General features: G+C 40.3%; 2 protein-coding genes and 3 pseudogenes across 2 annotated transcripts in view; 3 read left to right on the forward strand and 2 right to left on the reverse strand.

Annotated features, from left to right (window-relative positions):
* The first annotated feature begins 8465 nt into the window (after nt 1-8465).
* On the forward strand, nt 8466-66644 carry LOC114685535 (annotated as a pseudogene).
* Nucleotides 53402-56320, forward strand: LOC114685544 (annotated as a pseudogene).
* Nucleotides 66645-66689: 45 nt separating the features above from the next.
* On the forward strand, nt 66690-95654 carry LOC114685537 (zinc finger protein 420-like). Its single transcript, XM_037209576.1, is given in 9 exon segments — nt 66690-66777; nt 73387-73513; nt 74004-74099; nt 76151-77466; nt 80240-80440; nt 84040-84166; nt 84668-84763; nt 93771-95110; nt 95112-95654. Coding segments are annotated over 9 exon segments (3528 nt in total). The 5' UTR covers nt 66690-66771; the 3' UTR covers nt 95331-95654.
* A 16409-nt stretch (nt 95655-112063) lies between these two features.
* On the reverse strand, nt 112064-121784 carry LOC114685543 (annotated as a pseudogene).
* Nucleotides 121785-130459: 8675 nt separating this feature from the next.
* The window catches only part of LOC114685533 (zinc finger protein 58-like), a 57188-nt gene continuing 43468 nt past the window's right edge, over nt 130460-144179 (reverse strand). Inside the window, exons 4-5 of the mRNA XM_037209361.1 lie at nt 143497-143592; nt 130460-132936 (exon numbers count right to left, since the gene is read on the reverse strand). Coding sequence (XP_037065256.1) covers nt 130646-132936; nt 143497-143592 — 2387 coding nt within the window. The 3' untranslated portion in view covers nt 130460-130645. The remainder of the gene's footprint in view (nt 132937-143496; nt 143593-144179) is intronic.

Raw genomic sequence — 144179 nt, forward strand, 5'->3', positions numbered from 1 at the left:
ATCCAAAAAAGTTATCTCAATCTCATGTTTACTAACTTACTGTAAACTGTTAATACAGGGTAAATAACACCTAAACAGTAATAATAACTGACTTCCAAGTGATTAAATATGTCTACTGTGCCCAGAATTGAGTTTCTAGTTATGCTAAGTTGTGGTGATATTTTGTGGGTGCACTAACAAATAAAGCTTGCCTGAAGGTCAGAGGGCAAAACTAGCCACTAGTTAGTCATAGAGGCCAGGCAGTGGTGGCACACACCTTTAATCACAGCACTTGGGATCTCCTGCCTTTGATCCCAGTACTTGGGAGGTACACATACCTTTAATCCCAGCACAAGGAAGGTTGAGACAGGAAGTGATATGGCTGGGTGGATAAAGGAATATAAGGTGGGATGAGACAAGAGCTCAGTCTTTTTGCCTGAGGAATTGGTGAGGTGAGAGATAGCTGTGGCTTGTTCCTTTGTCTTTCTGATCTTTCAGCATTTACCCCAACATCTGGCTCTGGGTTTTTAGTAAGACCAATTAGGATCCATGCTATATCTGGTTCCCCAATATAGTATTACTGTAATAAGGTTAAAACCTTCCTTTTTAATTAAACAAAAAAGGGGAAATGCTGTGGGATAATGCTCTTGTACACTGTAAAGATGAGTCACTCAAAATAAGTTAATAAAATGCTGATTGGCCAGTAGCCGGGCAGGAAGTATAGGCAGGGGGAACAGAGTAGTAGAATTCTGGGAAGAGGAAAGGCAGAGTCAGGAGTTGCCAGCCACATGCAGAGGAAGCACTATGAGAATGTCAAATTGAGAAAAGGTACCAAACCACATGACTAAACATAGATAAGAATTATGGGTTAATTTAAGTGTAAGAGCTAGTTAGTAATAAGCCTGAGCTAATGGCCCACCATTTATACATAATAATAAGCCTGTGCATCAATTATTTGGGAAGCAGCTACTGCATATTTGGAAACAGACAGACAGGGGAGAAACATTCCACCTACATGGTGCCCAAATATTTGGCAAGGATTTCCGCATAAAACCTGAGAAACCTTAAAAAAAAGGATTCTCAAGCCCAGAAAAACAGAGTCAAACTTGGCTTCTTGGTAACTGTCTTTTCTCTGGTGTGCTCCATTGGCTGGTGGTGAGCAGAGGCACGGCTCCTTTAAGGGATGATTTCCTGACTCAACATTAGCAGGAAAAACCATGCTGCTCTTTTAAGAGGCCCTGCTGTCCAACACTTATATGGTGTTGATGAGCAGCAGGCAGCATGCTACTCAGTGGTCTGGACCTGAGACCTCCCCAGAGTTGGAGGTGATACACATGACTCCTGCCAGTACCTCCACCATGAAGTCAGACTCTCAGGAAAGTAAGGAGCCCGCCACTTTAATCCTAGCCACACCTGCTTAAGAGATTAAACACACATATGGTAAGAAAAAGATAGCGATATATAGTAAAGACAGATTCAGGAAAGAAAAAAAAAAAGACAACAACCTCTATAAACAGTTCACATTGTGTTTAAAAATATACATAGGCTTGGGAGAAAAAGAGAAGGTATAGACAGTCATAAAAAAGAAATACATAGCTTTAAAATAATAAAGCATAGTACTTAAAAAAGAAATAAATGTAATATTAAAAATGCCTTGTAGAGACAGAAAATACATAGGGAGTCTGGATCCTATGTGTTATTGTATTGATTTTGAATTTTTTAATGTCTGATGGGCAAGAGACAGCCACTGGAAGACATGGAATTAAAAAGAGGAACTGATGAAATATACCAACCTAGATATTTTAAGAATTCCTTAACTTTAAAAATAAAGTAAAAAAATGTATTTTTCAAATAGAAAAAAAGTGCTTGGAGAAGAGGTTTTGCTTTTGTTTCCATGGGAAACAAGAAGCTGTGGATTCAGTCCAGGTTAATATGGATCAGATTTGGTCAATGAACAACTACTGAAACTTGGCAGATGATATCAACAAAGGTTACTGGTCTTCCTGGGACTTGGTCATTATCTCAAAATTTTCCAGGGACCCTGGGGATGCCTTTGCCCACAGACATCTGGAAGCAGTATGGAGAAAACTATGCCCCCATTCCCAGGAGTTGGGGGGTGTGGGTGGTATTCAGTTATTTGGTGGGTTATTAGTGTTTGTTATAGTTTAGGGAAATATAAAAGTATAGGATTAAGCCAGGCGGTGGTGGCGCACGCCTTTAATCCCAGCACTCAGGAGGCAGAGCCAGGAGGATCTCTGTGAGTTCAAGGCCAGCCTGGTCTCCAAAGCGAGTTCCAGGAAAGGCGCAAAGCTACACAGAGAGAACCTATTTCAGAAAAAAAAGTATAGGATTAAAAAAACTATTAATCTTATATATTTTACATTAGTATGGATCTTTGTTTATTGACACAAATTTAAAGTTAATCTTGTCATATCTTATGTATATTTCTACTCTGTTTATTGTATTGTGCTTATGCACTTCATTTAAAATGTATTATATAATTAAGAAATACAAATTAATAGTCATCCATAATAGCGATCTTATAGTCATATTAGTTAGGTTTTCTAGGTATACACAGATATATTTCAAATAGATAGGTAACCTTCAAACACTTCAAAGACCTACAGAATATGGCATTTAATAGGTTTAATAACCCGAGGCTTTTGATGACATTGAAACACGTCTTCTCCTGGCAGCATCAATCTACTTCAGAGAAGATGATGGGCATCGAAGAAACTCCATTTGGAGTTTACTTTCTTTGTTGCAAATTTTAACCACTGGGCAAAAAAGTGTCCTTGCCTCAACTGTTGACAGTATACTGTCCAAATTGGATGAGCAAGACACAAAAGGAAGTGACTGCCAAGCTTTGCCACAACAAGGTAGGACAGTCCTTCAGAAAATCCTGCTTCACAGGTGAGTCCTTCAGATATTCTAGGTCTGTAGGCTGAAGATGATGCCCCAACATTGCAGAGAGACTTTGGGTGACTGTCTAGACAGCCAGCTGTTTCTGTCATTTCTCACAATTTTTGTAAGTCACTTGCTTGCACTTCCTGCTTACTAGGTTATTTTTTTCTTGGGTCTCTGATGGAGTTGAAGACTAGGTAGTTGTAGTTATAGGTTTCCTTGTTAACAAATTTGGAAAAGAAACTCACTAAAGAGGTGTAAAGTGTATAAGTTTGAGAGACATCAAAACATAGTTTTTGGTTGGTAATACAAGTTAGGATAGAAAGTGAATTAGGTACAATGCTTTGGACTGACCAAAGTGGGATAAATAATGAGTATTTTCTCTGAGTGTGTCAAATGTTAGTGGACTAGACATTATTGATGTAACTACTGCTTGTGTGTATTGTACATAGTTATTGTATGTGCTGTATACAGTTTTTCTTATATTAGTTATAACCTTATTTTATTATTTTAGACCAAAAAGGGTAAAGGTAGTGACATTTTGTGTATATTCTAACAAATAAAGCTTGCCTGAAGATCAGAGGGCAAAACCAGCCACTAGTTAGCCATAGAGGCCAGACAGTGGTGATACACACCTTTAATCCCAGCACTTGGGATCTTATGCCTTTGTTCCCAGTACTTGAGAGGCACACATGCCTTTAATCCCAACACTAGGAAAGTTGGGACAGGAAGTGATATGGCTGAGTAGAGGAAGGAATATAAGGTGGGAGGAGACAGGAGCTTAGTCTTTTTGGCTGAGGAGTTGGTGAGGTGAGAGGTGGCTGTGGCCTGTTCCTTTGTTTCATCTTTCTGCACTTACCCTGACATCTGGCTCCAGTATTTTATTAAGACCAATTTGGATTCATTCTACACCAAGTACAAATGAGGTATATTTACAGAGACGAGATGGGAAGGAGAGGCCAATTTATAATCTTCTGTATATGCTACTGAAGTACAACCCAAAGAATGTATCTCAAAACAAGTTTAAATTTAGTTTGTTTAATATGACATAAAATTAAAATTGACTGTAATTATATAAGTCTATACTTGTATTAATGCAGATATGTATGTTAGCTTTAAAAGTTTGTGTTCTCAGAACAAGGGGACCAAACACCAATGAAAATGGATGGCCCAGGTGACCTAGCATTTCAAAATGCCTCTGTTACAGTCCCCTCAGAGTTCTACAAGCAGAACAACTTCAAGGCTGCTGGCTGAGATGATACAGCCTCATAGAATACTCCAGTCAGCACTTGACCATGATCCTAAATTTTCTCAGGACACCCCAAAGATAAAAGTGCTCATAATTAATAGGAAGTAGTCTAGAGAACTATGCCTATATTCAGAAAAAAAAATGGGTTATGGGTATTATCCTGTGAGGGGGGATTTGTAGGGATTAGGCCAGAATTTAAAAAAAAAAAAACAACAACAAAAAAAAACACCACGTCAACAGCAAGAGCTTAAAAAAAGGATTTTTCCATCACTTGGTAACAACCAAGGAAATTATAAGAAAATGTCCTACTTGTTTCTTGTATAATCAAGCTCCATTACCTACAAGGAATAACCCTAAAAGTACTCATAGAAATGAAATTTGGCAGATGGATGTGTTTCATTTTGCAGAGTTTGAAAAATTAAAATATGTACACCACAACATTGATACCTATTCAGGATTTCAATGGGCAACTTCTTTGAGCTCTGAAAAGGCTGATTCTGTAATCACTCATTTGATAGAAGTTGTGGCCATCATGGGAATATCAGTACAAATTAAGACTGACAATGCTCCAGCATGTGTCTCTAGTAAAAATGAAACAGTTTTTGCGTATTACAACATACAGCGTATTACAGGTATACAACACAATCTCACAGGACAAGTAGTTATAGAAAGATCAAATCACACTTTAAAGGAAATGCTAAATGAACAGAAAGGAGTAATAAAGACCCCCAAAGATAGATTGCAAAATGCCTTATTACCTCTAAATTTTTTAAATGCTAGTGAGAAAGGAGCAACAGCTGCAGAGAGACATTGATCAACAGAAAAAATTACTCAGTTAAGTCAGCCAGTGTACTTTAAGGATGTGTTGACCTCAGAGTGTAAACTGGGATATGTGTTATATTGGGAAAGGGGTTTTGCTTTTGTTTCCACAGGAGAAAAAAAGCTAGGTACACCATCAAAATAAAGATTCGATTCAAACAGGAGAGACCTCTACATTAGGAGAAGTGATTGTTCTTCAACCAATGTGGTGATTCAACATGTCAAAATGGAAAAACTCACCAAATTAGGGTTGGGGCATGGTTCTGTTTTTGTCTTTACAGGAGAATAAAAACATCCATCTTAAGGATGTCAAAGACCTTTGGACAGATAAACATCTAAAGAAGGAGGGAGAACTATCCAGAAAACTTTACCAAGAAAAACAATCTGGCATGATGGTATAATTACTTCTACAGTGTGAAAATCTTTTTATCTCTTAAAATATTTATTGTCCCAACTCAATTAAAAACTAAAACTGGTTATGGAGTTGGAGTATGGCTCTCTCCTCTATACCCAAGCATATTGTTAAAAGAAAATTTAGAGTCTCTGTCTCATATCAGCAGAGCCATCTGGTATAGGACAGAAAAAAAACCCCAAAATCTAGGGATGATGGTTGTCACAAATCTCTGCCCTGAAATTTATTTTGACTCTTTGTAACTTTTACTTAGGTGCATTACTATCTTTAAAAATTAAACTTTCCATTTTAATATTAATGATGTTTAAGTTTTCCACAGTGAACAATAAATTTTCCTAACACCAATCTCTGAAGTCTCCAAAAGGATGACTGGGCCCCATAACAACAATTCAACCTGGATCACTATAATGCCATCACACCAATAAACACCACCAAAAGATCGGTTTTGGACTACAAACTGCTCAAGACAATTTTAAGATGGCTAGCTGAGATGGTCTGCCTTCTTGCACCACTCCAGCCAGAACTCCAGATAAATCCATTACTCAGAGACTGCTTACAAATACTGCAGCTACTTCTGCAAATACTTAACCATTGTTTCAGTTCTTACAAGGTCCCACAGAGACATGTCACCCCCAACAGCAGGAAGCAATTCTAAGAAAATGATTCCCACTTTTCCAATAGGTGGGGTGGGTGGTTTGGGGTTTTTTTCCTCAAAGTTAAGGTTAATTGTCATCTGTAGGGGGCGGTAACAAGTTGTTAGAGGGGTGGGAGCAGAACAACAGAAATTAAACTCAGGAAGCTCATTTGAAATAGAAAAAGGGGGGATAGGCATGATAAGATTAAAAGGTGGAATAAGAGGTAGACTATCAGTTTTAAATAATTTACATTGGTATGGATTCTTAGATATTGATACAAATCCAAAGTTATTTTTGTTATATTGTATATATGTTCCTTCTGTTTTAGATAATTTTGTATATTAATACAAATGTAAAATTATTTTTGTCATACCATATACATGTTTCTACTTCTGTTTAGGATATTTTTGTATGCTGATGCAAAATAAGGTTATTTTTCATATTGTATTTTACATTTTTGCCTCTCAATAAGTATGGCGATATAGTGTTTGTAATCTAGGAAATAAAGCTTGCCTGAAGATCAAAGGACAGGGCTAGCCACAGAGTTAGTCATGGAGGTCAGGCAGTGGTGGCAGACACCTTTAATCCTAGCACTCAGAAGGCAGAGGCAGAGATCCATTTGGATTTCTTGAGTTCAAGGCCACACTGGGCTATATGAGATTAATCCAGTCCCAAAGAGAAACAGAGCTAGGCAGTGGTGGCACACACCTTTAATTCCAGCACTTGGGATCACACACCTTTAATGCCAGCACTAGGAAGGTTGAGACAGGAAGTGATATGAAAGGAATATAAGGCAGGAGGAGACAGGAATTAGCCCTCTTTCATGCTGAGGAGTTGGTGAGGTAAGAGGTGGTAGCTGTGGCTTGTTCTGCTTCTCTGATCTTTTAGTTTTCACCCTTGATATCTGGCTCTGGGTTTTTATGAAGACCAATTAGGATTTGTGCAACAGTTAAGATATTTTTTTATATTGTCACACTTGTGAGGTTATTATCCTTATACTGTACCTCTGTTTCTAATTTTGTAAAGGTATTATTACCTCTACAGCTTGTTTATTTTTATAATATGAAGCTTTAGTCCTTAAGGTATATAGATTAATAACAATTACAAGTTAATAGTGACCCATGTTTGTCAAACTTATAGTCATGTTAGTTAGATTTTCTAGACATGCAGAGGTATGCTCTAAATAGATGATCTTTAAACACTTCAAAGACCTACAGAATATGGCATTTAAATTTTTTTAATGATTTAGAATTCTTTTGACATGAAGCCTGTCTGCTGCTGGCAGTACCGATCCACTGCTGAGAGAATGACGGGCACTGAAGACACTTCATATGGAGTTTGGTTTCCCTTTGGCAAAACTGGCTTATTGGGCAAGAAACTGCCCTTGCCATGATTGCTGACAGCAAGTACGCTGTCCAACCTGGACAAACAGGACACTCACACACATACACAATGGGACTGCTGAACCTTGTCAAGACAGGATAGGACAGTTCTTCACATGTTCCTGCTTCTGAAAAAGGTCTGTCAGGTATTCTATGCCCATAAGCCAAAGCTGGACGATCCAGTGTTACAGAGGAACCTTGGGTGATTGTCCAGGCAGCCAGCTGTTTCTGTCATTCCTTGCAGTTTTTGGAAGGAGCTTGCTTGCACTTCATGCTTACTTAGGTAATATTATCTTCCTTCTCAGGTTTTTGAAGAGGTGGAAGACCAAATATTTATAGTTACTGTCCTCTTGAATCTTAGCTAAAGACACATTAGATCCAAAACTTAGATTCTCCAGGCAAGGACAACTATTGGAGTAATCTCTATAAAAGTTGCCTATTACTATGGTCTGGATATCCAGAATGTATTTCCATCTTTATGTTGTGCTTGTTGTATGTAGTTTCATTCTTTGTTAAGAGTATTACCTTTTCCTTTCTCTGGACAATACTTGATCATTGTTCTTATTTTATATAGTTTTTATTATGTTAGGATTAGAACCTTCCTTTTTATTTTAGACAAAAGGGGGGAATGCTGTGAGAATTTGGCTATTTGGTCTAATGACCAATGGCATGGAATGGGGTTGGCCTGATGGGCATGTTCTTCTCTGAGGATACCTAATCCTTTAAAAATCAAGTGGGGAGGGTTGTGTGCCCTTACACATTGAAGGCTTCTTGATGCCATAGCTCAGTTACCTCGTCTGAACCTCTCCCCATCCCTCTCTAGTGGATGAAAATTCAGTGGCACCACTTCATTCTGTATTCATGAGTGTGCTATATCAATTTCATCCTCTAATAAATAAGTTCTGATCCAAGATTTCTCTGGCCTGCCACATTAGGGAGATGGGTTACAGGTTGTTACTGGTAATGGTCAAGAAAAAAACTGAATAAAGGAAATTAGATTCAGAGATCTCCTTCTAAAAAGAAAATGGGGGATATAGAAATGATAGGATAAAAGCTTCGTTATTTTAAAGCAAAACTGAGTCAACGTGATTTTTAAACGCTGTAGTAAGATTAAATCACAAAATGTAGACAAGAAAACTTACAAGGCTAATATTTCTGTCAAAGACTCGACTCACATTAATAATCTAGTGTTGTGGACTAGAAGTGAACACCGGCCTCACTCCTAGGGATGTCCTGCTGACTCAGCTTCTTCCTCCAAAACACTACTACGGGCAAATCCAGGAAGTGTAGAAATCTCCATACATAGGTTCCCGGAATTCTTTCGCATAGATTTCTGGGAAACGTAGTCCAAACGACTGTGACGTCATAGGGAGACATCCAGGAAATCCCCATCAAGCTTTTGGTGCACACACGTGCAGCTTTCCCAAAGTTGGGCGAGAGTCCTCCCCTGCTCTACGTTCCTCTTGCGTCTCTGACATGGAGGTTGGTCCAGGGTGCAGCGCGGCATGACGCACTGTTGCGGGGTGCGGGGGTCCGTCTTGGAGGGAGCGGACCTGGGCTGGGTGGGAGGGCGGAAGAAGCTGCCTTGGAGGTGCAGTGCTGGACTGGCTGGGTCACCTGAGGTTGCAGGTCAGGGCTGGGGAGAAGGCGATAGGGACTGTGCACTGTGTGATTTCTTTAGGTAGCCGATTGCCACCCGAGTCTGCCTCGGGCTTCTGGGACAGGAGAGCTGCCTGGTAGCGCGGAGTAGATGATAGTGTAAAGTCCAGGATTGCAAACTAATGATGGTCAGCTGACTGCCTGCTCCTGAGGTGGAGCTGGAAGCTCAGTGAGCAGCTTTGGTGGGGAAGCATGCTTCTCTAGCTGAGCCGTTCTCACGCTGTCAGATTTCTCAGAATCTGTAGAGCAAACGGGGTCTGGTCCTTCCTACACTCTGCAGCCGGCCTAGTGTAACGGTCTTGAGGTCTTGATCGTGGTCATTTTGTCTGACAGATAAAGAATTAAGAGGAAAAACCTGAGGCCCAATGGTTCACCTGTGGGAAATTCTGGAACACAGCTGACAGATTTGTCAGAATCGGCTGCTATAGAAAAGCTTTGACTAGGGTGAGAGAACACACATACAACAGGCACAGATAGAGGCATCTTCTGCAGGAAGAAGGGGTTCTGGAGAAGCTGACTCCGGCCTCACCTTAAGGGCTGGGTTTTCTTAACTTTGAAAGGTCTTCCATCCCTTATGTAGAGTTAACCACAATGATTGTGTCAACAAGTCTTGATCTAGCCTTGAGCTTGTTGATCTAGTTCATAAGCAGGGTGTCTAGGAACAGATGAAAAACTCTCATGGCTTTCGTTATAGTGCCAGGCTTTTGTGTCAGGTCAGCAGGGTGACCTGTGTGTATTCACAGACCTGTGTGTATTCATGTGATTTAAAGTAAACAGACCTGTGATAGAAAAGAAACTCCAGTCTATTTTCTTGCACATCCTTGTCATCTCTGCATTTGTTAGTGGGAGGCAGGACCTCTGATCCTCCTCTGCTTCACAACAAATTCAAGGCCGGAGTCTGTGTCAGAAAACATTTAAACATATGTCATGGTCATGAGATATACCTTCTATGGTTCATTTCATGTTTCTTATAGTGAACACCATGACAAATCCCTGCAATCAGCACTTTGCTGACTTAAGAACTATTTGTGGTTAACTTCTGTTGACTAAATTACTCACTAACATGTTTTTGTTAAAGAGACTAAATGTTTGGAGATTAGACAGTTGTTTGCAATTACTATGTGGAGAAGAGTTCCTCTTTGTCTGGCTTGAATATTCCTCCCTATATGCAGCAAATGTTCATTCTTTTTGGATATTAATCTGTGTTAGTTATTGTCATGACCTGATGCTGATTTCTTCTGGTTTTACTGATTTCTTCCAGTTTGCTCCTTTCATATCCAATCTGAGACTCCATTATTTCTTCATTTCCATTCTGCAGTTCTTGACTGATGTGGATGCTGTGGTTACATTCCTGTGTCTTTTTTTCTGCAGCTGCAGCAGGGATGCCTTCCCCTGTCCTTACTCCAGAGGTTCCACTGTGTGCAGATGCTTCTTACAGTGAGCCAGAACAAAACCACTTCCTCCCTGTCCTTCACATGGGCACTGCCATGTCCAACCAGTAAAGCAAAGTGCTCATGTTGGTTCCTGCTCTTCACAGGTCCAGTCCAGTTCCCCTGTTGAGCAGTCTGTCTCTTTCTTCCTAGGCTTCTTTCATTGTATTCTAATGTCAGTGTGAGGGAGGGAGTTCCTTGTGTTTACAGCTCATGCATGAACCTTGCTGTGTTAGACATGTCATATCTGGAAAACTCTGGAGGGGAGGTGTGCTGGCTGAGGACCTTGAGTTCCTGTTGATCAATCTATATGACTACGTCAGAGGCCATGGAGAGACTTTGCATAAGATTTGAACAGGAGTCAAGCACATATCCAAGGAATAAACCTGAGCATCACAGATTTTTCATTACATTGTCAATTATGGATTACAAAAGTGTCTGGCATAATGTTCTACATAGTTATTATCAAATGCAGAAACATATATTGGGTTGAAAGGTGTGTGTTGTTGCATGGCCATCTTGTTGAAAATCTGGATTCCATTATTCTCTTCTTTGCAGTGTCTCTATGAAATTAAGTCAACTCTATGAGAATGCATGTCACCAATATTTATTGGATACACTTCACTTACTGGGGCTTTAAAAAGACTGAGAAACAACATACTGACTACTAAAATCCACAAATACATCAAGACATCTAATGTAAAAGGCAAAGCTTGTGATAATATTTTGAAATTTAATAATTATGCAATTCATGTTTGCAAATCTAGTACTATATTTGATATCTCATTTTTTCATCATTTATTCCACTTTCTATGTTATATCATTCCAAGACATCATAATTAATGACTCTCTCATGCCACATGTGTGTAAGTATAGAGCATGGATGGAGATCTAGGAGTTGGGACTTGATGATGTGTGTAATGTGTATTTTAAGCACTATGTCCTTTGATCAGGACATAGGCTGCTTTGAATGGAAGGTCACTACTGTCAGGAACCTGATCAGGAATCCAGTCCTCTCTTTGCATCTGGCTTGGACTTCCCACCAATTTTCAGTTTTGTCTGATTCTCTGAAAAGGTGTCTCTGAGGAATACTGACAGGAGATGCAGGAGTTCTTAATGTATCTACTCTGTCCATTCTGTTGTTCTAGGCTTGACTCTAGGACCAGTCTCTTTTCAAGTGGACTACAGATTGCTGGCTCCCAATTATATTGAGAATGTTAGCAATTTTTAATGAATGACAGTTTGCCCACCTCAGAGCAGACATTATTTGTACTTCTTTGCCATAGAAAGTGAATTTTGCCAGGCTCAAATTCCCTTCAAATGGTTGCCATTAGTTGTACTGGATAAAATTCCTACTAAATGCTCTCCTGTTTACAGGTGCACTGCCCTCCACCCACAGCATCTCATAGGAGATTGACCTCAAGACAGCAGACGCTTCCTCATGGAATGGTGGTAGACAGTGCTGGGCAGCACAGGGAGTGATCCTGGCAGTTAGTTCTCCATTGGGGACCTACACTATTTCTCTCACAGAAGTGTGTTTCCATCTGCACTGTGCTCAGGGATCTTTCCATTCTCCACAGTGACTATTTTCCCCTGCTCTTGGTGATCATATCATTAAAATGAGTCTCTTTTTTTTTTTTTTTTTTTTTTTGGTCCTCTTCCTTGTAAAGGTAGGAATGTACTCCACTAGCTACAAAGAAGCTTCACTATAGTTCAGTTGCTTTTCTTTTGAGAAATTACTGGGTGTTCTATTCATCAATTTTCTTCAGTTATCTTGTGACTTGGAAATGTATTGTCCTAGTTGCTACTTAACTCTGCCCTTTATTGAAGGTTATTATTTGTGTGGTCATTCTTTACAGAATATACATTTCTGCTGTTCCAAAGGTCTTGTGACAATAGCTATTCGATCCTCCCAATGCTGACACAAACTCAGAGGATTAGAGTTGTATTTGACATGAAGGTCTCCTGTCTAAAGGTGAATTTTCTTAGCGCTGGAAGGTGCTTTGCAAGCTCCAAGGCAGAGAGCAATAAATAATACTGCTTAACTGTTATGCCATGAACCACAACAAAGACCAGTGTAGCTAGAGTTTTTCTGGTCCTACCTGGCCCACAGTCAGGACAAATCTTTCTCACCTGCCAGTCCCGCAGCTGCTCAAACCCAACCAAGTAAACACACAGAGACTTATATTTCTTATAAAATGTATGACCATGGCAGGCTTCTTGCTAACTGTTCTTATATCTTAAATCAAACCATTTCTATTAATCTATAAGTTGCCACATGGCTCATGGCTTACCGGTATCTTAACATCTGCTTCTCTTCATGGTGTCTGGCAGCGTCTCTCTGCCTCAGCCTTCCACTTCCCAGAATTCTCACCTATACTTCCTGCCTGGCTCCTGGCCAATCAGCATTTTATTTATACAGAGCGATATCCATAGCACTTCCCCTTTTCTTTCTTTTTAAAAGGAAGGTTTTAACTTTCACATAGTAAAATTACATATAACAAAACATTTATCAAGCAAGAATTACAGTTATAATATCTAGTCTATTTGTATTTGGCAAAATTAAAGAAAATATTCTATCTACCCTATATTTGTGTGTCTAAGGTTTCATATGTAACTTATCTTTTATCATAACTAAGGAAATTATAACTATCTAGTCTTCAACTACATCAGCGACCTTATAATATTACTTCAGAAATGGGAGGATGCAAGCAACTTTCGAGAATCTTGTGAGAGTAGACAGAGACAGCTGGCAGCCTAGATAGTCACCTAATGTTCCTTTGTAAAGTTGGGGCATCTGTCTTCAGCCCATAGGCCTAGAGTCTCTCAGTCACTTTTCTCTGTGGCTTGTAGAATGTCTGGCAGTTTCTTCTGCAAAGCAGAAACCTGAAGGACTGTGGGGCGTTTACCCACCACCCCCACAGCTTCCCAGAGTTTTCTTGAGTGTGATCAGCAAGAAATATTAGATAGAAGGATTTATAGCAGAGAATCTTGTGGAGATAAACAGATAGAAAATAAAGGATAGCCTCGAGAGGGCCTGGGACCTATTCCAACGGGCTCCGACTGTCTCTGGCCCAGGGTTTTTATAGAGACGCCAAGGGGTGGAGCAAAAGACCTCCTCCCCCAGCACAGCCAAGTGCAGACCATCTCAGACACCTGCATGCTGTGGATATCATTCTATATAAATAAAACACTGATGGCCAATGACCAGGCAGGAAGTAGGTGGCCAGGCAGGAAGTAGGTGGGACAAGGAGAGAGGAGAATTCGGGGAAGCGGAAGGCTGAGAGAGAGACTGCAGCCACCGCCAGGACAAGCAGCATGTAGAGACTCTGGTAAGCCACCAGCCACGTGGCAAGGTATAGATTTATAGAAATGGGTTAATTTAAGATAAAAGAGCAGTTAGCAAGAAGCCTGCCACGGCCATACAGTTTATAAGTGATATAAGCGTCTGAGTGATTATTTTATAAGTGGATTGTGGGACTGCGGGGCTTGGGGAACCTGGAGAGAAGCCCTCCAGCTACAAATGGCGCCCAACGGCTCGAGTTTCCACCTTAAACCTGAGAATATTTAATAACCAATTCTAAACAGAGCCAAAACCAGGTTCCTGCTTCTTGTCTCATACGGGCAGCTAGATGCGGCAAAACGCAAGTTTGGACACTGGCGGGTTCCTGGCGGGTGCGTTTGACCGGCAGTATGGCGGAAATGAGGCATCTGCCAGCGGCAAATTAAGCTGTGTGGTAGATTTAGTCTTTACTAGTATTTAAAAAAAAAAAAAAAAGAGGTTTCTGGGCTACACGCTGCTTTGATAAAAGCTTAGACCCACTATTTCTGAGACTTGATGACTCCCAGAGCTGGCGGAAAACGTACCACTGCCATGTTGGGAAGCTGAAGTGGGCGGAGCCAGCAGCCACAGCGCCGTTTCAGGCTTACAATGGTACAGTTTAAAGCAATAGGCTCAAGGCTCAAGGTAATATAAAACATAAGCCACATAAAGATGGCTACCACACAGAGAATCTGGATTATGTTCTCTTTGATATTCATAACTAAAGAAAAACATTTGATTACAAAAGCTGTTGAGTTATGCCAAAATGTATATTTTAAAGGTACCTTGACTTCAAAATTTGGATATAAGGATATGTTACTTTGGAAAAGAGGTTCTGCTTTTGTTTCCACAGAAAGCCAGAGGCTGTGGATTTGTTCCAGATTAAGATACATCAGGTTTCACCAGCCAAGACCCCCTGAAAGGACTCCGATGACACCATGGCCCAGATGATCCAACATCCAGATCGGTTTCAAGGCAACTGGTTCACACAATACAGCCTCACGGACTACCCCATAGGTCTAAAATTTTCTTTGCGTCCCCATAAGATACAGCGCCCCCCTCCAGCAGGAAGCAGTAAGAGATGCTACGCCCAAATTCCCAAATATACCAAGCTGGCTTTAGAGGTGGAATTGGCTCACTCCCCCTCTAAACCCAGACATATTGCTTTAAAAAAAAAATGGTTAAGGGATTCTTGTGTCCCAAATTAGAAGAGCCCTCTGGTGTGGGACAGAGAAAAACCAATATTTTTATTTAAAATAGGTTGATTATAAATGTGATCTCTTTCTAAAAAAAAAGGGGGATTTGATATAGATATATAGGAGGATATAGAGATGATAAGATAAAAGGATAGATTAATCAACCTACTTTTAAAGAACAACTTGTTTAAAATGTTTTACATTGGTATAGATTTTAGTTTATGTTTAAAATGTTTTACATTGGTATAAATTTTAGTTTATTGATACAAACTTGAAGTTAATTGTTATACTGTATATATATATATATATATTCTTAAGATATTATGTTTAACTCATTTAAAATTGTAATGGATAATTAAAAATAGATTAATAATTAGTCATCTATGATAATCATATTTGTAGCCATGCTAGTTAAGTCTTCTAGGTATACATAGATATATTTCAGATAGATAGGTAATCTTCAAACACTTCATAGACCTAGAGAATATGGCATTTAAATAACTTAAAATTCTGTTGACGTGAGACACAATTGCTCCTGGCTGCACCAATTGATCCCGAGAGAATGTTGGGCTTCTAAGACATTTCCATTTGGAAGTTTGTCTTTTTGGCACAAAATGGCCTACGGGGCAAAGAACTGCCCTTGCCTTGACGGCTGACAGTACAAATGCAATGCTGTCCTTTCTGGACAAGCGGGACACAAGGAAAGCGACCACTGTACTCTGCCAAGACAGGGTAAGATGGTCTCTCAGAATTCCTGCTTCTGAAAATGGTCTGTCAGATACTCTAGGCCTGTAGCCAATTTGAATGCACCAACAATGCTGAGAAACATCAGGTGACTGTCCAGGCTGCCAGCTGTCTTGGTCTACTCTTGCAAGATTCCCGAAAGTTGCTTGCATCCATCTACCATTTCTCAGGTACCATTATGTTCCTTCTCAGGTCTTTGATGTGGTTGAAAACTAGATAGTTGTAATTTCCTCAGTTATGACAAAAGATAAGTTAGATATAAAACCTTAAACTCACAAATATAAGATAGATAGGACATCTTCTTTAATATTGTAACTGTAATTCTTGCTCGATAATTGTTTTGTTATATGTAATTTTACCATGTTAAGGTTAAAACTTTACTTTTTAAAAAAAGAAAAAAGGGGAAATGCTGTGGATATCATTCTATATAAATAAAACACTGATGGCCAATGACCAGGCAGGAAGTAGGTGGCCAGGCAGGAAGTAGGTGGGACAAGGAGAGAGGAGAATTCGGGGAAGCGGAAGGCTGAGAGAGAGACTGCAGCCACCGCCAGGATAAGCAGCATGTAGAGACTCTGGTAAGCCACCAGCCACGTGGCAAGGTATAGATTTATAGAAATGGGTTAATTTAAGATAAAAGAACAGTTAGCAAGAAGCCTGCCACGGCCATACAGTTTATAAGTGATATAAGCGTCTGAGTGATTATTTTATAAGTGGATTGTGGGACTGCGGGGCTTGGGGAACCTGGAGAGAAGCCCTCCAGCTACACCTGCACTCAGGCCCATGGTCCTGATCATCCTCTATTCGGACCTGCTGGGTAAAGCCACGAGGAACCCCAGAACGGGCTCCCACAAAGGACCATTTTGCCAAGCAAAGTTCAGTAGTCACCTTTTTATGGGTGCTGCATGTCCAGTTGATTAAGCAGTCCAGGCAAGAACAGTTTCTTGCCCAAATGGCTATTTTTGCCAAGGTGAAGATAAACTCCATATAGAGTGTCTTCCATGCCCACCCTCCTCTGAAGTAAATCGGTGCTGCCAGGAGCAGTCATGTCTCACTGTCCAGAAAGTCTAAATTTTTTAAACATTTTAAATGCCATATTGTGTAGGTCTTTGAAGTGTTTGAAGATTACCTATCTATCTGAATTATATCTATGTATACCTAGAAAACAATTTGACTATAAGTTTAACTATCATAGAAGACTAATTATTAATCTGTATTTCTTAATTATCCAATACAATCTAAATGAGTTACATAAACATAATACCTCAAATGAGAATAGAAATATATATACAGTATAACAAAATTAAGCTTAAACTTGTATCAATAAACTAAAATCCATAGCAATGTAAAACATTTCAAACAAGTTGCTCTTTAAAAGTAGATTCAATAATCTACCCTTTCATCCTATCATATCTATATCACAATCCCTAACTGCACTCCAAGTACTTCTCCTCGGACCCAAACTGGAGTGTCCCTGGCACTGCTCTGTCATAGGTGCTTCTCTTTGGAGCACAGAGTGAATTACAGAAAATGAAAACAGACCAAAATGCAGAGAACTATTGTCCTGTGGTACCATGAACATGAAAGATCAGAGAACAGGGACCAGCCACAGTTGCTTCCTACCTCTGTCGTTGCTCAGTCCAAAAGGGCTGATCCTGTCTCAGCCCTACCTGACGACTTCTAGTCCTTTTCCTCGACAGTCCTCCGAACCTTGATGGTCAGCTACTGGCTAACTCCACCCTCTGACTCCAAGGAAGCTTTGTTTGTCAGAACACAATCAAAACACCCAACCTCCCTAAAGAAGGACAAATATCTATAACCCACTGACTGATCAAAAACACCGTCACACCTCTTGGGAATGTAGGTGTCATGTTCTTAAAATTACTTCCTGTTCTCTGGGGATGATATCATCTTTAGGGGATCCTGAAAGAAAAACGAGATAATTGTCAAGTCCCGGGAGAGCTCGCTGTATCATTTGTTGTCTAGTCTCTGTAATGGGAAAGTACAGGGCTTGTCTCAAGTCCTTGCTGGAGTAGTCTGTGAGACTGGACTTGAATTTGTTCTGAGCAGTTTGTAATCCAAAGCTGATCTTTGGGTGGTGTTTGTCATCTTAGTGGCATTACCATAGTCCCAGTGGAGTCATCATTGTGGGGCCCCATCCTTCTTTTGGAGACCTCAAAGGTTTCTCTTAGGCATGGTCATGGTTCACTGCAGAAAACTTAAACAGTTTCAATGTCATATACAGTAAATCTTGAAGAGATCAAAGGATAATATTTTGTTATGTACATCCAGAGTACAAAACCTTAATTCCTAGTTACCTGATAGAGACACAAACTGAAAATCATGTGCAGGAATCTGTATGAAGCCTTTTTCTAGAATTAGTACTCTGTATGACCATTAGTATCATGAAAAAGTTAAATATATATTATATATATATATATGTGTGTGTGTGTGTGTGTGTGTGTGTGTGTGTGTATAAATTTTGAGATAATATTTATAACTTAAAAGTTTTAAAGAGACAAAAATAAAGCCAAAGTATTATGAGGTTACTGGCAGTAGGATGGCCCCTTAATTTGGTTTTCCTTCCGCCCCATATCAGGTGGCTCTTCTGACATGAGACAGAGTTTGGATTTTACTTTAGCAAGCATGCTTGGGTTTAGAGGAGAGGGCCATGCTCCAACTCCAAAGCCAGCTTTAATTTTTAACTGAACTGGGACTACAAAAAGACTATTTGCGTTATATGTTTTAGAGAACAGCAGAAACAAACATTTAACAAGATTTATGAAATTTTATTCTGTTAGAAATGTGATATACTGGTAGACCAATTTACTCTTTTTCTTGGGACATTTTCTCTGTATGATTTGACCTTTTTCTTCAAATTTCTCATTTGTCCAGTGGTCTTCAGACTCCTTAGTTGGATGCCTTCATTCTTCTGAAAAGACAAAAACAAAACCATCCCCATACCCTAACTTTGGGGAGTTTCCCTTTTGGCAAATTATATCTGATCAAATGATCAAATGTTAGTTTTATAAGTTAGTTTAGATTGAATTGTCACACTTACATGAAGTATCACCTTCTAATCAAGAAGTCTCTCTTGTTTGAATCTGATCTTTAAAATATTTCCTTTATGGTTTCTCCTGAAATATTTGTTTTTATCTTCTAAAGCTGTTCTATCATCCAGAGCTGTATGATTATGCTAATAGGATCTTTTACCTTGTATTTCCTTCAAAATGGATCAAGTGTGAGATCATGTGACCACTTCAGGCATGTCTAAGGAATATTACTCACCTATGTAAGAAACTTTTCTAGCTATCTTTCATCCTGAGCAAAATCTAGATTTGTGTCCAAAGGCACATGGTGCCTGTGTTAGGGTTTCTGTTGCTGTGATAAAGTAAAGTAGTAACTGGGAGAAGAAAGGGTTTATATCAGCTTACAATTTCAGGTAACTGTCCATCCGTCACTGAGGGAGGTTAAGGCTGGAACCTGCGTCAAGAACTGGAGCAAAAGCCATAGAGGGACACTGCTTCCCGATTTGCTTTCCTTGGCTTGCTCAGCCTGCTTTCTTGAACCATCAAGGACTACCTTACTATGAAGGCACCACCCATAATGGGCTGTGCTGTCTCAATCAATCACTAATTAAGAAAATATCCCTTAGTTTGGCTACAGGACAGTCTTGGGTAGGCACTTTCTTAGCTGTGCTTCTCTCTTCTTACATTGCCATAGCCAGTGTCATGTTGACAGGAGAGCTAGCCAATCCAATAGATCTTGGAATCAATATTGTTATTGTTTCAATTAATTAAAAGTGTGATATCGCTTGCTGACCTTGACCTTGATATCCTCCCTATGCTAATTTCCTGCCGGGTTCCATCCTCCTGAATGCTTAAGGGAAGTTCCTTGTCTGTGTATCCTGCATAATGGGCATTAACAGCTTAGATGCAAGATTGTAAAACATCTAGCGACTGCCCTCTGTGGTTCTCCCATTGTGCTGTAAGCCTGTATTTAAGACCTCTTCCCTCCTTCAATAAACAGCATTCGGCATTAATAAAAAAAAAAAGAAAAAGAAAGAAAGAAACAAGCCTAAGCTAAGGCCGAGCTTTCAAAAAAAAAAATGAAGAAAGAAAAAAGTGTGATATCATTCATTGGTCTTTATTTCAGGAAATGCTGTCATTCTGGGACGTGGCTATTGAATTCTCTCCAGAAGAGAGAGAATGTCTGGAGCCTGCTCAGTGGATTTTGTACAGGGATGTGATGTTGGAGAATTACAGCAACCTTGATTTCCTGGGTGAGGATATCATCCACAGTGAATCCTTATTTCATTATCAACTTGTAGCTTCCTCTCTTGGTATGGTATCTCACTAGAATTTTTGCTTTTCAATAGTGAGTTTCATATTTTTCATTTTAAGAAAAATTAGGGGGTTAGGGAGATGGCTCAGGGCTTAAGATCACTGACTGCTCTTGCTTAGGACCCATGTTCAATTCACAGCACTCACATGGCGGCTCACAACTGTCTAACTCCATTTCCAGGGGATCCGACACTCTCATATAGACATAAATGCCTGTAAAAAACATCAATGCACATGACATAAAATTTTTTAAAAAATAAGAAAAATTAGGGAGGTTGCTATATAGGTAAGAAACATTTCATTGTATTTCTTTTTGTGTGTTTAACGTGTGTGTTAGAAACATGCATTCTTTACTCAAGTGGGACAGGGAAAAATTCTGTGTCATGAGGTATTGCACACTCACGTTAATGAAAATGTCTTTCAATTTGGTTTTAATATTTTTCACTCTAAATGAGACTTAGAATCTGGACATTGTACGGTAGTGGTCCTGTGAGAAAATATTTAAGGGACTGATTATCTGCAGTCATTTATTCCATCATCTTTCCTCATAAAGACTGTACTAGAAGGGACATGTCAATTCCCAGTAGAAGAACACGTCAACAATCTTATTCCCTTTTCCTCCAAACAGGTCTTGCTATCTCCAAGCCACACCTGGTCACATTTCTGGAGCAAAGACAAGGGCCTTGGGATGTGAAGATACAAGTACCAGCCCCTGTACACCCAGGTGTGTAGGAAAAAGGGGTCAAGGGACAGGGGTAAAGTCCAAAGATCTGACAAAAAGGCAGGCGTTCCCACCTGTATTGAAACAAGATATTGTGGTGGTGGTAGTGGTTATTCTTTAGGTCTCTTATTTGTTTTCAACAGAGGATATGTCTCAGACGTTTATGATGGTTTTAGTCTCCTACGCTTTGTATTTCCCCAGTGGTGAACTGTGCTTGTATTTACCATGACTTCCAAGGTTCTTCATTTGTTGAGGCTACATAGTAATGTAAGACTCAGGGAAATACTGTTCTATGCAGAAGAGTCAGTTATTTGCTCGGCTTCCGAGCAGACTCATGCCACAAAGATCTCTACACTGAAGTGAGCATGATTGAGTTTATAAAGCAAACCCACAATTCCATCACAGAGAGGCAGGCAGGTGCAGAAGGCTCAGCAGTTTCAGTTCTGTTGAATAGAAGAATTTGGGTGTATGTGGAGCAGTTGGTTACAACTCAGAAAAAATGGGAGTCACTTTGGACAGTTCATTCGCCACTGTTGTTAGGGAATAGTCAGAGCATTAACTTACTGTATAAGGGATTGTATAAGGGCCATTCCATCCACTAACATAGCAGAGGCTGTTTTGTTTTTAATCCATGAAGTTTTACAAGCAGTTGATTAAGCAGAGCCAGACCATTAAACCAAGGAAGAGAAGGAAGAGCAGGCCTGCTGGGGCTTAAGGAGTTCTGCCATGGATCCCCAGAACACCACTTGTGGGACGAGCAGTTGTGGGCCTCTCTCTCTCTTTTTTTAAGATTTATTTATTTATTATGTGTACAGTATTCTGCCTGCATGTGTCCCTGAAGGCCAGAAGAGGGCACCAGATCTCATTACAGATGATTGTGAGCCACCATGTGGTTGCTGGGAATTGAACTCAGGACTCTGGAAGAGCAGTCGGTGCTCTTAACCACTGAGCCATCTCTCCAGCCCCCGGGCCTCTCTTTCATGGCAGTTAGTAGACTTAGGCTTTTTACTGAGTTGTAAGGCTCCATTTTTTTTTCTGTTTAGGTTAATTTTTTTTTTTTATCATATACAAAGACCAACTTTTATTTGGATATGTTCTTAGTCATAATGCATTAGAGAAATAAGAAAATTTTATTTCTAAACCTGATGTTCCCAGGACATCAGAGTTAGTAACATTTTTTTTTTTCCCCAGAGAACAGTCATGTGTAGCTAGTGCTGCTAGTCCTATAGGAAATATTATGGCTAATATTACCAGGAGTCCAATGGGAGGAAGAGATCTCATGGTCCCTATATCTAAAGCTCTCCTGTTGAGTTCTACAAACTTCTTCCGTGTGTGTACAGGTCTGATGGCTTTGGGGTTTGTCATGGAAGCAGGACAGAGGAGCGGGTCCTAGATGTCTCTGGACGGTGACTCAGAATGACTGCTCTGGGTGAACTGTCACAGTCCACCTCACCTCCTCCTCAGGCCATATTGCTTTCTTTACCTGATGCGTGGGTCCACACATAGCACAAGCACCTTAGTTTAAATGAGTGCCATAGTTCATCCTGCTGTGCTGACTGGACCCATGGCAGAGCCACTGTCATATATTATCTACCACTTTGCTGAGGACTCCTTACACAATCAGACATTGACATCTCAGCTCCGGGATTAGCTTTGTTAGGAGGATGAATGAAAGCCAGGGGACAGGGTGTGACCATTTGAACTGGCATGTAGTTCCCATAACCGTTGGGTGCCAAGTGTAGGTACAAGTTTCCCCTGTACATAGGAAACTCAACATCGGTTCATAATACATTGAGAACAGAATGATTGCAAGGAATACCTTACTTGTTTGAGACATTTAGAATGTAGGTGCAGAATCTAAGATCCTCTACAGCATGAGAGAATCTTTTTACTGTCTTGTGGGACATGAAGAGTGATTCCTGTTCTCAACAGATAATGGGTAAGATTTCCTGGTCTGGCTTACAGGCCACAGGAAGACAGGGGCAGCAGATTCTGATAAGTCCTATTCCCCATGTATCCTTATCCTTTGATTAAGCTAACATGCCATTTGTTCTGATAGGCCTGTGTCACATTGAGGGTAAGTGTGCTGTTTGATCCTGTGTTTGTCCTTCCATGCAAGTGTAGTATAGATTTAACCCTTTTTATTCAAACAGGTAATTTCAACAACAAATTATTTTAACTACATATGCTTTTGAATATTATTCCATATTGAGGAAACTTTAAGTTGACCTTAAGTTAGTTTATGCTTAATTTTGATAACATGTACAGAGGACTGTATAATGGAAAGTATAAATTAGTCTCTCCTTTCAACATTGTCACTGTAAATGAATTACATTTGTATTTATCATGACTACAACCTCAATTTGGGGCACAGTAAGGATATTTAAGCATGAGTAATGTGACATCATTAAATTTTATGTTTTTTTAAAAATTATTTATTTATTTCATGTATATGAGTGACGTATTTTCATGCACACCAGAAGAGAGAATCAGATCCCATTACAAATGGTTCTGAGAACTTCACTGTCCTCATCCCGTGAAGTTTTATGTTTACATCTAAATCAGTCCTACTGACCTTCTACATTAAGTAGCTTGTTTCATCAGAAATAATACAATCAGAGGAGGGAATTGTAAGGCTGACTTTTTTTTTAATTATTCATTTTTTTTATTTTATTTGCATTGGTCATTTGCCTGCATGTATATCTGTGTGAGTGTGTCATATTTTGGAGTTACACATAGTTGTTAGCTTAACAATGTTAGCAAAGACATAAGTGACTAGATAGACACATCTTCAAGTCATATTTTGTTAACATGTATAGACCTTCATAACCTTAGGAACTTTAACAACTTTAGACCATTAAGTATACTGTCTTTAAAAGCCTGTATAACATATTCAGATCTCCCATCACTTGGGTTCAAGGTTTTAAGGTTTTTGCCCTTTATTTATTTAATTTATCTATCTTAAATAACTTAACCCTTTTATTAGAGATATAACCTCTAATATATAGTTTTGTATCTTTTTAAAATGGTTTCACTGATCCAGAGAGTAGGTTTGGGTCTTAGACAAGACCATAAGGGTGAGCTCAGTGCCTCAGATGAGTGAGGTGAAGAAAAGACAGGAGTTTTCCAGACTCACTAATACAACCTCAGATTAAAAGTTTTTAAGCATTACTTCTTCAGTCAATATCCTCCCACTAAGGAGACCCAGGGAAGGAGTCCCTGTCAGGATTGTTCCACTAACCAGAATCTGGACCAGAGAAAAATACCTACACAAAGCTCTTCAGAGTATCACAAGAACTAGGTTGGTGTTGGTGTCCTGAAATACAGTGGTCATTGTACCATTGACTGGGTTTGTAAGGCCAAACCCATAATTACCTCATACCAGAGACTGTCCAGGGGCCTGAAATTTCAAAAGTGTCAGTTCCATTGATTCAGATGACTTATGTTGTAAAACAGAACGTCTCCCAAAGCTGCAGGTGAGGCTGCATGACAGTGTTTTTTTAGGAGGATTGTTTAGCTGTGGGAGCAATTGGATATAACTCTGGCAAAAATGGAGTCACTTTGGGCAGTTGAGTAACAGTAAGACTTTGCACTGTTTCTAGTCCTCAAAAAACTGCACACTTTTCTAAGAACCAAGTTATGAAATCATTGTAAGATATCAATTTTTATTCATATCACTTATACTCATGTTAATGAAAGTCATTTCATTAGAGTCCTTTGTGAATGATGAAGATATTTTCTAAAGGTTTTTCCTAACACACACTCAGTAATAAGGATTTAAACCCATGCACTTTGTGTATTTATATTCAAAGATTAAAACTGTTCACAGCTAGGAAAATGTGTTTAATACCTTAATAAGCTTTCAGAATTTTGTAGATTCAAGATTTTTTTCTTTTACTTGGCAATTTGATATCTGGTATTATTTGGAAGTATGTGTTAACTAAAGTCATTTGTTATACATACACTATGTATTTTGGTGGATGGATGAAGCAGATTGATAAAATATATAAGGACAGTGTAGGATTAAAATATCTATGAGCTGTGCTACTCTCAGTTTCACTTTGTGGACAAACAGGAGTCTCCCATTGTCATGCTTTATTCATTGTCTCTCTCTACTCTATGCTCAATAGTTCTTTAATCTTGTAAATGAATAAATCTTAAAAATATGTCATTTTAACGTGGGTGTGGTAGCTCACTCCATTAATCCCAGCACTGGGGAGGCAGAGGCAGGCAGATCTCAGAGTTAAGTCCCATTGGACAGGACAACAAGGACTACACAGAGAAAGCCTGTCTTAAAAAAACAAAACAAAAAAAAATTGGGTAATTTTGTCCTTTATTCATTGACAAATATGTTGCCTCAGCAAAATTTGTTATTCATAGGTGACCTGAAGGTTTTTTTTAAATCATGACTTGATACGTTCAGGTATATAATTTCATGTCGTCTGTTGTGGAATAATCTTTTTGTACACTATGAGAATGTGTCACTTGGATTGGTTTACTAAAAAGCTAAATGGTCGTTAGCTAGGCAAAATTTTCGGGGCAGAGAGGATGCTGGGGAAAAGAGAGGAGATGCTAGGACACAGAGCAAGCACCATGGACATTACAAAGTAAGGTAGCCAAGCCATGTAAAAGAAGTAGATTAAAAGAAATGGGTTAATTTAACTTATAAGAACTAGTTAGAAACAAGCCTAAACTATTGGCAAGCTTTCATAATAAGTCTCTGTGTCATGATTTGGGAGCTGGCTGGTGGGACAGAGAAAGATTCCCTACAGTCATCCAAATAAAAAATGAAATACTGTCCTGAATTTTTGAGCTATATTATTTAATCTTGTTCTGGACCATCTACTTTTTGTGCAGTATATCTTTTGTACCTTACAAAATAATACTCTATGTGTAGGATAAAACTTTTGTATTTTAATGACAACTCACAATCACACAATCACAATCCACTTTCTCTTTTTAGGATTGGCTACATTATAATTTCATGGATGTCCAGCCATATGCCATCTATATTAATGAGCTTATTTTTGTTAGTAAAGTGCCCTTACAACTTACTTAGCTATTTAACTTTAAATAATGTACCATTATTTCTTTGTTCTATTTGGATGTCCTCTTATTCCAATAAAGGTATAGATTATTTCCTTCTACTCTATTGTGTGAATTATGCTCAGTGTGTATAGATATTTAAACATACTGTATTTTTTGATTTATGGTAAATATGTATGAGTAAATCTCTCCATTTTAACAGTAAGCATTATAAATATGAAGACTATTGCTTAGCTTTTGATCATATCTCAACTTTTCCTCAACAGGAACAATATCAAATGATTGTAACCATTACAACAAGGCCATTGATTGTAACTCACTCCTTATTCAACGCCAGAGAATCCATACAGGGGAGAAACCCTACAAGTGTGAAATATGTGGAAAAGCTCTTAGTTCTCAAAAAAACCTATCTATACACCAGAGACTCCATACTGGAGACAAACCCTATATGTGTAAAGAATGTCATAAGGCATTTAGTACTCGCTCATCACTTTTTATACACCAGAAAATTCATACTGAAGAAAAAACGTACAAGTGTGAAGAATGTGGCAAATCATTTTACTATCCTTCAATGCTGAAGCAACATCAAAGAATTCATTCTGGAGAGAAACCCTACAAGTGTGAAGGATGTGGCAAAGCTTTCTATGATCGTTCATTCCTGAAGCAACATCAAAGAGTTCATTGTGGAAAGAAACCCTACAAGTGTGAAGAATGTGGGAAAACATTTTCCTCTGCTTCAATCCTTAACAAGCATAAACGTATTCATTCTGGTGAGAAACCCTACAAGTGTGAACTGTGTGGAAAAGGATTTACTAAGCCTTCTGTCCTTTCTGAGCACAAGATATGTCATACTGGAAAGAAACCCTACAAGTGTGAAGAGTGTGACAGATGTTTTTCCTCTTCTTTAACCCTTAGAAGACATCAAAGAATCCACTCTGAAGACAATCCCTACAAGTGTGAGGAATGTGGCAGAGCCTTCTACACGCTTTATGCCCTTACTCAGCACAAGTTTGTTCATTCTGGAGAGAAACCCTACAAGTGTGAAGAGTGTGGCCGATGCTTTTCCTTTTATTCAGTCCTTAGAAGACATGAAATAATTCACTCTGAAGACAGCTCCTACAAGTGTGGAGAATGTGGCAAAGCCTTTACCAAACTTTGTATATTTACCCAGCACAAATTTGTTCATACTGGGGAGACACCATACAGGTGTGAAGAGTGTGGCAAAGGATTTTCCAGTCCTTCATATCTTAAGGTACATAAAACTATTCATTCTGAAGAGAATGCCTTCAAGTGTGGAGAATGTGGCAAAGTCTTTGTTAATCATTATACCCTTTCTCGACACAAGACAGTTCATACTGGAGAGAAATCCTACAAATGTAATAAAAAGTTTACACTTTTGTAGCCTTCAAACACATCAAATAATTCATTCTGAATAGAAGGTCCACAGCATGTGCAATGTGGTAAATGCTTTGCTGATGATTCAGACCTTATGCAGCACAAATGAATGCATTGAGTAGGGAAGCCATGCACATGTGACGAATTGAGTGCTTTAACATTCAGTCAACACTGTCTACCATCAGTAACGTTCATTCGGCAGTATAACAACCAAACATGAATGGAGTGCCTGACACAGTGTTTCCTTGTTTTTTTTTTTTTTTTTGGTTTTTTGAGACAGGGTTTCTCTGTGTAGCTTTGCGCCTTTCCTGGAACTTGCTTTGGAGACCAGGCTGGCCTCGAACTCACAGAGATCCGCCTGGCTCTGCCTCCCGAGTGCTGGGATTAAAGGCGTGCGCCACCACCGCCCGGTGTTTCCTTGTATCTTAAATAACACAACAATTTTCATCCTGAAAATCAAAGCTATAATGTGAAGGATGTGGTGAAGGTTTCAGTTATCATTCAGTTTTGGTTCAACCTCAGTAATTCTCACCTGAGAGAAACCCTACTCATGTGCAGAATAGGACCAAGGCTTAGCTGTTCCTCATGCCTGTATAAGTTTTAGAGAATTCATTGTGATGAAGAATCCAACAAAAGCAATCAATGTCCAAGTTCTCTAACTGTTTGTCACACTCCAGGATCTGCAGATCCTTCATACTGCAGATACACTCTACACACTCAAAAGCTGTGCCTAAGCATTTAATAGTAATTCAAGTCTTCATCAGCAACAAAGTGTGACATAGATGAGGAACTGCAGGTGCAGATATCTTGTTAGCTTGCTGCAGATATCCACACCACACAACCCAACATTATCTGAAATCTGAAGGACTCTCAGTTAACTATTTGCTTCTCTCTGATTAGTTTTATTACAAGCTTGTGTTCAGGGTGTTTTCTTGATTTCTAAGTGATGTGAGAGAAGCCAGCCAGGATAACCAGCACCATCCTGTACAGGAATTCCTTGGTTGTGTAAGAATTGTGAGCATGAATCAGATGGAGCAAGTCAGAAGGCACTATTCCCTTGTGGTTTCTGCATCACTTTCTGTCCTGGCTTCCCTGGATGAGGAACAATAATTCATAATTTGAAATAAACTGATTATTCCCCCATGTTGTTTTTAGTACAGTCGTGTGTTGTTTTTAGTCCAGTCCACATTTCTAGTACAGTCTAACAGAAATCAATCTAGGACAGCTGTGAATATGGGAAACTTTTCTCTTTTCATAACTCTGTTGTTACCACCCAATGGCATTCGAGAAACAATGTCACAAAGCCTGTAGATGTGTCCAGCTCTACTCTAGACCTGAGCATCCACACTGCAGAGAAGTAAAAGAATATAACAAATTATTTGTTTCCCCAAGTCAACACCAAAATTTTCAGACTAGAGAGAAACCTGTGAAATTGAAGACAGTAGCTATGTGTGGAGCAATTGTTCTAAACACAAACATGAGAATTCTAGGCATGAAGGAAAACTAACACACTCAGTTGATAAGAGGGTTGATTTTTCTTCATACCTCAGTATCAGAGAGTTTATTTGGTTTAGGAGTCATATAGGTATAAATAGTGTGACAAAGCCTTAAGAACAATCATTACCCATGAGTAAATTCATGTTGTAGTGATTCCTATATATAATGACTGGCAGAATCATTTTTCACTGTTTACACCTCACAGCAACATATCAGCTATCATTTAAGGCACCATGTTCATGGAAATAGTATAGAAACATCTTTCCTCATGGTTAGTAATGGATCTATCGAAGTGTAGTGAATACATGCTATCAATGACCTAGGAAAGAAGGAATGTGTCCTACACGTTGAGCAGGATGGTTGGAGCTTCCTAAGCCCTTCGGGTCAACTGTGTTTCATCAGAGGCCTCTCATACTAAACTGGAGCTTTATGACTAGGTGTTTGCCATCCAGGATGTTGGTCTTTGGTCTGATTCCATTTATGTCAACAGTATTTTTTTGAAAAGGCTGTCAATTCCAGTTCCTTGTTTTGACACTTTTGACAAAAATTACATGTCCATTGCATTAGTCTTTATCTCTTGTTCTTATGTTACATTGTGTTGTGCTGTATGTTTGTATTTATGTGATTCCCATGCCATCCTTTTCACTATGGCTCTGTAATGCAATTTGACATTAGGGAATATACATCTTTGGTTATTTCTGTTCTTTTGTGTTCTCACATTTTTTCCCCATGTTCTATGATAGTTTCCATTAGAATTTTTATGTATTGTATTGATTATGTAAATAGTTTTATTAATGTAGACCTTTGTACAACATGAGTTGTACATATCCAGGGATATGTTTTTCTCTTTGTAATCTGTTGTCTTCTTTGGATAATGTTTTCAGTATTTTAAAATTTTGTTAGTATAAATCTTTTACCTCCCAGGTTAGGTTTATTTCTAGATATTTCTACTTTTTCTTTAGAGATTCTGAATGTACTCTTTTTCCTGATTACTTTCTTAAGAAGTCTACTAATAGTGTATATCAAGTTTAATGGCTTTTGTAAGTTGATTTTACAAACTAAGGAAATATTTATCAAGTTAAGTTTTAGGCAGAGTCTATGGGTCCATCTAAGTACAGAATTATGATATTTGTAATTAGGAATGTTTAATTTCTTCCTTTCCATCTTTTATCCCTTATTTATCTTTTTTTTCTTTCTCTCATTAGGAATTGAGTACAGCCGGGTATGGTGGTACATACCCTTTTTTGCTGTGTTCAGGAGGGAGAGGCAGGAAGGTCTCTGTTAGTTCCAATCCATCCTGGTCTACATAGTGAGAATTAAAACATAATTGTAATGTTTAGTCACCTTATAAATGATTAAATGACTCTCATGTTCCTTAAATTGTATTTATAGTTATCCTAAATACACATGAAATTTATTGACAGAGACAAGATTGGAAGGAGAGACCAATTTGTATCTCATTCTACAGTCTTCTGATATTATTGAAGTATATCCCAAAACACATATGTCAAGATTAGTTTAAAGTACATAGTTTAATATGAAATAGTGTTCAAAATCATATATGTTTCTAAAGAGAAATCTGGTTTGGGAAATAGAGTGCTAGCGGTAAATGTGTTAGATGTACAGTACCCTTGCCCGGCAGGACATCCCCAGGCTCAAGTAGCACCATTTCCCTAGGATAGGACACATGCCGTTTGAGACTAAATTGCATACTGGCCACATTACCGGATAAGCATGCACAGGGAAAGAAGACTTTCAGAAAGTCTGCTGCTCCTGTCTCCCTCCATCACGTAGGCCAGATCAGAAGACCCTCATTCTCTCTAGGGGAGATGAATTACTCCTCATGTCTTACATGGCGGTCAGATGGAGTCACTTGCCCAGTAACAGAGTTTGTACCCACATACGAAATTTCTCAAGCCACAGAGGCAAATACCCATTACTCTGCCCTTACTGTCTCCCTTTGTGACATATGAGGATGCAGTCAACACAGGATCCTTGTATGTAACCTGCCAGGAGAGTGGTGTGGGACTTACACAACAGTGGAATTTGCTGTGCCCTTACTCTGACTTTCAATTTTTGTCCTCCTAACAAAGCCCATTCTAGGATGACGGGTCAATGCATGATACTTTAAGGAGTCCCCAAAACTGTTTTAAGTAACATAAGACAGAGTTGACCAGGAGGCCAGACAATACAGCGGACTGAACTAGGGATACTCATTTAAATACCAAGCTGCAGGCACCATCCTGTGAACTCACCTTGTACAACTAAGGGAAAGACTGGCTGAAGAGAAGGAAACCTGTGCTGTAGACTGTTGTGTGATATTTTAATTGTTCTGACAATAGAGCTTGCTCTGAGTCAGAGGGCAGAACTAGCCATTAGGTGACCAAAATTAACCATAGAGGTTTTGGAGGACTATGGAGAGAGAGGAGACAGGAAAAAATAAGGCAGGGCTGCAATCTCAGCCCTTTTGGAGGGAGGGATCGGAGAAGTAGGAGGTCACTGGTAGCTTCTTCACAGCTTCTCTGATCATTCAGGTTCTTACCCCAATATCTGACTCCCCATCTTTTTTATTGATAAAGAATAATTAGACAAACGCTTCAGGAAATATCCAGCCAGACCAGCCTTTCTAAAGCACCTTCCAAAGAAGATGGGGACCTGTTCTCCACCCTACTCTCTTTGCAAGCCTGGAGGGTAACGTGTACATGGCAGAAACTTGAGGAATTTAACAGGGGGCATTGGCATAAGGGTCACTATGGCCCGTCTTCCCCTTGGACTCAGGGCAATATTGGCAAAACTGCTTCCTATAGGGCTAATCACAACCGCTCCTCAGGACTGGACTCTTAAGCAAAATTTTACTAACTCTGCTCTATCTCGGTCTAGGGGTCAGGCCCTGTTCATTAACTGGTTGTTAAACTTGGTCAGTTGAAAGATAGCTTACAAATGATCTGTTTTGGTGGCACCTGACGCTGCCTGTCATAAAGTTTACAGAGGGTTAGCATCATGCTGGGGAGGCATGAAGGATCAAGTGAGAAGACTCCCAGAAGGGCTCAGATGCTGAGGGCTAAGGAGCCCTGCATCACTGTAACCTCAGGGAAGAGACAGGGATGGCTTTGCAGAGATGAGATGTGGCCAGACTCACCCTGTATTTTCCACTTGGCTTTGCTGTGAGTACAACAGAGGAAGAATGAACAGTGGCTTCTCCACTCTCCTTTACCTCACTCCTACCTCCACAGTCATGACAGCTGCTTTTATTCCTGATTATCTATTATTATTAAGTTAGGAAAGGAGTATAACAGTCGAATGAACTTGCTGGGTAGAACGTTACAAGACAACACATACCTTCTAGAGTTGATTTATTTATAAAACAGTTTTTTAACATGTCTACCTCATGTACACATTAGAGATAAGAGAGAAATGAACAAAGTTCTAATCAGGAAGAAAGTCTCAGCTTCCATTGTTGTAAATAATAAAGGCTGATTTGTGGAAAGGTCCTGTTTTTAAAAAAATGGCTACGATATGGCCAAAGACATGTGAAGAAAGATCAGTTTGGTCTGTGTATTTGAGTCACTGTTTTCTTCCTTATAGGAGTCTCTGGAGAGCTAATTATCTTTTTATTCTTGGTCCAGAAAGGAATGTTTCCTCACAAATGGAAATATCCTTAATTGGATAAATGTTTTATCCTGAAGGAACACTTTTTCCAAGGTACAGCCTCTGTAGGAAGCATCTCATGAACAGCTCAAAGTGAATGGTATAGCAGAAACACACAGTCTCTTGAGTAAATATTATAACACAGACACACACTGTCAAGTGACAATTTCTCATTTCTTTTTAATTTTATGCCCTACTATTTAAAAAGTTTCAAAGAAAAAGATATCACATGTCAAAATTAACAAGAACTCCAAACTATATAACTCATGAAGATATTGCTATACAGTTATGATGGACATTTAGAGCAGAAGCTGAGGAGTTCACATTGCATTTTACACTGTTTCTTTTGAATAAATTTAATGCACTTCCACACCAGCAAAAAACAAAATCCACGACAGAGAACAAAAACAAAAACAAAAACAATTATATCCCCCCTTGTAAAGCAGATTTTTCTGTCCCTCCTGTTAGCTCCCAAATCACGATATGGAGGCTTATTATTAATTATAAAAGACCAACCGATAACTTATGTTTGTTTCTGACTATCTCTTATAACTTAAATTAACCCATTTCTTTGAATTTACTTTCTGCCCCTTCACTCAGCCCCATGTTGCTTTCCTACTTCCTGTGTCTGGCTGGAGACTCCTCCTGACTCCGCCCCTTCAGGGTTCTCTCTTCCCTGGAAGTCCTGCCTAACCCTTGGCTCTTCAGTTTTTGTTTGTTTTTTTAACCACGGACAGTAACCTATTTCACACAGTATAAAGGAATACTCCACTGCACCCCTCTCTTGTTTTTTGTTTGTTTGATGATTCATCAGCTGAAACAACAATAAAGATGATTTATTGTACACAAGTTACACTTGGCCACAGGTGACAACAGAACTGGTCCAGAATGCCACAGGTCCAGGGCAGGGGAGCAGCTGAACTGTTCTGTTTGTAAGGAAGGTAGTATGTAGGTGAGCAGATGGAGACGTTCCTGGTCACTGAGACTTAACCCGACAGCAGCACGCAGTCTAACGATTTGTATGGGCATCACGGCCTTCCGCATCCCTTACCTCTGCTCCTCCAGCCTTCACGGGGCACAAACGAACTCACTTGCACTTTCGCCTCATCTTCTCTTGCTCTTCAGCCTGCACATTGGCTTCTTCGTCTACTTTGCTCTCACGGCACAGGGGTTTCAAGGAAGACTGTGCTAAGGCTGAGTCCTATGTCCTCTCACAACCCATATTCATTGCCTGCTGTCAATCCTTCCTCGCCCCCTAATATGTAGCCTTTAATATCCTCTTTTCTATGTTACATGCTGTACCCTATGTAAATTTGTTCACAGGTACATGTGTTGTTGTCTAGGATATGCATATGAGGAAGAACTTACAGTTTTCTCTTTCTGAGATTCTGTGATCTCAGTATCATACATTCCAAGTCCTTCAATATTCCTACAAATTTTGTGATTACATTTTTCTTTAGTGCTAGAAAGCATTCATATATATATATATATATATATATGCCTTTATTTATAATAAAGTATATATACATGAATATGTTCATGGACACCTATGTTGACTCAGGTCCTTTATTGTTTTGAGTAAAGAAGCAATAAACATAGGGCACAAATATCTCACTTGATCTTAGCCAAGAAGCAATGGGGCACAAAATATCTCTATGTTAAAGTGTGAGGTTCCCTGAGCATAGTCTAGGACTGAAACAGTGAGGACAGTGCAGAGACTTGAGCACTGTTTCCAGTGGTGTGAGGTCACTATGATTGTGAAGGTTCCAGTGGTCACTGCAGCACCCGGAGTCTATGCTGTGGTGGTGTCAGAGGCCACTTTGGGTCTGTGGCTCTAATCACAGCCTGTAGATAGTAGACTGCACTGCATCTCAAGCTTAGTATCTGCCGCCAGCAGGCTCATAGGGTCCACGGAGTGACTAAGGATTTGACTCCCCAGTCCCATCTGCACTGACTTCTGAGGCCATGGGACTCAATTCTTGGTTGCAGGATGCTCTCCTATGGATGTGTGGGTAGGCACTCCTTCTTAATATTTGTGCCCTTTACAGCCTTGCTTCCACAGCAAACCTTACAGGCCAACTGCATATTTCAGGCTGAGAGAAATGACTGGATACATGAGAGATTGTCCAATGACCTTGTCCATCTTTCTTTCCTGAAGACATATTAATATTGAATAAGGCCAGCTGTGATAATTTTGAGTGGACACAGCTGGGGTAATGAAGATGGCAGTTGTTTCACTATGAATTTCCTATGTAAGAGAAGGTTGAATGCAAATTACACAGCAGGGTAATGTAATAAGTTAGTATTTCCTATGTGCATACTGTTAACCATCTTAACATGTAAGGTTCCTGGTAATTGTATAGAAAACATACGGCAGCTTTTATGGTTTATACAGCATGTAGAGTTATTTGTCAGAATTGTTATTAAATATGTTTACAGAATCTAACAGAATTTTGCTGAGAGAGCAATGATAAACCTATGATGCTGTAATTGTTACTGAGAGATTTTAGACAGAGGGTCCCTCCTATCCTCATTATGTATCACCTGCTTTTATTACAGACGCCTTTATTCTAAGAGATGAACATTAGTAGTCTCCATTCCACATAGGTTCCTGTCAGGTGTTCTGAGGCACACAATGTCTTTTTCTTGGCTGTTTGTTGATCTCCTTTTCCCCTGTCTCAGAGTCAGGGGACTGACTCAGTTCAGGAGATTTAGACCTTAGAGGCACACATGCTTGGGTCTGACGTCGGGATGCCAAATCCTAGCTTCAGAGTGAAACTTTTCAGTTTGATAAGACAGCATATGTTCATAGGATTGTAATATTGCCCATACATAAGAGAGAATTGTTTTCTACAATGGGAAAGGTGAAACACAACCAAGAGTGGCCAGGCTTGTTGGGCGCAGAAACAAAGGCAGATCACAGGCATAAGGCAAAGGAATGTCAGGGACAGAGGGAATATCCTATCTTAGCTACAGGAAGCAGGCTTCATCAGAAAGTATGAGAGATTTATCAGAAAGAACGGGCATTAGGACCAACGGTAGTTTCTCTAACTTGAGAAACCACACAGGTAACACACACTCTAGTACAGGAAACAAGAGGGGCCCAATCCCCATGCCAACTGCGAGTTGGGGCCTCACCTCCCTGGGTGGTTAGGCTTTTTGATACCCAGAGGTCTCAGAAAAGTAAAAATGTGCAGAGGGAAAGGTCCAAGCTTGCCAACACTGCAGCTCCTGATCAGGAGACTCCCACTGCTACCTCAGGTCGTCCTTCCTGCCTCCACCACAGGAAATGACCACAAGAAAGCAGCCTACTTCCTGTCTGCTCATCTTGCACTTGATTCTGTTATCCAGAATGCATGGATTGTTCACTTCATGAGATCTTGAATTACCCAGGAGAGAAACTTCTCCTACTGTAGATTATTGAGGCCAGAAGACCCTCTCGTAACACGTGTTCCTTCATAGTTTGGGAGTAGGCCTTTGACAGTAAACAGTGCTGAACAGAAGCATTCATTGCTCCCTCACTCATGAATTTGTTTGTGATATGACCAACAGCAATTTCCACTGAAGGGAAACATCCCATCCTGGAGGGGGCCTCATTAAACTCAGGAAGTAAGCATGTGATAGGTATGGGGAATTCCTGGATATTTCCAGGACTCACAGAACCCTCACTGCTCATAGCTACATAAACAGTAAGGACTGTAGGAGAGGAGACGTCCTCATCAGTGGAGCTCCCTGCAAGTCACACACTGAGCTCAAGGCAGGCAAAGTTCCTGAGTTCTTACCCAGAGTCCACTCAGATTTTTAGTACTGTTGATGTTACTGCTTTGAGTTGTGTGTGTTCCTATTCTAATCCCGTATCTGTGATCCTGTCTGCACTCCCAGTAATAGACCATGTGAAATCAGCTAGCTGTAAATGTCAGAGAGATTAACTCCAATATGGGAAATCCTGGCAATTTGTACTGACTGCACATTAATGTGCTCAGAGCCAAGAGCACATCCATGGAAGTCTCTGTGTTGTGGAAGTGCAATTACATTTGAAAGGTGAAGGCCCATTGTAGGGGCTGATGAAAAAACTACACTTCTAGGAAAGTTTCTCAGTGTCAGCACCCAAAGAACGAGGAAACTGTGCTATGGAGCTGACACTGTCCCAAGATGGAAGCAGAACATGACATCACTGTACTAGATGTGTAGACACTGAGGGACAACAGGTAGGTCAACATGGTGCTTCGCAGCAGTATTAAGAGAAGTTTCACCATATTAATTGATCAGATGTCCTGTGTCCCTCCTAACAGTCCCTGTGGGGTCACAATTCATGGGACATGCAGATGATAGCTAAGTGGGTTTAGAACTGAACCATATATTCATGGTAGAAGTATAGGAAACTAGACTGTGTTTAGATAGTTTAAACTATCTGTGCTTCAGTCCTGATTGAATGACCCAGGACCAGTGACCCTTCACTAGGGAGATAAGCATGAGCTCCTAGCACACAGGTGGTGAATATGGACCTGCATTTGTGTTAAACCATGGAGACACTGGTAAAATTCTAGTAGAGCTCTCACAAAAACTAAATGGTTTACAGAGATTACTAGTTGAAAGTTTTCAAGGAAAGAAGTACAGGTGGAAAACTCCTGAGATGGATTATGGGAGATCTTTGTAAGTAAGTGTCAGAGAAGTGGACATTTAACTTTGTTCAGTGATTATGCTGTCTCTGTGTCCCTCACCAATCCTCTACACTGTAGGGATTCCAATGTTCACACAAAACTGTTTTCCAAATTGTGGGGTCAAATCCATGTATGGCTCACACAGAGTGTCAGTACAGAGGAAGAAGGATTATTTATTTATTCGTAGGACTTCATGTGAAGACAAAGCAGACATTATACTCAACTGCTTTAACCCGTCTTTGTTTGGACTTTTCATTTTTACTTAGATACAGGGTCTCTTTAAATTTCCCAGTTCAGCCTTTCATTCCGGGTCCATTTGTCAAGTAACCGCTGAGGAGGTAGGAGCAAGGTGTCACATACCACGGCTGGTTTGAACACATCTTTAAAAGATACTTCTCATTCCTACATTAGTGTATTGCTTGGTTATTTTAAAGTAAAACTGAGTCAATGTGATTTTTAAACACTGTAGTAATATTAAAATCACAGTATATGGACAAGAAAACTTACAAGGCTAATATCTCTGTCAAAGGCTCGACTCACAATAATAATCTAGTGTTGTGGAACTGGAAGTGAACACCAGCCTCACTTCCTAGGGATGTCCTGCTGACTAGCTTCTTCCTCCAATGCTCCACAGCAGGTAGCCAGATACAAATCCAGAAACTCTAGAAATCTCCATACCTGGATTCTGGGAATTCGTTCATACAGACTTCTGGGAAATGTAGTCTTTGGGACTGTGACATCACAGGAAGCCATCTAGGAAATCCCTGTCTGGCTTTTCGTCTACACACGTGAGTCTCCCTCAAAGTTTGGCAAAAGTCGTGTCCTAATGTGAATTCCAGTTGCGTCTCTGACATGGAGGTTGGTCCAGGGTGCAGCGCAGCGTGAGGCACTCTGCGGGGTGCGGGGGTCGGTCTTGGAGGGAGCGGAACTGGGTTGGGTGGGAGGGCGGAAGAAGCTGCCTTGGGGGTGCTGTGCTGAACTGGCTGGGTCACGTGAGGTTGCAGGTCAGGACTGGGGAGAAGGCCATAGGGACTTTGCACTGTGTGATGATTTGGGTGTTCCCCTTGGGCTTCCGGGACAGGAGAGCTGCCTGGCAGCGCGGAGTAGATGATAGTGCAAGTCCAGGATTGCAAACTAATGACGGTCAGCTGACTGCCTGCTCCTGAGGTGGAGCTGGGAGCTCACGGAGCAGCTTTGGTGGGGAAGCATGCTTCTCTAGCTGAGCCGTTCTCACGTGGACGCGTTCAGATTTCTCAGAATCTGTAGAGCAAATGCGATTTCGGGCCCTTCCTTAACTCTGTAGCCGGCTAATGTAACGGTCTTGAGGTCTTGATCGTGTTCATTTTGTCTGCCAGCTAAAGAATTAAGAGAGGAAAAACCTGAGGCCCAATGGTTCCCCTGTGGGAAATTCTGGAACACAGAAGACAGATTTGTCAGAATCGGCTGCTATAGAAAAGCTTTGACTAGGGGTGAGAGAACGCACATACAGCCCGTTCAGAGAGAGAGGCATCTTCTGCAGGAAGATAGGGAACTGTAGAAAGTGATGCCAAGCCTCACCTTGAGGGCTGGATTTTCTTAACCTTTGAAAGGTCTTCCCTTATGTAGGGTGGACCACAGTGGTTGTGTCAACATGTCTTTACCTGGCCTTGGGCTTGTTGATCTAGTCCTGAAGCAGGGTCTCTAGGAACAGATGAAAAACTCTCATGGCCTTGGGTTCCAGTGCCAGGCTTTTGTGTCAGGTCAGCAGGGTGAGGAAGAACTCACAGACCTGTGTGTATTCATGTGATTTAAAGTAAACAGACCTGTGATAGAAAAGAAACTTCAGTCTTCTCTATTGCACATCCCTGTCATCTCTGCATTTGTGAAGGGGAGACAGGACCCTCTGGTCCTCCCCTGCTTCACAGCAAATTCAAAGCCAGAGTCTGTGTCTGAAAACATTTAAACATACCTTCATGGTCATGAGAAATACTTTGTGTTCCAGTTTCATACAGTGTGCAGCTTTTCAAATCCATGCAAGCAGCATGTTACTGCCTTAAGAACTACTTGTGCTTAACTTCTCTGCATACATTCCAGGTGTAATTTAAACTTTTGTCATAACATGTTTTTGTTAAAGACACTTTATTTTGGAGATTACACAATTGTTTGCATTTGCTATGCGAGGAACAATTCTCAATTCTTAAATATTTCTATTTGCAGTGATTGTTCATTCTTTTTGGATAGTAATCTGTTCAATTCTTGTTCTTTTTAAATGGTGGCTGCCTCTTAAGCCACAGCTGTCTGAATCAGCAACTGCAACTCCACCACTACCAGCAGCGGTTAGGCCCCAGGGCCGTAGCCCGAGGGAAACCTGTTCCCTTGGACTCCAACTCTTGCAGAGCTACAAAGGGACCTTAACTAAACCTCTCTCCCTCTAAAGAACTCAAGACTCAAAGGTTAAGGTGGAATTCTGCTCTTCAGAGAGACTGAATAGCAGGTAGCCCACCTCCTCTCCTTGCTCACATCCTCCCCAAGCCCTCATGCTTCTCCTCACCCCTCCTTATAAACCCTTCTCCACCTGGCTCCTCCTACCACTTCCTGTCAGCTAATTGCTGCCTCAGCCTACTGAAAGCAGGCGAATTTTATTTAATCAAACATCTTTGCATCATTAAACAAATGTTCCAGAGCATCACCAAAAGTAACACACCTTGAAATAATATTCTACAACATTAGATTCTGTCATGACCTGATGCTGATTTCTTCTGGTTTCACTGATTTCTTCCAGTTTGCTCCTTTCATTCTAATCTGAGACTCCATTATTTCTTCATTTCCATTCTGCAGTTCTTGACTGATGTGGCTGCTGTGGTTACATTCCTGGGTCTTTTTCTGCAGCAGGGATGCCTTCCCCTGTCCTTACTCCAGAGGTTCCACTGTGTGCAGATGCTTCTTACAGTGAGCCAGAACAAAACCACTTCCTCCCTGTCCTTCACATGGGCACTGCCATGTCCAACCAGTAAAGCAAAGTGCTCATGTTGGTTCCTGCTCTTCACAGGTCCAGTCCAGGTCCCCTTGTTGAGCAGTCCTGTCTCTTTCCTCCCAGGCTTCTTTCATTGTATTCTAATGTCAGTGTGAGGGAGGGAGTTCCTTGTGTTTACAGCTCATGCATGAACCCTGCTGTGTTAGACATGTCATATCTGGAAAACTCAGGAAGGCATGTGTGCAGGTTGGTGACACCCAGTTCCTGCCGATTGATGTATAGGACTATGTCAGAGGCCATGGAGAGACATTGCAAAAGATTGAACAGGGGTCAAACACGAGCAAGGAATAAACCTGAGCAGCACAGATTTTCATTACATTATCATTTTTGGTTATATTGGTACATGTCATAGTGCCCCCCATTGTCATTATCACATGCAGTAACATATCAGTTACATATTTTGAGTTCAGAGGTCTGTCTGCCCTGCCTATTCTCTTCAAAACTGCATTCCATTGTTCTCTTCTCTGCAGGATCTAGTTTAACAGAAGTCAGTCAGACCTATGTCAGTGCGTGTCCCAACCCTTGACTGGAGACACTACACTTGCTGCTTCAAGAAACTCAGAAACAATGTACGGATTATTAAAATTCACAAGTACATCTAGACATTTAATGGACACAGCAAGTGATATTTACTTTGAAACTAAATTCTCAGTATATAATTCATGTTTCGCAAAGGGGACATTACATTTGGTCTCCCATGCTTTTTTCATGGTTCCAATTCCGTTCTCTGAGTCATAGTATTTCCAAGTATAGTAGTTTAAAGCAAAAAATAAAATAAAATAAAACAATGATTGTTGCATGCCACATTTGTTGGGTAAAGAGCTGGGACAGAGATCTAGGAGTTGCTACTTGATGATGTGTGTAGTGTGTATTTTAAGCATAGTTATGTAATCCGTAAATAGGCTATTTTGAATGGAGGGTCACTATAGTTAGGAACCTGATTGGGAATCCAGTTCTCTCTTTGCATCTGGCTTGAACTTCCCACCAATCTTCTGCTAGTCTTTAGTTTTGTCTGATTCTCTGAAAAGATATTTCTGAGGGACACTGTCAGGAGATGCAAGAGTTGTCACATCTACTCTGTCCATTCTGTTGACTCTAGGACCAGCCTCTGTTCAAGTAGAGTGCAGATTTCCACCTCCCAATTATAGTGAGAATGTGCAGTAATTTTTAGTGAATGACAGGTTGCCCACCTCACACCAGACATTATTTGCATTTCTTTTCCATAGAAAGTTAATTTTGCCTGTTTCAAATTACCCTGAAATATTTGCCATGAAAAGTATTGAGTAAAATCCCTCCTAAATACTCTCCTGTTTACAGGTGCACTCCTCCACCCACAGCATGTCACAGGAGGCTGGCCCTGGGACAGGAGACACTTCCCCAGGTAGAACAGTGTCCCCTTGAGCTGGGCTCTTTTAGAGAGTGATCATTGCAGTGTGTTCTCCCTTGGGGACCTGCTCTAGTTCTGTCAGAGAACAGGGTTTTCCATCTTCACTCTTCTGAACTCTTGCCAATCCCCATGGTGACTAATTTTCCCTGTTCTAGGCAATGTCATCCTTAAAAAAGAGGGGAACTTGTGTGTGTGTGTGTGTGTGTGTGTGTGTGTGTGTGTGTGTGTGTGTGTGTTTTGGTGTTTGTTTGTTTTTTTTTTTTTTTTTTGTAGATTTTGCAACATGCTGTATGAGCTATAAAGATGCTTTCAACACAGGTCAGTTGATTTTCCCTTGAGAAGTTAAAGAGTGTTCTGTTCACCAAATTTCTCCAGTCTGCTTTGATTTGCAGATGTATTGACCTCCTTGTTGCTGCTTCCCTTTGCCCTTTATTAAAGGACATTTTCTATTTAATCATTGTTACAGAGTAAACCTTTCTACTGCTCCAATAGTGTTGAGACCTTGCCCACCTCCTCTTAGCACTGAAAACACAATGCATTTCAGAAACAATTCTCTCAGTCTGACCTGAGAGCCTCTGACTCATGGATGAGTTTTCATAGTACTAGAAGATGCTTTGCAAGCTTCTAAGGGAGAGAAGTTATAACCCAACAATAGGACTACCTGAACAGCACCTGAACAATGACAACATCAATAAACATGGTACCCTGTAGATGGCAATCTGTGTGGTTCTACTCCTAAAGAAGTACATATAATGACCCAGCTGTGGTGGTGCATGCCTTTAGTCCCAGCATTCAGGTGGCAGAGGGAGGATTTCTGAGTTCAAGGACAACCTGGTCTACAGAGTGAGTTCCAGGACAGCCAGGGCTACACGGAGAAACCCTTTCTGGAAAACCAAAACAATAACAACAACAACAAAAACTATGTGTGTCTTGGGTTTCTCTTGCTGTGATGAAACATCATGACCTAAAAGCAAGTTGGGGAAAAGTTTATTTGGTTTATGCTGTGGATATCACTCTGTATAAATAAAATGCTGATTGGCCAGCAGCCAGGCAGAAAGTATAGGCAGGACAAACAGAGAAGAGAATTCTGGGAAGTGGAAGGCTGAGGCAGAGAGATGCTGCCATCCGCCATGATGAGAAGCAACAAGTTAAGATACCAGTAAGTCACGAGCCACGTGGCAACTTATAGACTAATAGACATGGGTTAATTTAAAATATAAGAACTAGATAACAAGAAGTCTGCTGTGGCCATACAGTTTGTAAGCAATATAGGTCTCTGTGTGTTTACTTGGTTGGGTCTGAGCGGCTGTGGGACTGGCGGGTGAGAGAGATTTGTCCTGACCGTGGGCCAGGCAGGAAAACTCTAGCTACAGGTTTACATTTCAACATTGATGTTCATCACTGAAGGAAGTCAGAATAGGAACTCAAACAGGGCAGGATTCCAGAGGCAGGAGCTGATGTAACAATCATGGAGGGAAGCTGCTTACTGGCTTGCTTCCCATTGCTTGTTCTGCCTGCTTTGTTATAGAACCCAGGACCACCAGCCTAGCAATAGTACCACTCACCATGAGCTGGGCCCTCCCCCATTGATCACCAATTGAGAAAATGCTTTACAGCTAGATCTCATGGAGGCATTTCCTCAATGGAGTCTCCTTCCTCTTTGATGACTCCAGCTTGTGACAAGTTGACACAAAACCAGTCAGTACAATATGTACATAAAGATTTTTGAGAACAGGAGAATTATTTTTCCCTAAGGATGAATCTACTCACTATCCATCCAGTTCCAAGAGGTCAGTCTTCACAACATACATACAGGCAACCCTTAGGAGAATCATATTTATACAGTTATATGTATGTATATATATTCTTTGTAACAATATTAATTAAAGAATATGTCAGACATTTGAGATGGAGTGTTGTGGGACAGGAGACAAGTTGGAATGAGGACTTTTTCAGAAAAAAAAAGTCTTTAGTTGTGATAATGTGGGTGAAACTGAAATTAGTTCAGGCAGAGAAACATAAGTTCAAATGATCTCTTTAGAATAATAAATATAAAGAATTGTAACTCACAGAAGTTTGAGATGGTATGGTTTTTTTCCATCAGCCAGAGACATCAGGAAGCCGAGTCTTGGGGACTTAAGGAAAATAGATGCCCTGAAACAGTATGATAAGAGGGTGATCAATGCTCACAGTATTGTCCCTGAATGCTGGATGTGTGTAAGCAATTTATGTATGGTATATTTCAGATGCCTGATTTATAGTGTTTTAGGAGGTGAGCATACCATAACTGAGAAGGATGATGGAAATTACTACAAAATACCCCATTAATACTTAAATTGCTGATAATTTCATTGTATTATTAAAAAGGAAGAATAATGTAGGACTGTTCTCATATGTCATTCTTGGGCTTTACTCAATAGGATGAAAACCATCTGTGTGGCGGAGGCACACACCTTTAATCCCAGCACTCAGGAGGCAGTGTCAGATAGATCTCTGTGAGTGTAGGCCAGCCTGGTCTTCAAACCAAGTTCCAGGACAGTCAAGGCTGTTACACGGAGAAACCCTGTCTTAACAAACAAACAAACAAAAAAACAAGATGAAAAAACAGAATCTCTGAAATTAGAAAATTTTGAAATAGGAAAATAGTGGCATCAGCTTCAGCACACTGATGCACAGGTGTCATATGTGGAAAGCATGTTTAGGAATATCACAAACACATCAGTAGATAGGGACCTGTCAGAGAAAAGGAGGTAGAAAGTAGAAAATGACTGAAGATCAGAGTTCTGTTTTAAGTTCTCAATGTTGATATCCTATACTGCTGATTTTTCATGTGTTCACAGTTTGTATTTTTCTGTGAGTTCTTGTTTTGTTGTTCTAATCTTTGTCTGCTCCATCTCATGTCTCTTGTCTCTGTCATTGGTGTCACTGCTGAACTCTGTACAAATTCAGAAACCCAGACTTCAGCCAGGGCTGCTGCTGCATCAGAGTCTGTATTTTCATTTCATTCCATATTTGTGATTGTGCATATTAAGTGTTGAGGTTTCCTTCTCTCTCATCATGACTTTCTTCTGTGTGACATGTTTTATATGGATGTGTACATATGTGTATAGTGTATAATACAAGCATATCACACTATTACACATTATTCTGCTTTCCTACACCATATACGATCACCTGGCCATGGTGGGCACCACCAGTAATGGGCTGTGCTGTTTTACATCAATCACTAATCAAGAAAATGCCATAGGCTTCCCTACAGGACAGTCTCATGTAGGTATCTTCTCAATTATGCTACTCTCTTCTCAAATGACCCTGGCTAGTGTCAGATTGACAGGAAAACTATCCAGCCCAATGCATCTTTGTCTTTATATTACTATTAGTGATTTTCATTAATTAAAAGTGGGATATCTTTGATTAATCTTTATTTCAGGAAATGCTGTCCTTCTGGGATGTGGCCATTGAGTTCTCTGCAGAAGAGAGGGAATGTCTGGAGCCTGCTCAGTGGAATTTGTACAGGGATGTGATGTTGGAGAATTACAGCAACCTTGATTTCCTGGGTGAGGATCTTATCTATAGTGAATTCTTATTTCACCATCAATATGTAGCTTCCTCATTTTGTATGGTATTTCATGGGAGCATTTCAACAGCCATTTTTTTTTTTTTTTTTTTTTTGGTTTTTCGAGACAGGGCATCTCACGCCCCATGAATTAGTCCTGTATTGTTTGCAGTACACAATAATCAAAGAACCTCAGGTGCGCCAGAGGCATCTTGTGATCAAAGTCATGGGAAGACTGCAACACCCTTCAGAAAAACAATTCTACAAATCTCAGAAAACAATCACTGTTTTCCACAAAGATTCATTACTGTTTTCCACAGTGATTCTTCAAGTTCAAAGTACTTCTGGAAAACAAACATTCACTCTAAAGTTTATGCTTGATACAGTGGAGAGTATTCATTGTAATATTTACCCTAGATACAGTGAAAACTATTCATCCTAATGTCTCTTCAAATACAGCGACTTTGCTTAATTCCTACAGATTTTAATGTTTTTCCCTTTAATGTTTAAATGAAACTTAGAATCTGGACATTGTAAATTCCTTTATGTATTGTAATGGTCCCGTGAGAAAACATTTAAGGAACTGATTGTCTGCAGTCAATTATTCCATCATCTTTCCTTATAAACAGTGTACTGGGAGGGACATGTCAATTCCCAGCAGAAGAACACTTCAACAGTTTTGTTCCCTTTTTCTTCAAACAGGTCTTGCTGTCTCTAAGCCACACCTGGTGACATTTCTGGAGCAAACACAAGGGCCTGGGGATGTGAAGAGAAAAGCAACAGACAGTGTGCACCCAGGTGGGTAGGAATGAGGGGTTCAGGGGCAGAAAGGCAGGCTTTTCCATGTGCATTGAAAGAAGATGTTGTTATGGAGATAAGTCTCTCCTTCATGTCTTTGTTATCAAAGAAAGACATCTCAGACATTCATGATGGTTTAAGTCTCCCAAGCTTTCTAAATACCCGATGGTGATCTGTGCATGTATTTGCAGAGATCTCCAAGGTTCTTCATTTTTTAAATCTACATTGTAATGTTAGACTCAGGGGAATGCTACTCTTTGCAGATGAATCCACTATTTGGTAGGCTTCAGAGCAGACTCATGCCAGAAAGATCTCTACACCAAAGTGAGCACCATTGGGTTTCTAAAGCCAAACCCACAATTCCATCACAGAGAGGCAGGCAGAGACAGAAGGCTCAGCAGTTTCAGTTTTGTTGATTAGAACAATTTGGGGGAAGGGAACGGTTGGATAAAACTCGGGCAAATTGTAGTCAATTTGGACAGTTCATTCCCCACTGATCTTAGGGAAGAGTCAAGACATTAGCACATTGTATAAAGTGGTTGTGTTGGTCCGTTAGGTACACTGATTTAACAGAGGCTGTTTGGTTTTTTTCAACACTTTTACCCCCGGTTGGTTCAGCATGGCCCGGCCATTAGACAGGACGAGGAGGAGAGGATGAGCTACAGAGACATACACTGTTAATTCAGGGATGCCCATCCAACCAGTTATGGGTCCAGTGATTGTGGCTCTCTTTCATGACAGTAGATGTAGGCCTTTAGGTGAGTTGTAAGGCTCATGCATTTTGGGGTTTTGTTTTGTTTTGTTTTATTTGAAGTTAATGTATTTATCATGTACAAGGACTGTTATTTGGATATATACCCAACCACAAAGAAATAATAAAATTTTACATATAAACCAGATGTTTCCAGATACCTTAGAGCTAGTAAAATGATTTGTTTCAGATCTAGTCAGGGTAACCACTGTGGCTAGCGCTATAGGAAGCATTGTGGCTAATATTCCCATGAGTCCAATGGGAAGAAGAGATCTTGTGGTCTTTTCTCAAGGTCTGTTGATTCTTCAAACTTCCTCCGAGTGTGCATCTGTCCACTGGCTTCCAGGTTGATAATGGGAGCGGGGCTGAGGAGCTGGTCCCAGATGTTTCTGGAAGGTAATTCATAGTGACTACTCTGGGTGAACTTTCACATCAGCCTCACCTCCTCCTCAGGCTATATTGCTTTCTTTACCTGATGTGGTGGGTCCACACATCGCACATGCAACTTAGTTTAAATGAGTGCCATAGTTCATCCTGCTGTCCTGACTGGACCCGTGGCAGAGCCGCTGTCATATATTATCTACCACTTTGCTGAGGACTCCTTACGCAATCAGGCATTGACATCTCAGCTCCGGGATTAGCTTTGTTAGGAAGAGGAATGAAAGCCAGGGGACAGGGCATGGCCATTTGAACTAGCATGTAGTTCCCATACCAGTTGGATAGAATTCATAGGTACAATGTTCCCCTCTACATAAGATCTTCAACTATCAGTTCAGGAGACATTGTGTCCAGAGTGATTGCAATAGTGACTCCATAACTTGAGATGTTTAAGATGTGGTGCAAAGTCTAAGATCCTCCTTAGCATGAGAGAATCCACCCCCTGTCTTGTGGGACATGAGGAGTGATTCCTCTTCCCTACAGATAATGGGTAAGATTTCCTGGCCTGGCTTATAGGCCACAGGGAGACAGGGGCAACAGATTCTGGTAAGTCCTATTCCCCATGCATCCTTATCCTTTGATGAGGCTAGTGTGACATTTACTTTCACAGTTCTGTGTCCCATCTGATGGTGAATGTGCTGTTTGAACATGGGTGTGTCCTGCTATGCAAGTGTAGTGTAGTTTTAACCCTTTTTATTCAAGCATGTAATTTCAATAACCAATTGTTTTAAGTACATATGCTTTTGATTATTATTCCATATTAAGGAAACTTTAAGTTGACCTTGAATTTGTTTGAGTTATCTGCTTTTTGCTTAATTTTGATAACATGTACAGAGGACTGTATAATGGAAAGTATAAATTAGTCTCTCCCTCCAATATTGTCACTGTAAATGAATTACATTTGTACTTATCATGACTAAAAACTCATTTTGGGACACAGTAAGGATATTTAAACATTAATAATGTGACTCATCATTAACTATTATGTCTTTGTAAAAAAATATTTATTTTATGGACATGAGTGACCTGTCTTCATGCACACCAGAGGAGTGAATCAGATCCTATTAAAAATGGTTCTGAGCCACCATGTGGTTGCTGGGAATTGAACTCAGGACCTCAGGAAGAGCAGCTTCTTAACCACTTAGCCATTTCTCTAGCCCCACTTTTATGTCTTAATTACCTTTGCTGTAACAGGTTACAATGAGATTAGGATTCAATAAATGAAAATGCTTTAACCCTCTTAATTTTTGAACTGAAGCTCTTTCATACCAAAATAAACTTTAAACATAAATACAGGCTATGGATGTACTGGGAATTTCACTGTCCTCATCTCTTTATAATATATGTTTACTACATCTAAATCAGTCCTACTGACCTACATTAAGTCACTTATTTCATCAGAAATAATACAATCAGAGGAGAGAATAGTAAGGCTGACTTAAAAAAAATATTCATTTTTATTTGCATTGGTTGTTTGCCTGCATGTATATCTGTGTGAGGGTGTCATATTTTGGAGTTATGCATAGTTGTTAGCTGTCCTTTCAGTGCTGAAAATTGAACCTGGCTCCTCTGAAAGAACAGTCAGTGCTCTTAACCACTGAGCCATTTCTCCAGTGTCAAGGCTGACCTTTTTAAGAGATACAAAATGGCTAAAGTTTAACAAAGTAAGCAAAGACATAAGTGCCTAGATAGATATCTTTATGTAAGTTTTTGTTAACATGAATAGACCTTCATAACTGTAGGAACTTTAACAACTTTTGATCATTAAGTATATTATGTTTTGTTCCGGGTCGCCCTATCTGGACACCTCTTTGGGGAGGGGGTGAGAATGTGCAGCATCAATGACACAGACACCAGGAGTCAGGTGAGAAGCAAGCAGCAGACTCATTTATTGAGGATATGGAGTGAACCTATATACCACCTCCCGATTTCCCATTGGCAGCCGGAGACTCTCTTAGCTCTGTTGTCTCTTTCTCATTGGCCCCCAGCATTCTGATGGCCATGTGTCATCAATTACCAGGAGCAGTGGCAGACTCCTCGTTGGGTCAACAGGAAGTAGCTAGCACACATGCCTATGCACATTATCTGGAACAGGGCAGCTGTGGTTTTATCAAGCTAGCTGGCTGTGCTCCTCCCATATGCATGGTGATATATTGTGTACCCTAATAAAGCCTGCCTGAGGATCAGAGGATAGAGCCAGCCACTTGATTAGACATAGAGGCCAGGGAGTGGTGGCACACATCTTTAATCTTTAGAGATCCTCCTGGATCTCTGTGAGTTCAAGGCCACCCTGGACTACATGAGATTGACTCAGTCAGTCTAAGAGAGAAAACAGAGCCAGGCAGTGGTGGCACACACCTTTAATCCCAGTACTAGGACGTCGCATGCCTTTAATCCAAGCACTAGGAAAGTTGAGACAGGAAATAATATGGATGGGCACAGAAAGGTATATAAGGAGACAGGAACTAAAGTCTTTCAGCTAGGAAAGTTTTTTCAGTCTGAGAAGTTTTAGAAGTAAGAGGTGACTTGTTCCTTTGTCTCTCTGATCTTTCAGCATTTACCCCAATTTCTGGCTCCAGGCTTTTTTTTTTTTTAATTAAAGATCATTTACAATTTGTGTTACATATATATCCACCTTTTTATTCATTTTTTTTTTTGTCAGCTCAGTGAAAACCGAGGTTCTATGTCTTGACCTTGTCCCCACCTCAGACAACATCCAGCATAATGGACTGTGCCTGTCTAAGTTGGTCTGCCATACAGATCCTTACCTGTCTTTGACCACCAGCCCTCGAAGGATTGCTACCCTAGGAGGCATGCCAGGGTAGAGGGAGCAGTAGTCATGTAGTATTTCCCTAAACCAAGCCTATATAACCTCATGGTGAGGCCCACACTCAGGAGACTCTAGAGCCATGCGCACCTGGAGGGTGGTCTTGTTGATGTACTCTTGTCATGACACATGCTGTAATAGACACTTGATTATTAACAGGAAGCCAAACAGTCACAGAGAATGTTTTGGAACCAGGTGACTGGTGCTTAGTTGGGGACTTCCATGGTTAACTAGGCCATGGCCATATGCCCACATAGTGTCTCTGGACAGGGAGTGGTAGTCAGGAGCTGTTCCTGGGTTCTACCTCCTGGGGGTGTCAGCCCTTATGTGGAGGCACTGGGAAACCCAAAACTGAAAGATGTACCTGGAAAAACAGACAAACAAGGAAAGGGAAAGGGAGAGGAGGTCCCAGCGCTCATCTCTGAAGGGACCAAAAACACAAAACACCGAGGGGCCAACTCACCTACCAATCACTGAGCAGGGGGTGCCGAATTATGCCGTGGAAGAAAGGGGACATCCAGAGGAACAGTGACACCCACACGGACACCAGCCCCTCATTGGGAGCCATATGTTACAGGTTGCTCTGTCTGGACACCCTTGGGGGAGGGGGTGAGTAGGCATGGTGTCAATGACATAGACACCAGGAGCCAGGTGAGAAGCAAGTAATGGACTTGTTTATTGTAGATATGGACCAGACCTATATACCCGCTCCCAATTTCATATTGGCAGCTGGAGACTCTCTTAGCTGTGTTGTCTCTTTCTCATTGACCCCCTAGCATCCTGATAGTTATGTGTCACCAATCACCAGGTACAGGGTCAAACTTCAAGTTGCATCAGCAGGAAGTAGCTCGCAGGCATTCCTATGTGCACTACCTGGAACAGGGCAGCTGCAGTTTTATCAGGCTACCAGGATACACTCCTCTTATAATCTTTAAAGGCCTGTATAATATAGTCAGATCTCCCATCACTTGGCTTCAAGGTTTTAAGGTTTTGCCCCATCTTATTTATTTATCTATTTTAAATAACTTAATCCTTTTATTAGAGAAATATCCTCTACTATATATCTTTTGCATCTTTTTTTTATTTTTATTTTATTTTTTTATCTTTTGCATCTTTTAAAAATGGTTTCATTGATACATACAGGGAAAACTTAGATTCAGCAAGAGGGTTGGCGATGTCAAAAGCCTAGGATGAGAGAACAACTTTTATAAACAAGAGCAGGATATAGTGTAGAGTTCAGTCTGAACTTGACTGAAGAATCAATTGAGACATCTCATTTCCTTTGGACCAGGCATGAGAACCTTTACAGTTATCTCCCTTCATTAAGTAATTTCAAATGAGACATGATAACAGTAAGAAGTAAATTTACCATTTGTTGTAAGAAAATTTCCTAAAGGGGCGAGGTTTTAGATAACATCTACTTTTATGGGGTCTGTACCCACCACACACAACACACTCTGTAGACCAGGCTGGCCTTGAACTAAGAGAGCAACCTGACTCTGCCTCCTAAAGGGGTAAAAGATGGTTCAGTGGTTAAGAGAATTGGATTTTCTTCCTAAGGAGCCAGATCCAATTCCAGAACCCACATGGTTGTGTAACATATAATTGTAATTCTAGTTCCAGCAGATCTGACATCCTCACACATACCTACATACAGGCAAGGCAACACATCACTATATACAACAGTTTTCTCATAATGCAGAGGTGGACTTCCCTACCCAGTATTAGTTTTTCTGGCCTGTATACCCTAGAGTTTTCAGAAGATCTCAAAATTTCATGTAATTAAAGCTTCGACAGGCAGTGGTGGTGCACACCTTTAATCCCAACACTTGGGAGGCAGAGCCAGGTGGATCTCTGTGATTTCGAGGCCAGCCTGGTCTACAGAGTGAGTTCCAGGAAAGGCGCCAAGCTACACAGGGAAACCCTGTCTCGAAAAAACAAAAACAAAAAAAAAAAAGCTTCATTCCATGCAACTATCTGGGCTGAATGACTGGATACTCAGGTGAGGCTTCAAGGACTTTGCCTATATCTTCCTTTTTAAAGGAGTATCAACATTTTACAAGCCCAGCTCTGATTATTTTTAGTAAAGACAGCTAGAGATATCAAGATGGTAGGTGTTCAGCTAAGAAGATAATTGTGCAACATTAATTTAATAAAAGAAGGTTGAATCCAAATGACACAGTGAGGATACGGCTGTGGATATCACTCTATATAAATAAAACACTGATGGCCAATGACCAGGCAGGAAGTATAGGTGGGACAAAGAGGAGAATTGGAGAAACAGGAAGAAGTGGGGAGAGACATTGCAGCCACTGCCAGGACAAGCAGCATGTAAAGACGCCGGTAAGCCACCAGCCACGTGGCAAGGTATAGATTTATAAAAATGTGTTAATTTAAGATATAAAAACAGTTAGCAAAAAGCCTGCCACGGCCATACAGTTTATAAGTAATATAAGTGTCTGAGTGATTATTTTATACTTGGATTGTGGGACTGTGGGGCTTGGGGAACCTGGAGAGAAGCCTCCAGCAACAAATGGCGCCAACGGCTCACGTTTCACTTAAACCTGAGAATATTTAATAACCAATTCTAAAAGAGCAAAACAGGTTCCTGCTTCTTGTCTCATACCGGTAGCTAGACGCCGCAAAACACACTGATGGCCAATGACCAGGCAGGAAGTATAGTGGACAAAGAGAGAGGAGAATTGGAGAAACAGGAAGAAGGAGGGAGAGATATTGCAGCCACCGCCAGGACAAGCAGCATGTAAAGACACCGGTAAGCCACCAGCCACGTGGCAAGGTATAGAATTATAAAAATGGGTTAATTTAAGATATAAAAACAGTTAGCAAAAAGCCTGCCACGGCCATACAGTTTATAAGTAATATAAGTGTCTAAGTGGTTATTTTATACTTGGATTGTGGGACTGTGGGGCTTGATGGAATCTGGAGAGAAGCTCTCCAGCAACAGGATTCTGTGATGAATTAATATTACTCATGTACATACTGTTAAACCATTGTGCTTTGAATGTTTCAAGGTCAACCTTATAGAAAACGTAAGACAGTTATTACATGAGTCCTAATGGGACTTTTAATAAAAAGCTGGAGCCAGATATTGGGGTAAATGCTTGAAGATCAGAGGAAACAAAGGAACAAGCTACTAGAGAAACTTCTCATGACTATCTAATCCTCCAGCTGAAATGGAGGCGAGATCCTGTCTCCATGAATCCTCAGACTGAATGCTTCTGAGTCCTCAGACAAAAGGGCTTTGAAGTCCTGTCTACTCCTGTCTTGTATTCCTTTCTCTGCCCAACCATATCACAACCTGTTTCAACCTCCCTAGTGCTGGGATTAAAGGCATGTGACTCCTAAATACTGGGATTAAAGGTGTGTGCCACCACCACTTGGCTCTGTTTCTCCTTTAACCTGGATTAATGTCATGTTGTCCAACATGGCTTTGAACTCACAGCAATCCAGATGGATCTCTGCCTCCTGAGTGCTAGGATTAAAGGTGTGTGCCACCAAGGCCTGGCCTCTGTGTTTAATCTAGTGGCTGGCTCTGTCCTCCGATCTTCAGGCAAATTTTATTTGTTAGAGTACAAACAAAATATCACCCACAGGATTTATCTGTATAGTTCTGACTGTCCTTAAACTTGCTCTGTAGACCAAGCTGGCCTCAAACTAACAGAGATCCAACTGCTTCTGCCTCCCAAGTGCTGGGATTAAAGGTGTGTGCCTCCATTACAGAACAGTATTGAGAGATTTTAGACAGTGTCCCTTTTATCCATTACATGGATCAGCATCCCATTGATTGTTTTTATTCTACACATCTTTCTTCCATGAGGTAATTAATAGTAGCCTCATTGGAAACAGTTCTATTCTCAAATGCAAGGTGTCTTTTCTGTAGCTGTCCTGATGTTCTTCTGCCTGTCACAGAGTCAGACAGCTAGCCTGACCCAGGACAGAGTATTGGAAGAAACTTTGAGACAAATTGGCTTCAATTTGAAGTGGGTGGGGCAAATCCTATCTCCAGATCCAGGTTTTCATTGAGCTAAAACAGCATATGACTACTTTTAAAAACTATTATCTACCTCTAAAAGGCATTTGTTTCTCAATAAGACTGAACCCAGTCATTTGCATATCAATAATTCACTTGTGTGTCTACATATGGTGGCAAACAACCTTAAAAGTTTAATATATATTTTCCTTCTCATAAAGATATCAATGTTTAGGATGATATAACAATTCTATGAGATTGAGACATATTGACTTCATTGTGTGTCATGCTTCTAAATTGTAAATACCTAAGTACCTGTTACACAGAGACAATTAAACAAAAACTATAAAACCTAGACATCAAAGGAACTGAGAATGTGTTGGTGGAGCATAAGCAAAGATCAACCACAGGCTTAGTCTGAATGGGTCCCCAAATCATAAAGAATATCCTGTTTCGAGTTGGGTTCACTCTCCGTTCACCTGCAGCCGCGTCTCCTCAAGGCTCTCCTGGCCTGACTGAGCCATGTCGATCTCAGAGAGCAACCCGGCAGCCCCGCCTCCATGCGACTGGCGCCCCGCCCGGAGGGAACCAGGTGACGGTGGTGCTGGGCGTGCAGTGGGGCAACGAGGGCAAAGGGAAGGTGGTGGATCTGCTGGCGCAGGATGCCGACATCGTGTGCTGCTGCCAGGGAGGAAATAATGCTGGCCACACGGTTGTTGAAGATTCTGTGGAATATGACTTTCATCTTTTACCTAGTGGAATAATTAACCCAAATGTTACTGCCTTCATCGGAAATGGAGTGGTAATTCATCTTCCTGGGTTGTTTGAAGAAGCGGAGAAAAATGTTCAAAAGGGAAAAGGTCTAGATGGCTGGGAAAAAGGCTTATCATATCAGACAGAGCTCATATTGTATTTGATTTCAAGCAGCTGATGGTATCCAGGAACAGCAGAGACAAGAACAAGCAGGAAAAAATTTGGGTACCACAAAAAAGGGCATCGGCCCAGTGTATTCCTCCAAAGCTGCACGGAGTGGACTTCGGATGTGCGATCTTGTCTCTGACTTTGATGGCTCCTCTGAGAGGTTCAAAGTTCTAGCTAACCAGTACAAATCTATATACCCTACTTTAGAACTAGACATTGAAGGTGAATTACAGAAACTTAAGGGTTATATGGAAAGGATTAAACCTATGGTGAGAGATGGAGTTTATTTCCTATATGAGGCCCTCCATGGACCACCCAAGAAAATCTTGGTAGAAGGTGCAAACACAGCATTGTTAGATATTGATTTTGGAACTTACCCTTTTGTGACCTCTTCAAACTGCACTGTTGGAGGTGTTTCTACAGGTTTGAGTATGCCCCCTCAAAATGTTGGAGAAGTATATGGAGTTGTAAAAGCTTACACCACTAGAGTTGGTATTGGTGCCTTCCCCACAGAGCAAGACAATGAAATTGGAGAATTATTACAAACAAGAGGTAGAGAATTTAGAGTAACTACTGGGAGGAAAAGAAGATGCGGCTGGTTGGACATTGTGTTACTCAAATATGCTCATATGATCAATGGATTTACTGCGTTGGCCCTTACCAAGTTGGACATTTTGGATATGTTTACAGAAATCAAAGTTGGCGTTGCTTTCAAATTAGATGGGGAAATCATACCTCATTTCCCAGCAAACCAAGAAGTCTTAAATAAAGTGGAAGTTCAGTATAAGTCTTTCCCGGGATGAAACACAGACATATCTAATGCAAGGACATTTAAGGAGCTACCTGTCAATGCCCAAAATTATGTTCGGTTTATTGAAGATGAACTTCAAATACCAGTTAAGTGGATTGGTGTAGGTAAATCCAGAGAGTCCATGATTCAGCTCTTCTGAAGACTGCCGGCAGTGCACAAGACACTCCTTGAGAGGGAGGGGAGATACTTGGACATTTCTCTATGCTCTGCAAATTCGAGAATACAGACATTGCAATGTGTTTCCAGCTGGCATTGGATTGCAGTCTCTGACGGATAGCTGTCATGGATAGACTGGCACCCTCCCATCCAGCTTCCCAGCTGGCATGGCTGCCGCATCTGTTCGTCCTGCTGCTCCTGGTGCCACACAGTTCTTTTCGTGTTTAGTAATTGTATAACCCTGTTGTTTGAAATCTAAAACTTCCAGTGTAGTTCTTCTTCATTATTGTCATCGTGGTTGAGTTTTATCCTGACTAGATGGTGAGAACAATTAATACAGTTTTGCACAAATATTTTTACATTCTGATCATTCAATTCTGTCATTGTAATTTTTGCTGTTAGAAAAAAAATGAAAAGAAGGTTCTGTCAACTTTTGTAATGCTCTGAATTCTGTTTAAATTGTGAACTGCTTATTTTCTGCTGAGGCCATTGCAAAACTGAGCTTTGGTTGGGAGGGGTAGTGTGTTCATGGGACCTTTAATTTGTGTAGAATACAGAACTTAGTTCTCTCTACAATTATTTAATACAATGAACATTAATTCAGCATTCAAAAAGAAGAGATGTTTCCCTACAATAACAATTTTAATGTTAAAAAATAATTATTAAAAAATCTGTGGTATTTGGTGAATACTTTTGTTTGTTTTCAGATATGAGCTCAAATGTATCTCTTTCCTTTTTTATTTTTTAAGTATACTGTTATTTCTAAGAACAGTGGGTGGCTGTCAACATTGTGCCTGCCAGTATATCTACAAAATGACCCATAAGTACCCACATGAACCCCAGTTGTCACCCATAATTTTGATCATGCCTTCATCTCTCCTTTCTTGAAAAAACAAAGAGGTTTTATTTGACAGCTAGGCTTTACATTGTGCTGTAGATTATCCTTCCAAGAACTATTAAATGTTTAAATTAGGTATCACTTGAAATTATTTTATTATAACCATCAATAGCTGATTTAAAAGAACCAAATATTTCCAGTAAAAAAAAAAAAAAAAAAAAAAAAAGAACATCCTGTCTCAGAAGCAGCAGACTCAGAGTCTCCACTCAGCCACACAAGCAGTGTAGGTAACTAATGGAAAAACTGACTGCAATTCCTTGGCCACTTTGAGATGGATTCCTAGATCCACAGGCTGGCTAGGCATTTGGATGACGTCTTAGTTAGGATTTCTGTTGCTGTGAAGAGACATCATGACCACTGCAACTCTTATAAAGGAAAAATGTTTAATTGGAGTGGTTTATATTTTCAGAGGCTTGGTCCGTTGTCATCATGGTAGTACATGGTGGCAAGCAGGCAGACATGTTTTTCAAGCACGAGCTGAGAGTTCTACATCTTCTACAGGTAACAGGAAGTGGTCTGTCTCTCTAGGCAAGGCTTGAGTATATATGAGACCTCAAAGCACACCTCCACAATGACACAATTCCACCAATAAGACGACACCTTCTCCAACAAGCCCACACCTCCTCCAACAAGCCCACACCTCCTCCAACAACCCACACCTCCTCCAACAAACCCACACCTCCTAATAGTATCACTCCCTCTGGGGCCCAATTTCTTTCAAACCACCACAATGCCTCAGGGCCTCCCCACTTACCACACTATAACCCCTGGTTCTGTGACTCCAATAGCCAGCTTGTGTTCTGTAGCACAGGTGGCCAGACCTCTTTGGGGACCTTGTTGTCTATGTATGGGTTGGTGAGATGATGTGGCCCCATTACCACTGGTCTTAGGAGTCCCTTGGGGGACTTTTGCTGGGAATAGAGTATGTTTGGGTCTTAGACAAGACCATAAGGGGTAGCTCAGTGCCTCATATGAGTGAGGTGAAGAAAAGACAGGGAATTTTCCAGACTCACTAATACAACTTCAGATTAGAAGTTTTTAAGGATTACTTTGGTTAATATCCCCCCACTTAGGAGACCCAAGGAAGGAGTCCCTGTCAGGATTGTTCCACTTACCAGAATCTGGACCAGAGAAAACTACCTCCACACAACTCTTCAGAGCACCAGAAGAACTAGGTTGGTGTTGGTGTCCTGAAATACAGTGATCATTTCTGGACTCACTGGCCCTGGTTTGATTGAGTTTGTAAAGCCAAACCTATAATTACCTCATACCAGAGGCTGTCCAGGGGCCTGAAATTTCAAAACTGTCAGTTCCATTGATTCAGATAATTTATGTTGTAAAACAGGAGATCTCCCAAAGCTGCAGGTGAGGCTGCATGACAGTGTTTTGTAGTTGGAAGTTTTCCTGCATTATGCCTGGTCCTCAGTCAGGACATATCTCTCTCACCCATTGGTCTGGTAGCCACTCTGACCCAAGTAAACACACAGAGGCTTATATTATTTACAAATGATATGGTCCAATGAGTCAGGCTTCTCACTAACTAGTTCTTACGTCTTAAATTAACCCATTTCTATAAATATATACTTTGCCACATGGCTCATGGGTTACTGGTACTTTACTTCTTGCTTCTCCTGGCAGCAGCTGACAGTGTCTCCTCTGCTCCATCTTTCTCCTTCTTCTCTTTCTAGTTGGAATGTCCCACCTAACCTTATTCTGCCTCATCATTGGCCAAACAGCTTTATTTATCAACCAATCAGAGCAACACATTCACAGCATAAAGAACAATAACACCCATCGTTTTGCCTCTTCTTTCTATTCAAAAGGAAGTTTTTAACTTCAACATAGTGAAATTACATATAACAAAACAGTTATCAAACAAGAATTATAGCTATAATATCTGATCTATTTGTATTTGGCAAAATTAAAGAAAATATCCTATGTATCCCATGTTTGCGAGCCAAGGTTTCATATCTACCTTATTTCTTATCATAACCAAGGAAAACCATAATTATAACTATCTAGTCTTCAACTACATCAAATAACTCAGAAGGATATAATGTTATTTAAGTAAACAGGAAATGCATTGTAAGCAACTTACAAAAATCTAGAATGACAGAGACAGCTGGCTACATGAACAGTTATCCAAAGTTCCTCTGTAACATTTAGCCCATAAGCCTAGTCTCTCTGTCGTTTTTTTGCTCTGTGTTCTATAGAATGTCTCACAGTTTCATCTGCAAAGCAGGATCCTGAAGGACCATCTTGCTTTGTGAAGTTCCATGGTCACCTTTCTGTGGGTTCTGCATGTCCAGTCAATACAACATTTAGTCAAGCAGTTCAGGCAGGAACAGTTTCTTGCCCAAATAGCTATTTTTGCCAAGAAGAAGATAAATTCCATATGGAGTGTCTTCAACACCCATCTTTCTCTTTGAAATGAATTGCTGCTTTGCCATGTCCTGTCTAACCATATTCTACCTCACCATTAGCCAAGCAGCTTTATTTATCAACCAATCAGAACAATACACATTCGCAGCATACAGAACAAAATCACCAATCAGTATTTTCTTAGGAGGATTGTTTAGCTGGGGGAACAGTTGAATAAAATTCAGGCAAAAATGGAGTCACTTTGGGCAGTTCAGTAACAGACTTTGCACTGTTTCTAGTTCTCAAAAAATCGCACACTTTTCTAAAGACCAAGTTATGGAAACAATGTAAGATACCAACTTTTATCATATCCCTTATACTCATGTTAATGAAAGTCATCTCATTAGAGTTCTTTGTGAATGATGAAGATATTTTCTAAAGTTTTTTTTCCTAACACACATTCAGTAATAAGGATTTAAAATACATGCCCTTTGGGTATATATATTTGAAGATTTAAACTGTTCACCGTTAGGAAAATGTGTTTAATATCTTAATAAGCTTTCAGAATTTTGTAGATTCAAGACTTTTTTCTTTTAATTTGCAATGTGGTATTGTTATGTGGAAGTATGTATAAACTATAATCATTTGTTGTACTATGTATTTTGGTGGGTGGATAAAGCACATTGATAAAATGCATAAGGACAGTATAAGATAACAATATCCATGAGCTGGGCTGGAGAGATGGCTCAGAGATTAAGAGTACTCTCTGTTCTTCCAGGGGTCCTGAGTTTAATTCCCAGCAACCACATGGTGGCTCACAACCATCTATAATGAGATTTGTTGCCCTCTTCTGGCATGTAGGCATACATGCCAGAACACTGTATAGAAAGTAAATAAAGAAATCTATGAGCTATACTTCTGTAATTTTTACTTTGTGTACAAACAGGGTTCTCCAATTGTCATGCCTTATTCATTGTCTCTCTCCACTCTGTGCTCAGTAGTTGTTTAATCTTGTAAATGAATACATCTTAAAAATATGTCATTTTTAGCCTGGTGTGGTGGCTCACTCCATTAATCCCAGCATTGGGGAGGCAGAGACAGGCAGATCTCAGAGTCAAGTCCTATTGGTCAGGACAACAAGGACTACACAGAGAAATTCTGTCTTAATAAACAAACAAAAGAAATGGGCAATTTTGTCATTTATTCATTGACAAATATGTGGCCTCAAAAAGTTTCTGTTATTTACAGGTGACTTGAAGTTTTTTTTTTTTTTTTTGTTGTTGTTGTTTGTTTTTAAATCATGACTTGATATTCAGGTATATAATTTCATGTCATCTGTTGTGGAATAATCTTTTTGTATGTATGCTATGAGAATGTGTTACTTGGATTGGTTTACTAAAAAGCTGAATGGTCATTAGCTAGGTAAGATTTGCGGGGCAGATAGGATGCTGGAACAAGGTAAGAGGTGCTAGGATGCAGAGCAGGTAGCATGGACATTACAAAGTAAAGGTGACCAAGCCATGTAAAAGGTGTAGATGAAAAGAAATGGGTTAATTTAACTTATAAGAGCTAGTTAGAAACAAGCCTAAACTATTGACAAATTTTCATAATTAATAATGAGTCTCTGTGTCATGATTTGGGAGCTGGCTGGTGGGACAGAGAAAGTTTCTCTTCAGTCATCCAAATAAAAAAATAAAATACTGTCCTGAATTTTTGAGCTATATTATTTAATCTTGTTCTGGACCATCTGCTTTTTGTGCAGCATATCTTTTGTAGCTTACAAAATAAAACTCTATGTGTAGGATAAAACATTTATATTTTGATGATGACTCAAAAATCACACAAAAACAATTAACTTTCTCTTTTAATGCTTGGCTGCATATATAATTATAATAATGGATGTTTGGTCATATAACATCTCTTGTTTGTTTTTATTTTTCAAGATAGGGTTTCTCTGTGTAGCTTTAGCTGTCCTGAATCTGACTCTGTAGACCAGGCTGGCCTCAAAATCACAGAGATCCACCTTGCTCTGCCTCCTGAGTGCTGGGATTAAAGGTGTGTGCCACTGCCACCCGGCAATATCTATATTATTTAATGGACTTATTTTTGTTAGTAAATTGGCCTTAGAACTTACTTACCTATTTAACTTTGAATAATAAGCCACTATTTCCATGTTTTATTTGAGCATGCTCTTAGTCCAATAAAACTATAGAGTATTTCTACCTGCTCTATTTTGTGAATGATAGCCAGTGTTTATAGGTAAGAAAATATACTGTTTTCTGATTTATGGTTAAACATGTATGAGTAAGTCTCTCCATTTTAACAGTAAGCATTATATGTATGAAGAATATTGCTTAGCTTTTGATCATATCTCAACTTTTCCTCAACAGGAACAATACCAAATGACTGTACGAATTTTAGCATGGCCATTGAAGGTAACTCACTCCTTATTCAACGCCAGAGAATCCATACAGGGGAGAAACCCTACAAGTGTGAAATATGTGGAAAGGCCCTTAGTTCTCAAAAAAACCTATCTATACACCAGAGACTCCATACTGGAGACAAACCCTATATGTGTAAAGAATGTCATAAGGCGTTCAGTACTCGCTCATCACTTTCTATACACCAGAAAAATCATACTGAAGAAAAAACGTACAAGTGTGAAGAATGTGGCAAATCATTTTACTATCCTTCAATGCTGAAGCATCATCAAAGAATTCATTCTGGAGACAAACCCTACAAGTGTGAAGGATGTGGCAGAGCTTTTTATTATCCTTCATTCCTGAAGCGACATCAAAGAGCTCATTGTGGACAGAAACCATACAAGTGTCAAGAATGTGGACAAATGTTTTCCTGTGCTTTAATCCTTAATAAACATAAACGAATTCATATTGATAAGAAACCCCACAAGTGTGATCTGTGTGGAAAAGGATTTACTAAACCTTCTGTACTTTCTGAGCACAAAATATGTCATACTGGAGAGAAACCCTACAAGTGTAAAGAGTGTTACAAATGTTTTTCCTCTTCTTCAACCCTTAGAAATCATCAAAGAATTCACTCTGAAGACAGTCACTACACATGTAGGGAATGTGGAAGAGCCTTTTACACTCTTTATGCCCTTACACAGCACAAGTTTGTTCATTCTGGAGAGAAACCCTACAAGTGTGAAGAGTGTGGGAAAACTTTTTATGATTCTTTATACCTGAAGAAACATCAAAGAGCTCACTGTGGGCAGAAACCATACAAGTGTGAAGAATGTGGGAAAACATTTTTCTCTGCTTTAATCCTTAACAAACATAAACGAATTCATTCTGGTGAGAAACCCTACAAGTGTGATCTGTGTGGAAAAGGATTTGCTAAGTCTTCTGTCCTTTTTGACCACAAAATATCTCATACTGGAGAGAAACCCTACAAGTGTGAAGAGTGTGACAGGTGTTTTTCCACTTCCTCAACCCTAAGAAGACATCAAAGAATTCATTCTGAAGACAATCCCTACAAGTGTGAGGAATGTGGCAGAGCCTTTTACACGCTTTATACCCTTACTCATCACAAGTTCATTCATTCTGGAGAGAAACCATACAAGTGTGAAGAATGTGGGAAAGCTTTTTCTTATAATTCTGTCCTGATCCAGCACAAATTAAGTCATACTGCAGTGAAATCTTATGAGTGTGAAGAATGTGGGAAAATGTTTTACCCTACTTCAAAACTAAAGAAACACAGAAAAATTCATTATAAAGAGAAACTGTACAAATGTGGATTCTGTGGAAATGCATTTTCTAGTAATTCTTCCCTGGTTCAGCACAAAATAGTTCATACTAGAGAAATGCCCCAAGTGTGAAGAATGTGGCAATATGTTTTCCAGTATCTCAAAATTGAAGAGACACAAAGGAACTCATTGTCAAGAGAAACCTTTCAAATGTGAAGTATGTGGTAAGGACTTTTGTACTCGCCCAGAACTTTCTGTACATAAGAGAATTGATGTCAATAAGATACCATACAAGTGTAAAGAATGTGGAAAAACCTTTTCTAGGCTCTCATACCTTACACTTCACAAATTACATCATATCAGGGAGAAATCTTATAAATATGAAGAATGTAAATGCTTTATTATGGGCCTTAAAAAAAACACTAGTAAATTCATACTGGAGAAAAACCATACAAGTATGAAGAATGTCACAAAACCTTTAGTACACATACAACCCTCAAGAGACACAAGACAGTTCATACTGGAAAGAAACCCTACAAATGTGAACTGTGTGGAAAAGGATTCACTAGACCTTCTGTACTCACTGAGCACAAGATAGCTCAAACTGGAGAGAAACCCTACAAGTGTGAGTTGTGTGGCAAATGTTTTGCCTCTTCTTCAGACTTTAAAGCACATCAAAGAATTCGTTCTGAAGACAGTTGCTACAAGTATGGGAATGTGGCAAAGCCTTTACCAAACTTTATTTATTCAACACAAATTTGTTCATACTGGAGAGATACCATACAGGTGTGAAGAGTGTGGCAAAGGATTTTCTAGCCCTTCATATCTTAAGGTACATAAAACAATTCATTCTGAAGAGAATGCCTTCAAGTGTGGAGAATGTGGCAAAGGCTTTGTGTATGTGTATGAATATATATATATGAGAATCTTCAGAGTCATACACACACACACACACATATGGTTATAGAATAATCCTCTTGTACAGTGTAAAGATGTGTCACTGGAATTGGTTTAATAAAATGTTGATTGGCCAGTAGCCAGGCAGAAAATATAGGTGGGGCAGCCAAACTAAGGATGGTGGGAAGGAGAAGCACAGAGTGAGGACTTGTCAGCCAGACCCAGAGGGAGAAGAAGATGAATGTGTTATGCTAATAAAGGTACCGACATGTGGCAAAGTGTAAATAAGGAATATGGTTAACTTAAAATGTAAGAGCAAGTTAGCTCTAAGCCTGAGCTATTGACTGAACATTTATAATTCATATTCAGCCTCTGAGTCAGTTATTTGGGACCTTCAGGTACATGTGAAGGCCATGTTCCCAGGTATCGTATGATAAGGAATATAAGTGCATCTCTAGCTCACTGCCAGGACACCTATATGTGATGAGGTCACCCCAATGTAGATGATTTTCAAACTCAGTTATCCAGAATGCATGGATTGTTCACTTCATGGGATCTTGAATTACCCAGGAGACAAATTTCTACTGTAGATTATTGAGGCCAGAAGATCCTCTGTTTACATGTGTGCCTTCATAATTTGGGGATGGCTCCTTGACAGTAAACAGTGCTGAACAGAAGCATTCATTCTCCCTCACTCATTAATTTGTGATTTGACCAACAGCAATTTCCACTCAAGGGAAACATCCCATCCTGGAGGGGGCCTCATTAAACTCAGGAAGTAAGCAGTGATAGCTATAGGGACATTTCCAAGACTCACAGAACCCTCACTGCTCATAGCTACATAAACAGTAAGGACTGTAGGAGAGGAGACTTCCTCATCAGTGGAGCTCCCTGCAAGTCACACACTGAGCTGAAGGCAGGCAACTCTCCTGAATTCTTACCCAGAGTCCACTTAGATTTTTAGTACTGCATTGAGTAGTTGTGTGTTCTTATTCTAATTCCTTATCCATGATCCTGTCTGCAATCGCAGTATTAAACTCACTGATTCATGAAGATAGGAACTTTCGTGGAATCATTGTGTCTGTCATTAGAGCCTGATCTGAGGTGAGTAGATGTTCCTTCTCTTCTTTGGATATTCACAGAATAGAGTGTCTTTTTGATTGCTGTGAGACAACACAATAATTTTTTGCTCATGATTTCATTGAGTAAAAGTCTTTTATTAGAGAACAAAGCATCATTTAGGCAGACATAATCCTCAAACAGTAGCAGAGAGCTTATATCTTGATCCCCACGTGGAGACAGGTAATACATAGGATTCTTTTACCTCAAAGTCCACCCTCAGTAATACATACTTGTGATAATGCCACACCCTCTAATCTTTATCAAACAGTTCCTACCAACTGGGGCCCAAACATTCAACTGTATGAACCTATAGATGCCATTCTCATTCTAAACCACAGTGACTTTAAAGTTATAGATCATGTGAAATCAGCTGTAAATGTCAGTGAGATCAATTCCAATATGGGCAATCCTGGCACTTCGTACTGACAACACATCTGAGCTGAGAGCACATCCAAGGAAGTCTCTTGTCTTATGAAAGTGCAATTTCATTTGCAAGGTGAGAGACCACTGTAGGGGCTGATGCTCAAATCTGTACTTCTAGGAAAGTTTCTCTGGGGTCAGCACCCAAAGTAGAAGGAAACTGTGAGATGGGGCTGACACTGTCCCAAGATAGCAGAACATGACAGCACTGTCTACATTGTACTAGATGTGTAGACAGGAAGGTGCAACCTTATGAGTGATGCCATGGGAGTCTGTTAAAAGGGTATCAAGAATATTAAAATATCAATGGAAAAAATACACTCATGGGTACAGAGGGAATCGATCTGGCCTTTGTAGTACTATTAAAAAGAACCACTTTACCATATCAGATGTTGATAGTGAACATCAAAGTCAGATGTTCACTATCCTTCCTAACTGTCCCTGTCAGGTCACAACTGCATGGAACATGGAGGTGATAGCTAAGTGGAATTGGAACCATACCATTTACTCATGGTAGAAGTATAGGAAACTCTAGACTGTGTTTAGATAGTTTGAGCTATCTGTGCTTCAGTCCTGAGTTTGATCCAGGACCAGTGTCCCTTCACTCGGGAAGTAAGCATGAGCTTCTAGCACACAGGTGGTGAATATGGACCTGAGTTTGTGAAAAATCATGGAGACACTGGTAAAATTCTAGTAGAGCTCTCACAAAAACTAAATGGCTCACAGAGATTACTAGTTGAAAGTTTTCAAGGGAAAGAAATACAGGTGGAAAACTGAGATGGATTATGGGAGATCTTTGCAAGTAAGTGTCAGAGAAGTGGACATTTCACTTTGTTCAGTAATTATACTGTCTCTGTCCTGCACCACCTTCTACACTGTAGGGATTCCAATATTAACAACAACAACAACAACAACAAAAAACTGTTTTCCAGGCCATGGAGTCAGATCCATGAATGGCTCACACAGAGTGTCAGTATAGAGGAAGAAGGATTATTTCTTCATTTATTCGTAGGAATTATTGTGAAGACAAAGCCATCATTATACCTAACTGCTTGAACTTGTCTTTGTTTTGACTTTCCCTTTTTACATAGATACAGGGTCTCTTTAAATTTCCCAGTCCAGCCTTTCATCCCAGGTCCATTTGTCAAGTAACCGCCCAGCAGGTAGGAGCACAGTCAGATATAGGACGGCTGGTTTCAAAATCATCTTTAAAAGATACTTCTCATTCCTACATTAGTGTATTGCTTGGTTATTTTAAAGTAAAACTGGGTCAATGTGATTTTTAAACGCTGTAGTAATATTAAAAATCACAATATATGGACCAGAAAACTTACAAGGCAAATATTTGTCAAAGGCTCGATTCACATTAATAATCTAGTGTTGTGGATCTGGAAGTGAACACCAGCCTCACTCCATATGGCTGTCCTGCTGACTTTGCTTCTTCTTCCTATACTCTACTGCAGGCAGCCAGACAAATCCAGGAACTCTAGAAATCTCCATACCTGGGTTCCGGGAATTCTTTCGTACAGACTTCTGGGAAATGTAGTCTGTGGCACAGTGACATCACGGGGAGCCATGCAGGAAATTCCAGTCTGGCTTTTGATCTACACACATGAGTCTCCCTCAAAGTTTGGCAAAAGTCCTGCCCTGCTCTACAGTCCTGTTGCGTCTCTGACATGGAGGTTGGTCCGGGGTGCAGCGCCGCCTGACGCACTGTGCGGGGTGCGGGGCTCCGTCTTGGAGGGAGCGGACCTGGGCTGGGTGGGAGGGCGGAAGAAGCTTCCTTGGAGGTGCAGTGCTGAACTGGCTGGGTCACGTGAGGTTGCAGGTCAGGGCTGGGGACCCGGTCATAGGGACTGTGCCCTGAGTTATGGTTTCCTTAGGATGCCACATGAAGCTCGAGTCCGCCTCAGGCTTCTGGGACAGGAGAGCTGTCCTGATAGCGCGGAGTAGTTGATAGTGCAAAGTCCAGGATTGCAAACTAATGATGCTCAGCTGACTGCCTGCTCCTGAGGTGGAGCTGGGAGCTCAGTGAGCAGCTTTGGGGGGGAAGTATGCTTCTCTAGCTGAGCGGTTTTCACGTGGACGCTGTCAGATTTCTCAGAATCTGTAGAGCAAACGGGGTCTGGTCCTTCCTAAACTCTGCAGCCGGCTAATGTAACGGTCTTGAGGTCTTGATCGTGTTCATCCTATGTGTCAGTTAAAGAATTAAGAAAGGAAAAATCCAAGTCGAAAAAAGGTCACAGGTGGGAAATTCTGGAACACAGCTGACAGATTTGCTAGAATCAGCTGCTATAGAAAAGCTTTGACTAGGGGTGAGAGAACACACATACAGCCCGTTCAGAGAGAGAGGCATCTTCTGCAAATAGATAGGGAACTGTAGAAAGTGAGGCCAAGCCTCACCTTGAGGACTGGGTTTTCTTAACCTTGGAAAGGTCTTCCCACTCTTCTGTAGGGTGGACCACAGTGGTTGTGTCAACATGTCTTGATCTGGCCTTGGGCTTGTTGATCTAGTCCATAAGCAGGGTGTCTAGGAACAGATGAAAAACTCACATGGCCTTGGGTTCCAGTGCCAGACTTTTGTGTCAGGTCAGCAGGGTGAGGAAGAACTCACAGACTGTGTGTATTCATGTGATTTAAAGTAAACAGACCTGTGATAGAAAAGAAACTTCAGTCTACTGTATTGCACATCCTTGTCATCTCTGCATTTGTGAGGGGGAGGCAGGACCCTCTGATCTTCCCATGCTTCACCAAAAATTCAAGGCCAGAGTCTGTGTCATAAAACATTTAGACATACTTCATGGTCATGAGAAATACTTTCTGATGGTTCATTTCCTGTTTCTTACAGTGAGTGCCATGACAAATCCATGCAATCAGCACATTGCTGACTTAAAAACTGCTTGTGGTTAACTTCTGTTGACACATTCCACATGTAATTTAAACTTTTGTCACTGAGATATTTTTGTTTAAAATATTAAATTTTAGTGATTACATACTTATTTGCATTTATTCCTTGAGGGCCTTGCTTAAATATTCCTTTTTGTAGTGATTGTTCATTCTTTTTGGTTATTAATCTGTATTAGTTACTGTCGTGACCTGATGCTGATTTCTTCTGGTTTCACTGATTTCTTCCAGTTTGCTCCTTTCATATCTAATCTGAGACTCCATTATTTCTTCATTTCCATTCTGCAGTTCTTGACTGATGTGGCTGCTGTGGTTACATTCCTGGGTCTTTTTTTTTTTGCAGCTGCAGCTGGGATACCTTCCCCTGTCCTTACCAGAGGTTCCACTGTGTGCAGATGCTTCTTACAGTGAGCCAGAACAAAACCACTTCCTCCCTGTCCTTCACATGGACACTGCCATATCCAACCAGTAAAGCAAAGTGCTCATGTTGGTTCCTGCTCTTCACAGGTCCAGTCCAGGTCCCCTTGTTGAGCAGTCCTGTCTCTTTCCTCCCAGGCTTCTTTCATTGTATTCTAATGTCAGTGTGAGGGAAGGAGTTCCTTGTGTTTACAACTCATGCATGAACCTTGCTGTGTTATACATATCATAACTGGAAAACTCTGATGGGAAGATATGCTGGGTGAGGATGTTCAGTTCCTGTCCATCGATCTATATGAGTATATCTGAGGCCATGGGGAGACATTGCACAAGATTTGAACAGGGGTCAAACATGCAAGGGATAAACTTGAGCAGCACAGATTTTCATTAATTACATTGTCATTTTCGATTATATTCGTGTGTTTCATAGTGTCCTCCATAGTCATTATGAAATGCAACAGCATATTTTGAATTGAATGGTGTGTATGGTCACATGGTCAGCATCATCTCTTTGACAATCTGCATTCCATTGTTGTATTTGCATTATCTATAGAAAATTAAGTCACATCTATGAAGGTGCATGCCCCAAATCTTTTTTGCATACACTCGGCTTCCTGGTGCTTTAAGAAGACTCAGAAACCATATATGTACTATTTTTTTTTTTTTTTTTTTTTTTTTTTTTTTGGTTTTTCAAGACAGGTTTTCTCTGTGTAGCTTTGTGCCTTTCCTGGAACTCACTTGGTAGCCCAGGCTGTCCTCGAACTCACAGAGATCCTCCTGCCTCTGCCTCCTGAGTGCTGGGATTAAAGGCGTGCACCACCACCGCCCGGCCCATATATGTACTATTACAATCCACAAATACATCTAGACATCTAATATAAAAGGCAAAACTTGTGATAGTATTTTCAAATTAAAGTTATAATATGTAATTCATGTTTCCAAAGCAGATACTGCATTTAGCCTCCCATATTTTTTCATGGTTTATTCCATTTTCTGAGTCATATGTTGCAAGACATGGTGGATTAAATCATCAATTAATGACTCTTTCATGCCACATGTATGTAGTTTGTATTTTAAGCACTATGTCCAGTAATGAGTAGATAGTCTGCTTTGAATGAAGGGTCACTACTGTTAGGAACCTGATCAGGAATCCAGTCCTCCCTTTGCATCTGGCTTGGACTTCCCACCAATCTTCAGTGTTGTCTGGTTCTCTGAAAAGGTATCTCTGAGGAATACTGACAGGAGATGCAGCAGTTCTTAATGTATCTACTTTGTCGATTCTGTTGTTCTAGGCTTGTCTCTAGGGCCAGTCTCTATTCAAGTGGACTTACAGATTTTTGCCTCAAAATAATAGTGTGAATGTTAGCAATTTCTAATGAATGATATTATTTGCATTTCTTCTGCATAGAAAGTGAATTTTGCCAGGCTCACATTCCCTTCAAATGGTTGCCATTAGTTGTACTGGATAAAATTCCTACTAAATGCTCTCCTGTTTACAGGTGCACTGCCCTCCACCCACAGCATCTCATAGGAGATTGACCTCAAGACAGCAGATGCTTCCTCATGGAATGGTGGTAGACAGTGCTGGGCAGCACAGGGAGTGATCCTGGCAGTTAGTTCTCCATTGGGGACCTACACTATTTCTCTCACAGAAGTGTGTTTCCATCTGCACTGTGTTCTGGGCTCTTTCCATTCTCCACAGTGACTATTTTCCCCTGCTCTTGGTGATCATATCATTAAAAAGAGTCTCATCTGTGATTTTTTCCCCCTTCCTTGTAAAGGTAGAAACGTACTCCACTAGCTACAAAGTTTTCAACACAGTTCAATTGCTTCTCTCTTGAGAAATTACTGGGTGTTCTAGTCACCAGTTTTCTTCAGTTAGCTGGTGACCCGGAGATGTGTTGTCCTAGTTGCTACTTAACTCTGCCCTTTATTTCAGGACAGGATTCCATGTAGTCACTCTTTACAGAGTATATATTTCTGCCCTACCAAAGGTCTTGTGACAATAGCTACTCCCTCCTCCCAATGCTGACACAAGACTCAGGGGATTTAAGATGGATGTGATATGAAGGTCTCCTGCCTAAGGGTGAGTTTGCTCAGTGCTGGAAGGTGCTTTCCAAGCTCCAAGGGAGAGAAGCAACAAATAGTCCTGCTTAGCTGTTATGACCGTGAACCACAACGATGACCAGTGTGGCATGATATCTCTAAAGGTGCCACAGTGCCTGTCACACCTTTGCATAGCAGCAGCTGTCAAAGGGACTTAGAGGGGACAGGAGACCTACGTAATGCTTGGAGCTGCCTCTTAGGTCTTAAATCATAGAGGAGAACATATTAATGCCACTAAACCATCATCATCCATAACTGCACTCCAAATACTTCTCCTTAGACCTAACTGAGTGTAGCTGTTACTACTCATCAAAGGCGCTTCTTTCTGCAGCACAAAGAGCAATACAGAAGACTAAAACTTACCAAGTGCAGAGAACTATTGTCTTGTGGTGCCCTGACCCAAAAGATTCACTATAGCACAATTCTTGCACACAAGGCTCTGGGAATATCTCTGCAATATATTGATTATGAGAGCCAGAGGTCCAGGAAGTCTGCTGTGAGGTTGTGCATTCTAGAATATGAAGGGAAGCTGCGCCCATGATACCCCAACAATATGACTGCCTAAACAAGCCCTGAACAATGCCAGTTTCACTGCAGGGAGCAGTCTGCTGGGTAAACAAAGAAGTATAGCACCTAAGAACTGCTAAGAGAGAGCTTCCCTAAGGATGAGCCCACTCACTATTCATCCAGGAACGAGTGATCAGTCCTCAAAACATACAGACAGGCCATACTGAACAGAATCGACCATTCAGATTGATATAGGTATGTGTAGATGTATTTATATATTTATGTGCTCTCTCTCTCTCTCTCTCTCTCTCTCTCTCTCTCTCTCTTTCTCTCTGTGTGTGTGTGTGTGTGTGTGTGTGTGTGTGTGTGTGTAAAACAATAATAATTAGAGAAGAATACATCATATATTTAAGATTGACTGTTGGGGGACATGAGAGAAGTTGTAATGAGGAGATAGAGGGGAAATGATGTACTTACAGTTTAATTCAATATTTTTTAAAGAAAATGAAGTCTTGTCCATTGGTGCAATATTGATGATTTTCAGGCAGATAAAACTAAATAACACATGATCTCATTAACATGTTAAATGTAAAAAAAATTGTAACTCACAGAAGTTCGAGATGTAATGGTTTTTTCCATTGACCAGTGACATCAGTAAACTAAGGCTTGGGGACTTCTTGAAAAAAATGGATGCTCTGGAGCAGTGTGATAGGAGGAGAAGCCCCCAGTACTGTTGCCCCCGGATACTGGATGTGTGTAAACATTATGTAGTGTACTTTTCAGAAGCCTGGAAGATAGTGTTTAAGGAGCTGACCATACCATAACTGAGAAAGGCAAACCAAACCTTACCTGTGAAATTATTACAAAATAAGACATTCATACACATATTGCTAATAATCTTAATGCAGTAATTAAAAAGGTAAAATAATGTATGTCTATTCTCATAGGGCATTCTGTGACTCTACTCAATAAGATATGAAAAATAATTATTAATTTTGAAAATTTGAAATAAGGAAATAGCATCAGCTACAGCACACTGATACACAGGTATATATGTGCAAAACATGCTTTAGGAATATCATTAGCGTGTCAGTTAATGCCTGTCAGAGAAAAGGTAGAAAAGGAAAGTGACTAAAAGATGGAGTGATGTCTACTCTTTTAAATTCTCACTTGTTACTCCTTTTCTTGCAGTTTTTAAAAAATATGTTCAAAGCTGGGTGGTGGTGGCACACACCTTTAATCCCAGCACTCGGGAGGCAGAGCCAGGTGGATCTCTGTAAGTTCAAGGGCAGCCTGGTCTACAAAGTGAAATCCAAGACAGGCACCAAAACTATGCAGAGAAACCCTGTCTCAAAAAACCAAAAAAAAAAAAAAAAAAAAGAAGAAGGAAAAGAAAAAGTTCAAATACTTAAATGACATTTAGCCTGTGGTTCTTCCTTTATTAGTTTACCTTTTGCTTGCTCAATCTCATGTCTCTTTGCTTCATTACTAAACTCTGTAGACGTCCAGAAACCAGGACAACAGCCAGAGCCACTGCATCAAAATTTGTATTTTCATTGCTTTTCACACTCATGATTTCACTTATTAAGTGTTGAAAAGTATATTCTTCCTCACTATGACTTTCTTCTGTGAGAAATGTGCATATGTGTGGTGTATAGTAGCATATGGCACTAAATGAATGTTCTTTTTTGGATGCATTCATTTTACATTTTATCTGTCTTAATTGGATCGTGTCCAACTGGCTTTATAGGATCTTTTAACTTGTGTTTCTTTGAAGACAGGTACAGTGTGAGATCATGTGACCACTTCAGACTTGTCTGGGGAATAGTACTCACCTATGTAAGAAACATTTTCAGCTCTTTCACCCTGTGAAAAACCTAGATTTGTGTCCACAGGCACACGATGCCTGTGTTAGGGTTTCTAGTGCTGTGATCAAGACCATGATGAAAGACCACTTGGAGAAGAAAGGATTTATTTTAGACTACAAATTCAGGTCACAGTTCAAGGCAGGAACCTAAGGCAAGAAATGGAGCAGCGGATACAGAAGAACACTGAATACTGACTTCCCCAGAATGCTTTCCTATACCATATACAACTGCTTGCCTAGGGTGGGCACCACCTATAATGGGCTGTGCTCTGTCATATCAATCACTAATTAAGAAAATGCCACCTAGGCTTGGCTACAGGACAGTCTTAAAGAGGCATTTTCTCTACTATGTTTCTCTCTTCTCAAATGATGCTAGCTAGTGTCAAGTTGACAGGAAAACTATCTATCCCCATGAATCTTGGTATTTATATTATAATTAATAGTTTTAATTAAACTAAAGTGTGATATCATTCATTGGTTTTTATTGCAGGAAATGCTGTCATTCTGGGATGTGGCCATTGATTTCTCTCCAGAAGAGTGGGAATGCCTGGAGCCTGCTCAGTGGAATTTGTACAGGGATGTGATGTTGGAGAATTACAGCAACCTTGTGTTCCTTGGTGAGGCTCTCATCCATAGTGAATTCTTATTTCGACCTCAACTGTAGCTTCCACACTTGGTATGGTATCTCATAGGAGCATTTCATCAGCCATTTTCATATCCTTCATTTACCGAAAAATTAGAGAGGTTGCTCCATAGCTAAGAAACATTCCACTGTTTAAACTCTTAGTGTCGTGTATATATATTTCATTCAGTAGTCACTCCAGTGGGACTGTTAGCAATTCCAAGGCATGAGGCTGGAGCATACTTGTTAATTGAAGTGTTTCCCAATTCAGTTTTAATGTTTTTTTTCTCTAAATGAGACTCAGTATCTGGACATTGTACATTGCTTCATGTGCAGTAGTGGTACTGTGAGAAAACATTTAAGGAACTGATTGTCTGCAGTCAATTTTTCCACCGTCTTACCTTATAAACAGTGTACTGGGAGGGACATGTCAATTCCCAGCAGAAGAACACTTCCACCATCTTGTTCTCTCTCCCTACAAACAGGTCTTGCTGTCTCTAAGCCATGCCTGGTGACATTTCTGGAGCAAAGGCAAGGGCCTTGGGATGTGAAGATACAGGCCTCTGGCACCATGCACCCAGGTGTGTAGGGAGAGGGGTTTATGCAGAATTGAGGTCTAAATCTCCAACAGAAAGGCAGGCTTTCACATGTGCATTGAAAACTGTTGATGTGGAGATAATTCTTTTTTTTTTTTTTTTTTTTTTTTTTTGGTTTTTGGAGACAGGGTTTCTCTGTGCAGCTTTGCGCATTTTTCCTGGAACTCACTTGGTAGCCCAGGCTGGCCTCGAACTCACAGAGATCTGCCTGCCTCTGCCTCCCGAGTGCTGGGATTAAAGGCGTGCGCCACCACCGCCCAGCGTGGAGATAATTCTTTAGGTGAGCTGTGCATTTCCAAGGTTTTTCCTTTTTGTTGAGTCTACATTGTAATGTAAGAAATGCATGAAAGTCGGTACACTTTTCTACAAGCCTCTTCTTTACCCTCAGGGTGAAGCCATTGGAATACAGTAAGTTCACACATAAGTTTCTTTTGTATCACTTACACTCATGTTAATGAATGTCAGCCCATCAGAGTTCTTTGTGAATGATGAAAATTTTCTAAGTTTTTTTCCTATTACATCCTCCAAAATAAGGATTTAAAATGTATGCCCTTTGTGGATATATTTCCAAAGATCAAAACTGTCTGCAACTAGGAGTCTGTGTTTAATAGCTCATCAATAAGCTTTCAGAATTTTGTGGGTTGGAGGAGTTTTTTTACCTTGTAATTTCATATGGTGTATTGTTACTTAGATGTCTGCATTGCCTATAATCATTTGTTTTATGTACCCTATGTATTTGGTGGGTGGATAAAACACATCAAGACAGTGTAAGATAAAAATATCTAATAGCTCTGGTTTTGTGAATTTTCCTTTCACAGGGAAACATGAGTCTCCCTTTCTTTTTTTGGGTTTTTTGTTGTTTTTTTTTGGTTTTTGGTCTTTTTGGTTTTTTTTGTTTTTTATTTGTTTTTTTTTTTTTTTGGTGTGTGTGTGTGTGTGTGTGTGTGTGTGTGTGTGTGTGTGTTGTTTTGTTTTTGTTTTGTTTTTCAAGACAGGGTTTCTCTGTGTAGCTTTGGAGCCTATCCTGGAACTCTGTGTGTAGTCCAGGCTGGCCTTGAACTCGCAGAGATCTACCTGCTTCTGCCTCCATGTGCCACCACTGCCCGGCTGAGTCTCCCATTTTTATGCCGTGTTCATTGTCTCTCTCCATTCAGTGGTTATTTAATCTTGTAAATGAATAAATCTCAGAAACGGGTAAATTATCACCAGGCCTGCTACCCCATTACATAGTCTCAGCACTTGGAGGCAGAGGTAGGTGCATCTCTGAGCTGGAGGCTAGCCTCATCCACATAGAAATTCCCAGGATAGCCAGGGCTACAGAGAGAAACCCTGTCTCAAAAAAAAAAAAAAAAAAAAAAAAAAAAAAAGAAACAAAGAAATTTTTTACCTGTTCATTGACAAAATCATCAGCAAAATTTCTATTATTCACCAGTGAACCTTAATGTTTTGTTATGACTTGATATGTTTCAGGTATTCATTTTCTAGTTAGCAATAATAAAACATAAAGTACTGTCCTGAATCCTTAGGCTATATTATTTAATATTGCTCTGGACAGTCTCCTTGTTATGCAATATATCTTTTGTGTCTTCTAAAACAAAACTCTATACTTAAAATAATAATTTTATATATATATATATATATATAAAGGTTTATTTATTATGTATGCAGTGTTCTGTCTGCAGGCCTGAAGGGGGCACCAGATCTCATTACAGATGGTTGTGAGCCACCATGTGGTTGCTGGGAATTGAACTCAGGACCTCTGGGAGAGCAGCCAGTGCCCTTAAACACTGAGCCATTTCTCCAGTCCCATAATTGTATATTTTGATGTTGGTCTAATCTCACATAATCACGATTAACTTTATCTTTTAGGCTTGACTACTTTATAATTTCATTGATTTTTTTTTTTAGCCATTTTTCATCTATATTGTTCAATGGGCTTATTTCTGTTAGTAAAATGTTTCTAATTTAAAGATAAGCCTTATTAGTATAAACAATATTTCCTAGTTTTTGTTCATATCTCAACTTTTGCTCAACAGGAAGAACACCCAGTGATTGTAACAATTACATCAAGGTCATTGATTGTAAATCACTTCTTATTCAACGCCAGAAAATTCATACAGAGGAGAAACCTTACAAGTGTGAGGAATGTGGTAAGGCCCTTAGTTCTCACAAAACACTTTCTATACACCAGAGACTTCATACTGGAGACAAACCCTACACGTGTAAAGAATGTCATAAGACCTTTAATACTCGTGCATCACTTTTTATACACCAGAAAAATCATACTGATGAGAAAACCAACAAGTGTGAAGAATGTGGCAAATCATTTCATTATTTTTCAATGCTGAAGCAACATCAAAGAATTCATTCTGGAGAGAAACCCTACAAGTGTGAAGAATGTGGAAAGGCACTTAGTTCTCAAAAAACCCTATCTATACACCAGAGACTTCATACTGGAAACAAACCCTATATGTGTTCAGAATGTCATAAGACCTTTAATACTCGCTCATCACTTTTTATACACCAGAAAAATCATACTGATGAAAAACCCTACAAGTGTGAAGAATGTGGCAAATCCTTTTGCTATCCTTCATTCCTTAAGCAACATCAAAGAATTCATTGTGGAGAAAATCCCTACAAGTATGAAAAATGTAATGCACACCTTCAGGAATATCAAACAATTCACACTGGAGAGAAACCATATAAGTGTGAAGAATGTCACAAAGCCTTTCGTTATCACTCAGCTCTTAGGATACACAAGACAGTTCATAGTGGAGAGAAACCCTACAAGTGTGAAGAATGTGGCAAATGTTTTTCCTCATCTTCATGCCTTAGACGACATCAAACAATTCACTCTGAAGACAATCCCTACAAGTGTGAAGTGTGTGGCAGACGTTTTTGCTCATCTTCATCCCTTAGAAGACATCAAACATTCCATTCTGAAGACAATCCCTATAAGTGTGTAGAATGTGGCAAAAGGTTTTCCTGTTCTGCAAGCCTTCAGGAACATCAAACAGTTCACACTGGAGAGAAACCACACAAGTGTGAAGAATGTCACAAAGCCTTTCGTTATCACTCAGCTCTTAGGAGACACAAGAGAGTTCACACTAGAGAGAAATCCTACCAGTGTGCAGAGTGTGGCAAATGTTTTTCTTCATCTTTATGTCTTGGACGACATCAAGCAATTCACACTGAGGACAATCCCTACAAATGTGCAGAGTGTGGCAAAGCCTTTGTTAATCTTTATAGCCTTACTCGACACATGATAGTTCATACTGGAGAGAAATCCTACAAATGGCTTAAAAAGTTTCCTTGTTCAGACCTTAAGACACATCAAGTGACTTATTCTGAATAAAACTCCCTGAGTGTGTGAAGTATGTTAAAAATCTTTGCTAATCATTCAGATCTTAATCCAACTCAAATGAATCCATAAAGGAGGATTATTAATTATTAAAGACTTGATAATAATTATTAATTATTTTGAATGTCAACAGGAACATCTAACTTCCAACAGCCTAAATGCTGAGAATGTCATCAGAGAAGAGTAGAGACTTCTCTTTGCTGTAACATCCAACAGTTTGTTCAAGCAGTGTGTTTGAAACATGCCTTGATTAATGAGTCTCTTCCTTCTGCAACTATAAATGTTCCATGAAACCTTTACATGTCATAACGTTGTCGACTGGGTGCCCTGAATCTGAGATCTGGGCTGTGGTATTTACTGTTATTTTTCCCTGTGGTGTTACCCAAGCTCCTGTCATAACATCCTCCCTGAGTGTGTAAGACTCTCCATAAAATCATATTTCTCACCATGTTGGATTTTTGTGAAATGGTCTGCATTGGTAAAAATCTGGGCTGAATGAGCATTAGTCTTTTTCTCCCCAGGAAATGCTAGCAGAACACATTTTCAGTTATATTTGGTTCCAGAATAAAGAATGTCTTATTTCCTTTCAGTTCAGAACAGTGTTTCTCATAAATCCAACTGTCATGTCATAGAAACTTGAATCCATATTGAAATAAGGACCCAAGCCACATGCACTCACTCAGCAGAAAGGATGTATTTGATTAGTGGATATCTGATCATCAATTATGAAACATTGTAGGTGCAGGTCTTACTTTACAGACCTGAAAAAGTCACCTCAATCTCAAGTTTATTAATTTACTGAAAATTGTTAATACACGGTAGTTAACCTAAACATTAACAATCACTGACTTATAAATGATTAAATGTCTCTACTGTGTCCAAAATTGTGTTTCTAGTCATGCTAAGTACAAATGAAATTTATTTACAGAGACAAGATAGGAAGGAGAATCCCATTATGTCTCTCATTCTATAGTCTTCTGTATATGCTATTGAAGTACATTCTAAAGCACATACCTCAAAACAAGTTTAAACGTAGTTTAATATGACATAAAATTAAAAACCAACTGTAACTATATTTTTTAAAAAATCCTGGCTTGGGAAATAGAGTGCTAGTGCTAAGGTGTTAATTTTACAATCCTCTTAGATGACAGGACACCCCCAGGCTCAAGTAGCAGCACTATTTCCCTTGGATGAGACACAGACCCTATCAGAGTAAATCGCGGGTTCATCATGTGACACCATAAGGATGTAAGGGGAAAGCATGCTGGATGTCTGCTGCTCTTGTCTCCCCTGGCACATCTGCTCCAATGACCAGGCCCTGCTTAAGTAACTGGTTGTTAATCTTTGTCAAATGACAGATTGCCTCAGGAAAAGTGATTCCGAGAGCCTTCTTTAAAAAAAAAAAAAAAAAAAAAAAATCAAAGTTTTGAAAGTAACTAAAGAAGTGGGCCATGAAGTCACGAAGGCTGTGTCAGAATGTCCTGATTATACCGCATCTCCTCTGGAGCCTCTACAGGCAAATAAATTTGTAATGTTGTCCATACACAAAAGACAATTTTTTTTTTTATAAAGGAAAAGTAGAAACATAAACAAGAGTAGCCAGGCTTATTCGGGCAGAAACCAAGGCAGACCATAGGCACGAGGCAAAGGAATTTCAAGGACAAGGAATACCCTATCACAGTTAGAGAAAGCAGGCTCAGAGACCTTAGAAAGGGAAAGTGTTGGGACCCAGTATAGCTTCTCTAACTGGAGAGCCACACAGCTCACCCTCTAGTATAGAAAAAGTGGTCCCACACCCCATAGCCACTGTGAATTGGGGCTTGGTCCCCCTGGCTGGTTAAGCACTGGTTGCCTGGGGTTTCAGAAGGTTAAAGAAGTGCAGGATGGATGCTCCACCACTGCCAACATGGCAGCTTCTCCTCAGGAGCCTTCTGCAGGCACCACAGGTGGTCCTTTCTGACCTCCCTCACCTCAGGATGTGAGCGCAGCAAAGCAGCCCATTTACCAGTCTGTATCTTGCACTGGGTTGCTTTAAGGTAAATGGACACTTAATAAAGGTTCATCAAAGCCTTGTGACCTCACGAGGCGATGTATCTGAGATAACTAATTGCATCCTGACAACTATTAGAGTCTAAGCGGACATCGAGAATGGATTGCCTTTCCTAGTAAGAGATGAAAGTGAAACTCTGAGTGCAGATAGTTAATGCATAGTAACATATGAGCAAAAAAAAATAAAAAAAAAAAAAAAAAAAAAAAAAAAAAAAAAAAAAAAAAAAAAAAAAAAAAAAAAAAAAAAAAATGAAATGACGTGTCATTACACACTGTGAGACAGGGGGAGGGGGGGGGGGGATATAAGCATGAAATAGCAGTGTATATACTGATTGTGAAATGCATTGATATTGTAAAATACTAGTAGTGTTCCACTAAGCTGAATCTTGTAAAATCTGAAAGATTACAAACTAAGTGGGAAATCCCGATGATTTAGTTTTCATTTTATTATTTTTTTTTTTTTTTGTTCCCGACAAACTAACTTCACTATGTGGGTTCAATCACACAAAAACTCGGAGTCTCGTCTATGTATGGCTCACAGAGAGGTTCAAAGAGAGGAAAAAGATTATTTATTTATAGTACTGTGTATTAAGACAAAGTCTACATTAGAGTCAAGAGCTTTAACTTAGGCTAACTACGGAGTAAAGACAACAGAGAGCAGGGTACAAATTCAAGAACGTGGGGGGGGGGGGGGAAGAGACGAAAAACAAAAACAAAAACAAAAGAAGCACACACTAGACTTCCGGTTAGGTGCCTGCACAGAATTCTGGGATGTGTAGTTCATGCGATTGTGACATCACAAGGAGCCGTCCAGGAAATTCCAATTGAGCTTTCGTTTTTGTACAGGTGCGTCTTCCTCAAACTTGGGCGAGAGTCCTGCCCTGTCCTACAATCCTGTTGCGTCTCTGACATGGAGGTTGGTCCAAGGTTCCGCTCAGCCTGACGCACTGTGCGGGGGGCAGGCATCCGTCTTGGAGGGAATGGACCTGGGCTGGGTGGGAGGGCGGAAATAGCTGCCTTGGAGGTGCTGTGCTGAACTGACTGGGACACCTGAGGTTGCAGGTCAGGGCTGGGGAGAGGGTGATAGGGACTGTGCCCTGAGTGACAGTTTACTTAGGACGTCGCTTGACAGGCAAGTCCGGCTTGGGCTTCTGGGACAGGAGAGCTGCCTGGTAGCACAAAGTCCAGGATTGCAAACTAATGATGGTCAGCTGACTGCCTGCTCCTGAGGTGGAGCTGGGAGCTCAGTGAGCAGCTTTGGTGGGGAAGCATGCTTCTCTACGCTCTGAGCGCAGATCTCGTCGTAGCAAACGTCTGGACATCTGTCGTAGTAGTTTCTCAGAATCTGTAGAGCAAATGGGGTCTGGTCCTTCCTGAACTCTTTAATCAGCACTCGGAGGCAGAGGCAGGGATCTCTGTGAGTTCGAGCAGCCTGGCTCCATGTGATCATGGCCAGTTACAAGAACCTGTTCGAAAGAAGAAAGGAAAAATGTGAGACGAGAAAAAGGTCTCAGGTGGGAAATTCTGGAACCAGCCGACAGATCTGCCAGAATCAGCTGCAATAGAAAAGTTTTGACTGGGGTGGGAGAACACACATACACCCACACACAGAGAGGGACGTCTGCAGCAAGAAAAAACTGAGAAGCTGACTCCAGGCTTCACCGCGAGGGCTGGGTTTTCTTAACCTTTGAAAGGTCTTCCATCCTTAATGTAGGATGGACTAACTGTAAAAACGGTAGGCAGGATGTCTCCTTGGCCCAAAATGGTTGTGTCAACATGTCTTGATCTGGCCTTGAGCTTGTTGAGCTAGTCAAGAAGCAGGGTCCCAAGGAACAGGTGAAAAGGTCTCATGACCTTGTGTTACAGTGACAGGCTTTTGTGTCAGGTCAGGGGGTGAGGAAGAACTCACAGACTGTGTGTATTCATGTGATTTAAAGTAAATCGACCTGTGATAGAAAAGAAACTCCAGTCTACTCTATTGCACATCCCTGTCATCTCTGCATTTGTGAGGGGGAGGCAGGATCCTCTGATCCTCCTCTGCTTCATAGAAAATTCAAGGCCAGAGTCTGTGTCATAAACATTTAGACATATGTCATGGTCATGAGAAATACTTTCTGTGGTTCATTTCTTGTTTCTTACAGTGAGCGCCATGACAAATCCATGCAGTCAACACATTGCTGACTTAAGAACTGCTTGTGGTTAAAGTCTGTTGACACATTTCACATGTAATTTAAACTTTAGTCACTGAGTTGGGCTCCTTTAGGGAGTGACCCTTGCAGTGAGTTCTCCATTGGGGACCTGTTCTAGTTCTCTCATAGAACAGGGTTTTCCATCTTCACTCTGTCTAGACTCTTGCCATTCTTCATGGTCATCAATTTCCCCTACTCTTAGAAATTCACAGTTAAAAAGAGTGGAATCTCTGTTTTCTGGGTTTTTTTCTCACTTAGTTGTAAAGGTGAGAACGTGGTCTACCTGCTACAAAGGTGCTTTCAACACAGTTCAGTTGCTTTTCCCTTGAGAAATTAAAGGGTGTTCTATTCACCAAATTTATCTGGTCTGCTTGTGATTTGAAGATGTATTGACCTCCTCATTACTGCTAATTCTGCCCTTTATTAAAAGACATTTTCTTTACATTCTTCTTTACAGAGTAGATCTTTCCTCTGCACCAAAGTCTTGAGAGCATGCCCCACCCCCTCCTAGTGCTGAAAACACCATGCACTTCAGGCACAATGTTCTGAGTCTCGCCTGACAGCCTCCGACCTAAGGACAAGTTTTCATAGTACTAGAAGGTACTTCGCAAGCTTCCAAAGGAGAGAAGTGATAACCCAACAAAAGGACTGCCTGAACAATGACAACATCAATATACATGGTACCCTGTAGATGGCAGTTTCATGTGACCCTGCACCAAAAGAAGTATGTGTACCAAAGAACTGCTGAGAGAGGGAGAATTAGTCTTCCCCAAGGATGAACCCACTCACTGTTCATCCAGTGTGAAGAGGTCAGTCCTCAAAACATACAGGCAACCTGGACAGAATCAGCCTTTCATATTTATATAGTTATGTGTATGTATATACAAATAAATTTAACCATAATAATTAAAGAAGAAGACGTCATACATTTGAGATGGACAAGAAAGGAATTGGAATGAGGAAGGGGGAAATGATATACTTTAATTGCACAATTTGCAGAAAAACAAACCAGTCTAGTCATTTGTGATAATATGGGTGAAACTGGAAATTATTTCAGGCAGAGAAAGCTAAGTACCACTTGATCACATTGATAGCATGTAACTCACAGAAGTTGGATATACAACAATTTTTCCCACTGGCCAGGGACATCCGGAAGCTGAGTCTTAGGGACTTACCAAATAGATGCTCTGGAACAGTGTGATAAGAGGGCAATCTATGCTCACAGTACTGTTCCTCCTAATGCTGGATGTGTGTAAACATTATGTAAGGTACATTTCTGAAGCCTGATTTATAGTGTTTGAGTAGATGAGCATACAGAAACTGAGAAGGATGATCCAAGTTTACTCCTAAAATAATTACAAAATACCCCATTAATACTTAAGTTGCTGATAATTTTCATGTATTAATAAAAAGGAAACATAATGTAGGGCTGTTCCCATAGATCATTCTGGGACTTTACTTAATAAGATATGAAAGACAGAAATCTGAAGTCAGAAAATTTTGAAATAAGATAATAGCATCAGCCAATATATTTTTCAGCTACAGCACACTGACAAACAGGTGTCATATATGGAAAACATTTTAGGAATATCACAAACACATTGATCAGTACCCGTCAGAGAAAAGACAGAAAGTGAAAAATGACTAAAGATCAGAGAGATGTCTGTTCTATTTTAAGTTCTCCAATAGTGTTCTTAGTCCTGTAGTTGATTTTTTCCCTATGTTCACATCTATTTTTTCTGTGAGTTCTTCCTGTATTATTCTGCATGTTGATGGTGAAATACGGATTTACTATAGATGCAGTGCTCATCCAGGAAATCAGGTTGCTCTCCTTGTCTGCTCCATCTCATGTCTCTTGTCTCTGTCATTGGTGTCACTGCTGAACTCTGTACAAATTCAGAAACTCAGACTTCAGCCAGGGCTGCTGCTGCATCAGAGTCTGTATTTTCATTTCATTTCATATTTGTGATTGTGCATATTAAGTGTTGAGATTTCCTTCTCTCTCACCATTTTTTCTCCTCTAAGAAATAAGCGTATCACACTGTTACACATTATTCTGCTTTCCTATATCATATAGGACAACCTGCCCAGGATGGACATCACCCATAATGGGCTGTGCTGTCTCATATCAATCACTAATTAAGAAAGTGCCACCTAGGCTTTGCTACAAGACAGTCTTAGGGATGCATTTTCTCAATTATGTTTCTGTCATCTCAAATGACCCTAGCTGCAGAACTATCCAGCCCGATGCATCTTGGTATTTTTATTCTTATTGGTGGTTTTAATTAATTAAAAGTGTGATGTCATTCATTGATCTTTATTTCAGGAAATGCTGTCCTTCTGGGATGTGGCTATTGATTTCTCTCCAGAGGAGTGGGAATGCCTGGAACCTTCTCAGTGGAATTTGTACAGGGATGTGATGTTGGAGAATTACAGCCACCTTGATTTCCTGGGTGAGGATCTCATCCATAGTGAATTCTTATTTCACCATCAACATGTAGCTTACTCGCTTTCTACAATATCTCATGGCAGCTTGTGCTTTTCAACAGTGAGTTTCATATTCTTCACCTTAACAAAAATTAGAGACATTGCTCCATATCTAAGAAGCATTTCAATGATTTTTCTTTTTTATGAGTGTGTTTGAACTGTCATTGTTGGACATGTTTCCTTCACTCTAGTGGGACTGTTAGAAATTCAATAGCATGAGGCATGGAGTAGACTTGTTAATTAAAGTGTTTTACAATTCAGTTTTAATGGTTTTCCCTTTAAATGAGACTCAGAATCTGGACACTGTAAATTTCTCTAATATAGTAATACTGTCAGAAAACATTTAAAGACCTGCTTGTCTGCAGTCATTTATTGTATTATCTCTTTCTTATAAACACTGTTCTAGGACATGCCAGCTCCTAGTAGAAGAACACTTAAGCAGTCTTGTCCCCTTTTCTGACAAACAGGACTTGCTGTCTCTAAGCCATTCCTGGTGACATTTCTGGAGCAAAGACAAGGGCCTTCAGGTGTGAAGAGACAAGCAACAGCCCTCGAGCATTCAGGTGTGTAGGAATGGGGTGGGGGAGTTCAGGAACAGATTTGAGGTCCAAATATCCAACAAAGGCCAGGCTTTCCCATCTGCATTGAAACATGATTATGGAGATAATTCTTTAGGTCTCTCCTTGTTATTGTCAAAGGACATCTCTCAGATGTTTATGATGTTTAAGTCTCTTAAGCTTGGTAATTCCCCAGTGGTCAGTTGTTCATGTATTTACAGTGACTTCCAAGGTTTGTCTTTTTCTTGAGACTACATTGTAATGTAAGACTCAGGGAAATGTCACTCTATGCAGAAAAGTCATTTATTTGCTGGAGTTTAGTGTAGGCTCATGCTGGAAAGGTTTCTACACTGAAGTGAGGCATGATTGGGTTTATAAATCCACACCTCCAATTCCATCACAGAGAGGCAGGCAGTGATAGAAGGTCAACAGTTTCAGTTCTGTTGATGAAAATGATTTTGGGGAGGGCAGCAGCTGGATAAAACTTAGACAAACCAGAGCCACTGTGGACAGTTCATTCCCCACTGGTCTTAGGGAAGAGTCAGTGCATTGACTTATTTTATAAGGGGTTGTATTGGCTACTAGGTCCACTTACTAAACAGAGGCTATTTTATTTTTCAGCACAGTTATACAACCAGGTAATCATGCAGAGTGAGACTATTAGACCTAGGAAGAGAAGGATGAGAGGTCCCGGGATGCCTGGGAGTAAGGTTTTCAGCCTTGGTCCCACCAAACCAGCTATGATAACAGGAGATGTGTGCCTCTCTTTCTCAGCAGTTAATAGGTTTAGGTCTTTTACAGAGTTGAAAGGCTCCATTTTTTCCTCAGTTAAATATATCATCTACAAGGAATAACTGTTCCTTGGATATGCCCGTGCATAAGTCATTGAAGACATCAGATAAATCTATTTATAAACCTGGCATTTCCACATATATGATGGCTACTGAAATGTTTTGTTTTAGAGTCTAGTCCTCGGTTGCTGTTGTTGCTATCCCTGAAGAAAGCATTACGGCTCATATTTCCAGGAGTCCAATGAGAGAAAAGGACCTCACAGTCCCTGCTTCTAAATGTCTCTTGTTGAATTATTTAAACTTTCTCGATGTGTGTACATTGTTCCTGGTTTGTAATGGGAGCAGGGCTGAAGAACATCCCAGGTGACTCAGAGGGGTTTGGATGAACTTTCACAGTCCATGTCTCCTCCTCCTCAGGTGGTTTTATTTGTCTTACCTGGCTCTGGTGGGTCCACACATCGCATAAGCAACTTAGCTTAAATGATTGCCCTTGGTTCACCCTGCTGTGCTGACTGGCCCTGTGGCAGAGCCGCTGTCATATATTATCTACCACTTTGCTGAGGACTCCTTACACAATCAGACATTGACATCTCAGCTCTAGGATTAGCTTTGTTAGGAGGAAGAATATTGAAAGCCAGGGGACAGGGCGTGACCATTTGAACTAGCATTATAGTTCCCATACCATTTAGGTACCAGGTGTAGGTACAATGTTCCCCTGTACATAGGATACTCAACATCAGTTCATCATACATTGAGTGCAGAGTGATTGCAATAAGTGTCTCCATTGCTTGAGACATTTAGGATGTGGGTGCAAAATCTAAGATCCTCTATAGCATGAGAGAATCCATTCCGTCTTGTGGGACATGAGGAGTTATTCATCTTCCTTATAGATAATGAATAGGATTTCCTGGTCTGGTTTTCAGGCCAGAGGGAGACAGGAGCAGCAGATTCTGGCAAGTCCTATCCTCTATGCATCCTTATTCTGTGATGAGGCTAGCATGCCACTTACTCTTGTATGGTCTGTGTCCCATTGGAGGGTAAGTATGCTATTTGATCCTTGATGTATCCTGTCATGCAAGTGTAGTATCGATTTAACACTTTTTATTTAAGCAGTCAATTTCAATAACCAGTTTTTTTTAAGTATGCTTCATATTTGAATATTATTCCCTATTAAGCAAAAAGTTAAAATTAAATTTGTTTTATGTTACCTGCTTTATGCTTAACTTAGATAACATGTACACTGGCCTGTATAATAGAAGATATAGATTGGTCTGTTCCTCCAATATTGTCTCTGCAAATGAATTATATTTGTATTTAGCATGACTACAAACAGATATTTGGATACATTAAAGATATTTAATTACTCATTAGGTGACTCATCATTAGGTATTCTATGTTAATTATCTTTGTAACAGTCTACAGTAAATTAGAGGCTCTAATTGGGATTTTATAATTGAAAGTAATTTATCGCTGTTAAAAATTTGAATCCTCAGCCGGGCGGTGGTGGCGCACGCCTTTAATCCCAGCACTCGGGAGCAGAGGCAGGCCGATCTTTGTGAGTTCGAGGCCAGCCTGGACTACCAAGTGAGTTCCAGGAAAAGGCGCAAAGCTACACAGAGAAACCCTGTCTCGAAAATCAAAAAAAAAAAAAATTTGAATCCTCAAATTAGCATTTTTTTTAATCCGAAGATGCTTTATACAGAACTAAACTTTAAACATAAATACAGTCCATGGAAAAACTGGTAACCTCCCTGTCCTCATTTCTTTATGGTGGAACTTTACAAAATCTGAATTAATCCAACAGGTCTTCTACATTAAGGACCTTGTTTTATCACAAAGAATACAACCAGAGGAGAGAATAGAAGGGTTAACCTTTATATAAAGACACCTGTGAGAATAAAAAGGTGTACAATTAATTATCAACACAGTTGTCCTGACTCAGTTTCTCCAAATATTTAAAGTTTAACAAAGTTAGCAAAAACATAAGTGACTAGACATTTTTTTAATTTAAGAAATTTTTTTATTCATTTTACATACCAACCACAGATTCCCCCTCTCATCCCTCCTCCTGCCCCCACCCCCAGTTTTCCCCGTCCCAATTCTCCCATCCCCTCCTCCAAAAGGGTAATGGCTCCCATAGAGAGTCGACAAAGCCAGCTACATTCAGTTGAGGAAAGACCAAGCCCCTGCCCCCTGCATCAAGGCTGAGCGAGTTGTCCCACCATAGGTAATGGGCCTCAGAAAGCCAGCTCATGCACCAGGGATAGATCCTGATCCCAGTGCCAGAGGCCCCTCCAACAGACCAAGCTACACAATTGTCTCCTGTATCAGGGGGCCTAGTCAGGCCCCATGCAGGTTCCACAGCTGTCAGTCAAAAGTTATGAGTTCCTATGAGCTTGGTTCAGTTATCTCTGTAGTTTTCCCCATCATGATCTTCACACACACACACACACACACACACACACACACACACACACGCTCATAGAATCCCTCTTTCCTCTCTTCAACTAGACTCCTGGAGCTTGGTCTGGTACTTGGCTGTGAATCTCTGCATCTGTTTCCATCAGTTACTAGATGAAGGTTCTACAATGACAGTTAGGGTATTCACCGATCTGATTATTGGGGTAGGCCAGTTCAGGCACCCTCTCTACTACTGCTAATAGTCTAAGCTGGGGTTGTCCTTGTGGATGCCTAGGAATTTCCCTAGCACTAGGTTTCTCCCTAACCCCATAATCTCTCCCTCTATTAAGATATCTCTTTCATTGCTCTCCTACTCCATCCCTCCCTCAGCTCAACCACCCCATTCCCTCATGTTCTCCTCCCCCATCCTCTTGCCTCTACTGCCTCTCTCCCTGCCCCCAGGTTATTCATAGAGATCTCATCTATTTCCTCTTCCCAAGGTGATCTATGCATCCCTCTTAGGGTCCTCCTTGTTACCTAGCTTCTCTGGAGCTGTGGATTGTAGTCTGGTTATCCTTTGTTTTACATCTAGTCTAGATAGTCATCCTTAAGTCAGTTTTTGTTAACATGAGTAGATTTTCATAACCTTAGGGCTTTTGACAGTTAAGTATATCATCTTTAAGTCTCATCTACTATAAGGCCTGTAAAATATAGTCAGACCTCCTATCACCTGAAGACTTTCTGGGTTTGGTCCCCTCTTTATTTATGTAACTTATCTAATCTAAAATAATTTAACCCCTTTTTAAAAGATTTATGTCTTTTATTTTAAATGGTTTCACTGATCTGGAGATAGAAAATTGATTTCTTAACAAGAGCTTTAACAAGATATCAATAGCCTTGGATGAGAAAAGATTTTTTTTGCAAACAAGAACCAAGAAGGTAAGTATAGAACAGGAGTTCAAACTACAGATTTGATTAAAGCACCTCACTCCCTTTGGCCCAGACATCTGATCTTTTACGTATACCCCCTTGATTAAGCAATTTCAGATGAGACAAGATAATATTAACAAGTAAATTTATCATTTGATGTAACAGAATTTCCCAAAGCAGAGGTTGATAGGCAATAGCTATTTTCATGTGGCCCCTTAGCCAGTACAACAGGTTTCTCATCACTGAATAGGTAGACACCTGCACCTGAGTTTTGATTTTTCTGGCCTGTATGCCCTAGTGTCTCCAGAAAACCCCTAAGATCTCATGTAGTCAAAACCTCATTCCTTGCAACTATCTGGGAGGAGTGACTGGGTACTCACATGAGAATTCAGTGACCTTGACTCTAGCTCCTTTTTTGATTAATATTAACATTTAACAAGCCCAGCTGTGATTACTTTTATCAAGCACAGCTAGAGTTATGAAGATGGTCGTTGTTCAGCTTAGAAGAGACTGTGCAACATCAGTTACATAAAAGAAAGTTGAATCCAAACTACACAGCAAGGGTAATGTGATTCATTCATATTACCTGTGCACATAATGTTAAACCATTGTGCCTTGAAAGTTTAGAGATAAACCTTATAGAAAACATGACAGTCTTTATGATTTAGATAGTATGTAAACTTATCATGATCATTATTAAGTAAACATTAAACATTAACAGAATTTAGCTATGATTTTGAAGTTACTATTGATAAATTTTAGAGTGTCTTTTTTAATCCCTCTTAACAATGAGGATCCCATTAGTTGTTTTTATGATGTACATATTCCTACCATGAGGTATACTGAATAATAGCTTCTGCATGAAGTAGTTTGCTTTTTAGCTATTCTCAAGCACATAGCGTCTTTTCTTAGGCTGTCTTATTGTTCTCCTTCTGCCTGTCAGAGAGTCAGGGAGCCAGCCTGAGCCAGGACAGGGCACTGGAAGAAACTCTGAGACAAATATGCTTAGGTTTGAAGTGAGTGGGGCAAATCCTATCTCTAGAGCCAGGTTTTCAGTGAGCTAAAAACAGCATATGAGTATCTAAAAATTATTATCTATATGAAAAAGGCATTTGTTTATAAGACTAAACCCAGTGATTTACATATCCATAACTGGTTTGTGTCAGCAAATGTGGGCAGACAACCTGAATAGTTCTATATGTATTTCTCCTGTTATAAAGATATCAGGCTTTAGGATAATAGAATTCTATGAGACAGGGACATATTGGCTTCTTTGTGGATCAACCTCTAAGCTTAATACATAAGTACCTGTAGCCTAGAGACATTTAAACAGAAAACCACAAAACTAGACATCTAAGGAGCTCTGAAAGTTCTAGAAATGAAAGGAAGAGTATCCAGGCTTGGTGGAGCAGAAACAAGGGCTGACCTCAGCCACAAAGGAGTCCCAAGAACAGACAGAATGTCACATGTCAGAGGAAGCAGACTTGCATATCCAGTCGAAAGGACCCAACATAACTTCTGTCTCCAGTCTCCTACTTCACAAGCAGTTCACTGAAGGAACTCTCCCACAGAAAAACTGGCTATAACTCCTTGTTCACAGTGAGCTAGAATCTTGGACCTACAAGCTGGCTAGGCCCCTGGAATAACTGGGAATCTGCTCGTGCCCACACTGCAACTGCTAGTCTGGAGGCTCCTACTTCCCATTGTGTTCTGAGACGTAGGTTGTCCTGACTCTACTGAGACCTTATTGTGCATGGATGTGCCAGTGAGATTATATCCCAGCAACCAAAGGAGCCCTTTGGGTATATGGGGCTAGGAGTTTGCTGGGTTTGGAGTCTTGAAAAGACTATCAGGAGTGAGCTCACTGCTGGGGATGAGTGGATTGAAGAGGAAGAGACATGGAGTTTCCAAGAACCACTCATACAGACTCAGAAAGGAGGTTGGTACTGCTCATGGAGCAAGGATAGAGGAACCCCCGCAGCTTCCAGACACATGGAGCCCAGAGAATGGCCTGATCTCTGTTCCATGATGAGGGGCCGGGAAAGGGACAAAAAGCAGGGCACAGAACAATAGAGAAGACAGCATAGATGGAGTAGATTATGCAGTCGTTCGTTCAGCATCCAAAGAAATGATACAAGACAAGGATTTAACAGAAAATTTGTATCCATTACTTCTTCAGTCAATGTCTTGATTCTCAGAGGAAGTTTTCTGGGAGAAGTATCCATCAGAATTCACCCCCATTACCAGAAACTAGACCAGACACAGAAATAAACAAAAGACAAGGATTTCATCCAAAGACTCCGAGTAGGACTTCCAGCACCAATGTTTTCACTCTTAGTGGGAAAGTCCGGGTAGGATCCCTCATCACAATTCATTCCCTTTACAGAGACTACCCCAGACAACATATCTGCCCTACCTCCTCAGAACACAGTCTTTCTTTGTCAGGAAACATAGGGGTCACTCTGGGAATCCGGCTCTGGTGTGAGTGTTATGGTATCGTGGACCATCTCAGGGGACACCTTTTCTGTACCAATCCACCAAGCCTGGGAGACCCAGAGGGAGTCTGAGTCCCTTGATTGGCAGAGATCTTGCAGGTTCCTGCAAATGTTGCATCTACAGGGGACAGAGGGGAATACCACTCAATGCCTGACTAGAGTCATGTATTTTCTGGCTGTGGAGAGCAGATTCACACCAGAAAGAAGCCTTTTCCTGGACTGAACCATGTTTGGCTTATAGAGCCAAACCCCAAATTACCTCATACCGGAGGCTAACCAGGAGCCTGAAATTTCAAAATTGTCAGTTTTATTGATTCAAACAATTTATGTTGTAAAACAGTGGAGCTTCCAAAGCTGCAGGTGAGGCTACATGTGAACATTTTCTCAGTAGGATTGGTTAGTTAGCTGGGGGAGCAGTTGGATAAAACTCAGGCAAAATGGAGTCCCTTTGGGCAGTTCAGTAATAGACTTTGCACTGTTTGTTCACATCTGAGAGTTGCATAATTTCTAAAGACCTTGTGTGAAACCATTTTAAGACAGTAACTTCACACATAAGTTTCTTTCATATCGCATACATTCATATTAATGAAAGTCATCTCATGAGAGTTCTTTATGAATGATTAAAATATCTTCTCATTTTTCTCCTATCACACACTCAGTAACAATGATTTAAAATGCATGTACTTTGGGGACATATAGTCAAATGCAACACTGTCTACAACTAGGAGAATGTGTTTGATAGCTCATCAATAAGCTTTCAGGATTCTGCAGATTCAAGATTTTTTCTTTACTTTGCAGTTTGATGTTCTGTGTTAATATCTGGACAGGGCACAAAGCCTATAAGCATTTGTCTTATATAGCATGTAATCTATATATTTACATAGGTGGAATATCCCATTATAAAACACATCAGGGCAGTGTAAGGTAAAGAGATCTGTTTGGTTAGGTCTAATTCTGCGAACATGAGAACTGTTTCCACTTCTATATAATCACAAGTCCTTATATGTCTGTACCTTGCACATTGTCTCTCTCCTTATTGCTCAGAGGTTATTTAATATTGTAAGTGAATTAGTCCTTAGAAATTAGGTTAATGTTATTATCTATTCATTGACTGATAGGTTGTCTTCAGTGAAAGTTCTGTTATTTATAGCTGAACATGAAGGTTTTTCATAACTTCATAACCTTCAGGCATATATTTTCATGTCATCAAAACAAAATGTAAAATACCATCCTAAATCCTTGAGATAAGTTATTTAATAGTTGTGGACAGTCTACTTATTTTGAAGCATGTCTTTTTTGCCTTCAACTTTATACTTAAGACAAAAAAATCACAAAGTCACAATAAAATTACTCTTTTCCAAGGATGGCTACTTTATAATTTCATGTCTGTCTAGCCATATAACACCTGTATTATTTAACAGGCTTTCCTGTTATCAAAATGATCTTAAAAGTTTCCATAATTTTAGATGTCACTATTTATTTAGCTTTTTTTTTTTATTTTACACCACCATTCAGTTCAACATAATAGCCACAGATTCCCCTGTTCTTCCCCTCTCGCTCCCCTCCCCTCCCCTGCCCACCCCCCATTCCCACCTCCTCCAGATCAAGGTCTCCCCGAGGACCGGATCGACCTGGTAGACTCAGTCCAGGCAGGTCCAGTCCCCCCCTCCCAGACCAAGCCAAGCGTCCCTGCATAAGTCCCAGGATTCAAACAGCCAACTCATGCAACGAGCCCAGGACCTGGCACCAACGCACAGCTGCCTTCCAAACAGATCAAGCCAAATGACTGTCTCACCCATTCAGGGGGCCTGATCCAGTTGGGGGCCCCTCAGCCTTTGGTTCATAGATCCTGTGCTTCCATTCATTTGGTTATTTGTCCCGGTGCTTTATCCAACCTAGGCTTCAACAATTCTCGCTCATATAAACCCTCTTCTTTCTCATTAATTAGACTCCCAGTGCTCCACCAGGGGCCCAGCCGTGGATGTCTGCATCCAGATTCCTCAGTCCTTGGATGGGGTTTATGGCACAACTATCAGGGTGTCTGGCCATCCCATCACCAGAGTAGGTCAGTTCCTGCTGTTTCTCGACCATTGCCAGCAGTCTTTTGCGGGGGTATCTTTGTGGATCTCCGTGGGCCTCCCTAGCTCTCTGCTTCCTCCCCTTATTTAGCTATTTAACTTTGAATAATATGACATCCATTTTCTCTATGTTCTCTTTGGCTGTGCTTTTATTCCAGTTGTTTCCACCTACTGTGTTTTCTGAATTATGCTCATTGCCTGTAGGAGTTGAAATGTATTATAGTTTCTCATGTAAGGTTAAACATCTATGAGTAACCATCTCCATTTCAAAGGTAAACATTACATGTATGAAGAATGTTGCTAAGCTTTTGTTCAACAGGGACAACACCCAATGAATGTAATGATTACAGCAAGGTCTTTGATGATAATTCATTCCTTATTCAACACCAGAGAATTCACACAAGGGAGAAACCCTTCAAATGTGAAGAATGTGGTAAGGCCTTTAGTTCTCGCTCAACACTTTCTGTACATCAGAGACTTCATACTGGAGAAAAACCCTACAAGTGTGAAGATTGTTGTAAGACCTTTAATACTCGCTGTAAACTTTCTATACACCAGAGAATTCATACTGGAGAAAAACCTTACAAGTGTGAAGAATGTCATAAGGCCTTTAGTACTCGTTCAACACTTTCTGTACACCAGAAAAATCATACTGGAGAAAAACCCTATAAGTGTGAAGAATGTGGCAAATCATTTTACTATCCATCAATGCTGAAGCAACATCAAAGAATTCATTCTGCAGAAAAACCCTATAAGTGTGAAGAATGTGGCAAAGCTTTTTATGATCCTTCATTCCTGAAGAAACATCAAAGAGTTCATTGTGGAGAGAAACCCTACAAGTGTGAAGAATGTGGGAAATGTTTTTCCTATTCTTCAGACCTTAAAATACATCAAAGAATTCACTCTGAAGACAACCCCTACAAGTGTGGTGAATGTGGCAGAGCCTTTTCTAAGCTTTCTACCCTTGCTAAGCACAAGTTTGTTCATTCTAGAGAGAAATCGTACAAGTGCGAAGAGTGTGGGAATGCCTTTGCTTCTAAATTTTCCATGGTTCAGCACAAGTTATGTCATATTGGAGAGAAATCCTACCAATGTGAAGGATGTGGCCAAATGTTTTACTCTACTTCTGACCTAAAGAAACATAGAAGACTTCACTGTCAAGAGAAACTGTACAAGTGTGAAGTCTGTGGAAAAGCCTTTTCTAGCAATTCTTCCCTGACTCAGCACAAAATAGTCCATACCGGAGAGAAACGACACAAGTGTGAAAAGTGTGGCAAAAAGTTTGCCTATCCTTCAAAACTGAAGAGGCATGAGAGAATTCATAGTGGAGAGAAACCCTACATATGTGTAGTGTGCGGCAAGATCTTTTGTACTCATGCAGAACTTTCTGTACACAAGCGATCTCACACTGTAGAGAAACCACACAAATGTGAAGAGTGTGGGAAAACCTTTTGTATGCTCTCATCCCTTCCTCTGCACAAATTGCGCCATACAGGCGAGAAATCTTACAAGTGTGAAGAATGTGAAAAAATGTTTTACTCTACTTTAGACCTTAAAAAACACCTAATAATTCATACTGGAGAAAAACCATACAAGTGTGAAGAATGTCACAAAGCCTTTCGTAATCAATCAGCCCTTAATAGACACAAGGCGGTTCATACAGGAAAGAAACTCTACAAGTGTGACGAATGTGACAAAGTCTTTACCTATTCTTCAGACCTTAAAAGACATCAAAATATTCACTCTGAAAACAACCCACACAAGTGTGGGGAATGTGGCAAAGCCTTTGTTAATCTTTATAGCCTTACTCGACACAAGACAGTTCATACTGGAGAGAAATCCTACAAATGTAAAAAGTTTACATATCTTTAGCACTTAAAAGACATCAAATAATTCATTCTGAATACAAATTCTGTGAGTGTGTGGAGTATGGCAAAATCTTTGGTAATCATCAGAACTTGTCCAACCCAAATGAATTCATAGTGGAGAATATTATTACCTTAATTATTTTAGAATCTCAACAGGAACATCTGACTTCCACCAGCACAAACGCTAAGAATGTCACCAAAGAACAGTAGAGACTTCTCTTTGTTGTAACCTCCCTACCAGTTTCTTCAAGCAGTGTGTTTGAAACTTGCCTTGACTTATGACTTTTTCTTCTATAACTATAATTGTTCCATAAAACTTACCATGTCAAAACTTTGTTGAGTACCCTGAATCTGAGATCTGAGCTGTGGTACAGCTGTTTTTCCCAGAGGGGTCACCCATGCTCTTGTAATAACATCTCCCCTGAGTGTGTAAGAAGCTCCATAAACTCATATTTCTCACCATGTTGGACTTTGGTGAAATGATCGCATTGGTAACAATCTCGGCTGAATGACATTAGTCATTTTCTCCCCAGGAAATGCTAACAAAACACATCATATTTGATTCCAGAATAAAGAATCTCATTTATTTTAAGTTCAGAACAGCATTTCTCATATAATTCTAAATGTCATGTCATAGAAATTGCCATGACATTGAAACAAGGACCTGTGTCAGTTGCACTCACTCAGCAGAAAGGATGTATTTGATTAGTGGATATACGATCATCAACTATGAAACATTGTAGGTGCAGATCTTACTTTACTATTGATACAGATCCAAAAAAGCCATCTCAATCTCAAGTTTACTGATTTACTGTAAACTGTTAATACAAGGTAATTGAAGTCTCAACATTAACAATCACTGAGTTATATAAATGATTAAGTGTCTCTAATGTGCCTAGAATTGTGTTTCTAGTCATGTTAAGTCCAAATGAAATTTATTCACAGAGACGAGATGGGAAGGAAAATCCAATTATATCTCTCATTCTTTAGTCCTCTGTATATGCTGTTGAAGCACATCCTAAAGCACACATCTCAAATCATGTTTAAATTTAGTTTGTTTAATAGGACATAATATTCACAATCATATATGTATGATTTTGAAAAATGAATACTTGAATAAAAAGGGGTTCAATTTGCAATACCCTTGCCTGGCCAGACATCCCAGGCTCAAGTAGCACCATTTTCCTTGGATGGGACACAGACCCTATCAGAGTAAGTGGCATGCTAGCCACATTAGAGGATAAGGATTCAAGGGTAAATAAGACCTGTTGGAAGTCTGTTACTCCAGCCTCCCTCTGGCATATCAGGAAAACCACCTTAACTATAAGGAAGGTGAATTTCTCCTCATGTCTCACGTGAGAGTGGGATGAATTTAGTTGCCAAGTGGAGGAGTCTGTACCCACACCCTAAATTTCTCAAGTCTTATAAAGGCAAATAGGAATTACGCTGCCTTCAGTGTCTGTGACTTATGAGGATGCTGTCAATAGGGGATCTTTGCATCTAAACTGCCAGGCAAATGGTATGGAATTTACACCATAGTTCAATTAGCTGTGATTTTACCCTGACTTTACAATTTTCTCCCCCTAGCAAAGCCAGTTCCAGGATGGCAGGTCAGTGCCTAATGCTGTAAGGAGTCCCAAGAAAAGCTTTAAGTACCATAAGACAGAGTCAGCCAAGAGGCCAGTCAGTACAGCAGGCTCAACTGCGGGCATTCATTTAAACAGCAAGTTACAGGTGCCATCCTGTGGATCCACCAGGAACAGCTAAGGAAAGAACGCTGCTGAAGGAGAACAAAACCTGGACTGTAAAGGCCCAGCCAGACCAGCCTCTCTGAATCACCTCCCAGAGATGATGGCGCACCTGCCCTTCATCCCTGCTTCTTTTTGCAAGCCTGGAGGCCAGAGGTCCACAAGGCAGATGCTTGAGGTATTCAACAGGGGTCACTAGAGATAGGGTTCATTATACTCCTTCCCTTTGGACTTAGTGGACATAGTAGCTAAATACATCCACGTTCTTACCTTTATGCACACAGATTCAGATACCTCTCAACACCCATCAGAAAGCATGAATTATGTGGTAGATAGAGAATAATACACAGACTCATAATTGTTCATAATGTAGAGAATCATAGCCTGTGGAGGGCACTGATCTAAACTGGACACCTATGTAGTCAGACTTTCATCAGGACCATTGACTCCCCAACAATGACACAGAACTTATTATTAATCATGAAAACTCCACCGATAGCTTAGGCTTGTTTCTAACTAGCTCTTATAGCATAACTCATTTATATTAATTTACTTTCTACCTCGTGGTTTATTACCTCATCTCCATAGTGCCCATCCTGCTTGCTCTGCATTCCCTGGCAACTCTGCCCTTCTTCTTAGTGTCCTCTGTGCCTGGAAATACTGCTTAGCTATTAGCCATTCAGCTTTCTATTAGACAAATCAGAGTGACACATCTTCACCGTGGACAAAAATATTATTCCACAACACACTTATACCACACCCCTAGTGCCAAAACTCAGTGATCCTTTAGAGAGAAGAGGTAAAAAGACTGTCAGAACTGTATGTAGTAGATGTGTACAGTGAAACAGTATTTGCTGGAAATGTCATGACCATTCCATGCATAATCACACTGTGGCTATTACTAAAACAACACCTGCCCAGGCTAAGACCAGCCATAAAACCATAGATTCTTCATGACCTCATTATGTCTCACCATGAGTGGAGGAGCTATTGGCAATTGATGGTTGCTGTGAGAGACAGTCAATCTGAGAAGCTTCCAGGTTCCAGCAAATCTATGTCTGCACACACAGTGGTGGTGGGGGCACTAAGATGCTCAGATGCTGAGAACTAAGGTGTTCTGCATCACTGTAACCTCAGGGAAGAGACAGGGATGACTTTGCAGAGATTAGATGCAGCCAGACTCACCTTGTATCTTCTTGGCTTTGCTATGAGCACAACAGAGGAACGATGAACAGTGGCCTCCCCACCCTCCCTTACCTCCCTCCTACATCCATAGTAATGACAGATGCTTTGGTTCCTGGTTATCCATCATTACTAACATTAGGAAAAGAATGTTTTTACATTCAAATAAACTTGGTGGACAAAATGTTGCAAGACAACATCGCACATACCTTCTATAGTTAATGTTTTTTGCATAAAGAGTTTATTAACATGTAAATGTCATGTACACATTGGGTATAACACAGAGAAATGAATAAACCTCTAGAGTAGATCACATAGAGAGGATCTAAATCTCAAGATTAAATCCTTGACAATAATATAGAAAGGTTTCTGTGTGGAAATGTAGTTTTAACAAAGAAGAGCTAGGAAGTTGCCAACAAGGCACCCCAAACAGAGGTCAAGTCTTCTAGGTGTATGTGTGTCTTCTAGGTTTTCTTCCTGCTTGGAGTCTCTGGAGACCTAGTTATAATTTATTCCTGGCACAAAAAGGGAGGTTGCCTTCCAAATGGAAATATCCTTTATGGATATTCATTTTTTTCTATGAAGGAACAATTTTTCAGAGCTGCACCCTGTGTAGAAAGCTTCTCAGGGGACCAGCTTTAGAAGTGAATAGTATAGCAGAAATACACATTTTCAAGAGAAAATTGTATAGACCACTCTCAGGTGGCTCTGTTCATCTCTCTCTCTCTTTTTTTTTAAATTTAACTCTATTATTTAAAATGTTGAAAAAAAATCACAAGAATTAACATGACCTGAACACTACAGAACTCATGAGCTTTTGTATAGTTAGAATGGACACTCAGAACAGAAGCAGAGGACTTCACATTGGATTTAACACTGTGTGATGGAGCAGAGGAGTGTGCAGGCCCCTATTGAGTGAGGAAGCGAGCTATGGTGGGTGTTAGAAGTGGCTTGTGATTTGACTCAGGTTTTACTCTTGTTTTTTAATGTTTGTGCATGTGATTTTGCATTTTAATAAACCTTAAAGAAATTTTGATCACTTTTCTAGGAGATATGTATAATTATCTATAAACTTGTTCACGTGTACATATATTACTGTCTGATTATGCGTATGAAGAAAACACAGTTTTTTCAGAGATTGAATGACCTTATTATCATAATTCTACATCCATTCATTTTCCTAGAAATTTTGTGGTTACATTTTTCCTTAGAGATAAATAACATGTATATCTAGTATATTAAACATATACATTTATATATACCAAACTACTTATCCATTACTACTTTGGGCCTATGCCTCTAACCACAGCCTGTAGGCAGCAGACCACTGCACCTGCCTCCAGCAGGCTCATAGTGTCCAAATGGTGGCCAAGGATTTGACTCCATGTGATCACCTAGTGGCTTAGTGAGCAGCCAGGCTCACCTGCACTGACTTCTGAGGCCACAATGTTGTACCCAGAGTCCCCTAAAAGCCACTAAGAGACTGACCAAGTGCAAAAGCAGAGTCTTTTTACTTCTGAGTTAACCTGGGTCTCTCCATCCATCTGACATAGCAGCTGAGCAGGAGAGACCCTGAGTGGTGATCCAGCAGGGTTTTATAATGATTAGGGGAGGAGATCTGGGGGAATTCAAACTCTATCTAGTTACAAGCTCAAGACTGGTGCTTACTTCCTGTTAGAGATGCTTGGTTTGAACTGACTGGAGAGTTTTAGCTGCAAGAAAATTGCCATATCCTCTAGCAGTTTATGTCATCGCAGAACCATCTTCTCTGACAATTAGATATCCCATTTCTTATCTGTAGGAAACTTGTTGCCTCTAAGAGCTATGATATATAATCTAGCATATCCTTTAGGTTATGGCAGGAAATGTCTGGAACTCATTTTTTATATGGCTCTTAATTGTCTGGATCTAGGGGCAGCACATCCTCTGGTGGGTTTCCCAGGACCTGCTGCCCCCAGTCTGACCCTTCTCTAAGATGGCTACAACCCTGTCATCCTCTCAACAGGACTCAATTCCTTGTTTCAGGATGCTCTCCTATGGCTGTGAGGGTAGGCACCATCTTTTTAAATGTTTGTGCCCTGTACATCTTTGTTTCCACAGTAGACCTCAAGGTCTCATGCAATTAGGCTCCAACTGCATATTTCAAGCTGGAAGGAATGACTGGATACCCAGGTAATCATTCAATGACCTTGTCCATCTTTCCTTTCTGAAGACATGTTAACATTAAATATGGTCAGCTGTGAACATTTGAGTGGGCACAGCTGAAGTTATGAAGATGGCCTGTGGGAGCCCACAACTGACTCAGTTTCCCAGTTTGAATCTGAAGCCTATTCTGAGTCAATAAGAGTTCAAGCTTGATTGCTCCAAGGCTGTGAGAAAGTTCTGATTAGCCCACAGAGTCTCCTTGAAGGGCTGTGAGAAAGTCCTGATTAGCCCGCAGAGCCTCTTTGAAGGGCTGTGAGAAAGTTCTGATTAGCCCATAAGAGGGAACATACTATCTAGCTAGACACAAGCTGCTGATGCCTTCCAGAGGTACATTGAGATAGAAAATTAAACTGCCTGTTCCTTGGTGCAAGGCAGGACAGATAGTGATTGAATGCCTGTGCTGTGCATTGTTCTACCTCTGTCCTTCAAGACTGTATTTAAGCTGGCTGTGAAATAAACTTGGGACTGTCTGGCATTGATCGGCAGACCTCTCGACTCTTTCTGTCTTCTTCATTGTTTCTTCAATCCACATGCCTCTATCCAGCTATCCTGCTGACTGTCGGCAGGTTGGACAATGGCCGTTGTTTCTCTATAAGATATTGTACAGTGCTAACTTAACAAGAGAAGGCTGAATCCAAATTACATGTGTAGGGTAATGTAATAAGTTAGTATTACCTGCATATATACTGTGAACCATTAGGACCTATATGTTTCCTGGTAATTCTTATAGAAATCATAAGATAGGTTTGTAATATATACATCATGTAGACTTATTTATCATTTCTGTGTTCTGATTTGGAGGAACTGAGGGAAATTCAATGCAGATGTTCTTGAGTTTCAAATTTCATATTGTCATATAGAAAATGTTTCAGCATCAGAAAAGACAAAGGAAATTGAACGAGACAGGTCAAACCTCTACAGAGGGAATCCCGACAATGGATGCTGGGCTGGGAGTCATGGCACCAGTGTGCTCTCAGGAGCTCTGTCCCTCCAGCTGAGAGAGAAGCAGGGGAGGAAGAGTTGGCAAGAGTGCGCCAGACCTCTGTTTTTCATTACCCACCCAAGACTCCAGTCACCCGAAGGATAACCAGCCAGTCATGCCAGCCCACCTCAGAGTAGACATGGGGTGTGGGCCATGTTTTCTATGCTGGAGAGCCTTAGCTATGTTGTTCAGAAGTTAGAGAAGCTACACTGGTTTCCAATGCCAGAACTTCCTACTTGATCTCCAAGCCTGCTTCCTGTGGGCATTCTCTTTCCCACCAGCCACTCCCCGTAAAACCACACAGAGACTTAATATTAATTATAAATGCTTGGCTGATAGCTGACGCTTGTTTTTAGCTAGCTCTTATAACTTAAATGAACCCATTTCTATTCATCTATGTGCTGGCCCAAGGCTTGTTTACCTCATGTATGTACTTCCCATTCTGCTTGCTCTGCCTCTCATGGCATCTCCTCAGACTCTGCCTTTCTTCTCCCCAGCATTCTCTCTGCCCTGAAAAATCTTGCCTAGCCACCAGCCAGTCAGCTTTTTATTAACAATGAGAGCAACACATCTTTACTGTATAGAAGGATTATTCCACAGCAGCTTCCTTTAATTGTGATAGGATATTCCCTCTGTCCTTAAGATTCCTTTCTCTTATGCCTATGGTCTGTCTGCCTTGGTTTCTGTCCCAATAAGCCTGAATATTAATTTTTGTTTCTTTAGCCTTTTAGATATGGCTAATTTTACAAATATATGAACATATACTGTTTCAGCAAACTGAAAAGGCTAGTTCTGAAGCTAGGATTTGGCATCCCCATGTCAGACTCAAGCATGTGCGTCTCTAAAGTTCTATAAAGCTCCTGTCTTTAGTCAGTCTCCCCTCGACTCTGAAACAGAGAAAAAGAGATCAACAAACAACCAAGCAAAAGACAGTGTGTGCTTAAGAACAGCTCAGGGCTATCTATGTACAACAGAGACTACCATTGTTTGTCTCTTGGAATAAAGGTGTTTGTAATAAAATTGGGGAAAGAGATCTCTATACATAATGAGGATAGGAAGGACACACTGTCTAAAATCTGTCAGTAACAATTCCAGCAATGTAGGTTGGTCAGAGCTCCCTCAGCAAAATTCTGTTAGATGATGTAAACATAAATATAATAAGGATTATGACAAATAACCCACATGCTGTGTAAATCATAAAAAACTGTCTTATATTTTCTATACCAGGAATCTTACAGGTTAAGAGGATTAACAGCATGTATGCAGGCAATACTAATTTATTCCATTACCCTACATGTGTAATTTGGATTCAACCTTCTTTTATCAAGACAATACTATACAATATCTTCATAGTGAAACAACTGCTATCTTCATAACTCCAGCTGTGTTCACTCAGATGTTCACAGCTGGCCTTATTCAATGTTAACATGCCGTCAGGAAAGGAAAGATGGACAAGGTCATTGGACAATCACCTGAATCCAGTCATTCCTCCCAGCTTGAAATGTGCAGGCCTAAGTACATGGGGCCTCAATGTTTACTGTAGAAGCAAGGTGTAAAGGGCACAAACATTAAGGAGTGCCCACCCACACATCCATAGGAAAGCATCCTTAATCCAGGAATCGAGTCCCATGGCCTCAGAAGTCAGTGCAGATGGGACTGGGGAGTCAAATCCTTAGTCACTCCGTGGACCCTATGAGCCAACTGGAGGCAGATACTAAACTTGAGATGTAGTGCAGTCTACTATCTACAGGCTGTGGTTAGAACCACAGACCCAAAGAAGCCTCTGAGACGACCACAGCATAGACTCTGGGTGCTGCAGTGACACCTGGAACCTCACAAGTCAGCCCCTCACAATCATAGTGACCTCACACCACTGGAACCAGGGCGCAAGTCTCTGCACTGTCCCCACTGTTTCAGTCCTGGCTTATGTTCAGGGACCCTCACACCTTAACATAGAGATTTTTGTACCCCAGGCTGATTGTTTCTTTACTCACAACAGCAAAGGACCAGATTCAACTTAGATGTCCATGAACACATTAGTGGATTATTTGATAAATATAATTATATATGTTTATTATACACATAGGGATGCTATTTAACTCTAAAAACTATAATCATGAAATTTACACAAAAATGGATGGACTTAGAATGTATATCAATTGAGATCACCCAATCATATAAGGAAGAACATTGCATGTTTTTCCTCACATGCGTGACTTAGTAATATATGTATATATGTCAACAAATTTACATGTGACTACAGTACATCATATAGAAAAGAGAACAATAAAGGCTAAATATTAGGGGATGATTGACAGCAGGTGATGAACATGACTTATGAAAGAGGACATAATTGATTTTCAAGCTCTAACTTTGTCATGAATTATTTGGGTTTAACGGTGTGTAGCTGCAGAAAAGCATAGAGACAGTTTTACATCCAATATGAACTCCACAGCTTCTATTCTGAATGTTTTTTTTTCTTCTGGGAGTGAGGGGTTCAAGTCAGGGTTCCTCTGTGTAGTCCTGGCTGTCATCAGAACTCGGAGATCAACCTGCCTTCTGAGTGCTGGGATTAAATGTGTGTGCCACCACTGCCCAGCTCTGAATGCCCATTGTAAATGTAAAGAAGTTTATGGATTCTGTAGTCTTTAAGTCTTGCTAATTTGGGTAGGTTATTTTTTTTTCTATTTGCAACATTTTAAATAATAGGGTTTAATTTAAAAAGAAAAAAGGATAAATGAGCAATGTCTCCTGAGTGCATGTCTCTGCTACACTATTCTGTTTGAGCCATCCCTTCAGAAGCTTCCCACACAGGCTGTAGCTCTTTCTCTTGTACAACAAATGTCTACCCAATGAAGAACATCTGCATTTGTAAGGAAATCTCCCTCTGTGTTACTGAGGAAATTGGTAACTAGATCTTCAGAAACACTAAACAGGAAAGCACTGACTCACATACACATAGCAAACCTGATCTTTGTTAAAGATAATATGCTGACAACTTTTTAGCCATTTTTAAAAAACAGAACCTTTACACACATCAGCCTTTCATTGTTAGTGATAAGGATGGGATTTAAGCCTGAAGCTGAAACACTTTTTTTATGATCCACTCTAGAGGTTTATCCATTTCTCTCTGTTCTGTCTAATGTGTACATGACATTTAAATGTAAATAAACCTTTTTGTTTTGTTTTGTTTTTTACCCAAACCAATGATAGAATGTATGTGATGTGTTGTCTTTTTAACCTTTTTACTGACCAAGTTCATTTGACTGTTATACTTCTGTTTTAACTTTAATTATAACAAGTAACCATTATTCTCTACACTTTGACCAATTATGAGTCTGTGTTTTATTCTCCATCTACCACACAATATTTTCTGGTTGGTATGAGAGATGCCTGAATATATGGGTATAAAGATAAGAACTTGGGTTCGTTTAGTTACTACTCACTTATCAGAATAACAGTTAATTAAGTTCTCCATAGGGTGTATCACCTACACGGGCACAGGTTTATCACCAATTAACATCATGTTATCAGTTAAACTCTGTGGAACAAGCTTTAAATCCAACCAGAAAATGATTGTGTTACTCCTATAACTTTTCTGCCATTATTACTCCTTTGGCACATCTTGCCACTTCCTGGGCTCATGGCTGGGAAAGACTGTTTATTACATCACTTCCATGGTAGCATATCTAGATTGTGCCTCCACTATAAAAGCTAGTTAGTAGAGAGGAAGTTTCTAAGTTGGTACCACTGATTTTACAGCCACTGTTTATAAAATGAGAATTCTGTCTTTGCTTCAGAACTGGTAAATAAAATAAGCAATATGAGAAAATTACAAATCATCATGATTATTAAACCATTTAAGAGTGCTGATGACCAAGAGTAGTCTCCCACCTCAGACAGGCTATTAGTAGGACAGGAAGGGAAGGTAGGGTTTTTTTTAAAGTCAAAAATCTAATCACATCACAAAAGATGTACACTGAGGTGTTATATATTATTTGGTTTATTTTTCTTTTTGTTTTTCCCTGGACCCTTCCACAGCTGAGAAGAAAGGGCATTGATCTATAAAATATTATACATGACCATTTCTCAGGAGGGACCTTTTGTATACATTAGATCCTTTCCCAATAGGAAAGGAGGAATCATTTTTCAGAAGAAGGGAAATACAATCTACTTTCCTGAAGAGGCTTCAGAGTTATGGTGGTTTGAATGACCCCCATAGTCCCTTAGGGAGTGGCACTATTAGGAGGTATGCCATCATTAGAGGAGGTGTGGCCTTGTTGGAGGAGGTTTGTCCCTGGGTGTGGGCTTTGAGGTTTCAGATGCTCAATCCAGATGCAGAGGTATACTCCCTTCCTGCAGCCTGCAATCCAGATGTAGAACCCTGGGCTCCTTCTCCTTAGTAATGGACTAAACTTCTCAACTTGTAAGCTAACCTCAATTAAATATTTTCTTTTGTAAGAGATGCTGTGGTCATGGTGTCTCTTGACATCAGTAGAAACCCTAACTAAGACAAGATGGGAGGAGGTAGAGGAATTCAGAGAGATCCGCCTGCCTTTGCCATCCAATGCTGGGATTAAAGGCATGTACCACCACGCCTGCCATTCCCATTTCTTTTAATTACTTTAAATTCTTTGATTTTAATGAAAGAGCAGGACTGAAACCTTGGTTTCATTTTTTGAGAGGCTGTCAATTGACCAAGTTTAACAACCAGTTAATTAAGCAAGGCTTGACCATTAGATCAGATGTAGCAGAGTTAATAAACTTTTGATTCAGAGACCAGACCGGATGGGCTGTTGTGGCTACCCCTATTGGAAGCCATGATGGCTAGTTTTTGTTTTTGTGTCAATTTGACACAGGCTACAGTTATTTGAGAGATGGGAACCTCAACTGAGAGAATGCCTCCATAAGATCTGGCTGTAGGTAAGGATATAGGGCAATTTCTTAATAATTGAAGTGGAAGGAGCCACTCCATGTTGCTTGGGTTCATCCATGACCTGCTTGGTCCTGAGTGCTATAAGAAAGCAGAGTAAGTCCCTGAGAGCAAACCAGTAAGCAGCAACCCTCTATGGCCTCTGCATTAGTTCCAGCCTCCAAGGTTTGACCTAGTTTGGATTCCTGTCCTGACTTCCTTCAATGATGAAAAGTGTTGTATGACCCTCTGCCAATCAAACCCTTTTCCCCCCCAAATGCTTTGTTCATAGTGTTTCATCATAATAATGATACCCCTAAGTAAGACAGAAGCATGGGGGGCCAATAACACCCTGAGTCCAAAGGGAAGGAGAATTGTGATCTCTGTCTCCAATGACCCTGGTTGAATACCTCAAGCTTCTGCCAAGTAGACATGATGACTCTGAGGTTTGCAAAGGGAGCGGGTGTGGTGATATATTGTTTGTGCTCTAACAAATAAAGCTTGCATGGAGATCAGAGTACAGAGCTAAGCACTAAACCACAGAGGCTAGGTAGTGGTGGCACACACCTTTAATTCCAGCACATGGGAGGAAAAAGGAAGATTAGGAGTTCAAGGCCACTCTGGGCTACACAAGGTCGATCCAGTTGAACAGAGAAACAGAGCTAGGTGGTGGAAGCTCAGGCCTTTAATTGCAACACAGAGAGGTGGAGACAGGAATATAAGGCAGCAGGAGACTGGCGCTCAGCCCCCACTTCCGACTGAAGATTTGATAGAGATATGAAGTCCCTCTAATGCTGGCTCCTTTAGTTCTCTGATCTTTCAGCAGTTAATCCTAGATCTGACTCTGAATTTTTATTATTAAGGCCAATTAGAATTCAAATTATGTCTGGTGCCCAACATGGGGCACGGATTCACAAAAAAGCTTCTTGCCTGTGACTTCGCAGCCACCAGCACAGACATGCAGATGGCATCACTGCCCTGCTGACTAAATTTTTGTTGCAGCCTCTCTGCAACAACATGGGCTCAATACATTGCCAGAGTCAGCCCCTCACCACTGGCCAGCTCTGCATTTAGGCAGTTCCTGCTCTATGTGTTTCTTCCCCAGGATCTCCTGTGTGCATTTTACAGACATTAAGTTCCCTCTCCTGATGGGTTGTGGGCTTTCCCTGGACACCTCCTCAGGTTTCTGCCAAACTAAGGTAGCTGTCTTGAAAACCCACTCAGGCTTCTGCTGTTCTAGGCAGAAGCAGTCAGTCTCCCATCTTCATCATCATTGTTGGCAGATTTGGTGAGATGACTGGGAATACTTAAAGGGAGGAATTAGTTAAGAGAGTTTTTGCCACATTAAAAAATGGGAAACATTATTAGAATGGAGTTAGGTTTCTGTATGATAATACACTGGACAGTTTGAAAATGAAACAATTAAATGAGAAGATAATTAATTTAGATGGAATTTATGTAATGTCAATTTTATACATTACTGGTTTTATCGTTTTTTATAACTAAAAAAATGGTTAATATGAGTGCCAAGATGCAAGTTTTAGAAAAATGTACTAAAGATCATATAGATTAAACAGATCATAGAGACACTCAGACCCAGACAGAGAGATTTAAAGAACCAGTCTCAAAATTGCATTATAAGCTTAGAGGAAGAGCCTAAGGTTTTCAAATAATCAACTTTAATTTAGCCAGTAACCTTACAGGAACTGCCAAATGATAGATATCCCCAAGGCTGTGTAAGTGCTGAATGGACTCCTCTGGATATATTAGATTTAAGGAGATGCAAGGAAATGGTAATCTATTTTGGCATGCATTCACCTTTTGTGAAGCAGATGATAAACTTATGGTCAATTTGTAATAGAATTATCCCTCAAGACTGGAGAGACTGGTTTACAGCAATCTTGGAGCCTGGTCCTCGGTTACAATCGAGGACCTGGTAGAAAGATGAGGCTATGACCATTGAACAATGAGGTAGGGCTAGAGGTATGGAAATTTCCGAAGAACAACTTCTTGGGGAGGGAGATCATGTACAAAGGCAATCCCTATATGATGACCACATCCTGACTTAATGCCATGCAGCAGCCGTGAATGCTTTGGAAAGAATTGAAGATGAAGGAAAGAAAATTGAGTCATTTACTAAAGTAATACAGAGCCCCCAAAAAATCTTCACTGATTTCTAACATAGATTGACTTCAGCAGTAAATAGAATGATACCAAATTCAGAAGCTACACAAATAATTGGATCGCTGGTTTTTGAAAATGCTAATGCATGATGCAAAATGGGTAATTAGACCATTAAAAGTAAGATCAATACCCTTAGAGAAGTGGGTATGAGATACAGTCAATATTCAATCTCATAACCATGATGATGCTTGGATAAGAGGTGATTTCTAGAGGTTTGAAGAAAAATTGAAATGTCAGGTGTTTCAATTGTGGTAAACAAGGTCACCTAAAAAGGAACTGTAAACAGGGCATTCCTAGAAACAATGTTTTTTCTAAGAATAATCCCTACAGAATGCTCATCCCTTCTGGGGTATGCAGAAGGTGTGCCAAAAGGAGATATTGGAATAATGAATGTAAATCAATAAGGGACAGTCAAGGTAACACTTTGCCATCAGAAAACACACTGAGGAGCTGCTTTCAGGCCCCCATGTCAAATTTAGTTCAGTTGTTTCCTGTCATCATGGAGGAAACGCCTTCTCAGAGCAATTAAAGAACCTAATGCCTATTTTAAGAAAACATACTGCTCTGGATGTTAGAACTGTTGTAGAAGAAAGAACAAAAAATTCAGGAGAAACCATTGAGCAAATATTTTGGCAAGTTTCTATAAATGAACATGGACCAAAATTAAAACTATTAATAAATGATGCTGTCATTGAAGGTCTTGTAGACACAGGTGCAGATATAAAAATAATTGCACTAGAATTTTGGTATCCAAATTGGTCTCCTCAGGAGGTGCTTTTAGGGATTGGAACATTTTCAGGTAAAACAGCCCATGAGATGAGTCAAATGTACAGGGCCAGAAGGACAGTGAGAAAAATTAAAGCCACATGTGGCTAACATAGCAATGAATTTATGGGGACATGATTTTTTAGAACAATGGAATACTCAGATTAACATTCCTCCAACTTTAGGAAATAACCATAAATTAATGTAAGTTTCTGGGAAAAATATTAGAAGGTATAATAAGGAACAGTAACTGACCCTTCAAGTTGTACAAGAACAGGGCACAACAGCCCTACCTTTAAAATGCTTAGTGTACAAACCTCTATTGGTTGAGCAATGGCCTTTACCATCAGCGAACTTACAGGCCTTATAACAGCTGGTACAGGAGCAGCTAAATGCTCAGCATATTAGAGCATCAACCAGCCCTTGGAATTCTCCTGTATTTGCCATTAAAAAGAAATCTGAAAAAGAGAATGGTAACAGATCTAAGAGCTGTTAAAAACATGATTCAGCCAATTGGCATTCTACAGCCTGGAATTCCCTTGTCTTCTCTGTTACCTAAAGGAGGGCCTCTTATAGTTATTGATATAAAAGATTGTTTCTTCACTAAACTTTTACAAAACAGAGGACACAGAGAAAAGTGACTGATGAACTTTGCCAAATAGGTGGGACAGTCCTTCAAATTTACTGCTTCACTGAAAAATCTACCAGATACTCTAGGTCTGTTGGCTGAATATAGATGCCCCAACATTGCAGAGGAACTTTGGGTGACTGTCCAGGCAGCTTGAGGTCCCTGCCATTAGGTGATATTTCAACCTTTTGGGGTCTTTGATGAAGATGACAGTTTTTGTTAGTTATGATAAAAGATAAGTTAGATATGAAACACAAAAGAAAGTGACTGCTGTACTCTTCCAAGACAAGACAGCCCTTCAGAATACTCTATTTCACAGAGAACGTCTGTCAGATATTCTAGTCCTGAAGATGGATTCCCCAATGTTGCAGAGAAAACTAGGGTGACTGTCCAGGCAGTCAAGTGTTTCTGTTATTTCTCACAATTTTTGTAAGTAACTTGCTTGTAATTCCGGCTTACTCAGTTAATATTATTTCTTTCTTGGGTCTATGATTGAGTTGAAGACTTTATAGTTATAGTTTTCCTTGTTACCAGATTCAGAAAAGAAATTTACTAAAGATATGTAAAGTGTATAGGGTTGAGAGACATTAAAAGATAGTTTTGGTAATTCGAGTTATGATAGAAGGTGAATTAGTACAACCTTTTGGACTCACCAAGATAGGACAGATAATGGGAATATTTTCTCTGAATTTGTCAGATGCTAAAGAACTGGACATTTTTAATGAAATGATTGCCTTATATGTGGTGGTATTCTAATTGTACTGAAATGTGATTTTGATTGTATGTTAATAAATAAAGTTGCCCAGGGGTCAGAGCTATTAGAGCCATAGACAGAGTGTGGCGGTGGTGGCACACACCTTTAATCCCATAGATCTCTGTGTGTTCAGGGATACAGCCAGCATTGGAGACATATGCCTTTAAGACCTATGGGGCTGTACATTCAGACAGTGATGAGGCAGTCACGTGTTTGGGTTTACAACCAATGAGAAGGCAGAATGACTGGAAAAGCGACTTACAGACAGGAAATAGCCCTTTTTTTCTGGGAAGCTGGGACAGCAGGAGGAAGGGTGAGATTTTAGCTCTGAGCTCTGACCTCTTGGCTTTCTCTTTTACATTGTTTCTGCGTTTCTTACTTAATAAGATGGTTGGTTACATCTACACTTATATATTGTGTACAGTTATTGTACTTATCATATATACCTTATCCTATATTAGTTATAACCTTCTTTTCTTATTTTAGACCATAAAGGGGGAAATGTGGTGATACGATGTTTGTGCTCTAACAAGTAAAGCTTGCATGAAGATCAGAGTGGGTAGCCAGCCACTGGTAACCATAGAGGCCAGCAGTGGTGGCACACACCTTTAATCCCAGTACTTGGGAAGAAGCAGGAAGATCAGGAGTTCCAGTCTCAAAGAGAAACAGAGCCAGGTGGTAAAAGCTCAGGCCTTCAATCCCAGCACTAGGAAGGTAGAAACAGGAATATAAGGTTGGAGGAGACAGGAGCTCAGCCCCAGTTTTGGTCTGAGGATTTGGTAGAGATAAGAAGTCTCTCTAGTGGCTGGCTCTTTTACTTCTTTGATCTTTCAGCATTTACCACTAGATCTGATTGTAGCAGGAATCTTAAAAGCTCTTATTAATAAAATCAAACCCGAGGCCAGTTATTGGGGTGAATACTGGAAGGTCAGAGAGACAGAACAAGCCACAGCTATCTCACCTCACCAGTTCCTCAGCTGGTCCTGTTTCCTCAGACGGAAGCCTCTGAGTCCTCATCCAGAATTAATCCCAGCTGAACTCTGCTGCTTCAAAGCCTGAAAGCTTAACCAGATAATGCTTAACCAGCCAAATGCTTCTGGTTTCTGGTCCTCACGCCTTATATACCTTTCTGCTTTCTACCATCACTCCCTAGGATTAAAGGCTCGCTTTCTGGGATTAAAGGCACAAGTCACCATGCCTGGCTGTTTCCAATGTGGCCTTGAACTCAGAGATCCCAGATGGATTTCTGCCTCTGGAATGCTAGGATTAAAGGTGTGTGCTATCACTGCCTAACTAGTGGCTTTTCTGTTCTCTGACCCCAGATAAGTTTATTAAGGTACACAATATTTTGGGGAACACAATACCACCACATCTGATGCCAGGGTTTTTTTAATTTATTTATTTGGATTCACATTACAAGTGGGGCTGAGGAGCAGGTCACCATCATCTCCGGCATGTGATTCAGAGAGGCTGGCCTGGCTGGACATCCACAGTTCAGGTTTCATTCTCCTCAGGTAGTGCTCTTTTCTTGGTTGTGCATGGTGGATCCTGAAGCTTGATGTTTAAATGAGTGCTCACACGTGATCCTGCTGTACTGACTGGCCTCTTGGCCGACTCTGTCTTATGGTACTTAAAACTTCTCAGGACTCATTACAGAATCATGCATTGACCTGTCATCCTGGAACTGGCTTTGCTAGGAGGAGAAAAACAGAATGTCAGGGTAGGAGCATGGCCAATTCAACTATGATGTAAATTGAATACCATTTGGGTGGCAGGTTAGATACAAAGATTCCCTATTGACAGCATCCTCATTGGTTACAAAGGGAGACAAGGAAGGCAGAATAATTGGTATTTGCCCCTCTGTGGCTTGAGAAATTTAGGATGTGGGTATAAACTCTCTACTTGGCAAGGGAATCCATCTGACTGCCATGTGAGACATGAAGAATAATTCATCTTTTCTAGGAAGTTCTCCTAATCTGGCCACATGCCAGAGAGAGACAGGAGCAGCAGACTTCCATCACGTCTTCTTTCCTTGTGCATCCTTATCCTGTAATGTGGCTTGCACACAATTTACTCTGATAGGGTCTGTGTCCCATCCAAATGACGCTACTTGGGTCTGGCAGTGAACTGCCATGCATTGGTACTATAAATTTAACACCTTTAGTTTTAGCCCTCTATCTCCCAAAATAGGTTTTAAAAACATAATTACAGTTGATTTTTAATTTCATGTCATACTAAATGAAGTTTAAACTAGTTTTGAGGTACATGCTTTGGGATATACTTCAATAGCACATACAGAAGATTATAAAAGGAGAGATATAAATTGGGCCTCCTTCCCATCTCATCTTGGTAAATAAATTTCACTTGTACTTAGCATGACTAGAAACACAATTTTGGGCACAGTAAAGACTTAATCATTTATAAGTCAGTGATTGTTAATGTTTAGGTGTGAATTACCCTGTATTAACAGTTTACCATAAATTAGTAAACATGAGATTGAGAAGACATTTTCAGATCTGAATTAACAGTAAAGATCTGCCCCTACAATGTTTCATACTTGATGATCACATATCCACTAATCAAATACATCCTTTCTGCTGAGTGAGTGGAATTGACTCGGGTCCTTATTTCAATATGGTTCCAAGTTTCTGTGACATGACATATGAGAAAAGCTGTTCTGAACTTTAAAAAAAAAAGAGAGAGAGAAAGAGATTCTTTATTCTGGAATCAACTATGACTGATAATGTGTTCTATAAGCATTTCCTTGGGGAGAAAAACACAAATGCCCATTCACCCCAAATTGGTACCAATGCAGACCATTCCACCAAAATCCAACATAGTGAGAAATATGAGTCTATGGAGCTTCTTACATACCCAGGGGAGAAGCTATTACAGGAGCTTGGGTGACCGCATTAGAAAAAAATAACAGTAACTATGCCACAGCTGAGATCTCAGATTCTGGGCAAGCAACAAAGTTATGATATGGTAACAATTCATGGAACATTTATAGTTACAGGAGAAAGTGACTCATCAATCAAGGCACGTGTCAAACACATTGAACAAACTGGTGTGGAGGTGACAACAAAAAGAAGACTCTACTGTGTTCTGATGACATTCTTACCTTTGTGCTGGTGGAAGTTAGATAATATTCCTGTTGATATTCTAAAATAATTATGTTAATATTCTCCACTATGAATTCATTTGATTTGAACAAGGTCTGAATGATTAGCAAAGATTTACCATAGTCAACAAACTCATGGAATTTGTATTCAGAATAAATTATTTGATGTCTTTTAAGGGCTGAAGAAGTGTAAACTTTTTACAATTGTAGGACTTCTTTCCAATATGAACTGTCTTTTATTCAGTAAAGCTACAATGATTAACAAAGGCCTTTCACATTCCTGAGACTTGTAGGAGTTTTTTTCAGAGTGATTTTTTTATGCCTTCGAAGAGATGAAGATGAGGAAAAAACATGTGCTATACTCTTCACATTTATAAGGATTGTCTCCAGAGTGAACTGGTTGATGTTTTCTTTTTTTTTTCTTTTTTTAAAGATTTATTTATTTATTATGTATACAGAAGAGGGCACCAGATCTCATTACAGATGGTTGTGAGCCACCATGTGGTTACTGGGAATTGAACTCAGGACCTCTGGAAGAGCAGCCAGTGCTCTTAACCTCTGAGCCATCTCTCCAGCCCCTGGTTGATGTTTTCTAAAGGCTGAAGAAGCAGAAAAACATCTGCTACACTCTTCACACTGGTAGGGTTTCTCTTGAATTGTCTTGTTCTTCTAAGGGCTTAGTGATAACGAAGGCTTTGTGACATTCTTCATACTTGTATAGTTTCTCTCCAGTATTAATTGTTTGATGTTCCTGAAGGCTTGGAGCATAGGAAAACATTTTTCCACATTCTTCACACTTGTAGGGATTATCTTCAGAATGAACTACTAGATGTCTTCTAAGGGCAGAAGAAGAAAAACATTTGATACACTCTTCATTTGTAGAGTTTCTCTCCAGTATGAACTATCTTGTGTCTCCTAAGGGTTGCATAATTATGAAAGGCTTTATGAAATTCTTACACTTGTATGGTTTCTCTCCAGTTTGAATTGTTTGATGTTCCTGAAGGTGTTGAAAACAGTAAAATTGTTTGCTACATTCCTCACACTTGTAGAGATTCTCTCCAGAATGACTTCTGTGTTGCTTTAGGAATGAAGGATAGCAAAAAGATTTGCCACATTCTTCACACTTGTACTTTTTCTGTCCAGAATGAATTGCTTTATGTTGGTTAAGGATTAAAGCAGAGGAAAATGTTTTCCCACATTCTTCACATTTGTACAGTTTCTTTCCACAATGAACTATTTGATGTTGCTTCAGGAATGAACGATCATAGAAAGCTTTGCCACATTCTTCACACTTGTAGGGCTTCTCTCCAGAATGAATTCTTTGATGTTGCTTCAGCATTGAAGGATAGTAAAATAATTTGCCACATTCTTCACACTTGTAGGTTTTCTCATCAGTATGATTTTTCTGGTGTATAAAAAGTGATGAGCGAGTACTGAAGGTCTTATGGCATTCTGTACACATGTAGGGTTTGTCTCCAGTATGAAGTCTCTGGTGTATAGATAGGGCTTTTTGAGAACTAAGGCCCTTACCACATTCTCCACACTTGTAGGGTTTCTCCCCTGTATGAATTCTCTGGCATTGAATATGTAGTGAATTACAATCAGTGGCCTTGCTGTAATTATTACAATCATTGGGTATTGTTCCTGTTGAGCAAAATTCAGATATGAACAAAAGCTAAGCAGTATCTTTTATACTTATAATGCTTACTTTTTAAATGGAGACATTAACTGATACATATCTAACCATAAATAAACTGCAGTCTATTTCAATACCTCTGTGCACTGAGTATAATTAATAAAATAAAAAGAGTACAACCAAGTAGCACACAGAAATAATGGCGTATTATTCCAAGCTAAATTGCTAAGTAAGTTGTAAGGGGATTTTACTAACAGACATAAGCCCATTAAGCAATACAGATATTCTATGGCTGGACTTCCATCCATGAGATTATAAAGTAGCTAGGTCTGGAACAAAGGAAGCTAACTGTGATTGTGTGAGTTTGGACCAAAATAGATAAACGCAACTTTGATACTAAGTATAGACTTTTAGTTTCAAAGGTACAAAAGATAAGTTGCATCACAAGTACACTGTGTACAAAAAGACTGAATAATATAGTTCAAGGATTCAGGACAGTATTTTATGTTTTCTTTTAATGACAAGAAAATATTTATCTGAAAGTTATCATCATGATAAAATACTTCAGGCTCACGTGTGGATAACAGAAATTATGCAGAGGCAACCTATATGTCAATGCATAGATGACAAACTTACCTATTTATTTTTTTTTTTTTTTTTTGAGATAGGCTTTCATGATGTAACCCTGGTTATCTTGGAACTCACTTTGTAGAACAGGCTGGCCTCAAACTCAGAGATTCTCCTGCCTCTACCTTCCAAGTGCTTGGATTAAGGGTGTGTATTACCACTGCCTCGCAAGGTTGAAATGTTTAACAGGAATAAATTATTTTCATTTATTAAATCATACTCTGATGAGAGTTACTAATTTACTAAAACCTGTTACAACAAATATAACAAAGATATAATAGTTAAGGGTAAGTCATCTAATGAGTGATTAAATATATTTGATGTGCCCAAAATTGTGTTTATATTCATGCTAAATACAAATATAATTGATTTACAAAGATAATATTAGAGGGAGAGACACATTCATACCTTCCATAATAGAGTCTTCCATATATGTTATCAAAGTTGAGCTTAGGAAGGTATCTCAAACAAATTCAAGTTCAACTTAAAGCCTGCTTAATATGTAATAATATTCAAAATCAGATGTACTTTACAAAAACTGGTTATTGAAATTGAATGCTTGAGTAAAAAGTAAAAATCTACACTACACTTGCATGGCAGGACACACCCAGGATCAAACAGCACACTTACCCTCAAGGGGACACAGGCCTATCAGAATAAATGGCATTCTAGTCTCAACACAAGATAAGGATGCATGAGGAATAGGACTTGTCAGTGTCTGCTGCTCCTGTCTCCCTCTGGCCTGTAAGTCAGACCAGGAAATTCTACCCAGTATCTGTAGGGAAGACAAATTACTCTTCATGTGCCACAAGACAGGGGGTGGATTCTCTCATGCTGAGGAGGGTCTTAGACTCTGCACATAAATGTCTCAAGCAATGGACACACTCATTGCAATCACTCTGTACTCAATGTCCTATGAACTGATGCTGAGTATCCTATGTACAGGGGAACCTTGTACCTACACCTGGCACAGCTAATCCCAGAGCTGAGATGTCAATGTCTGATTGTGTAAGGCGTCCTCAGCAAAGTGGTACATAATATATGACAGAGGCTCTGCCACAAGGCCAGTCAGCACAGCAGGATGAACTATGGCACTCATTTAAACTAAGCTGCTTGTTCCACGTGTGGACCCACATATCAGGAAAAGAAAGCAATATGGCCTGAGGAGGAGGTGAGGTGGACTGTGACAGTTCACCCAGATCACTAATTCTGAGTCACCGTCCAGAGACATCTAGGACGAGCTCCTCAGTCCTGCTCCCATGACAAACTCCAAAGCCAATGGACCTGTACACACAGAAGAAGTTTGTAGAACTCAACAGAAGATTTTTAGATATAGGGACCACAATATCTTCTTCCTCCCATGAGACTCAAGGTACTATTAGTCAAAATGCTTCTTATTGACATAAACCTAATAGCTACCAGTGACCAAACTCTGAAAAAAGACATTTTACTAGCTCCGATATATCTGAGAATATCAGGTGTATAAATAAAACTTTCTGATATCTTTAAAAAATTATGACTGAGTATATATCCAAATAAAAGTTGGTCTTTGTATATGATATAAATATATTTCCTAAAAAAAAAAATGGAGACTTACAACTTAATAAAAGGCCCCAATCCACTAACTGCCATGAAAGAGAGGCGCAAAATCATTGGTTGCAAAACTGGTGTGATGGGGACCCATAGATCAACACCTAAAGGCCCAGCAGGCTCTCTCATCCTTCTCTTCCTACAACTGATCTGGCCCTGGTAATTAACTGTTTGTACAACTTCATCGAAAAAGGACCCTCTGTTAAATTAGTGTACCTTATGGCCCAATACATCCTCATATAAAATAAGTTAATGCTTTGACTCTTCCCTAAGATCAGTGGGGAATGAACTGTACAGGGTAACTTGAATTCATCTGAGTTTTATCCAACTGCTTCCCAACCCCAAATTGTCCTAATAAACAGAACTGAAACTCTTGGGCTTTCTGTTCTTGTCTAACTCTCTGTAATGAAACTGTGGGTCTGGCTTCATTAACCAAACCATACTCATTTCAGTGTAGAGATCTTTCTGGCATGAGCCTGATTTCAAGCCCAGCAAATGAATGACTCATGTTCATAGAGTGGCATTTCCCTGAGTCTTAGGAGTCATGGTAAATACAAGGACAGCTCACCATTAGGGAAATAGAAAGCTTAGGAGACTTAAACCATCATAAACTTCTGAGACATATCCATCTTTGAAATCAAAGATAAGAAGAAGAGACCTAAAGAATTGTTTCCATGACAATATCTTCAATACATGAGGGAAAGCCTGCCTATCTGTTGAATCTTTAGACTTCAACCCTGTCCCTGACCCCCTCTTTCCTATCCACCTGGATGCACAGGGGTTGCTGCTTGTATCTTCAGATCCCAAGGTCCTTGTCTTTGTTCCAGAAATGTCACCAGGTGTGGCTTAGAGACAGCAAGACCTGTTTGTAGGAAAAGGGAACAAGGTTATTGAAGTGTTCTTCTGCTGGGAATTGACATGTCCCTCCCAGTACACTGTTTATAAGGAAAGATGATGGAATAATTGACTGCAGACCATCAGTTTCTTAAATGTTTTCTCACACGAAATGAAATACAGTATATGAAGGAATGTACAATGTTCAGATTCTGAGTCTCGTTCAAAGGGAAAAGCATTGAAACTGAACTGTGAGCCATGAGGAAAGAGGGTCCTGCACTTCACCTGGACAAGACCGGGGGAGGGGAGGCTGGGCTGGTGGGGTGAGTGTGGGGGAGCTGACCCAAGGACCTGAGAGCGGGAGAACTGGCCCTGCTCCTTGCTGCAGGCTGCATTGCGTGGGCTGGCCCAGGCCGTGTTGGAGAGCTCACCTGGGTGCTGAGAAAGCAGGCGAGCTGCCCAGCTGACCGGCCCAGAACCAGGGCTATGAGCTGGCCCACTCCAACATCCACTTCGTCCATGAGCTGAGGGAGCATGTGAAAGGGACAAACTTCAAGAACCCAAACTGCAACTCCATGGCAGTGGACAAACATAGAATACCCAGGAGGAGTCCCAGTGAGAGCCCATTTTAGACGGGGCAGCGGAGGCCAGAGGCCTGGACCCAGACCAAAGACTCGTGGCAAGGAATGCCTGAAGATGGATGGACTGAAGGGTGAACTGTGTGACTCACAGGGCCACACCACAGCGTCTACAAGATTCTTCTCCTTATTAAAAAATTTGGCTTGTTTGTTTTGGTTTTTGTTCTAAATTTTATTTTGTTGTGTGTGTGGGGGTTTGCAAGGGCAGAGGGTAGAAGCAGGGGGTTAGGAAGATGGGTGGGGTGGGGATGCATAATGTGAAATACACAAAGAATCTATAAAAGTTAAAAGAAAAGGTAAAAAACTGAACTGTGAAATACTTTATCAAGTGTGCTCCATGTCTCATGCCATTGAATTTCTAAAAGTCGCACTAGAGTGATGAGCACATACTTCTAATTTGGTGAGTTCAAACACATGGAAAGAAAAACAATGAAATGTTTCTTAGCTATACACCAACCTCCCTAACTTTTCTAAAATGAAGGCTATGAAACTCACTGTTGAAATGCTCCCATGAGATACCATGCAAAGCGAGGAAGCTACATGTTGATGTTGAAATAAGAATTCACTATGGATGAGATCCTCACCCAGAAAATCAAGGTTGCTGTAATTCTCCAACATCACATCCCTGTATAAATTCCAATGAGCAGGTTCCAGGCATTCCCACTCTTCTGGAGAGAAATCAATGGCCACATCCCAGAAGGACAGCATTTCCTGAAACAAAGATCAATGGAAGAATTGGCCTTGCAACCACACACACCTTCCAACTCAAAATATGTTGCTGCATTTGATAATGACTATGGAGGACACTATGGCAGGCACAAATAATAACTGAAAATGACAATGTGATGAAAATCTGGGCTGCTCAGGTTTATTCCTTGCATGTGTTTGACCCTGTGCAAATCTTTTACAATGTCTCTCCATGGCCTCTGGCATAGACATATAGATCGATGAACTCAGATCCTCCGGGAAGAGCAGCCTGTGCTCTGAACCGCTAAGCCACCTCTCCTGCCCCCCTCTCTTAATTCTATAACTGGTAGACAAAATGAACACAAGACCGTTACACTAGGCCGGCTCCAGAGTACACGAAGGACCAGACCCCGTTTGCTCTACAGATTCTGAGAAATCTGACAGCGTCCATGTGAGAACGGCTCAGCTAGAGAAGCATGCTTCCCCACCAAAGCTGCTCACTGAGCTCCCAGCTCCCCCTCAGGAGCAGGCAGTCAGCTGACCATCATTAGTTTGCAATCCTGGACTTTGCACTAACATCTACTCCGCGCTACCAGGCAGCTCTCCTGTCTCAGAAGCCCGAGGCAGACTCGGGTGGCAAGCGGCGACCTAAGGAAACTGTCACTCAGGGCACAGTCCCTATGGCCCTCTCCCCAGCCCTGACCTGCAACCTCACGTGACCCAGCCAGTTCAGCACAGCACCTCCAAGGCAGCTTCTTCCGCCCTCCCACCCAGCCCAGGTCTGCTCCCTCCAAGACAGATCCCGGGACTCCGCACAGTGCCTCAGGCTGCGCTGCACCCGGGACTAACCTCCATGTCAGAGACGCAACAGTAATGCACAGCAGGCAGGACTCTCGCCCAACTTTGGGGCAGACGCATGTGTGGAAACGAAAAGCCAAAAGAGAATCTCCTGGAACTCTCCCTGTGACGTCACAGTCCCATAGACTACATTTCCCAGAAGTCTGTGCACCGAATTCGGGAACCCAGGTATGTTGGTTTTTTTTTTTGTTTTGTTTTTCAGTTTCTGGAGTTTCCCTGGCAACCCACTGTAGAGTTTGGTAAGCAGAAACAGAGCCTGTGGAACAGCCCGGTGGAGTGAGGCTGGTGTTCGCCTTGAGATCCAAAACAGGAGATGGGTGAATGTGAGTGGAGCGTTTGACAGAAGTATTAAGTTTATAGGTCATTTATGGTTCACGTTCTGATTTTAATCATCCTACATCCTGAAAATAATCACATTGACTCAGTTTTACTTTAGAATACGAAGCAAGACTCCAGTGTGGGAATGAAAAACATCTTAATATAATTTTTGAAACCAGCCTCGCTATGTCTGATCTGCTCTTAGCTGCTCAGAGGCTTTTGCCTGACAGATTGGAGAGCTAAGACTGGGCTGGACTGGGCAATTTTTAGAGACCATCTTTGTAAATAAAAAGTAGAAAACAAAGAACAAACAAAATGCCAAGGCAAAACAAAACAAAATCAGATATGTATCTAGCCTAAGCCAACGCTTATAATGTAAGCGTTGTCTTAATACTTACAAATGAATAAATAATTCTTGTTTTTATCTATTAACACTTCATGTGAGCCATACTCTTCTTACACATTTACAAGGATTCTGCTGTTCATAAACCATGTCTTAAGGCTTATGGGACAATGATTTTCCATATGAGTCTACTGTCTGTCCCTTGACATCTTGTCTGAGTCTTAATTCCTCTATGCATTTTATACATTGTTTATCCTGTTACTTATAAATACACCGTTTAGTAGCCTCACTGTTGTTCCCACTTCCTACAATATCAGTCTGTGTGAAACACTTCTCAGTGTGGTTATTTGTGTATATATCATAGTTATACATAAGGCTGCACCTTGACCGATAGCCCTATAATATCATGTCAGTGTCTGATTCAGTTAAGGACAAAACAATCATTTCTTATTCATACATAAGAGGCCAGTCTATCAAAAATATAGGGGCACAAATGCATCAATGACAATCATCCTTCTTCTATTTGTAATGTAACTTAGTAGGTGTGGGGATGCTCAATGTATTCATTAACTTCTTTTAACGCCCAGGGTATTCACAGTGGCACTTGATGCCACTTTTCATTTTCATCCTCACTCAGAATGTGCTGCCTCTTCTCTTACTATAATCTCTCTTCTTGAGATGGCACCAAAATTCTGACAAACTTGCAAAATATTTGTCCAGCCCAATACCTAGTTGTAACACAAATTCTAATTGGTCTTAATAATAAAAACCCAGAGTAAAATATCAGAGTGAAAGCTTAAAAGATCAGAGAAGCAGAACATCCAGCCACTGGAAGGACTTCTTACCTCTACCAAAACCTCAGACCTAAAGGGGCTGAGCCCTTGTCTGCACCCCGCCTTATCACTTCCTCTCTGTGCCCAGCCATATCACTTTCTGTTTCCTCCTCCCAGTGCTGGGATTAAAGGCATGTGCCTTCCAAGTCAAAGGTCAAAGGTATGAGATACCAAGTGCTGGGATAAAAAGGTGTGTGCCACCACTGCCTGGCCTCCAGTGTCTAACTCCACACTCTGATCTATTGGGTAGAGCACAAATAAAATATCACATCCCCCCTTTTTGTCTAAAATTTTTTAAAAAAAGGTTATAATTAATATATGAAAAACTATATACAATAAGCGCAATAACTCTATACAATATATACAAGCAATAATTACTTTTTTTTTTCAAGACAGGGTTTCTCTGTGTAGCTTTGTGCCTTTCCTGGAGCTCACTTGGTAGCCCAGGCTGGTCTCGAACTCACAGAGATCCGCCTGGCTCTGCCTCCGGAGTGCTGGGATTAAAGGCATGCGCCACCACCGCCTGGCTTATACAAGCAATAATTACATCAACAATGTCTAGTCCATTAACAATTGACAAATTCAGAGAAAATACACCATATCTATCCTGTCCAAATGTTGTCCCTAATTCACTTTCTATCCTAACTTGCATTACCAAAATTATCTTTTAATGTCCCCCAATCTTATACATTTTACACCTCCTTAGTGAATTTCTTTTCTGAATCTGGTAACAAGGAAAACTGTAACTACAATTATCTAATCTTCAACTCCCTCAGAGACCTGAGAAAGAAATATTACCTGAGTAGGCAGGAAGGGCAAGTGACTTCCGAAAAATGTGAAAAATGACAGAAATAGCTGGTTGCCTGGACAGTCATCCAAGGTTCCTTTGCAATGCTGGGGCATCCATCTTTGGCCTACAGGCCTAGAATATATGACAGACTTATCTGTGAAGCAGAATTTTCTGAAGGGCTGTCCTACCTTGTCTTGGCAAAGTTCAGCAGTCACTTCCTTTTGTGTCCTGCTTGTCCCATTTTGACAGCATACTGTCAACAGTCAAGGCAAGGGCACTTTCTTGCCCAGAGACTAACTATTGCCACAAAGAAGGTGAACTCCATATGGAGTTTCTTTGATGTATATTATCTTCTCTGAAGTAGATTGGTGCTGCCAGGAGTAGATGTGTCTCATTGTCATAAAAAAGAACCTATGTTATTAAAATGTCTTAAATGCATATTCTGTAGATCTGTGAAGTATTTGAAGATGACCTATCTAAAATATGTCTGTTTGACCTTGAAAACATACCTTAAAGACTACAAATTTTATTGTAATGATCAACTACTAACTTGCATTTCTTTCCTACCCTAAATAGTTTGTGATAATAACTTTCAAGGACTAGAAGCTTTCATTATACTGTTAAATGAGATGTATAGGTATAATATTTTGAACAAGATTAGAAATATATGTTACAGTATGTTCTAACAAAAATAATCTCAATTTTGTATCAATATACAATGATCCATATATTAACGTAAATATTTAAGACTATTATTTTCTTTTTTGGTTTAAAAGTATATTCAATAATCCACTGCTATTCTATCATATCTATATCCCTCCTTTTTTTTCCAGAATAGATTCAATAATCTACCCTTTTATCCTATCATTCCCCCCTTTTTTTTTTTTGTTTGTTTTTTGAGACAGGTTTCTCTGTGTTGTTTGGTGCCTGTCCTGGATCATGCTCTGTAGACCAGGCTGACAGAGATCTACCTGTCTCTGCCTACCAAGTACTGGGATTAAAGGCATGAGCCACCACTGCCTGGCTTATTCTGTCATTTCTATATCCCCCTTTATTCTTTTTAAAACAAGAACCCTGAATCTAAACTCTTTTGTTCAGCTTTTTTCCTGACCAATACCAATAACAACTTGTAACCAACCCCCTAAACAATGGCAAATATCAATAATCCATTGAAGGACCAAAAATTACCTACCTCACCTCTTGGGAATGTGGGTGTCATGTTCTTAAATTTATTTCCTGCTGTCTGTAGATGACAGCATCTTTAGGTGACTTCTGTGGTTTTTTAGGCCACGGCCATATGCCTACACAGTGTTTCCCGATGAGGGATGGCATTTGGGAGGAGAGTCTTGGTTCCACCTCATGCGTGGGGGGGTGGGGTCAGTCCTCATGTGGAGGTGACAGATGAACTGAAAAAGAAAAAAAATGGGCCTAATGGGATGGGCAGACAAATATGACAGACAACACAAAAGGAGGAAAGAAATGGCCGTCCTAATGCTTACCTGCTGAAGAGACTTAAAAAACACAACACTGAGGGGCCTTCTCACTGAAAAAGACCGTCCTGGGGGTGCTGTCCAGCACCGAGAGTGAACAGAGGGAGATGGTCAGAATGGGCACAGGAAAGTGGCAGTAACAGAAGCCCCACATTCAGGGGACAGATGCTGCTGGGCCCTAACAGGTCCCTCGGGGGAGGGGGTGAGAAGGCGTGGCATCAATGACACAGACACTGGAAGTCAGATGAACGGCAAACAGCAGACTCATTTATTCAATAATGGGGGAAGCCTTATATACCCTCCTCCCAGCACCCATGCTGTGCCCCAATCTGGTGATATTGCATGGTCATCCTTCATTGGCTGGGCATGATCAGCAACTGACAGCAATCTGGTGACATTGTGTGGCCACCCCATCATCAGTTAGGCATGATCAGGACCTCTGACAGCACCTATTGCTAGGCCCTCAGGCAGACTCCCCACAATCAGGAACGCAGACAGTGCCTATTTGTAGGTCCTCAGACAGACTCCCCATGATCAGAAACTCTGACAGCACCTGTTGCTAGGCCCTCAGGCACACTCCAGGTTGGCTCATAAGGAAGTACATTATGTGCATGCCTTGGCAACTGATCCAATTTCCTCAACCCTATGGACCTGTCCTACTACAACTATGGGTACTGCAATGACCACTGGAACCTCCCAGCACCCCACACCCAAAGTGATCTCACACCACTGGGACCAGGACTCAAGTAACTGCACTATCCACACAATTTGAGCCCTGGGCTTATGCTCTGGGTTCCTCATGTCTTCATATAGATTGCCCCATGATGATTGCTTCTTTACTCATGAGAGTAAGGGACTCGAGTCAATATAGGTGTCCATATATATAGTAATGGAAAATAAGTTAATAAATATAAATAATGCTTATTACACACATACCGAGGGGATGCTACTTAGCTCTAAAAAAGTGTAATCACAAAACTTACAGACAGATGGATGGACATCTAATGTATATCAGTTGAGGTACTCAAAGAAATAAACTGCATGTTCTCTCTCATATATTTAATATACACAGCAATATATGTACACATGTGAAGAAATATCTATTTGAGTACACTAGGTAAAGTAGAAGAGAGAATAAAGGTTTAAGTATTAGTGGATGAGTAACGATTCAAAGCAAGTAATGAACATGGGTTGTGAAAGAGGACATAACTGATTTTCAGGTTCCAACCCTGGTGTGGGGCGTTTACCCACCAACCCCACAGCTTCCCAGAGTTTTCTTTTTTTTCTTTTTTTTTTTTTTTTTTTTTTTTCGAGACAGGTTTCTCTGTGTAGCTTTGCGCTTTCCTGGAGCTCACTTGGTAGCCAGGCTGCCTCGACTCACAGAGATCGCCTGGCTCTGCCTTCCAAGTGCTGGGATTAAAGGCGTGCGCCACCACCGCCCGGCTTCCCAGAGTTTTCTTGAGTGCGAGTAGCAAGAAATATTAGATAGAAGGATTTATAGAGGAGAATCTTGCGGAGATAAACAGATAGAAAATAAAGGATAGCCTCGAGAGGGCCTGGAACCTATTCCAACAGGCCCTGACTGTCTATGCCCCAGGTTTTTTATAGAGACACCAAAGGGTGGAGCAAAAGACCTCCTCCCCCAGCACAGCCAAGTGCAAACCATCTCAGACACCTGCACTCAGGCCCGTGGTCCTGATCATCCTCTATTCGGACCTGCTGGGTAAAGCCACGAGGAACCAATCCCAGAATGGGCTCCCACACTCTGTCATGGATTTTAGTTTTCATGGTGTATAAGTGCATAAAATATATTCAGTGTAGACAATGCCAAGTCCAGTGTAAATGCCTGATTCTGTTCTGAATGTGTGTTCTAACTGTACAGAAGTTCGTGACCAGTGTAGTGCAATAGGCTTTCTCTTGGGCCACCAAACAGCTCCCAAATCAAGACACAGACATTTAATAGTTATGAATGCTCGGCCTTAGTTCAGTCTCATTTTCTCGCTAGCTCTTCATCTATGTTCTGCCTCAAGGCTCTTTACTTCTTTTCTTTTTGTCTATCTTACTTTTCTGCTGTCTCCAGGACTGTCTGGAGCCTGCCTGGCTTCTGGCCCTGGTGTGTGTCTCTCTCCCTCATCCTGGTCTCCTTTTCCTCCATCCTAGGTTTCTGTTCCCATCTATTCTCTCTGCCTGAGAGCCCCACCTATTCCTCTCCTGCCTAGCTATTGGCCATTCTACTTTTTATGAGACCAATCAGGTGCCTTAGGCAGGCAAGGTGAAACAAATGCAACACTGTTAACAAAGGCAGCAGAAACTAATGTAACACCTTTCACAGTTAATGTTCCACAGCATAAACAAATGTAATGCATCTTCGCCTAGTTAAAATAATATTCCACAACACTGCAGTTTCCAGTCCTGTTAATTTTCACATGCGATTTTTTTTCACTTTCAAAATAATGGGGTTTAAAATTAAAGAGAGAAATGAGAAACACCAGTTGAGATTATGAGTCTCTGCTATACGATTTAGTCCTGAGAGTATATGTTTCTGCTATAGTATTTGCTTTTGAGGGTGTGGGTCTCTGTTATTCTATTTACTCCTGAGTGTATCTGTCCCTGCTATACTATATCCTCTTGATAGTGTGAGCCTTTGCTATATTATTTACTCCTGAGCTTGGGAGTCTCTGGTAAACTATTTACTCCTTCCTGAGTGTGTGTCTGCCATAGTTTTCACATAAGCTGGGCCCTTGAGAAGCTTTCCCCACAAACTGTAGCTTTAAAAATTCATTCTCTTGAGGGAGAAATTTATATTCATTAAGATCATTTCCATTCATAAGGAAATAGCCCTCTTGTGTTCTGAGGAAATTAATAACTAGGTCTACAGAGACTCTAAGAAGGAAGAAAACATGGAGTCACATACACATAGCAAACCTGACCTTTGTTCAAGTTATATTGCTGACCACATCTTAGACATTTTAAAAAACAATGCCTTCCCACACAGCAACCTTTCTTTATTGTTAACTGTGATGGAAATTAAAGCCAGAGGTATAGACACTCTTTGCCAAGTAATCTAGAGGTTTATTCATTTGTTTTCTCTAATGTGCATATGACATTTACATGCTAACAAACTTTTAATAAAACTCAATGATAGAAGGGATGTTGTGTTTTAACTTTTCACCCAAGGTAATTTAAATGCTACACTCCTTTCCTAACTTTAGTAATGATGGATAACCAGAATCAAAACCAGCTGTGCTCACTATGGATGTAGGAGGGAGGTAAAGGAGGGTGGGGAGACTACTATTCATTGTTCCTCTATTGTACTCATGGCAAAGTCAAATAGAACATACAAGGTGAGTCTGATCTCACCTCATCTCTGCAAAGCCATCCCTGTCTCTTATCTGAGGTTACACTGATACAGGGCTCCTCAGTCCTCAGCATCTGATCCTTTCTGGGAGTCACTCACTTGATCCCTCATGATGCCTTCCCAGTAGGAAGCTGACCCTCTGTAAACTTTATGACAACCAGATTCATGTGCTGTAATCACTGCTAAAACAGGTCAAGTTTGGACATATCCAAAACCAACGAGGTTTAAAATTATTTATTTTGGGAGAATGTAATGTATATTGAATGTTTTATTTAAATCTCCACATTCCTTTATCTATTACTTATCCTTAAAAGCACTTTACTCTCTCAACTTGGTGGGCATTTTGTTATTTCTTTATCCCACTTAGTGCTCCCTCTATTTGTAGGGGTGTAGGACATTTGACTAGAACCTGGAAGACTCTCAGATTAACTGTCTCCCTTCAGGAGCTATCAATTGCCAAGAGCTCCTCCACTCTGTGAGACATAGTGAGGCCTTACAATATAAATGCTTATTGTATGGGGGGTTTAGCCTGTGTAAGTGTTCTCCACATAGTAATAGCCATAGTATGGTCAAGCATGAAATGCTACTGACATTTCTAGCAATGTTTCACTCTTGTAGAGATGTTTCAACATCCCTATTGTTTCATTGAAGATATCCACTATATCTGGGTCTGGCAATGCTTATACCTCTTATCCCTAACCTTGGCTTTACATGTGTGTAAGGGACCTCCCTTACAACATGTGATACACATGTCACTATTTGATTATGCCCTCCACAGGCTAATATACTCTACATGCCGACCAATTTGCATTCGTGTATTATTCTCCATCTACCACAAAATTAATATTTTCTGGTGTGTGTTGAGGTGCCTGACTCTGTGGGTATAAAAATGAGGACTTGGGCCAGGCGGTGGCGGTGCACACCTTTAATCCCAGCACTTGGGAGGCAGATCCAAGTGGATCTCTGTGAGTTCAAGGCCAGCCTGGGCTACAGAGTGAGTTCCAGGAAAGGTGCAAAGCTACACAGAGAAACCTTGTCTCGGGAAAACAAAAAACAAACAAACAAAAAAAAAGGACTTGGGTTCATTTAATTACTATCTACTTGTTAGAATAACAGCATTAAACTCTCCCTAGGGCTTATCACCTAGCCAGGCACAAGTACATCACCAACTGAATATCACATCAGTTATAATTTGTGGAATGGGCTTTAAATCCAATCAGGAAATGATTGGTTGCTCTCTAACTTCCCTGCCATTATTGCTCTACGTGCACTGTGGTTTATCTGAGGCACAGCAGCTGCATCTGAAACTACTGCTGCTTCAGCTGATGACTGCGCCTCTGCAGCCACTGCTCTAACCTTGCTGCTGAGGCCTTAGAATGCAAGAGCCTTTATGTTGTTTTAAGTAGGTCTTTATTTTACCAATAAGGACACAACTTAGATGCACCATAACCAAAGAAAGGATAAAGGTTGTACATTTATACAATGGAGTATCACTCAACAGTAAAAATTTACCAATAAGGACACAACTTAGATGCACCATAACCAAAGAAAGGATAAAGGTTGTACATTTATACAATGGAGTATCACTCAACAGTAAAAAAAACAATGACCTCATGAAATTTGCAGGCATATGGATGTAATTAGAAAAAAAAAAATCACCCTGAGTGAGGTAACCCAGGTTATTAGTGAGTACAAACACTGTATGCACTCACTAATAAGTGAATAGTCGATGTAAAGCAAAGGACATCCAGCTACAATCCACAGCCCTAAAGAAACTAGGTAACAAGAACTGTAAGACGAATGCAAGGACCACTCTGGGAAGAGTAAATAGATGAGATCTCCTGGGTACACTGGGGGTGGGAAGATAGAGGGAAGGGGATGGTGGAGGGGAACATGGGTATTCAGGATGGCTGAGTTGGAGGAGGGACAGAGAGGGAGAGAAACAAGATCTTGATACAGGGGGCCATTATGGGGCTAGGGGAAAAACCTGATGATGGGGAAAATCCTTAAGGATGATCCCAGCTAAGACTCCTAGCAATAGTGGAGAGGGTGCCCAATCTGGTCTTCTCCTGTAATCAGATGGGTGACTACCCTAATTGTCATCAGAAAACCTTCAGCCAGTAACTGATGGAAACAAATGCAGAGATCCACAGCTAAGCACTGGGCTGAGCTCCTGGAGTCCCGCTGAAGAGAAGGAAGAGGGATTATAACAACCAAGAGGGAGAAGGTCAAGATTAGGAAGGGGAAACCACAGAAACAGATGATCAGAGCTAGTAGGAGCTCATGGACTCTGGACGCAGAGCTAGGGAGCCTGGATGGGACCGACCTAGGCCCGTTGCAAATGGCTGACAGTTGTGTAGCTTGGTCTGTCTGTGGGGCCCCTAGCTGTGGGACCAGGATCTGTCCCTGGCACGTGAGCTGGCTTTTTGGAATCTACTCCCTACAATGAGCTACCTCTCTCGGTCTTGATGCAGGGTGGGGGGGGGGGGGCCTTAGTCCTGCCTCAACTTGATATGCCATGCTTTGTTGACTCCAAGGGAGGCCTTTCCCTTTCTGAGGAGTGGATGTGGGGTAGAAAAGGAGGCGGGGGAGGGAATGGGAGAAGAGGAAGCATAACTGTGGTGTGAATGTAAAAAAAATTAATAATAAAAAAGATCTGTATTGGTACCAAAGATTTTATCACATTTCACATTCATAGTTAGAATGAATCATATGATGTGTTTTAAGGATTGAACAAGTAAACTATTTAAGACATTTGTAGGATTTCTCTCCCATATGAACGATATGATGTGTTGAATAAGGATATAAAGATTAGCAAAGTCTCTGCCACAATCTCCACACTTTTAGGGATTGTCTTCAGAAGGAATTTTCTTTTTTTTATGTCGATTAAGTGCTGAAGATGAGGAAAAACATCTGTCACACTCTTCACACTGGTACGGTTTCTCTCCAGTATGGACTTTCTTGTGTTCCCCAAGGGATGAGTGATAATGAAAAGCTTTGTGACATTCTTCACACTTGTAGGGTTTCTCTCCAGTGTGAATTCCCTTGTGTTTCCAAAGGGATGAGTCATAACAAAAGGTTTTGTGACATTCTTCACACTGGTAGGGTTTCTCTCCAGTATGAATTCCCTTGTGTTTCCAAAGGGATGAGTCATAACAAAAGGTTTTGTGACATTCTTCACACTGGTAGGGTTTCACTCCAGTATGAACTCTCTTGTGTTTCCTAAGGGATGAGTGATAATGAAAGGCTTTGCCACATTCTTCACACTTATATGGTTTCTCTCCAGTATGAATTGTTTGATGTTCCTGTAGACTCCTAGAACAGGAATATCGTTTGCCACATTGTACACATGTATAAGGATTATGTTCAGAATGGATTGTTTGATGTCCTCTAAGGGATAAAGATGAAGAAAAACATCTGCCACACTCTTCACACTTGTAAGGATTGTCTTTACAGTGAATTAATTGATGTCGCCGAAGAGATGAAGAAAAGTAAAAACATTTGTCACACTCTTCACACTTGAATGCTTTCTCCCCAGTATGAGTTTTCTGATGTTCTTGAAGGTATGATAAACGGGAAAACCCTTTGTCACATTCTGTACACATGTAGGGATTATCTTTAGAATGAATTGCTCGATGTCGTCGAAGGGATGAAGATAAGTAAAAACATTTGCCACACTCTTCACACCTGCATGATTTCTCCCCAGTATGAATTGTCTGATGTTCTTGAAGGTTTGTAACAGAGGAAAACCATTTGCCACACACTTCACACTTGTTGGGATTGTTGTCAGCATGAATTTCTTGATGTCGTCTAAGGGATGAAGTTGAGCCAAAACACTTGCCACACTCCTCACACTTGTATGGTTTCTCTCCAGTATGAACCGTCTGATGTTGTTGAAGGCGTGCAGAGCTGAAAAACCTTTTGCCACACTCTGCACACGTGTAGGGATTGTTTTCAGAATGGATTGTTTGATGTCGTCTAAGGGCTAAAGGTGAGGAAAAACACTTTTCACACTCTTCACACTTGTAGGCTTTCTCTGCAATATGAGCTGCCTTGTCCTCAATGAGGAAAGCAGTCTTAGTTAATTCTTTTCCACTCAGTTCACTCGTGTGGAGTTTCTCTTGAATATGAACTGCCTTGTGGTTCTCAAGGCCTGAATGATAACGAAAGGCTTTGTGACATTCTTCACACTTGTATAGTCTCTCTGCACTATGAATTGTACTATGTTTCTGAAGCTTTGCAGAATGGGAAAAACTTTTGCCACACTCTTCACCCTTGCAGGGATTGTCTTTGGAGTGAACTGCTTTATGTTGTCTAAGGTATGAAAATGAGGAAAAACATTTGCCACACTCTTCACACTGGAAGGAGTTCTTCTCTCCAGTATGAACTCTCTTGTGTCTCCTAAGGGATGAGTGATAATGAAACGCTTTGTGACATTCTTCACACTTGTGTGGTTTCTCTCCAGTGTGAACTGTCTGATGTTCCTGAAGGCTTGCAGAACAGGAAAACCTTTTGCCACATTCTACACACTTATAGGGATAGTCTTCAGAATGGAATGTTTGATGTTGTCTAAGGGACGAAGATGAGCAAAAACATCTGCCACACTCTTCACACTTGTAGAGGGAGTCTTCAGAGTGAATTGTTTGATGTCGTCTAAGGCATGAAGATGAAGAAAAACATTTGCCACACTCTTCACATTTGTAGGGTTTCTCTCCACTATGAATTCGTTGATGTTCCCGAAGGACTGAAGGAACATGAAAAGCTTTGCCACACTCTTCACACTTGTAGGGTTTCTCTCCAGAATGAATTCTTTGATGTTGCTTCAGAATTGAAGGATAGTGAAATGATTTGCCACATTCTCCACACTTGTAGGGTTTCTCTCCAGAATGAATTCTTTGATGTTGCTTCATCTTTGAAGGATAGTGAAATGATTTGCCACACTCTTCACACTTGTAGGGTTTCTCTCCAGAATGAATTCTTTGATGTTGCTTCAGCTTTGAAGGATAGTGAAATGATTTGCCACACTCTTCACACTTGTAGGATTTTTCCCTTGTATGAATTCTCTGGTGCTGATTATATAGGGAGTTACAATCAATGGCCTTGCTGTAAACGTTATCATCATTGGGTGTTGTTCCTGTTGAGCAAACATTGAGATATAAACAAGAGATAGGAAATATTCTTCATAATTAGAATGTTCATCTTATTAAAAGGAAGCATTTACTTATACATATTGAAGCATGAGAAACTATAGTATATTTTAAAAAGTATAGGCATTGAGCATAAATGACAAAGAATTGGAGGCAGAAATACTCTATACTTATACTAGAATAGGGCACAACCAAATACAACAGACATAATGGCATATTATTCAAAATGTAATAGCTAAGTAAGTAGTAAGAGCATTTTACTAACAGAAATAAGCATATTAAACAATAGAGATATTATATGTAGGGCACTCATGAAATTATAAAGTAGGCAAGCCTGGAAAAGAAAAAGTTAATTGTGATTGTGTAAAATTGAGCCACCGTTAAAATACAAAATTTTTATCTTCTACATAGAGTTTTATGCTGGAAGGCACAAAAGATATGCTGCCCAAGAAGAAGATGGCCCATAATAAGAGTAAATAATATAGCTAAAAAATTCAGGACAGTATTTTAGGTTTTATTTTGATGGCAAAATATTTATACCTGAAACATACCAAGTCACGATAAAAGAAAAAAAGCCAACAACTTTAGCTTCACCTGTTCATTAAAGACATTTTGCTAAGACAACATATTTATCAGTGAATAGATGACAAATGTACTGATTTCCCTTTTTGTTTGCTTTTGCTTTTTAAAGACAGGCATTCTCTATGAAGCTCTTGATGTCTTGGAAAACATTATCTGCATCAGGCTGGCTTCAAAGTCAGAGATCCATCTACCTCTGCCTCCCAATTGCTGGGATTAATAGAGTAGGCCACCATGCCTGGGCAATTGTTATTTCTAAGATTTATTTACTGACAAGACTAAGCAGCTATTGAGCACTAAATAGAGAGACAAAGAACAATGAATGAAAACAGGAGACTTCTGTTTACTCATGAAGTAAAAATTCAAAAAGCAGAGCTCCTATTTTGTAATCGTACACTGTCCTTATTTACTTTATCAATGTGTTGTATCCATCAACTGAAATATACAGGAATGTATAAGAAATGGTTATAGTTTATATTCACCTCCAAAATAATACCAAAGAATATCAAATGGCAAAGAAAGTAAACACATTTTGAATCCACAAAATTTTGAAAGCTTAGTTGCTGCAGGCCACAGGATTATAGCTGTTATATAAAAGGTCATCTCACCAGAAATATAAATATTCTGACGGAGGATAAACAAACATGCAAGGCATTTGGAAATACTGCCTTTTGAATAAATTGGTTGTCTCTTGCTGTAGATTTCTTGTGTGAAGCCATAGCTCTTTCTCTCCTATTACAGCTTTGGAATTTATACCAAAATGTTAGCAGTGTACTAATCATTTGTTGGGCATAATTATTTCTTGCTGGTATACTGGATGCCCCGCCACATTGTGTGGGAAGTCACACAGTCAAAACCTTTGTTCTTACAACCAGATCTTTGTTCCCTTCCCCAATATAAACTTAGAAGTCTGTCTTTCTGCAAATATCTTTATTGGCAGGACAGTTGGACTGAAAAAGTGTCTATGCAAATAGATTATAATTGAAGCCTTCACAAGACAGACTCAAGGACAGCATATCTGAGCTTGTTGATCCATAGCCTTAAAGATAAGATGAACAGCAGAGTGCCCTCATCTCAACTTGCCCCACCAATAACAGGAAGTGCTCGGCTAACCTTGCACTAACGATAAACATGTCTTTAACTCTTTGTATTTACTTTCACCTTGGTTTACCGATGCAAGATTTTAGCTTAGGAGATTTACTGCTTGTGTTTTTTCCAGAGAGATAAGAGGAAAAAGTAATTAACCATTTGCTCATTCCCAGAGAAAGATAATTTTCCCACAGGCACCACTGGGATTTATGCAGCAAATGACCAGAGGGGCTAGGAGGTGTCAGGGTCTGGATTTTGTACAAAATAAGCAAAACTCCTCTCCTTGCTCTAACCACTTAGGTTAAAAGGTGTAATCTTTAGAACTGAAAGGTTCTTTAAAGCCAGCTAAGAATTGGCAAATATTCTAACAAGGACCAAATGTCTCAGGCTTCCCCCTGCTGTTTACACAGGTTGCTATGGGTTACCTACTTCCTCCAAAGCTGAGGAGGAAGTGGTGCTAGAAGAAGAACAGCTCCTGACATGTCTTACAGATTATAGAACTTCTAGCTTACTATCTAGCCACACTTAGGAAAATAGTATAGCACACAAGTCCCTCTCTTCCCTTCTTAGATTTCCCTATTTGATTTAAGGTCTGTCTCCCTCTTATTTGACCCCACTGACAGTTCACCAAGGCTTCTATCAGCCACTCCCCACTGGAGTCATAAGCCTGACAGTTACTGCCTTGTGCAGCTCTTATCTGTTTTTATGTCCCTGAAAAATTCTAGCCTTGTTCCCTGCTAGAGCCAAAGAATTGCTGATTGTAAAGGTAGATAAGCTGGAAACTTTGCAGAATGGCAGAACAATAAAGAGATATATTAAGAGGAAAATGTGTGAGAGCTGATCCGTTCACTCCCAGATATCTTAGGCTTCCTTCACTTCCTGTAGCATCCTGATCTGAACTGTGAAGATAGTCTTCAGAGCTGGACTTTGAAGCTATCAATACTTAGTGGTGAGCTATTAAATGCATACTCCTAGTTATAGACAGTTTTAATCTTTGAGTATATATGCACAAAGGGCATGCATTTTAAATCCTTATTTCTGAGTGTCTGATAAAGAAATTCTTTAGAAGATATCTTCATCAAATACAAAGAACTCAGAAGGGGTCACTTTCCTCAACAGGACTGTAAGTAACATGAAATAAATTCATGTGTGAAGTTAGTTTCTTACATTGGGTTCACACTTAGGTATTCAGAAATGTGTGCAATTTTACAGATGTGTATAGTCTATTATTGAACTGTCACAGTGACTCTATTTTTCCTGAGTTTTACCCAACTGCTGCCCCAGCTAAACAATCCTGCTGGGAAAATGTTCTCAGGCAGCCTCATGGGCAGGTCTGGAAGAGACACTGTTTTACAACAAGAAACAAATTGAATCAGTAGAACTAAAAGTTTTGGATTTTTAAGCCATTGGCCTGCATCTGGTTTGATGAAACTGTGGGTTTGGCTTTATAAACCCAATCAAACAAGGGTTAGAAAGTGCTGGAATGCTCAATGTACTTCCTGACACAAAACCCAACTTTGTCCTTCAACGGGGCAAGTTTGGGTATTTTTGTCTGGTCCATATTCTGGTAAAACAGCTGACAGGGCTCCTTCCCTGGGTCTCCTTCTAAGAGTAAAGATGTTGACTGAAGAAGTAAGGGATAAAATTCAGTTAAATCCACACCTTATGTCATTTCTGTGGATGCTGAAGGAGTGATTGTATCGTCCACTCCATCTGTGCTCTCTCTGATGTTGTTCTGGACCTTACACTTTGTCACCTTTCCTGACCCTCCTTGTGGAACAGAGACTCAGCCACTCTCTGAGCTCACTGTGGATTCAAGGCTACTGGACGCTGTGGGGTTCCTCTGTCCTCCTGCCTGTCCTCCATGGGCAGTGCCAACGTCCTTTCTGAGGCTGTGTTAGTGGGTCTGGAAACTCCATGTCTATTCCTCTTCAAACCGCTCATGCCTGGCACTGAGCTCTCCATTATGGTATTCTCTACGATGATACAAGCTATTGAATAATATGAGTGCAGGACTGATTTAGATTTTATAAAGTACACTATAAAGGGATCAGGAGGCTGAAGTTCTCAATTCCTCCATGGACTGTATTTATATTTAAATTTTGTTTGGTTATAAAAGGTTTTAAGTTCAACAATTGTAATTTTAGAGTGTAAAAATTTTAACAGATAAAGTACTTTCATTTATTAAGTACTAATCTGATAAGTCATTTTTGTTGTAAACTGTTAGAACAAAGGTAATTAAGGCATAATAGTTAATGAATCACCTAATGAATGATGAAAAATACATAGTGTGCCCAAAGGTATGCTTATATTCATGCTAAATACAAATATAATTCATTTATAGACATAATATTAGAGGGAGAGAAAAATTTCTACCTTCCATTATCCAGTCCTCCATACATGTCATCAAAGTTAAACCTAAAGCAGGCAACTGAACAAACTTCTTTTTTCATTAACATAGGATAACATGAAAATCAGGTGAACTTAAAGTAACTGGTTATTGGGCCAGGAGTGGTGATATTAGCACACCTTTAATCCCAGCACTCAGGAGCAAAGGCAGAAAGATCTTTTTGAGCTTGGTGCTAGCCTAGTTCACAAAACCAATTCCAGGACAGTCAGGGCTACACAGACAAACCTTGTCTTGAAAAACAAAAGAAAACAAAACAGAACAACAACAAAAGAAAAAAAAAACATAGAAAACTGGTTATTGAAATTGAATGCTTGAGTAGAAAGAGTTGAATCTACACTACACTTGCATGGCAGAACACAACTAGGATAGGTTAGCATGTTTACCTTCAGATGGGACACAGACCTACTGGAATTAATGGCATTCTAGTTTCAACACAGGTTAAGGATGTGTGGGTGCAAGGACCATAGGAATACACAGAAGGTGACAAGCAGTATTTTCGATCCACTTCCTCCACCTGATGGGCAGCACCACTAGGCAAGGCCTTGGGGTCACTGGCTGTGGAAACTAGTTGTTTTCTGTCTGTAATTTCTCTCAAGTGCCACTACATTTCTTCCCTAAGAAGTGCTTATGGGTGTTTTCCCACTGCTTGTGTGTTTATCTCATGAAAATATTCCATTTGGGGGCACACTTACAGATGTGAATGATCAGGAAGATCGTTTCTGTTTAAGCTGAGTAATTCTGATGAACAGAAATAATACCAGAATACTTTTCTTTACTGACTCAGGAAAGTAACGGTATTCTCAGTCACAAATACAGCTAATTTTAGACTTCAGAACAAATTCAAAATAGACTAAGCTGACCTTGATCCCAGGTGTTGTTTGTTGATGAATCAAGGTCAGAATTGAAGCAGCTTTGGTAGACATAACTCCCTGCAGTAATTCTCTTTCTGCATGTACCTGTACCACTCAAGATTCAGCCAAATACTATTTTTGTTAAGTCCTGAATTTCAATGTCGTTCTCCGTCTGGCAAAGAGTTACATGCTTGGCTGAGCATCACTGGCCAGTCAACATGACCTTCATAGCCTGACAAAAACTGTGTGACTTATCATGTGTTATGAGAATGGGTCGGACCTTGAAAAGGTAACATAGAACTGTCCAGAGTTTGGCTGTGAGGGTGGCAGCAGCAATGTAGAGGAGGAAGTCATGCAGAATATGAGTGAAGTGTGTGTGTGTGTGTGCTGAGTGAGAGACAAAGAAGAAGCAGCATTGGAGAAGGTGAGCGAAATGTGAAAGAATGAATGAAGGAGAGTGAGCCAAGAGTGAATGATGTAGAAGAAGTGTGTGGGGGGGTGAGAAGTGAGTGTGTGAGAAAGGTGTGTGAAAGTGCTGCTGCTACTCACAGGAACTGTGTAAAGAGCTGCATGAGTGTGAAGGACTGTGTAAAGAGCTGCATGAGTGTGAAGGAACTGTGTAAAGTGTTAGATGGTGAGAGAGCTATGTAAATGAGATGCACAGCTATGGCTGTGTGGAGATTTGTAACCGTGTGGAGGCAAGGAAGAGGAAATTGTATAAAAAGGAGATGTAGAAGAGAAATGTATGTAAAAGAAAGATGTGCGGTCATGTGAAAATAGATGTAACTGTGTATAGAGATGTATGGCTATATGTATGTAAAGAAAGATATGTAGTTGTATGCATAGAATATGGAAGTATACAGATATGTAGCTGTGTGGAGACAGAGTCAGAGAACACTTTTTAGGTAAAGTAAAAGAGAAAGATACCATCAGAAAGTATGTGTGTTTCCTTATATTCCCTTGAGATAGAAAAAGTTTAGTCCTCAGATAGGTAAGAATTTTCCCTAAGCCCTTCCTACTCAGAGGTCTTAGGGAGCAGTTCTTGGGAGCTGGCCTTCCCTGAACTGTGACACATGGGGAATAGGACTTGTCAGTGTCTGCTGCTCCTGTCTCCCTATGGTCTGTTAGCCAGACCAGGAAATCCTATTTTTATCTGGAGGGAAGATGAATCACACGTTCCACAAAACAGGGTGGATTCCCTCTTGCTGAGAGAATTCTGCACCACATTCTAAATGTGTCAAACAATGGAAAGGCATTGTAATTTCATGGCACTCCAGGTTTTTTGAAGTGATAGCTGAGGACACTGAAGGGAACCTTACACTGACGAGGCTTCCAGCACATTTCCTATCAACAGTTAATCTATTTCATCATTACATTGTGTTTGATGACCTGGCAGACCCATAAGGGATCAGATGTGTGTTATATATGAGGGATGATTCCCATTTCTGACTATTTCTTATAACTGAATAAATAATGAAGTTAATTCTGACTCATCAGGGATAAATTCAGCTCTCTGTCAAGGTTCACTTTCTGCCCATAATTTGTCAATTTTATCTATAGCTAAAGGTACTACAATTTCTGCTAGGTCTAATTGACAAAGTTTTATTTTTTCTTTTAAAATCAAATCAGAAATCTTTTCCCCATATGTCCTTGATTTCTTATTCTGTTCATGTGGTGGAAATATCCATTCTAGTATCTTCAGTCTGCATTAAAATTCCTGCAGGAGAATGTGTAGATGGTAAAACAGCCAGAATTCAATCAAGCTCTGGATCCAAAGATCCAAATGTGCATCCTGTAATTTCTTTTCTACCAAAGCCAATTCTCTCTCATCTTTAGCTGGTATTTCTCTTGGACTATTTAAGTCCTTGTCACCATCTAAGGTTTTGAACAAATTACTCAGTTCATGAATTTTTACCCCAATAGTGGGCTGTAGATTGGGAAATGTCTCCTAGGCAATCTTTGAAAGTCATTAAAAGTCCATAATGGATCTCTCCTAATTTGCACCTTTTGGGGTCTAACTTTTTGGAGATCTATTTTATATCCTAACTAATTAATGGAATCTCACTTTTCTATTTTTTCAGGAGCAATTTGTCCCAAAAAGGCAAAATTTATCTTTACTTCTTCAAACATATTTTTCTAAAGTATCTACATTTCAATCAGCTTATGAGATGTTGTCCATGTAATGGTAAACTATAGATTTAGGGAATTACTTATATATCATTTCCAGTGGCTGTCATACAAAATATTGGCACAGGGTGGAGCTATTTAATATTCCCTGTTGCAGAAAGTTCCTATCTCTCTCTTTTTTTTTTTTAAAGATTTATTTATTATGTATACAGTGTTCTGCTTGCATGTGTCCCTTCAGGCCAGAAGAGGGCACCAGACCTCATTACAGATGGTTGTGAGCCACCATGGGGTTGCTGGGAATTGAACTCAGGACCTCTGGAAGAAGAGCCAGTGCTCTTAACCTCTGAGCCATCTCTCCAGCCTCATTGATATCTCTTAACAGGCTGAGAATTATAAGTAGGCACCATGAAGGCAAATTTTCCTGTCTTTTTCTTGTAAAGGTATAGTGAAGAAACAGTCTTATAAGTTGATAACAATAAGAGGTCATGCTTTAGGTAACAGAGAAGGCAAAGGAATTCAAGACTGTAGAGAGCTCATTGGCTGAATCACCTTTTTAACAGCTCTTAGAGGTGTTACCATTCTCCATTTTCCAGATTTCTTTTTAATAACAAATACAGGAGAATTCCAAGGGCTGGCTGATTCTTCGATATGCTGTGCATTTAGCTGCTCCTGTGCCAGCATTCGAAGTCCTACAATTTCTCTGACGTTAAAGGCCATTGCTGGACCCATACAGGCTTGTCTGTTGACCATTTTAAAGGTAGGGCTGCTGGTGCCTTTGGAAGATCATCAGCTGTTGTGTTCTTGTACAACCTGAATGGTCAGTGACTGTTCTTTATTATACCTTCTAATACTTCCCCCAGAAACATAAGTTAGTTTTTTTTTTTTTTTTTTTCCTGAGATTGGAGGAATGTTAATCTGGGTATTCCACTGCTGTAACAAATCATGTTCCCATAAATTCTTTGCTATGTCAGCTACATATGGCTTTAATTTTCCCATCTGTCCTGGCTCTATACATTGAACCCATTTCATGCTCTGTTTTACCTGAGATTATGTCCCAATGCTTAAAAGCTAAACATTTATCTCCTGAAAAGGCCAATTTGGATGCCAAGATTCTGGAGCAATTATTGTTACATCCACACCTGTGTCTATAATTTATTCATCTTTTTAATTTTTGTCTTTGTTCATTTATAGAAGTTTGCCAAAATAGTTGCTTTATCGTTTCTCCCAAATTTTTTGTTCTCTTTTTTATAGCTGTTCTATCACCCAGAGCAGTGTTGTTTTTCTTTTCTTTTTTTTTTACAATAGGCATTAGGTTGTTTAATTGCTCTGGGAAGGAGTTTCTTCTACAGTGACAGGAAAGGACTGAACGGGATTTGACATGGGGGCCTGCCAGAAGCAACTCAAGGCTGCCTCTGCCCTCTGATCTTCAGACAACCTTTGTTAAGAGTACAAATAAAATATCACCACAGAACTACACGCTAGTTCAAACAACCATGACATCCCTGGGCTTTGAATTTCCTCCTCTCAACAAAGCTAATCCCAGAGCTGAGATGTCAATGCCTGATTGTGTAAGGAGTCCTCAGCAAAATGGTAGATGATATATGACAGAGGCTCTGCCACAGGGCCAGTCAGCACAGCAGGATGAACTATGGCACTCATTTAAACTAAGGTGCTTGTGCCATGTGTGGACCCCACCGCATCAGGTAAGGAAAGCAATATGGCCTGAAGAGGATGTGAGGTGGACTGTGAAAGTTCGCCCAAAGCAGTCGTTCTGAGTTACCTTCCAGAGACATCTGGGACCAGTGCCTATGATGTGGAGCAATCTTTTTGTACAATATGAATATGTATTTTTATGTTAATAAAAAGCTGATTGGCCAATGGCTAGGCAGGATTTTACGGGCAGAGAGAACGCTGGAAAGAAGGGCAGATGAGAGGAGCTGCCAGCAGCTGCAGAGGGAAACAATATGAACATGTCGTATTATAAGAAGGTCTCCCCACATGGCAGAGGGTAGAGAAGAAATACGGGTTCATTTAAAATGTAAGAACTAGCTATCAATGAGGCTAAGCTGTTGGCTGAGCACTTATAATTAATATTAAGCCTTCATTTTGGTTATTTTAGAGTGGCTGCCAGGATAAAAACTCTGCCAACAAATGGAATTCCAATGTGGTGTACCTATATCCACACAAGACCCGAGAAAGCTTGAAAAGGTTTCTAAACACACAAAAATGGAGCTGAACAGGGCTTCCTCGTCTTGTGTCTCTAGGCGGGCTGCAGTACAGAGACTCTTCTCCTGGCAACTGCCTGAACACTTGAGCTGCCAGCCCGAGTCCCACCAGAGCGCTTGCGTGGCAGGTTTGGGTTTTTGCTCACACAGACAGAAGAGGTTACAGATGCTCAGTAAAGACAGATCCAGATGGAAAAAAGAAACAAGATTTCTTCATCCAACTGGACGCACACAGGGTAATATTAGCCATAATGTTTCCCATAGGGCTAGCACCAGTGGCCAACCTAACTACATCTGAAAGAAAAAATTTCCCTAGCTCTGATGTATCTGGGAACATCAGGATTACACATAGCAGCCTCACAACTTGCAAGTAGTCCTTCACCTGCACGTAGAGCATCCCTTCCCTCCTTCCTGCCCCCTCTCATGCTATATAAGCCTTGTTTAGGAGAATAAAATTTGCAGCTTGATCAGAACACTGTCTTGCTGTCTTCTCTCGTGTCTCCCCCGTCCCTTTCATTCTCTCCCACAGGTGGGTGGCCCCGTTGACACCCCGCTGGCCGGGCAGCTCATCATGTCTTACTCTTCCTAGGTCGAATGGTTGGGCCCTGCTGACCTAACTAATGGTAAAACTGCTGAAAAAAACCAAACAGCATGTGTTAAATCAGTGTACCTAATGGCCCAAGTCAATCCCTTTATACAATATATTAATGCTTTAACTCTTCCCTAACATCAGCGGGAAATGAACTGTCCAAAGGGACTCAGATTGTCTGAGTTTTATCCAGCTCCTCCCCATGGCCTAGCTGTTCTAATTACCAGAACTGAAACTGTTGAGACTTCTGCCCCTCCTGGTTCTCTGAGACAGAACTGTGCAGTAGGCTTTATAAACCCAATCACGCTCACTTTGGTGTAGAGATCTTTCTGGCATGAGTCTGCTCACAACCTCTGCAAATAAATGACTCTCAGTCTGACCAGCACTGAGTTCTCTTTCCCTGAGTCTTACACTACAATGGAGAATCAACAAAGAGATAGATCTTGGAAGGCACTGCAATAGGAGCCGGCTAGTGAATTATTCTTGGGGAAATACAAAGCTTCAAAGACTTAAAGCACCAGAACACTTCTGAGAGATGAGCTTCGACAACAAAGACATGAAGGACAGACCTAAAGAATGACTCCCACAGTGTCATGTTCCAGGGTGATGGGAAAGCCTGCCTTTCTGGGGGATATTTGGACCTCAACCCTGGCCCCAAACCCCTCATTCCTACACACCTGGCTGCACGTTGGCTGCTGCTTGTCTCTTCACATCTGAAGAGTCTTGTCTTTGCTCCAAAAGTGTCACCAGGTGTGGCTTAGACTCAGCAAGACCTGTTTGTAGAAAAAGGAACAAGATTATTTATGTGTTTACTTGGAATTGGCATGCGCCTTCCAGTACATGGCTTATAAGGAAAGAGATGATGAAATACATGATTGCAGACATTCAGTTCCTTAAATGTTTTCTGACAGAATCACTACACTACATAAAGGAATTTACAACATTCAGATTCTGAGTTTCATTTAAAGGAAAAAAACATTAAAACTGAGTTATGGGACGACGCTTATCACTCGAGCAAGCCAGTGATCTCTGTGATTGACACTCTACAGTATAAAAAAAAAAAAAAAAAAAAAAAAAAAAAAAAAAAAAAAAAAAAAAAAAAAAAAAAAAAAAAGTATACTCCATGTTTCATGCCATTGAATTTCTAACAGTCCCACTAGAGTGAAGGAAACATACATCCAACACAGAAAGGATAAACACAAAAAGAGAAAAACAGTGAAATGATTCTTTTAATAATTTATTTTTATTTTTTAAGTGTATGGGTGTTTTGTATGTATATATGTCTGTGTGAGTGTGTAAGATCTTGAAAGTACAGACAGTTGTGAGCTGCCATGTGTGGGTGCTGGGAATTGAACGCTGG

The sequence above is a fragment of the Peromyscus leucopus genome, chromosome 11, assembly GCF_004664715.2.
Source record: "Peromyscus leucopus breed LL Stock chromosome 11, UCI_PerLeu_2.1, whole genome shotgun sequence".
NCBI classification, from domain to species: Eukaryota; Metazoa; Chordata; class Mammalia; order Rodentia; family Cricetidae; genus Peromyscus; species Peromyscus leucopus.